Source organism: Anabrus simplex, chromosome 10 (genome assembly GCF_040414725.1).
Source record: "Anabrus simplex isolate iqAnaSimp1 chromosome 10, ASM4041472v1, whole genome shotgun sequence".
NCBI classification, from domain to species: domain Eukaryota; kingdom Metazoa; phylum Arthropoda; class Insecta; order Orthoptera; family Tettigoniidae; genus Anabrus; species Anabrus simplex.
The window spans coordinates 12,912,951-13,034,846 of record NC_090274.1 but is presented as its reverse complement, the minus strand read 5'-3'; the positions used below and the strand labels follow the sequence as shown (position 1 = coordinate 13,034,846).

General features: G+C 40.6%; 2 long non-coding RNA genes across 3 annotated transcripts; one reads left to right on the top strand and one right to left on the bottom strand.

Moving 5' to 3' along the window:
- Positions 1-4,379: 4,379 nt before the first annotated feature.
- Positions 4,380-39,858, top strand: LOC136882042 (uncharacterized). Of its 2 annotated transcripts, XR_011018797.1 has the most exons (4): positions 4,380-4,568; positions 30,878-30,935; positions 33,593-33,665; positions 39,733-39,858. It is a non-coding gene; the product is annotated as an uncharacterized lncRNA (long non-coding RNA). The 2 variants fall into 2 exon arrangements; XR_010861072.2 differs by lacking the exon at positions 30,878-30,935.
- Positions 39,859-40,110: 252 nt separating this feature from the next.
- LOC136882041 (uncharacterized) lies at positions 40,111-61,159 on the bottom strand. Its single transcript, XR_010861071.2, has 3 exons — positions 61,061-61,159; positions 58,955-59,154; positions 40,111-41,073 (listed from the first exon to the last, which is right to left on the bottom strand). It is a non-coding gene; the product is annotated as an uncharacterized lncRNA (long non-coding RNA).
- Positions 61,160-121,896: the final 60,737 nt, after the last annotated feature.

Sequence of the window (121,896 nt, the reverse complement as noted above, 5' to 3'; positions counted from 1 at the left end):
CTTTCTCCAGAACGTCTGAGTGCAACAACGACACAAGTGACGCTGACAGTTATAGCGACCCTGGGCCAACAAAAATTATTCCCGTGCGTAATATTGATCAAGGACCAATATTACCATCACACTTTGATACTGATACGCCCCCCGTAGAATATTTTCATTTATTTTTTGATGACAACATATTTGATGATATTCTCAGTGAAACTAAATTACAGGCAACACCGACCACAAAAAGAAAGCAGAATGAGAAATTGGCATCATCCAACATTGCGTGACATAAAGACGTTTATTGGAGGTTTGAGGATCCATCACTTTGACACAAATTCAGGGTATTATTTATGTACAGCGTAGGTTCAACTGCTATGACAATTTTCTGACAGATTTCTGACTTTTTGATGGACAAAGACAAGAAATTAAACAAAAATATAATTGAAAGTAGTTTCTTGTACATATATTTCATAATAGCGGACTACAGTGTACTTCAAGTTAACCACTGTCACATCATAAATTGGCGTGTGCCTTGTACCGTTCTTCCAATGAAAACATGATTTTACGATTTTTATTTTGCATTTTAACTGCTTCAAATTTGGATTGCCACTCCTAAACAAGGTATGCGGTATATTTAGGAATATTTTCATGGTTTTAGTAAATTTCCCAAAATTTTGCATGCTTTTTTTATTTTATTTTTTACTTTTTGTCGCCTACGGTCCGCGAAGGGCTAGACTTGATATGGGCTTTGTGGGTTTATGTCGTGTCGAGAAAACAACGTTAACCTCTTTACGTTTCGCAGAAAACTTTTCTCAGCAACTTTAGAAGAAAATCTCGACTAGTGATGGGATAATTCGAGACTAAAATGTCGAAGAATTCGATACTTACAAAATTCTCGAGATATCTCGAATTCTGATAAAAAATATTCGAATACTTTCGCTCGACGTATTTACTAATGATAATCCCAAAGCGAGACCACATTGGTCTCCTATAAGGAGAAATAAAATGTTTTTATTTTATTTTTTCGGAATTAGCTTTACGTCGCACCGACACGCATTAGTCATATGGTGACGATGGGATAGGAAACGGCTAGGAGCGGGAAGGATGTGGTCGTGGTGTTAATTAAGATACAGCCCCAGCGTTTTCTTGGTGTGTATATGGGAAACCACGGGAAACCATCTTCAGGGCTGCCGACAGTGGGATTCGAATCCACTCTATTCCGAATGAAAACTGACAGCTTCGTGCCCCGACCCACGCTGCTACTCTCTCGGTGAAATAAAATGTTAGTTAACACAATTGATATGTAATATACCGTATACGTAATATATGAATGAAAATACACAGTAGAGTAACAAGAGAATTAAGAGAGGAATTGAAGGAAGGAAAATATGGTACACAGTTTGAAAATAACCAATGGCGTGACATCAAATCTATATAAAATAGCTATAATTTAAAATTTCTTATATGTTCGTCAAATAATACATACACCGTACAAGGCTAACCTTTATTAAAGCACTTCCTGGACACTAATTGTTCTTGATATACAGAGTTCGCTTACATTTCAGTTACTCGAGTTACGTAAGATTCAAGAACTTGACTTCGAATGCAAGTTTCGATTCTTAAATGTTCTCGGATGCATTTTAATCGATTCTGGAAAGTTTTTTTTTTTGTATTTGTGGGTTGATAAATCACAAACTGATTTGAGAATCCATGTATTTAGAGGATAAATCTACATTTAAGTACGGAGAAGAACAAAACTCATGGTTAGTAGTTGCAAGTCTCTCTGTGTCCACCATACTACCAACTGTTGGGTGTGAAATCGCATTTGTTACACAGAGTTTGAATACACAACGGTATTCAATTCTGCCACGTGTAATTGTAGTTAGTCTTGATTGTGCCAAGACCGACTACAATATCTCATACCGTAATGGTATTATCGGTTGACGGGAATATGGTGGAATTCGTGGGGGTCGTAAGGGGTGTATAGTTCGCACATGGTTATGTTTGTTTACATTCTGTTTATAGGATAGGAAGTACTATTTCATCCGCGTTATTATAGACGTAGTCATTAACGAGTAATTGATATTGTGTAGGCCTAGTGTTAGAAGTGTAAATAATTGTGCGCAACAGAGTCTATTCTTGTGCTATAACAGCTGTAGCGTTTGCCAAAATGGATCGTTCGTGCTGCGTACTAGGTTGTAGATTAAATTATACTGTTGCAGATACCGTACTTCAGTTTTTAAATTCCCTGCATATACAGCTCTAAGGGAAAAATATATAAGGAATATACACTGGGAAAATTAAGTCGATTTGTGGTTAGAGAACGTCTCTTTCCGACAGGGAGACGGGTTGAATTTTACTAAGATTTGATCTTCTTTTGTTGACCCTGACTGGAATCAGGTTGTGGATTGTCATTTTCAACTCCTTGTATCCTACAGTTACGGAGAGAAAGTTGGTCTAGCTAGTATATTAACATTTATCATAACATAACAGCATATCATAAGATTTTACATAATGAGTGTATTGTTATATCTGAGGGCACTACTGAATATCTGAATGTGACATCTAAATAGCGGATTAACATAGGTGTGTCCAGCCTATTTGCTCACATTAACTTACTTTGAATTTCCTATCGTAGCAATTCTGTCTTAATACTTTTGTAACTGTTCATTTAGGATTGCAGTGATGGATATCGTCTTATCTACCGCCACCGTGTACCTTAATAAAAGGAACGATATCATCCGTTATTACTATGTTAAGTGGAACCAGCTGTTTGTTAGATACAATGTATCTATTACATGTCATATTTACATATATGTTTGGGTATTTCAGTGTTGTGTTATTCATATTTTAAACGAAGCTAAGGTAATGCATTAACCTAACTAATACATTCGTTCGTAATCCTCTTCTTGTATACAAAGTAAATGGTTTTGACATTTATCTTGGAGTTCCTGGTCGAAAGAAATCTAATATGCGAAGCTTTCGCATCGAAATGAAGTTATTTAGATAACTTCCTAACCTTAAACAGTAGACAGCTGATCTCCCTATGACGCCTACCATTTTGGTTTTGATGTTACGGTCTGATATATTGTAGTCGGTCTTCATTCTGCCCATCACTATAAACAAGGATAAGAAGAAGAAGAAGTCGAAGTAGTAGCATAGTCTAGTATACCCAGTCACGAAGCTCTAATAAGAGGAAGGTTCATCCATTTGACAGCTGGAGCGACACTAGCACCTCTAGTGGCGTTGTAGTGGTAACTTGATAGCAAACAACAGGAAACGTACTACCACTACAGTCTAAAATGGTCATAACTTCTGAACCATTTGTAATAACGTTCTGACAAGGTTATTGTAATCCTTATAATATAGTGGGGAAGGTCAAACAATTTATTTCGACGAGGAGTTCGACGATAATATCGAAATATTTATTTAATATTAAGGAGTTCTTTTTAACGGGGACTATAACATAAAATCGCTTTTAGAAGGCGACCAGTTGGAAATAGGTATATACAATCGCGGAGTTTTTTTGGAGAGGTTTCTATGCTCTACAGTTCGTACGCTAACGTTGACGGTGCATGCAGCGTAAGCCAAGAAAGCAAGTGACCGACCGACCTACCTACCTTTTGTTTGTTTCTTCGTATTTACTGTATATCGCATCAGGGATACTGTGTTATTTCACGAGCTTCGAAATATATTCCGAAATATAAGTTATTAGCACATAATAATGTCAATGTTATTGGTTTTATGTCCCACTGACTACGTGCATTGATGCACCTTCACCACCGGACTGAGACAGGCTCGAACCTGCCGGGCTGTTAGCACATAACAATAATTAGAAAATATAATTTTCATTCAGTCATTTATATCTGACACCTTTTTACCGTAACAGCTGTAATAATGGAGATATTGAAGAGTTTATTACAAAGTGTATCAAGAGCCAAGTATTCCTGACGAGGAAGTATTGCCATCACAGTAGCAAACTAACTGGCTATGGTGGTGGTTGTTTCCGTGATTGTCTTTGTAACATGCAAAATAATAACAATAATGCTATTTTTGTTACGTCTCACTTACAACATTTCGGATTATTGGAGCAATTTATAGCACCACACGCGTTTCCGTAATATGTTGACTGATTTTAATCGGTACATCTGTAGTGAATGTGCCCGTTTTCTCTACCTCGCCGCTTGGAGCGCTGTAGGCACCTCAAACGAAAAATATCGATATCGTCAGAGCTTCGCGACTGTATACATTAGATTGTGGTAGTAGTACAAGAAGTATGGGTGTTAGTTAAATACCGAGCCCAAATGAATATCAAGGGGAAGAAGAAGAAGTACAAGGAGGAGAGGAAGAAGAAGAAGATGCTATATTTACTATAATGTAATGTTTACACATGACATGTGTGTTATAGTAAATAATATAGTGTTAATATCTTTGGTATGATTATTCACTAACGACGGTGTGTGTATGTATAGTATGGTTAAACTGAAATACCGGTACTGCTGTTTGAGTGACGAAATATGGCTTAGTGCATTCAAGAAATATCAACATCAACCATGGATTTAAACTGAATAATAATTGCTGCTGTAAGTTCTATATTACCTTGTATTTTAATCATTAATAATCATGCATTAGCGCTAGGAGTGTGTCATTAACGATATGTATTTTTATTTTTCATTCCTTTGTAAAAAAAGTATGAAATCACTGTTAGGTTTAATGGTAAAGGAAAGGGGCCTTTGATATGAAGATATGGAAGATCGCATATAATTTATTTTACTATTGCCTCTCAGTTGAGGTAGCTCTATGGATTCGGCATACTCTGCCATAATATTGCTGTAATTATGGTAGAGCCTAAGGGATTAGCCTTCATTCAGGCTTTCATATAGGCCTACATTTAAATTTCACCATTGGTCGAGATGAGCAGTTTCCAGTGAATGAGAATGATAGTGGCATCCACTGTTCAAGAATTTTACTGCAGTATGTAAATACAGTATGTGAGAAAATAAGAGTGTGTAGGTCAGTGACTTGTAGCTTAAAAGTGAGCTGCAGTTCCTTGTCATCGACTTTAATCGTTTCAGTTTCTGTTGTTACTTCCTAAGAGCCTTTGAAGGTTAAGTAGGCCTAGGTGAAAAATCATATAAAAATGATGTAAAACGATACCTGACGTAGTGTAGAAGAGAGATCCTTCCTGTTTGCGTGCTAGCGACTCACCAACCTGCCCCTAGAAGTAATATTACTAGAGATGAGAATTATAGGCACTAAAAACAGTTAAAGTAGGCAGGCATATAGGCCTAGGCTCTTAAATTAGCCAAAATAGGCATGTAAAATAGGCAGCAAAATAGGCATGAAAAATACTTATAATTTAATAACACACTAAATTACTGTTACGGGTTTTCCGTGGTAGTTAGAGGTGAAAGAAGGTGCGGGGGGTGAACAGGTCTCAGGCTACGAAATTAAAGTTACTTTAAAATTTAACACACCGAGCTCGATAGCTGCAGTCGCTTAAGTGAGGCCAGTATCCAGGAATCGGGAGATAGTGGGTTCGAGCCCCACTGTCGGCAGCCCTGAAGATGGTTTTCCGTGGTTTCCCATTTTCACACCAGGCAAATGCTGGGGCTGTACCTTAATTAAGGCCACGGCCGCTTCCTTCCAATTCCTAGGCCTTCCCTACCCCATCGTCGCCATAAGACATATCTGTGTCGGTGCGACGTAAAACAAATAGGAAAAAAAAAAAAATTAACAAGGTTATATTTTCTTTGCAAAATCAAGAAATAACAAGCATGGCAGGTACAGAGTAGCAAGGTAACAAATTACAATTACAGTATTTACAGGATTTGGGCATCGAGCCCCGAACTCACAATTCTTGGGCAACTAGCCCAACTTTACCCCAAAGCAAGATTTAACAGAGGGGCAGAAAACCCCATTCATGCCCAGGAGCACTTGCTCTAAATTACACAGAAAAACCTCCTCGAGGCATACATACTCAATTTTCAAGAAAGAGCCACTCGCTCTCAACTTTAAGCCTACCAAAGGCCACACCAAACTCCACCTTCAAGTTGTCCTCTAAGGACATAGACACGGGGGTAAAATACCCAACCTACTGAGGTCTATTAAGTGAGAAACAGGTTAATTACATGACCTCCGAAATAATTTGAGGGGAGGCGAACTGCACTCCTAATACCTATTGTTTAAAACCTAAGCTGGCTCTAGGCCGCTAATGCAAGGGCTAATCTCATACTAAAGAGGTGACTTTAGAAGGAAACAATTTACATTACGTTAAGGAAGAAAGTAGTGAAAATAAGTTCACCTGAAAACAATATGAGTGGGAGCTCGAGAGGGTTAAGCACTCTCTATCCCAATATGTAGCTTTGAAAGAGAATAGATGCTAAGAGTCTTTACATTTTAGGGAAAGTTACATGGTAGAAACGCTTCGGACCCGCCCCGAGAGTTAAACTGCTGAGCTAGCAAGAAAAGAAGTTATTAAAAGGCCATTACCTTGGTGTTGAACTGCTCCCCGAAGAAAGAGGCGCTTCCCGCCCCCTGCTACGTATTTTACACTTTGAAAGTTGGTACTGAAGTGGCGCAGAGACCCGAAAATCAGCAGTTTATATACTCTCGTGGAAAGTTCGAGGCGTTTCGGAAATGAGAACACCCGCCCACAAAAACTTTATTGGCTAGGGTTAAGCAAGATATTCAAGTTGGAGAAGATACATCTGATTGGTCAGAAATTAATTAAAGAAATTCGGGATTGGCTAAATTCAAAACAAGGGGAAGGAAAGGGTTATAGGCTACAGCCAACTTAAACAATAACAGAAAGAAATTTAACAAGGAACAAACTTTTGAAATAAAAATTTCTCCAAAACAACAGTTCTTTCACTTCGCACTAGGGTGCACCATTGTAGTTCTTCAGGAGTGTCCTCTAGAAGAGAAAGTTCACACTTCTTACTACAGGTAAAACAAAAATACATCGAAAACGACCCAGTTCAGAAACTACAAAATTTCCAAGTAATGACATCTTCTGAGAAACTTGAAAATTAATACTGAAGATAAAGTTCAGACTTCCTCCAGCAGAGGAGTTTCAACTGGCGCAAAGTTTGAATTACCGGCGTGGAGGTGTACCGTCCGGTACAGACCTCCCCCCCCCAAAAGTCCCTCCAGGGGTGACACATGAAATTTGTTTGAAAACAAGGTTCAAGTTATGATGTTGATATGGAGATTAATTGCAGAAGCATTTACAAAATTTACCAAATTTGGTTTGATCCAGTTTCAAAATTCTTTATAGATCTTGCTGATGTAATGTCTTTATGTTTGTAGAAGTTGAATTCAGAAGGAAAAACTTTAAATTCTTGAAAGAGAAGAAAATTTTCTAAGTCCACCAGATATTGCAGTAAAATCCAAAAAAGTAATAATTGTTGATGTGAAACTTCCATGTAACTGACTAAATATATCAGTTGTCGATGACTTTGACGGCCAGGCCAGCCGCCGCTGCTTGAGTCCAGAGGAGGCCGCTCGGACCCCTCAAGTACCCTGAGATACCGCTCGCCCGCACTATGAGAGGAGTAGTGGAGTTGAAGCACGCCGTGCTTGCGGCGAACATATACAGGCTGCGGGCAAGTAGCAGGTTGTGCGCCGCACATCAGCCTTGGCCGGGAGGAGGGCTCCGGCTCGCCGTGCACAGGTCGACCTCGCTGGAGTAGAGGGGGCCCTTCCTCTATCCCAGTCGCGGCACAGCGCCGCGCGGCTGCGGGGGCACTGAAACATTAAAGCTCGACGGCAGAATTTTTGTTGAACCAGAATGATGGTAGGGTACATTCATTGTGGTGAGGTTGAGGGGCCAGCGGCGTGCAGATATTCATGGCATTTATAAGCCACTGTGTATAGTGGAGCAGGAGACGGGAGCGTGGTAATGGCCGTGGCAAGGTCAGGATGGCAGTTTAACTAATCGGGGGAGGTTTACACAAAATAATTACACATAAAGGAAACAGCTCCCAAGGGCAGAGGGCCTTAAAAGTGAAACCCCTCAAAAAAAATATAACCTTCCTATTTCTTTTAAAATTATATGAAGCAAGTTAACACAGAAATTATACAGGTTTCACCTGTGACAGGTGAACCCTAAATATCCTCTCGGTGGCTGGATTGCTTAACAATAAGGTAACAGGAGTAAGAAAATCGAGAATAGTACACGGCCCATGAAATCTGGGGGCAAGCTTGCCCGCGGGAACAAAATTCTTGACCATCACCTGGTCGCCTACCTTCAAATTGGTGGGTCTCCGTCCACGATCATATCTTTCCCTAACCTTTTCATGAGACACCTTAAGATTGGCTTTAGCCTTCTTCCAAAGATCTTTAATGTTATCTGGGTCTATTGTCTCAGGTAGAATGTCACTCAGAGACCAGAGGTTAGAGAGCGGCGTGTTGGGAACGAACTTGAACATCAAAGAGGCTGGAGTAAACTTGTGAGATTCATGAACCGCCTAGTTCAAAGCAAAAGCTAACCAATGCAGGGACGTGTCCCACCTGGAATGATCTTCATGATGATAGGCAATAAGCGCGGACCTGAGGTTACGATTAACCCGTTCAGCCAGAGATGGTTGAGGGTAATAAGCAGAAGTCATCACATGAGAGATGGACAGGTCAAAACAGAATTTACGAAAAAGATTTCACGTGAAAGCCTTAGCATTATCAGACACAATATATTGACACGGACCAAAAGAAGCAAAGATAGAATTTAGACAAGTAATGGTGGACTGAGCGGTAGCCAGCTTAGTCGGAAATAACTAGGAAAATCTTGTAAAACCATCTACGCATACAAAGATGAACTTGTTGGCATTTCCCTTTGACTGGGGGAAGGGTCCCACATAATCAATATACAGGCGTTCCATGGGGCGCGATGCTTGATGAGAAGACAAAAGGCCTACCTTGGTGGACATGGTTGGTTTACTAAGCAAACAGGATTTACAAGCCTTTACTAGTTCACGGATTTCACCGTCCATACCTTTCCAGATGAGTCTTTTCACGAGCTTTAAAGATACCAAGATGCCCGCCTAATGGGGTCTCATGATAGTACTTGAAGATCATAGGTACAAGAACAGCTGGAACGACAACCTTCATCATCTTATCATGCCTCGATGGGCAACATAAAACACCATTCCTCAGAACATAAGGGACGACATGTTCCCCAGAAGAAAGGGTTTCCATTATCAGAGCCAGCGTCGGATCTTCACGTTGGTATTTCTCGATATCCCTAAAGAGCATCTGAGCATCTGTTAAGATGGCATTAACATCAAATAGTATGGACTCGGGAGGTGATGAACTGTCGACCGGTTCATGGGTCTCAACGTCGTTGGAAAACATACGGCTGAGTCCATCAGCAACAACATTTTCGGTACCTCTGATATGCCTGACATCGAATTGGAAGGCAGAAATACGGATGGCCCAACGGGCTATACGACCAGTACGACGCGGCCTACCTAAGACCCAGCTTAAGGCTTGATTATCTGTCTCCAGGTCGAATTTGACATGTTCCAGATAGAGACGGAACTTTTCTAAGGCAAATAAGACTGCCAAACCTTCGAGCTCATAGATGGAATACTTGGCTTCTTGAGCCGATAGAGTCCTAGATGCATAGGCGATGGGTCGCCTCCCTAGTTCAGTCTCTTGAAGAAGGACTGCAGCTACCGCCGACGACGACGCGTCGGTTTGGACGATGAATTTCTTTGAGAAATCAGGCATAGCAAGGACAGGGGCATTACAGAGAGCTAATTTAAGATCTTCAAAAGCGGCTTGTTGAGAAGGTCCCCACTCAAATTTGATGCCTTTCCTACGAAGAAGGTTTAAGGGCGCCGCTCTATTAGCAAAGTTAGGAATAAACTTCCTGAAGAAATTCACCATACCGATGAACCTGGCGATACCTTTGATGTCCTTGGGAGGCTTAAAATCACGGATGGACTGTGTTCTAGAATGATCGACTGCAACACCATCAGGTGACACAATATGCCCTAGGAATGACATGGAGGGCTTAGCGAAGGCAACCTTGGACAACTTAACAGTTAACCCAGCCTTACGAAGGCGATTAAGAACTTCCCGCAGATGATCTAGATGTTCTTCAAAGGTCTCCGAAAATACGACGACATCATCCAGGTAGTGTTACAAGTACTCAAATTTGATGTCGGAGAAGACCCTATCTAGCAATCTAGTGAGTACAGCTGCTCCCGTGGGGAGCCCAAAAGGCACGCGGTTGTATTCATGCAAATTCCAATCCGTGGCAAACGCTGTAAGGTGTTTAGACTCTTCCGCTAGGGGAATTTGATTATAGGCCTGATTCAGGTCCAAGATAGTAAAGAACTTGGCCTTACGAAACCATGAAAAACAAGAATGAAGGTCAGGAAGGGGCACAGATTGCAACACCACCTTCCGATTGAGAGCCCTATAACCAATGACAGGCCTGAAGCCACCTTGGGGTTTCGGGACTAGAAAAATAGGCGAAGAATACGCCGACTTAGAGGGCCTAATGATACCATCCTTCAACATCTGATCGATGATTTCTTTCAGAGCCTTCATTTTAGGTGGAGATAGCCTATATGGTGGAAAACGGACAGGAATCGAATCCGTGACCTCAATTTTGTATTCAATAAGGTCAGTAACACCAAGAGTATCAGAGAACACCTCTGGAAACGACTGACACAACTTACGAATACTATCAGCCTGCTCCTCAGGTAGATGTCTAAGGTCTAACAACATCTCATCCTGGGTAGGCGAAATAGATGAACATGATGCAGAATTACATTTCAGTAATGGAATTTTACAATTAGACGCAAATTTGAAAGTACACGACCTACTCTGAAGATCGAGCACAAGACCAGTGTGAGAAATGAAGTCAGCTCCCAATATAATGGGGCAAGACAAGTGCTTGGCCACAAACAATTTAATTTTCCATGTAAATTTAAAAAATGCGGATTTTGACATTTACAGAACCTAGAATTTCTAATGGAGATGAATTAGCCGAAACATATTGAACAGGAGATGAGCCATAGTCAGGTAGTTTACACACAGATTTCAATTTTGAATACCATTCAGCCGAAATAATAAAACAAACACTGCCTGAATCTAATAGAGCAGTTACAGGTTCATTATTTAGCTCAATTTTAAGAAAAGGAACAGGTGCGGGGGTATCCGCCGCAATCCTAAGACATTCTTTGGGGCATTCAAAAGATGAATTTGAAGACTGATCGTTCCCTGAATTTTCGACCTGTTTACCAGGGGCTGAGCCTCGGGAAGATGGATTAATCGACTCAGCCGAAGCCGCTAGTCACTTATTATTGGCATTGGTGGAATTTGCACCAGAAGTTGAGCAGGAGGGGATGCTATTTGAATTTGGGCAATTCTTGGCGATATGTGAGAAAGCCCCACATTTAAAACAGCCTTGTGATGAGCCAGCTCCATTATTTGCCCTACTAGATTTGATTGATGGGCACTTGTTCCGAAGATGGTCAGGCGACCCGCAAGCATAACATTTACGAGGTGGGACTGGTCGGCGAGGTGGAGGCCGAGGATTACCAAAAGAAGGAGGGGGTTCTTTCGCTACACGCAAGGAATCGGCGTATCTAACTCCTTCCGCTGAGACAGCCAATGCTTCAAGTTCAGAGAAAGTTTGCGGGCATGCCGCGAAACATAAATATAATCTATAGGATGGCGAAATGCCTTCCACAATAGCCTGTACAATCTGATCTTCAGGGAAGTGAAGAGCAAACACCCTAGTATAGAATTTAATATCTTGGATGAAATCTGCCAAGTTTTCATCCAACCGCTGTACACGATAATAGTACTTCTGAATAAGTGAGGATCTTGCCCTAGCCGGGATGAAGTAAGCTAGCAAGTGGGCGTGGAAGTCCTCAATAGATGATTGCTCGGCAATGGCTCTAACTATTTTGTCTGAGAGAATACCAATTGCATAGGGATAGATTATTTGCAGAATCTGACATGGGGAAAGAGAAAAAACAAGGGCATGATCCTGAAATTCAACTAAAAATCTTTAAAAAGAAATAACTTCACTGGTAGTGTTAACAGAAAACTTTGAGTTACCTCTGAGCAACATTGCTAATGGATGAGGCAAGCTGCTGAACCCAGGTGACATAGTAGGTAAAGGTTTAAGTGGTGAAGACGTTAATTCAGAACGTACATTATTCAATGAGTTACGGCGTTCAGACTCGTTGTCCAATGGGGCAGAGGTTGTTTGAGCTGCAACGGTTTTCCTATTGACATCTCCCTTAGGAGCTTCTTCCTCGCTACCTACATTCACCGTGGTGGGTTGATCGATTTTGGGAGGAACTTCCCCAGTTAACAATTGGGTAACCTTACTAGATAATTCAGAAAGATTTTCAAGAACCATACTAGCTTCCTTCCTCTGAACGTCATTCAACTTTAGAGACAACAGATCGTTAACTCTATTTGAAAAATGAAATAGCCTGGCTTGCACACGCTTAATTTGATTAGGAGAAGGATCATTTTCTTCAAAAAAACTAACTACAGATGCTAGCTCAGTAGTATTGTCAGTGATCGTGGAAAGAGAGTCGTCAATTTCTTTCTCTCCCAAAGTGGGGATGGAAATGGGCAAATCAAGAGACTCTCTAAGCTTGTTTGTGTCTACCGCAACCGTGCCTCCAGATTGCACATTTCTGATAGTTAACTCATAGATCAACTCCTCCTTGCGCAAATAGTTAAGATGGAGAACATCGCGAGGGCCGGGCATGATGACAGAACAATTTTGAAAAAGGAAAATTTAAAAATTCCAGCAACTGAGAAAATTGTTAGAGTTCGAATCAAAGCAATGTTTAGCCGTCAAAAGGGGCTAAATTGAGACCCATTCAACCACGCTCTGCTACCACTTGTTACGGGTTTTTTCCGTGGTAGTTAGAGGTGAAAGAAGGTGCGGGGGGTGAACAGGTCTCAGGCTACGAAATTAAAGTTACTTTAAAATTTAACAAGGTTATATTTTCTTTGCAAAATCAAGAAATAACAAGCATGGCAGGTACAGAGTAGCAAGGTAACAAATTACAATTACAGTATTTACAGGATTTGGGCATCGAGCCCCGAACTCACAATTCTTGGGCAACTAGCCCAACTTTACCCCAAAACAAGATTTAACAGAGGGGCAGAAAACCCCATTCATGCCCAGGAGCACTTGCTCTAAATTACACAGAAAAACCTCCTCGAGGCATACAAACTCAATTTTCAAGAAAGAGCCACTCGCTCTCAACTTTAAGCCTATCAAAGGCCACACCAAACTCCACCTTCAAGTTGTCCTCTAAGGACAGAGACACGGGGGTAAAATACCCAACCTACTGAGGTCTATTAAGTGAGAAACAGGTTAATTACATGACCTCCAAAATAATTTGAGGGGAGGCGAACTGCACTCCTAATACCTATTGTTTAAAACCTAAGCTGGCTCTAGGCCGCTAATGCAAGGGCTAATCCCATACTAAAGAGGTGACTTTAGAAGGAAACAATTTACATTACGTTAAGGAAGAAAGTAGTGAAAATAAGTTCACCTGAAAACAATATGAGTGGGAGCTCGAGAGGGTTAAGCACTCTCTATCCCAATATGTAGCTTTGAAAGAGAATAGATGCTAAGAGTCTTTACATTTTAGGGAAAGTTACATGGTAGAAACGCTTCGGACCCGCCCCGAGAGTTAAACTGCTGAGCTAGCAAGAAAAGAAGTTATTAAAAGGCCATTCATTACCTTGGTGTTGAACTGCTCCCCGAAGAAAGAGGCGCTTCCCGCCCCCTGCTACGTACTTTACACTTTGAAAGTTGGTACTGAAGTGGCGCAGAGACCCGAAAATCAGCAGTTTATATACTCTCGTGGAAAGTTCGAGGCGTTTCGGAAATGGGAACACCCGCCCACAAAAACTTTATTGGCTAGGGTTAAGCAAGATATTCAAGTTGGAGAAGATACATCTGATTGGTCAGAAATTAATTAAAGAAATTCGGGATTGGCTAAATTCAAAACAAGGGGAAGGAAAGGGTTATAGGCTACAGCCAACTTAAACAATAACAGAAAGAAATTTAACAAGGAACAAACTTTTGAAATAAAAATTTCTCCAAAACAACAGTTCTTTCACTTCGCACTAGGGTGCACCATTGTAGTTCTTCAGGAGTGTCCTCTAGAAGAGAAAGTTCACACTTCTTACTACAGGTAAAACAAAAATACATCGAAAACGACCCAGTTCAGAAACTACAAAATTTCCAAGTAGTGACATCTTCTGAGAAACTTGAAAATTAATACCGAAGATAAAGTTCAGACTTCCTCCAGCAGAGGAGTTTCAACTGGCGCAAAGTTTGAATTACCGGCGTGGAGGTGTACCGCCCGGTACAATTACTATAAAAGAAATTTACAACAAGCAACTTTTCAATGTTTTCTGGTAATAATCTTGTTCTCCTGTCGGGCAGAATGTTTTGTACTGAGAGAAAAATCTCTCGACATCACAGGAAGTGATTGAAAAAAACTTCAATAAAGCCCTTTCATCTGGTTTTAGTTCAGCTGTTTCATCTACTTCACCTCGTAGCACCCTGGCTAATTTTACCGTTGATTTCCTTCATGGATTCTGCTGCAGGACTCTTATGGAACTTTTTGCTGACAGTGGCTACCTTCCCAGAGGTTTGGTAAAAACTTCTCCTGACTTCTTCCACAGCCCTAAATGACTCTACCAGGGGAAAGCTACTCTTCTCCAACTCAGTGATTGCTCCCGGCAGCTTGTTGAAGTTTGAAGATGCTCCAGTTTATGCAGGGGGATATTAGCTCCCACCATTGCAGTGCACAGGTCTATAGAAAATTGTTGTTGATCACTGTTCACAGTAGGGTTGGGCAGACCGGAACAGTCAGCTGTTCCGGAACATTAGTAGCTTCAGGTGGAGTGTTTCGGTACAGTGTGCCGGCACACGGGACTGTAACTGCGCAGTAGAGACAACTTCGTGAGGCAACATGACATGCTCCGCTTCAGCAGGAATGTGCTGATGTACCGGACGTGCTGTGTGTAGTTATGGCTAGCGAAAAGCTGCACAGAACATAAAGGAACAGTCGGAACACTGAAATTTGCGCCCTATAATAATGTTTAAAGGCGGCTTTTAGTTGAAGGTTTTTTTGGTCAATATTAAATACACATAACACGGTTACAATGGCAGTACAGATGTTTAAAAGTAACTAATCCAAGGATATTTTCACCAGTTGAGTGTATCAGCCTATATTGTGAGTAATTAGGGCCAGGATAAAACTTCACAACACGTGAAAAAGCAGTCGGAACTCTGAAATAGGAACCCAGAAAAGCATGTCTAAATGTTGTTGTTAGGATAAGAATGTTTTCATTCATTCTGAAATACACTTGTCACAATTACACTGGCAATATATGAGTTTACAAATGTCACAATGTTATTTTCACCAATTAAAAATATACTCGCACAGTTGAAGAAACATTCGTCCGTACTCTATTTTCAGGCACAATATACATGGTGATTAATTTAAAAGTTCAGAGAGGAATGCTGAGGATTAGGCGTGCTGGGAAGTGGAGACAGCAAGCGCAGTGCCCGTAATGACAAGTAGGCATAGTCGGCTCAAAGAAGCGACATGATTACACCTATAGAAACTAAACGAAACTGAACTCACCGGCTACATAGATGCTCTGGACAAATAAGTAAATGAATAAACAAATCAACTAGGAAATTAAACTGAACTCACCAGTATTTACAGACGATGCTGAAAGTGATCTTCAGCTGCAATGCAAGCTTCACGTCTTGTAATGAGATTTTGAAACACACTTTGTAGTTCATGGACACCGATAGAATGCACAATGTTCCTAATTTCAATTTTCAATTGTTCTGCAGTTCGAGGATTATTCCTGTAAACTTTTCCTTTAAGATTTCCCCATAGCTAAAAATCACATATGCTTAAATGAGGCGAACGAGGGGGCCATAAGCCTTTACTGATGATCTGATCATCATCGAACACTTCCCGTAACCGTCGCATAGAGCTATGCGCCGTATGGGCCGTTGCTCTATCCTGCTGGAAATAGCCATACCTTTTCTCTTCTTCAGTCAGTTCAGCAGAAAAATGGTTCCAGAATGTTGTGAATATAACGGTCAGAAGTAAATGTGTCCTGAAAAAACATCGGACCAATAATTCGTCAGGCACTGATAGCGCACCACACACCCACCTTCACATCGTGCAGAGGTCTCGGCTGTAAAACATGCAGGTTGTCTGTATCCCAGATTCTATTGTTCTGTGAATTGACATATCCACTCAAATGAAACCAGGCCTCATGGGTCATAAAAAGAAAGTTCGGATCCGCAATACCGTTGTGGACACTATTCATTAGCTAATTGCAAAATCGTATTCTCGCATTGAAATCTGTAGGCAGTATGTGATGGACTGAATGAGTCTGATAAGATCGTAAATGTAACAGTTTTGTTGCATTACGTGCTGAAGAAGGTGAAATACCACTTTCTTGAGCTACTCTCCAAAGCGACTTATGTGGACTGACCTGGAGTCTTGCCTGTATATCTTCTAACCTCTCCCGTGTGAGAGCTGTTCTCCTTCGCTTCGTTTTCTTATTGATTACGGAACCAGTACTACGCCACTTGTAAACGAGCTGATGCACGTAACGTTTTGATGGTACTGTCACTCCAGGAAATTGTCTATGGAATTTTCAAAGGCACCTTTTAACTGTTTTTTTCTTCTTGTGCAAACACTTAACCAAAAATATTTTTTGCTCTGTAGTGTATTTAACCATCGTGATAATAACCTCACAACACACCTTAAAAGTTCAATAGTTTTTTAGCGAAGTGAGGGACATAGTGCTAAACAGCTGCACGCTGGCATTAGTGCTAAACAGCTGCACGCTGGCAGTGAACACTTCGTATCTTGCCAATGTTGACACAAGCCAGATGGCTCTCGCTCGGAAATTCCCACAGCATGTGAGCAGAAGTCTGAACTCTTAAATTATCCTCCCTGTACAAGCGGAACATGAAAATAAAAAATAAAAAACCCCATACATGCAAAACATGAAGATAAAAATTAAACACTATATACACTGACTTAGAAAATGTCATGGGATAGTCACCTAATAGCGTGTGGGGTCTCCTCTGGCCCTGCGAACTGCAGTGAGACGCCATGGAAGTGAGTCGACAAGTCCTTGGTAGTCCTCTGGACGCAGCTGACACCAAATCGTTTACAGAGCGGCCGCCAATGCTGGTCTGTTCGTGGGTGCAGGATCCATGGCACAGAGCCTGCGTTCCAGGACATCCCAGATATGCTCGATAGGGTTCATGTCGGGGCTCCTGGGTGACCATGGCAGTCGTTGGACCTCTGCTGCATGTTGCTGGAACCATTCCCGGGCAACGTGGGAGCGATGTGGTGTAGGGTTGGGCAGACCGGAACATTCAGTTGTTCCGCAACATTAGGAGCCTGGAGGCGGAGCGTTTCGGTACAGAGTGCCGCAACATGGGACGCGGGACTGTAACAACTGCATAGTAGAGAGAGAGACAACATGACATGCTCCGCGTCAGCTGGAATGTGCCTGTAACGAACGTGCTGTGTCGAAGGCGGCACTAGATAAACTAGTTGGCCTTGACTGTGTGCAGTGGGCACTTCGGTCGCGGGGCTGTAACTACGCACTGCGCAGTAGAGAGAACTTCGAGAGGCAACATTACATGCTCCGGGCCAGCGGGACTATGCCTGTATCAATGTATCGAAAGTGCTGTGTGTAGTTTCTAATGGCCATGGCCAGCATAAAGCTGCACGAAACGCGAACGAACAGTTGGAACACTGAAATTCGCGCACAATAATCTCGTTTAAAGGCTGCATTTAGGTCAAGATTTTTTCGGTCAATACGAAATACAGATAACACAGTTACAATGGCAGTACAGGTGTTTAAAAGTAACTAATCTAAGGATATTTCCACCAGTTGAATGTATCGGCAGGTATTGTAATTAGGGCCAGGATAAAAGTTCACGGCACGTGAAAAACCAGTCGAAAATCTGAAATATGCACCCAGAAATATCATGTCTAAAATGTTTTTAGGATAAGAATGTCTTCATTCATTCTGAAATACACCTGTCATAATTACACTGGCAGTAGATGTGTTTACAAATGTCACAATGTTATTTTCACTAATTAAACATATACTCGCACAATTAAAGAGATATTTACCGAGCTCGATAGCTGCAGTCGCTTAAGTGCGGCCAGTATCCAGTATTCGGGAGATAGTAGGTTCGAACCCCACTGTCGGCAGCCCTGAAAATGGTTTTCCGTGGTTTCCCATTTTCACACCAGGCTGTACCTTAATTAAGGCCACGGCCGCTTCCTTCCCACTCTTAGCCCTTCCCTGTCCCATCGTCGCCATAAGACCTATCTATGTCGGTGCGACGTAAAGCCACTAGCAATATATATATATTCGTCAGTACCGGTACTCTATTTACGTACACGATATTAAAGCAGAACACTAAAATACAAATTAAACAGTATATACTATACAAGGAGAATACGAAAATAAAAATAAAACACTATATTATACTGTACTAGGAGAACACGAAAATAAAAATTAAGTGAAACTACCGACAAATGTTAATCTTCCAATAGGCTACAACACTTTAAATGGTGCTCAAAATGTTCACGGCATATCTTCATTCAGGAACATGATTTTAGAAACTTTGTCACTTTTCAGACGTGTACGGTTTTCTGTGATGGTCTGTCCCTGCTTTGAGAACACTCGTTCACAGGGAACTGATGTCGCCATAATGCAAAGTCTCTTCTTCATTAAGTCGTAGAGGGCTGGCAAGGTATCTTTGTTGTCGTTCCACCATTGAAGAGGATTCTCTAACCTATGCAGAAGAGGCATATTTAAATACTTATCTGTATGATACTTACTGTTTTTGGATTAACAGTTGGCGCTTGAACGAGCTCTTCAACGCCTGCATCAAAGTTTTTCCATAGTATGCTCGAAAATGATACTGTAGACCCATATGCCTGACTCTCATTTTATGAGGGCTCTTGTGTTCCACCTGATGTGTTAACAGCTGTCTGTTGGTGTGCAGTGCCAATAACGGTAGCGGCATCATTAATAAGTTTTTCCTTTATTTCTTTAAGTTTGCTTTCATCCTTCATAAAACCATACGTGGATCTAAAAGTGTTGCTTCCCACATTATATTTATATTGTGGTACTTATTGCAAATTTTACTTGTCAGTTCTTCACATATCTTGCCAAGGAGTCGAGAAATGGCCGGACTGTCATATTCCACCTCTCGCAGCTGTTGGTAATGAGTTCGAAGGTTCCTACTCATCAATCCAATTTTTGAAAGGATAACGTGCTTTTCACTGCTGACTTCCCTCGTCATTTCATCGAAGCACCGAAGAATTTCAACTGATTTCTCAATTATGTACCAGTCTTCATTGTTTAAAACTTCCACAGAATTATTGTTCATTATTGCAAGAGTACTTTGTAGTGGTTCTTTGGTCTGAATCACTCTATTCATCATCTTGTATGTCGAGTTCCACCGTGTTGGACAGTCCTGCTTTAGAGTCAGAACAGGATAACCCATCTGTTTTTGAGTGCTGTGAAGTTTCTCCAAGGATTGTGTGCTCCTTTTAAAGAATTCGACAATACGTTTTACCTTCTCTCTCGTTGGCCTTATTTCTTCCAGGCTTGATTGTGCTACTAGATTCAAACTATGCGCTAAATACGGAACGTGCCACCAGTTGCACTTCTGAACCGCACTAACCATATTTGAAGCATTATCTGTTGTGCAGGCCACGATTTTGTCCTGAAGATCCCATTCTATTACCACTTTCTTGAGTTCTCCGGCAATGTTGTCTGCTGTGTGTCTTCCTACAAACTTTGAGCAGGACAGAAGCTTTGAAGAGAGTGTGCCATCACTTTTACATATGAAATGAGCGGTAACTGCTATATAGTTTTCATTTTTCAATGAAATCCACCCATTTGTTGTAAGGGTACATATGAAGCATTTTCTGACATGTTAGCTTTGACATCTTGCAATGTTGTGTCATAGAGTTTATTCAAGAGACTATTCGAAAGTGTTTTACGACTTGGGATACTATAATTAGGATTCAACATCGATAAAAACTTCTGAAACTCCTCAGCCTCAACTATATTGAAAGGTAAAAAATCTTTTGCAATCCATTTCAACAACTGTTCAAGTTTCTCTTTCTTAGTTGTTGACGTAGGCCTGGATGAATAGGCTTGTATTCTATTTTGTTTCAATCTTTGTACCTTCCCTCTGCTTAATGTGCTTAACTCGAGTGTATGATCGGACGTACCTGTTGTAGTAGTAGCAGTAGTAGTGTTGGTGGTAGATGATGATGAAACAGCTTGCATTAGCGACACAGGAAGATAGGTTTGTCCAGTTATTACTTGAACAGATGTGGCAGGCACAGAACTTGAAGCTTCAGTTGTTGCCTTTTCGTCTTCTGAGTCATGATGCACCGATAAGAAACTACTTTGATAAATGTCTGTTGTGGGATGTTTAAGTCTGAAATGTCTCGTCATTGTGCCGGTTAATTTAATTTCGTGTGGCTATTTCTAGCCGAGTGCAGCCCTTGTAAGGCAGACCCTCTGATGAGGGTGGGCGGCATCTGCCATGTGTAGGTAACTGCGTGTTATTGTGGTGGAGGATAGTGTTATGTGTGGTGTGTGAGTTGCAAGGATGTTGGGGACAGCACAAACACCCAGCCCCCCGGCCATTGGAATTAACCAATGAAGGTTAAAATCTCTGACCCGGCCGGGAATCGAACCCGGGACCCTCTAAACCGAAGGCCAGTACGCTGACCATTCAGCCAACGAGTCGGACATTGTGCCGGTTGAAGATCCCTTTGCACACAAAATAGAAAAACATATATTGTATTTCACTCTGTCGGGTTTTATTCTAGTAAAAAAGTCCCAAACAGGACTCCGGTGCGACGTCATGGAAAGTTTACCGTCCTTTGTACGGTGTATATTCCTAGGCTTCAATGAAAACACACTTATAGAACAGTTGAACACAAAACAGAACACATTAAGTTATTCGCATGTACCGATTTACTACCGAAGGCCAGTGGCAGGCTGCAACGGAACTCACAGAACAAAGAGGATATGACAGAACACGGAACACTCCAACACGAGCAGCACATGGCGGGACTGGCGGCGGCACGGGCACACTGCACTTCCGTCTAGCGCCTGACACTCAGGAGCCGTCATGAGCCGTCATCGGCTATATCCGCTGTCACTTGACTCATGGTGCCGAACGCATCGTGTCGTCACAGGTCCCGCTTACCTTTGATTACTGCAAATCTCGAAGTGAAACCAATTAAACTAGTGTATTATTTAATTGTAAAATAGCCAAGTATAACTTCGTGTGCCCAGTATGTTGTACCCGTACTTCATTTTATTATACACAAGACTTTCTTTCTTTTCTTTCTTATAGTGTAAGCATTCTCGAAGATCCCGCGTGAAAAGATGCTTCCAATCAGTTAACTGTAGCTTGCGGTAATGAGGTGAAGTTTGTTAAAACGTGGACTTGAGTTTCTTTCTTTCAGAATGTTCAGTGAAATCATCACTTAAGCTAGTGAAGTGTATTATTTAATTCTCTAATAGTTGTGAATAACTTGGTGGGCTCAGTATGTCAGAATGTTCTACATCCTTTAATTATAGGAAAACTTGAATTGTCATTTTAAGACGAAACATTCAGGTGAAGAAGTGATATTTACAAGTCATGTAGAGGTAAGTGTTTCAGAATAATATTAGCGACTTAGTTTCTCTTTAAGGTGTTAGAAATAATGAATGTGTACCTAGAAGCATTAGAACCGATTACAAATTGGGCAAGCGATAGCATTGTGAGCGTTCAATTATATCACTGAGCCTGTAATTCTGTTCACAATACACTCTGAACTCGAGGAAAGTGAAAATCATAAGTTCTGAAAAACTCAAGCAGAGGGAGAGTGTGGTGGCTAAATATCCTGCTATGCGATCATGCACAAACTTAGCCGATAAAAATGAAATGGCTTATGGCTTTTAGTGCCGGGAGATCCCAGGACGGGTTCGGCTCGCCAGGTGCAGGTCTTTTGATTTGACTCCCGTAGGCGACCTGCGCGTCGTGATGAGGATGAAATGATGATGAAGACAACACATACATCCAGCCCCCGAGCCAGAGAAATTAACCAATGATGGTTAAAATTCCCGACCCTGCCGGGAATCGAACCCGGGACCCCTGTGACCCCTGTGACCAAAGGCCAGCACGCTAACTTAGCCGGTGACGGTTCCTGAGTGTCAGGCGCTAGAACAAAGTGCACACGGCCGGTATCGACAGTCAGCTAGTAGGCGAAGGGGAAGGGCGCTTCTGACGGGATAGCAAGTCAATATCTCGGTCTCGCTTGAGAATGTTTCGGAGCAATTGACACTCCGTGTTCCGGAACAGCGGAACATAACGGTGCACCGGCACAGTGTCCCGAAACAGGGACATAGTGCCCAACCCTAATGTGGTGGCACGTTATCATCTTGAAACACTGGAGAACCGTCTGGGCGCTGGAAGGCCAAAAATGGGTGGAGATGGTCTCCGAGCAGCTCAACATGCCGCGTACCATTCAAAGACTTTTCCAGAACAACTCGGGAGCCCATTCCATACCAGTAAAATGCACCCCAGACCATAACAGAGACACCAGCGCCCTGGACCACACCTTCGAGGCAGGCGGGATCCATCGCTTCATGTGGTCTGCGCCATACACGGTGTCTCCCATCGTCATGGTGCAGTTGAAATCGTGATTCACCTGACCATATCACGTTACGCCATTGTTCCAGTGTCCATCCCTGGTGACTGGCGACAAATGCGTATCGTTGTGCCCGATGACGTTGGGTTAACAGTGGCACCCGTGTGCGGCGCCGGCTCCAATACCCCATAGAACCCATGTTCCTACAGATTGTCCACTGGGAGACGTGTCTAGCACGGCCTGTGTTGAATTGAGCCGTGATTTGTTGCACGGTTGCCCGTCTGTCACTATTGACAATCCGTCTCAGATGTCGCCGGTCACGGTTATCGAGGGTGGCTGGACGACCGGTCGTTTGTCTGTTGTGGACGGTGACACCCGCATTCAACCATTCACGTTACACCCTGGAGACGGTTGATCGTGTGAAGCCGAATTCCCGCACCACTTCCGAAATCGCACTCCCCATCCGTCGGGCACCAACCATCTTACCCCGTTCGAACGGTGTCAGCTCACGACAACGTTCCATGTTACACCTGTCACATGCACAGCCACTGTTCACAAGGTCTCCTATACAACTGCCGCTGGCACAGGGGGCGTGTGGTGCGCAGACAACACACCTGCGCTTCAGTGCTCCGCTATCCCATGACATTTGCTCAGTCAGTGTACAAGCAAATCAGGAGATTGAAAATAAAACTAGGCCTGTACAAGCAGAACACAAAAATAAAAATTGTAGGATGTTTAAGTTTTAAAAGTCTGTCATTGTGCCAGTGACGATCCCTTTGCAGACAAAATAGAAGAACATAAAGTGCATGTCACTCTGTCCGGTTTTATTCCAATAAAAAAGTCATAAACAGGACTTCAGTGCGACATTATTCAAAGTTTACCATCCTTCGTACGGTATATATTACTAGTCTTCAATGAAAACACACTTACAAAACAGAATGCATTAAGTTAAGGCCAGTCGCCGATGCAGCGGAACTCACAGAACAAAGAGGATACATCGGAACCCAGAGCAGTCCAGCACATGTCGGCACACTGCCGGTATCGACTGTCAGCTAGTAGGTGAAGGGCAGTACATAGTGGCACTTCTGACGGGACATCAAGTCACTGTCTCGGTCTCGCTTGAGAGTTTTTCGGAACAACTGACGCTCCGTGTGCCGAAACAGGGACATAGTGCCCAACCTTAGTTCACAGTGGACTGGTAGAAAAGCTGCGATGACAATGCTTTTTGTACTCATGTCAGATGCATCACAGTATTTCTGAGTTGATCTATACAGTATCTTTTCACATTTGATCTGAAAAATAATAAAATTGACTTAAATTACAATGTTCCTGTATCTTAAAATTTCTACAGCTGGGCTAATTGGCAATAATGCTGAGTATATACCATACATTTGTTTCATAAAAAAGAAAAGACTATTAGAGGTGATGTTTCTAGAAGTACAAAACTTTAAAGTAGTAACAAGAGAATTTGTAATTTACTCTGGAAATATATCCTCAAAAATGTTCAGTTATAATCTGGCAGTTTACTGTCTAGTTCACCAGACGAAAAAAATAATAAAAATGACGTGAAATGATACCTTAGTAGCGTAGAGGAGAGATATTGCCAGGGGTTCACCAAGTTGCCCCTAGCATTATTCTTACTTATATAGAAGAATTAAAATGGAGGCACTGTAAATCTCAGATTTGTGAACATTTTATATGTTGCTGTTCGCCGGCTTTGGTCAGCCGGGTCAGCTGTCATGAAGACTATTTTCTGTTGCTGCAGTAGATCATGCATCATGTGTGCCCACAAGGCTGCCTCCCTAGTTGAAAATTAGAAAACTGTGTGATTTGAAATCATCGTGGCATTCGCCCATAACCTTACTTATTGTCACAATTGAGCAAGACTAGACGGGATGGTAGAGCTTACGCACTCCAGACTCTCTTTGCTTGCCCCCCCACCAGCAAAGCAGTTACTAACTGGATCTCACCAGCCATCGTCCAAGCCGTGCCATCTTGTATGTCTAGCCTCTGTGACATTGTCTTAGCTGTACCACATTCGATCTTCAACCTATGTTTCGCAAAGGCTTAACGGAAGCGAGAGTTCACTGGAGCCTACACATAGCGCTGGAGAAAGTTACGATTTTTTAAAATTACATGTCAGATGTAGTCCACTTCTGTGTTGTAGTAGTTAGCGTGATTAGCCACCACCCACAGAGGCCCGGGTTCGATTTTCGGCTCTGCCACAAAATTTGAAAAGTGGCACGAGGGCTGGAACGGGGTCCACTCTGCCTTGGCAGGTCACCTGGGTAGAGGTGGTTTTGATTCCCACCTCAGCCATCCTCGAAGTGGTTTTCTGTGGTTTCCCACTTCTCCTGCAGGAAAATGCCAGAATGGTACCTAAATTACGGACACGGCAACTTCCTTACCTCTTCTTTGCCTGTCCCTTCCAGTCTTTCCATGCCTTCACAAGGTCCCTGTTCAGTATAGAAGGTGAGGCTGTCTGGGCGAGGTGTTAGTCCTCCTCCCCAGTTGTATCCCCAACCCAAAGTCTCACTCTCCAGGACACTGTCCTTGAGACGGTAGAGGTGGGATCCTTCGCCGAGTCCGTGGGAAAAACCTACCCTAGAGGGTAAACAGATTAAGAAGAAAGAAAGTAAGAAAATATTTCAGTTGTAAATCTCTATTTTCACAGAAAGTGAATCAGAGTTCAAAATACCGATTTTTAATTTTCATCTACTCTGTGACAAGAGGCCTCCGGCATTCAAACTCCTCGTTCAATAATTAAATGATTATTTACATTTTAGCATTATAAATTATTGAAAGTTCACGAATAATACAGCATTGCAACAAAACAACTTTCCACAATACATAAATTAATAAGCCTATAAATGCTACAATTAAATGTGATTGTATTTCATTCACAAAAAAATAAAATAAAAGGAACAAACGAACTTACCTCCTTTTTAGCAAGCTTGGCAGAAGACTACCCTTCCATTTGTAGTGAAATTGGAATCCGCTGTGATCCATCGCTTCGGCCAGTAGGATGACGATTTTTCTTTGCAATTGTAATTTTTCTTATGCCACGCTGACACAGATAGGTCTTATGGTGACGATGGAGTGGGAAAGGCTTAGGAGTGGGAAGGAAGTGACCGTGGCCTTAATTAAGGTACAGTCCCAGCGTTTGCCTGGTGTGAAAAGAGGAAACCATGGAAAACCATCTTCGGGGATGTTGACAATGGAGCTCGAACTCTCTATCTCCCAGATGCAAGCTCGCAGCTGTGCGCCCCTAAGCTGAACGAATAACTTCTTACAGAATCCTCAAATCTATGAACCTAAACCCACTTGAGGATTTCTCTTCAGTCTTGTATTCATCGAATTAAATGCCTCCATCAGTTTTCTTCTTAGCAGCACTGGATTTCTTGCTCGAAGTACTACGCATACTTATACCTTGTTCTGTACCTTGCCCTGGTACATTTGATTTCATTTTCGTAAACCGAGAAGCACGGTCCTTTTTTACTTTCTTAAAAACTCTAAGTTCACCTCGAGGCGTACTGTTACTTTGGTTAACACAGAACTCACAAAATCAGCACTTGGTAAATCGGTTATGAAACCACAGCAACACATGTGTATAAACACATTGTCAACAAAGGAACTGGAAGAATGCGGCAGCCACACTTTTCCACAGCCTTCTTGATGACGGGTTTCCATGGAAGAAAGAAAAACACGTGGACATTTTACGTAAGAGTAATGGAAACAAAACTCTTCCTACAGAAGTGGGCGTGGCAGTATACAAGCAATTACAGATACTCATTTTTCTCACACTTACAGATGGCATGGTTCATGTTTGTGGGTTACTGTAGTCACGTCCTAGTTCGTGAACCATGGGCAACGGCTGAGTGGCCTAGTAAGTGGTCCTGAGAGTCGGGATACCAGTTGCTATGGAATGGGAGTGGGCATCTCGGACATATTCTGAGTCGTGGCCCTCCTTGTGCTCAGGCGGCTAGGACTATACAATTCACCAGTGGTCCATAACCCGTTAGAGGAGAGATCCTCACTTGGACTATGTGCAAGTAGGGCAGCATCCTGCTTCATGAATTTACCGAGCTCAGAACACTTTAAGCAAGCCTCGGACCTATGGGAGTAATGGAGTCCCACTCCCATTTGACAGGCGAGGGACTCCTTGGAAACAACTTGGCGAACGAAATGGAATTCGATGGGGAGCTATCAATATTAATGGGGCTTATGGTAGAAAGAAGGTAGAACTGGCTGAGTCAGCAAAGAGGATGCATCTGGATGTGCTAGGAGTAAGTGATATTCGGGTAAGGGGAGATAAGGAGGAAGAGATAGGAGATTATAAAGTGTACTTGACGGGTGTTAGAAAGGGAAGGGCAGAGTCTGGGGTAGGGCTCTTTATCAGGAATACCATTGCACGCAACATAGTTTCTGTTAGGCACGTAAATGAGCGAATGATGTGGGTAGATTTGTCAGTGGGAGGAATTAGGACAAGAATTGTGTCCGTGTATTCACCATGTGAGGGTGCAGATGAGGATGAAGTTGACAAGTTTTATGAAGCATTGAGTGACATCGTGGTCAGGGTGAACAGCAAGGATAGAATAGTGCTAATGGGCGATTTCAATGCGAGAGTTGGGAATAGAACTGAAGGATACGAAAGGGTGATTGGTAAATGTGGGGAAGATATGGAAGCTAATGGGAATGGGAAGTGTTTGCTGGACTTCTGTGCTAGTATGGGTTTAGCTGTTACGAATACATTCTTCAAGCATAAGGCTATTCACCGCTACACGTGGGAGGCTAGGGGTACCAGATCCATAATAGACTATATCTTAACAGACTTTGAATTCAGGAAATCTTTTAGAAATGTACAAGTTTTTCGGGGATTTTTCGATGATACAGACCACTATCTGATCTGTAGTGAACTAAGTATCTCTAGGCCTAAGGTAGAGAAAGTGAAATCTGTCTGCAAACGAATAAGGGTAGAAAATCTCCAGGACGAGGAAATTAGACAGAAGTACATGGATATGATTAGTGAGAAGTTTCGAACAGTAGACAATAAGCAGGTTCAGGATATAGAAAGTGAATGGGTGGCATACAGGGATGCTGTAGTAGAAACAGCAAGGGAATGCCTAGGAACAACTGTGTGTAAAGATGGGAAAAGGCGAACATCTTGGTGGAATGATGAAGTGAGAGCAGCCTGTAAATGTAAAATGAAGGCTTATCAGAAATGGCTCCAAACAAGGGCCGAGGCAGACAGGGATTTGTACGTAGATGAAAGAAACAGAGCGAAACAAATAGTTGTTGAATCCAAAAAGAAGTCATGGGAAGATTTTGGTAATAACCTGGAAAGGCTAGGTCAAGCAGCAGGGAAACCTTTCTGGACAGTAATAAAGAATCTTCATCAGATAGACCCTGAAGTTCCTCATGAACAGTATACCCAACGTCAGTAAGCCCTGTTGCTATCAGTGAACGGATTTGGTAATGTATGCTGTTCCGCAGAATCTCACCATATGAGTGAGATCCTAATGCATGTGAAGGTGTTTTGATCTCTTTGAGACAGCACCTAGAATGGTTAAAGGCTTGGCATTTTCTAGGTACAGCTTGTACCACTGCCACGTCAGCCACTATTTTCTATTCATCGCTCCACTCACTGCTTGTTAAACCATGATGAATAGAAATGCATTTATTTGTGGGTAGGTACTCTTTGATATCTTTGCCCTTTAATGGTATACTACAACACATATCAAATTCAGAATTTCTAAGCTTAATTTTTGGGTACCTAGGAGGCCGTCTCTTCGATTTTTCTGACTAATATCATCTGTGAGGCCAAGATTCTGAAGATATTGTTTACTCTCCTGATCAAGCTGTGTTGTTGACATAAGGGATATTTACTCTTTTTAAGCGTCTTAGCCCATTCATTTGTTGGAGGGTCGCTTCCCATCTTGCTCTGAAAATACCAAGACCCTTAAATTTCCTATGGGTGGAAATCATGGTGTGAGGAGTGTTGACTTAAGATCTCGCAAGATCATTTTGTCTGCACCATCGAGGAACTTACGGGACAGATTTTCTGTAGGAATTATCTGAAAAGCATAGCCAAAAGATGGACTGATTGAAGCATTGAGATATGGAGGATTTTTGGTTGCAGTGAAGGACTGGTGATTGTACTAGTGTATCGAGTTCCATCTCAAGGTCTCACTGAATGATTGCATAAGTGAGGTAACACCAACGTATCAGATAGTTTCCTGAGATCATATAGAACTGATCAAAAAAATGATTCAGTGCAATGGTCAGCCTTTGCAAGTTCCTGATGGAGATATTTATCAGCACAGACTTACCGAAATTGGGATTCAGATGAAGCCCAGCTTCCCTGAAACTTTGGATTGCCGTAATTGTTAGCTCAGTATGATCAGTGAGCCTGAGAACAGTTAGAGAGCGAAGGCTCTTTACAAGTTGAAACCCAAATTCTGAGGCAGAATATGATCATTTCTAACTGTTAGGGTCTTCAGCCTGCCAAAACTAATTTTTTGATAAATCAATTTATGAACTACTTTTAAAAGAAAACCTATGGTAACAGAATTATAACTGACCAAAAAAGCAACGTAATTACAATAGAATACATGTTGTAACCACAAAGACACACACAGGAGATGTTGTCAATTGTGTACACTGCTTTATTTAAAAATTATATACACACACTAATAATCTGCCATCTTGAACGAAACACTGCTACAACGAAGAAGAAGAAGAAGAAGAAGACTGCCACAATAGCATGTCAACGTACCACCAACGCAACAAAATCACATCATGAATGCGCATATTCGATTAACGACTTGCACTCACAACTCAACTCCCAAGACTGCCTCTTTATATGCATTGCCTGACCAGGCTTCTAGAAGAATATGACAGAACATGTTTTCTCGTAATTTCTAGTCTCCAGTAACCTATGTACCTCTACTGACAAAGTGCGTTGTTCTGGACTGTTACCCTGTGTTGCACAACATGGCATTGGATTTATACATCATATATACAGGTAATAATAAATTATACACTATTAATTACGTGTTCTTATCCTGGTCACACCATGCGAGATTTGTGCTGGACACAGCAGAAGCGGGACAGGTTTTTCTCCGGGTATTCCGGTTTTCCCTATCATATTCCATTCCAGCAACACTCTCCAATATCATTTCATTTCATCTGTCAATCATTAATCATTGCCCCAGAGGAGTGCGACAGGCTCCCGCAGCCGGCATAATTCCTATCCTCGTGGTAGGTGTGATGGAAGTGCTACGTGAAATATTGTGTCTAGCACCTACACCTACACGAATGTAAACGTAGAAAGTGATGCATGTATCCTACCAACAATACTGTAGATATTCAAATAAAAAACTGGAATATTATTTCCTATTTCCCCCAAACAAAAGCTTTAGTTATAGTTGCAGTCATAATCCTTTCCACAGGTTATTTCGTAGGTGTTCTTATGAAGCAATGTCTTGTTGAATTGATATTCTTAATCGGTGAAATCAAATAAGGTTCACTATTGAGTTTTGATTGAGAATGTAGTTGTACTGTTGTTCCATCTTGCATGGTATGCCTCTTACATGATTTTTCTTTATTGATCTGTTGTTGTTATAGCTTCATTGTTCTAAGAATGGCAAGTAGGCTGGGCTGGAAAACATTAAGAAATTTCAGAGTGGGTGGTACTTTAGACATTCCTAGAAATAAAGGAACATATGTCTGATAATAGTGTGTCCGACTCGTTGGCTGAATGGTCAGCGTTGAGGCCTGCGGTTCAGAGGTCCCGGGTTCGATTCCCAGCCGGATCAGGGATTTTAATCGTGTTTGATTAATTCTTCTGGCTCGGGGACTGGGTGTTAGTGTTTGTTCCAACACTTTCCTCTTCATATTCACACAACACACTACACTACCAACCACCACAGAAACACGCAATAGTGGTTACATCCTTCCATGTAAGGTTGGCATCAGGAAGGGCATCCGGCCGTAACAAAAGGCCAAATCCATATGTGCGACACAGTTCGCATCCGCGACCCCACAGGTGTGGGAAAGGCTGTGGAAGAAGAAGATGTCTGATAATAATATAAAACTCTTGTACATTGATTATTTATCATATCTAATTAATATTTTTTGGGTTATTGTAGGTCAGCCAGTCTTCTCTCAGTTGTCAACAGATTGGAATTGGAACCTCCAGATTCTCAGGTGAGTACTTGTAAATTGTATCTTATTAAACATTAAGAAAGTATGGGACGGTACTTTAGACATTCCTAGAAATAGAAGTACAGTCGAGACCGGTTATGACGACTCCGAAGGGACTGTTATTGTTACGGGCGATAGTCGCACAAACCTTTTTTTATTTTTTTTGTTGCGAAAAATAAAGAAATATAATTAAATAAGAACTTAATTTGCAACATGATCTTTGTGGAGTGGGACTGAGGGGAATTTTTCTTCTGAAGCTTACACGGTACGTACAATTTCAGAGTGGGTGGTATTTTAGACATTCCTAGAAATAAAGGAACATATGTCTGATAATAGTGTGTCCGACTCGTTAGCTGAATGGTCAGCGTTGAGGCCTGCGTTTCAGAGATCCCGGGTTCGATTCCCAGCTGGGTCAGGGATTTTAATCATGTTTGATTAATTCATCTGGCTCGAGGACTAGATGTTTGTTCCAACAAAATATAAAATAAAAAATGAGGAAAGAAGTTGTGACAATGTAAATTGATCAGTAATATCGCACACGGTCTTCACTAATAAAGGAGATATTCTCTCTGTCCTTCCAGATTGTAGAAATCGTTGAGCGTGATACACATAATTCTCTGCAATGATGACATTCATTATTTATTTACCGTAAACATTTACTGTATCTGTGGAAGGCCAGGGGAAAAGGACCGGCCCCCTGATCTTTTGAAATAATCACCTAAATCCTAAACTAAAACAGTCATTATACGTTCTTTACAGGTAAAGTAACGAAGTATAATTTACACATCCTTTCACTCCCTGGTTCATTCTTCTGACTATTCACATACATTTTCTCACCACACGTGTTTCCTAACATAACATTTAACTATATTTACATTTAATTTTGACGGAGAGGTTGTTCCAAAGCCTCGCTGAATGAGCAAAGAAACCTAGTTTGTAGAACTCATTTCGCGCAAAGTGGGGTATAACACATACCCCTTTGGCCTGCAGACGGAGCTGGGGAGAGTCTGGTGAAAGGTGAGTGGCACCCGTGAGAGACTTGTGTAAGAAGGTGACGTCGGTTTGTTTACACAAGGATGCGATTGACAGGAGCTGTTCGTTTGTGAAGGTTAGGTGTAATGGTACAGTACCAGACTGTTAGTCGGGTATGGCATTCGACTTGCCCCCACGGAGACTTCTGTGCATAAAACCGAGCACCCTGGCAGCTGTGCATCTCACTTCCTTAATGTTATATTTACATTCTGTTGTGTTTCGAGACCTACTTAACCTAATGTATTTATATTTGCCAGCATTAATGTTGAGACCGTTGAGGTAACAGCACACCGCTATAGTGTCCAACTCCGACTGTAACTTCAGACAATTATGTGCACATTGTATATCCCTGTACATTACTCTTGTCGTCAGCATACTGGGCCATGGTTGAGGTCACACATTTAGGCAAATCAGAGATGAATGCAATAAATAATAAAGGTCCCAAGACGCTGCCTTGACGTACTCCTGAGGTTACTTTAACGGTGGAAGGTGAACTACATCAAACACAACACAGTGGATTCGACCCTCGAGAAATGACTACGACTACGCCAGTACACTTCCCCTGATATTCATGTGTCTTAATTTTAACAAAAGTCATTCATGCCGGATTTGGTCAAAAGCCACACAGTCTATCTGAACAATTTTAGATTTCTCCAGGGAGAACTGCCTTTGTTTATAAGGTATTACAGGATCTTTCACTTAGCAGATTGCCTTCCCGGAAGTATTCCCAGTCGCTCCATACATTTACATACGTGGGATGTGAAAGACACCGACCGATAGTTGGCCGTGAACGCTTTGTCCCCTTTCTTGAAAATCGGAACTACATCAGTACTCTTCCAATCTTGAGGCAGTGATCGACAGTGAAGTTCGCAGAGAGATGGTGCCACTGACTCAGCACAGTCACCGAGTATACAGCTGAATATTTCGTCAGGGCCACTCACCACACGGGGTCGAATCCTCTTCAAACTTCCGAGAAGTAGAGGCTGGAGAGAGGGAGGGGTGTCATATACATGTCCCCATTTGATTGTATCTGGGAATAATTCTGTTTACATTTTTCACTGAAGGCTGAGGCAATGTCTGCGGACGTGGAGATGGATTTCCCGTTAGCTTGAAAGGAGCTTGGTGCAGCGCCGACACAGTTCCTTTTTAGTACTTTGTTTCCCCATTTTGTAATTGCCATATTATTTGTCTTTCTTTGCCTTTTTTTTTTTTTTTTTTGCAAAAATTTCAAAGCGATTCTTGCCTTGACTATTTAACAGAGACTGATTGTTATCTCCAATCTACTGAAAACAAGAGTTTGAAAATAAGCTTTACATTGATGTCAGCAATCCGCAAACGCATAACAAAGAAAAACATTAGACGTTACCGTCGATACATTTCTCCGAAAATGTGAAAAAAGAATGCCGGTTTATAAGATATGTCATACTAAGCTATTTTTTTAAAGTACAGTGCTTATATAGGATTTAGACAGGACCATTAGATTTCGCTGTTGTATCCAATATGTCTTTAAAAAGCGATGTCGCAGTAAATGGTTTCGACTGTACTTAAATCTGCATTATGGAGTGAAAAACCCTGACATGGATTTTTTATCATATCCGAGAGGCCTAACTAATATTTGTGTGTTTTAGGTCAGCAAGTCTTCTCTCATTTGCCAACAGAACAGACTTGGAACCTCCAGATTGGTGAAGTTTTAAAATTATGGTGAGTGCTTGTTCATTGTATTTTATTAAATTGACTGTTAACGGCCTGTGATTCTTGTAACAGTGCTAGGTTGTTATTGATGTCTGAAGCTGGTCAGGACTTACGGAGAGCTATTATGTTAACTATTTATGTCACAAGTATAGCTTGAAGACAGGTGACTTGTAGAAAACAGGCTTATTAACATAAAGTCATCGTCATTAAACCTTTCAGGATATTTTGGATCAAAAAATGTTCTCCCAGAACTGGAGAGTTTATCATAAAGACAGGAGAGGTTCAGGAGGAGCGGGAGTGTGCACGTTGGTGAAAGAAGAATTTGTAAGCTACGAAAATTTTCTGCACACCAATAGTAAGAGTTATGACTGTTCACACAACCATTAAGACGAAGCCAGGCCTCGTCCAAAGTTAACACAACCTGTAGGTCGAATAAACGATCATCCAGTGATACAAGATAGCACTCACAATATATCACTCTTGCAGCTGGATCAGCAGGATTAAGACAATGGGCTGTGTAAACCTGTATAGTTTGATGTCTAACAGCTTTTTAGCTCACTGTGCAGAAGAAACCAAAACCCCTACTTGTTGTGCTAATTTTGTAAGTCGTTTATTCGGTGACCATTCAAGATTCACACCAATGTCATCTAGCTTTTCCTCTGGTAAAGCTGTTTGTGTACTTGTATGCGCATAATTTTTTTTATTGAGCACCGAGTCAGTAGTTTCAAATTTATTTACAATAACATGAATCTGTGCTCATGAAGGTGGCACTTCACCAGAAAATTGCTGGACAAATGCATCGAGTACCCGTTGAGCCGACTGGTACTTAAAATAACTTTTACATACGAAAATACGGTGTGCAATGATAACTGTCTCACCATGTTGACAGCTGAGATTCAGATTGGGTACTGGTGCTAAGTCAAACACGTGCACGCTCCTTTCAGGGTCAATAACTATTTGCATGCCACCTGTACAGCCGCCTAGGTCTCGGAGACTAGAAACGGCGCAAGGCCATGCATCCGATAAAGTCAGTTTTCTTGCTTTTAAGTTTTTCAGAGCAATGGGGACAGTCGGATTGTGCACTCTGTTTTTCTCTTAGTGTAGTTCCATGGGTTAGTTTATGTCAGATTGGAATATGATTGTTGGATTGATAATGAATGGAGATCCATCAGTGTTTTTGTATGTATTGATGTCTGTACACTGTGTACTTCTTTTATCAGATGGACCATAGATTTCCTTGTGAACAGTATAGCCAATGTCATTAAGGCCTGTTGCAGTCGGTAATGTCTACTGTAGCCTACTTACAAAAAATGAAAGTTTTAATCCCTCCTCATCAATGCATTAAATAGCATTAACCAGCAGTTATCAAACTGTGCCTTTTAAATAGCCTTCTGATAAAGTTCACCTGCATACACCCCAGCATCAGTGGGTAGGGTCTGACACATCCCACTCGGATGAGTCTAGTGTCAGACCTAAGACGAAACGCTGGTTAATAGAGCAAATGCCTGAAAAGCCACGCATCTAATTTTTGATCTGAATTTTGATATGCTCTATTGGTGGAAAAATATCAAATTCCCTCCATGGGAACTTAGAACCTCACTTTAACTGAACATCTAGATGGTTGTGCCCAGGCATGTAAGAATGTGTGTCGTATCGATACTGGTTGATTGTACAAGGCTTCTGCTTGTAGCTGTAGTCTTCTGTGTATATCCAAGGTTTAATGGCGTCCAAATTAGTGCTGAACGAGGAAACGTTAAGTCTTAATGGGATATCCTAGTTGTTGAGTGAAAACATAAAGCCACGTCAATCAACCCGCTGAACGATGTGTGTGATTAGATATCTAAAAAGAGACAAAATGACTGACTTAGAAAAGCTGATAGAAGGATGGATTCAGAAAAGGAAAAAAATAATGAGCGATAATTTCAAGTAACATGTTAGATGTTTTAACTGAAGATATAAGTGGCAAACAGCTTTCTGTAGAAATATGTTGAAGTGATTGATTTTGAGACAGGTTCTGGGAAGCTAAATGATGTTATTTTGCTCATACAATGATGCAGTATAATTTGATAGGATGCCGTATGTCGAACAATCCTATTATCATCATTTGATCACTCAACAAATGATAATGAAAGCACTGTTTTAGGATATCACAGGTCTGTCCAAATCATAATTTTGAAACGAAAGGAGCTACCTCAAGAATATATATTCTTGGGTTTAAAGCCCTTTTTTTTCCATCTCTTTTGTTGTTAGTCCTGCAAATAATAAGGAATTAAGCTTTAAGAAAATTTGATTTGGAAATAGAATAATTTTGAATTGAATACTGGTTGGAAGAATAACTTGAGAAATCTCTTTCTGTGCTTTATGCTGACTAGTTTCAGACTTTCTTTCAGTTATTTTTCCTTCTAGTCCTTCAAGTTCTCTTGATTTATTTGTTTGTTACAATTGTATGTCCAACATTTCTTCATGGTCCTACATTGTAACAAAAGGTATTCAAGAGAATTTTATCATTTTCAAGCAAGTATGGACAACCTTCTTGAAGCAGCGTGTGGATGTAGAATTTTAAGCATGTTCTTCTGTGGACTGCTTTGGTACGAACGCACATTTATTATATTCGATCCCCAAGGAAGTGCTAATTTATTTATTCTCTCTCAATTAGCTCTTTGGTTAGAATGTATATTATTTTACAGATGGTATTGCCTTGATCTTGTCTCAAGGATTGAGGTTTATTATTTTAAAAACTTCAGCGTATCTTTAATAAAAGTAGGAAAGATCACAGTATGCAGATAAAGTTTGAATTCAAGAGGACAAATTGGGGCAAATATTTGTTTATAGGATGGGAGTAAGGATCGGGCTAATTTATGAAGGAAAATGTTAAATGAAAAGGCTAGGTAAACAATTGATAGGTAATCTGCCACCTGGGCGACAGCCCAAATGCAGATCATTGGTTGGTTTTGAAGTGGTCAACGTAGTTCAATTTACTTGCAGGTGAAAACTTATCGTGGCCAACATCGTCGCTGGTTTTGATCTCCAGGTGTAAATTGTTGCGCTGAAGTCCACCTTGTGCCCATGTTACATGAGAATCTTGGAAATGGAGATAAGTCTTCTAAAAATTGCAAAAAGCGACTGGATGATGTTGAATCCAATCACAGTTTGTGCATCTGTGTTGAAGTTGGCAACATCCAATAGATTTTACTAAATGATTGCAAAAATTAAACAGGAAATAGGATTTGCTCTCCTGAAATTTTGAGATAGGAAATCTAGTCTATCACTATTTTCTGGATTATTTACAGCGACGTTTTACTTGTATTTAAAAATAAACCCATGGTGCAACAGCCCAGAAGGGCCTTGGCCTACCAAGCGACCGCTGCTCAGCCCGAAGGCCTGCAGATTACGAGTTGTCGTGTGGTCAGCACGACGAATCCTCAGAGCCATTATTCTTGGCTCTCTAGACCGGGGCTGTCATCTCACCGTCAGATACCTCCTCAATGTAGGCTGAGTAGACCTCGAACCAGCCCTCAGATCCAGATAAATAGGGGCCGATGACCTAGCTGTTAGGACCCTTTAAACAACAAACATCATCAGATCCAGGTAAAAATCCCTGACCTGGCCGGGAATCGAACCCGGGGCCTCTGGGTAAGAGGCAGGCACGCTACCCCTGCACCACGGGGCCGGCTTTACACGTATTTAGCTTTATATTATCTCCAGTGGTCAGAAAATTGGGTGTCACTTGCCTAAATTGTGCTGTTGGCTTGTAAAGGTATCACGTTTTAATAATAATGTGATTCGCTTTACATCCCACTATCTACTATCTACTTCTACCGACACGAGGCCGACGTACTTGAGCACCTTCAAATACCACCAGACTGAGCCAGGATCAAACCTGCCAAGTTGGGGTCAGAATTGAATCTATCGAGTTCATGATTGCATTGACTGATCAAAATAAATAAATCTGTATGAAAACTCAATACTTTACTTTACTGTACTTTTGAAGGTGGTAACTTACATACACAGTGACCGAGCGAGTTGGCCTTCCAGTTACGGGCATGCAGCTGTGAGATACTGGGTTCAAACCCCACTGATGGTTTCCCCACTTTGATAACAGGCAAATGCTGGGACTGCTCCTTAATTTGGGCCGTTTCCTATACCATCGTCACCATAAGGACTATCTGTGTCAGTACAGCGTAAGGCAATTTGCAAGAAAGAAAGAAAGACATGGATTTCGAAACTAGGATTGTAGTCGCCTGCGATTTGAAAGGGTACACGAGTATCTTGTATGTGAATATAGTGCTTGCATCGAAGTTGCTGGCCATCGTTTTGTGGTGAGGTGCATGGTTATACACAAACTCAGGCTTGTCAATGATATGGTACTGTAAAAGCTGGATGTAAATAAAATAACACGCTTAAGCTTGTTCCTCAGATACTACGTTCCTATCTCAAAATGTTTAGTAGAGCATGTCATATTTCCTGTTTAATTTTTGCATGCTTATACTGAAACAAAATCATGTATGTATATTAGGTATGGTGTCAGAGTGACTCCCCAATAAAGGCACGTGTGGCCAGTGCATGGAGGATATTAAAATTTCATGTAAAACTTAGAGATCTCATAGCTGTCATGTAATTATCAACAATTTATTTGTACATTCCCTTGAGGATCAATTTTCATGTTTCTATTTTTTTTTTTAAAGAGCTATTTATGGTTGAACTTCCATGTTCATTATTTGGACTCTTAGTGTAGAGAGGGACGTTAGGGATTGGAATATGTTCAATAATTTTTCAAATTCCTTGCATTTTTAAAAAGAAAAATCTAGGTAAACAGGTTAGGGATTCTGCCACTTGGGTGACTGCCCTAATTGCTGATCAGTGATGATTGATTGATAGTGTAAATCTGAATATAGTATGATATGAGGGCTTACCAATTTGTCACACGTCAGTGATCAGAAAGTTGTCCTTACTTGTTAGAAATGGTTTGTAATTTTTTTTATCTAGTAGTATTGCCAACTTTTGGAAGTGTTGAACAGTTGTTATTGAAAATGGTACAAATAATCTGAACCTAAAGTTAATGAGCTTAAGAACTTACCAATCTTGGTTTGGTTAACATGTACGTCCAACCCTTGCCCTGTTTCTTTACGGAGTTTGGTATGAAGAGTTTTTACGGCCGGGTGCTCTTTCTGATGTCAACCTCATTAGCTCCTAATGAGATGAAATGAATGACGTGATAGTAGGGAGAGGGGTGAAATGCGATGCTGGCACATAGCCTACATTTGTTCAATAGCACCAAGCGGCCTGCTCAAGGCTAAATGTTCCCATCGGACGGGCGAATCACCAGCGTCATGCCATAACTCCATGTGAGCACTGCGGAGAGGTTTAGAATTTAATTCAGGCTTTTGGCACATAATCTACCTGCCAACATTCTGGTGGTGACCAGTGTGACTCGAACTGGCTGACTACGATGTCAGAGCATCACTGGCACCAGGCGGGCTATTTAGAGAGATTATCATAAAAACTTTACTAACACGAAATAAATTGTTAGTGTTTGGATGTGGCAGGAAGCTTGACTGAATAGTGCAGTCTTCCAGCATTTAAGAGTACAACCAAGCGAGTTGGTCGTGCGTTGCTGTGAGCTTGCATTTGGGAGATGGCGTGTTCGGAGCAGCCCTAAAAATGGTTTTCGGGCTAGATGGGGATTCATTCATTGCATTGGTGACTCAGTCGAATGACTGGAAACAGGCTGAGCATTTTCATAGTAGGCAACTGTGTGCATTACACATACACACTTCCAATTGTTGGCACTATTGCTGCGTTTGTTTTAATAACGAAAACAGCTTATCGTTGCATCTGCGGAAACACCAGTGTGAAATGTTTGCACTCGAGATATCAAAACCCTAACTGTTCAGTACTGAGAGTTGCCTCAAAGAATTCTCTGACATCACACAGTGGTTTTTGCAGGTGCTTTGATATATATATTACTGCTATTGCACAAGTGGGAGAGTAAAAGCGCTCCCTTCTTGTGCAATAGCAGTACTGTGTTATATGTACTTAGTAATATTAAATTTTCCAAATTTTTTTTCTTGAACAGGAAAGTCCGTGATTCATAAAAGTTTCGACGCTGGACCTGGACACTTGAAATGAGGTGTTGGACTTAGGGTATATTTTTAGGCTGTTTTTCTGCTTAAAATGCAGAATTTGTAGTAAAATTTACAAATTTTTTGTAATTTCTCATAAATTTAAAGGAATAATTTAAGTTTTTTTTAATAATTATTTTTGATTTAATTGTAAAAAAAATAAACCAAGGAAAAAAAAACTAAGTCCAAATTTTTATAATTTTGGTTTATTCCAAATGGGAAAAAACCTGAAATGTCAAAATCCTTTCTTTTTTATTCATTTCAAGATTTGAGCAAAAGCTGTTCTTGCTGCAATACAACTTACTGTAGTACATGAGAAGGAAAATATAAGGAGCATATAAATGAACAAGTCCTTTGTTCTTTTTTATCCTTTATTACATCATTTTCTCAAATGTTACAATAAGTAATACAACTGATGATCAAGGCTGAAGAAAGACACCAACTCTTTTGGTTTTATCATATGCTAACAATCCTATAGTATATGCAACTCTGCCATTATGAACCACATTTCAAGAGACACTTCCACAAACAGTATAATATACTGGGATGCTAACAAATGTCATACAGGATTATTCACCTCAAATAACTCATGAACCATTCAAGGTAACATTCTCCTTTTACTTTCAGTAATGGCACTGTTTTCTTTAACAGAACTACACATAACCTTAGACCTAGAAATATTAAATACCATGATTGTTTAAAAAATCAGACAAATACTTTTCAAAAATACAATGGCAAATGAAGCATGTTTAAATACATCATTTTATCAAAGCACTTTTCTGAATTTCAAAAAAATCAGTGCTGAATTTATGTTAAGGCTATGTATACAAAACTATTTCCATTTTAAAAAAATGGAAGTACCATTATCTCAAGATACTGACACTACAAAAATAACTGAAAATGTTCAGCCATATGCTACATTTTTGAAGAAACATCCTTGAAAATGAAAATACATTACCAATAATCCAGCAATAAATAAAAACTACTCCACAATTACTCTTATTTTGCATTTAATTGTCAAAATAATAAACTAAAATTTACTGCACATAATAACAGTAATCACAAAGTCTACTTTAGGCCAAAAAAGACCACTATTTTCCCAATGTTAAAATGCATTGTTATATCACATGTTAATAAGAACACAATATGTTCCTAAACTTTCTTGCAATACTGCACTTATTTTCAGGAATGCAGAATTAAACCACTAGTTTCTTGCCTTGGTTGCTGAACAATTTTCCAACTGCCATAGCAAATCATCTCATCCATGCAGTACAGGAAAATACAGCTCTCAGCAACTGCAAAGAAAATACATTTGAAAATTAATCCCTTAAACTTTAATATTACATTGTATATAATTCAGTATACATCCAAACAATCACACCAATGAGAAATCTGCCAAGGTTCATTTATAGTTGGGCCCCACAAGAGTTTGAGTCTGACAATTCTTGTTTAAAACAACCTAACATCTAAGGTCATCAAGCCTCTAATGATATGAGATGGACAACATGATCTAAATTTAAAATTAAAAATATATCCAATGACTAAATTTTAAAATAAATGGTGACAAATGATTATGAGATTAAAACACTCAGTGGATCTAATTCACAATGCCTTATTTTGTAATAGAATTATACAAAAATACAAGTGACAATGGAAGAAGGCATTGCTTGGAAGTATATATATATATATATATATATAAAAAATTCAAGTTAGAAGTTAAAATAACACATTAAAATACACAAACACAGACTACAATCAAGTGAATGGGATAAAAGCACAGTTAACACAAATACACTAAGTTGTTATCACACATGAAAAAGACCACTATCCCTCATAAAACATGACTAGGTCTGCTGACTGCTCATCTCACAGGATGAGGGAGATACTCAGGAAACCTACACCACAGGTCAATCAGGTCTACACTCCATAAGGATGTGTACCATGGTAAGATGATCACTGCAAGTACACACCAGTGGGGGTTCTCTTTTAAGTAAATGGGAGTGCATTATTATACCGTGGCCGATCCAGAGACCTAATACCACTGCTTCCCTCCAAGAAGCCCGAAGTGAAGTCCTTTTTAACTTTGTTGTACCTTTTTATCACTCAGCTTATTTGGAAGCTGAGTGGCCTGCCAACTCCTTTTCCCAGTGAGACATAACCAAATATATCAGCTGAGAGAATATCACTTGCTGGAACTTTACAAGTTGGTTTGTATCATACCAACAGACAGGTCTTATGGCAACAATGGGACAGGAAGGGGCTAAGCATGGGAAGGAAGCAACCATGGCCATAATTAAGGTACAGCCCCAGCATTTGCCTGGTGTGAAAATGGGAAACCTCAGAAAACCATTTTCAGAGCTGCAAAAAGGGGGGTTCACACCCACTATCTCCCAAATACTGGATACTGGCTGCACTTAAGTGGCTAGCTATCAAGCTTGGTTTGCTGGAACCTTGTAAGGCAACAGGGGCAGTGTAACTGTCTCCTTGGCAGCCTTATCTGCTAACTCATTTTCCTCTACACCCATGTGGCTTAGGAGCCACATAAACAATTCCAGTGCCAGCATCCAAACACCCAGCCAGCAGGTCCTGGATCTGCTGCACCAAAGGGTGCTGCAGGAAACAGGTATTAATAATCAATAATGTAGAGAGCTCAAGGAGTCAGTTCACAGAAGAAAGTGTCTGCGCTCATCAGACAGTGCATACCGCAGAGCTTCAGATAGCAGAGAGCTCTGCTGTGTACTGTACCAGGAAAGGCATAGGTCCTGGCACATGTAAATTAAAAACTTTATTTCCAGCATACAATTCCATTCAGATACAAGAACAGCTGTGTGAAAGAATGTTCTAGTACCTACCACACTTCACGAGCAAGGTCAAGTGACGTCACTGCCACTCGCAGCTTACTTCCCCTACAGACGTTTCTAGACTGTTTCATGAACTTTTTAACACCTGGACCGATTAAAATGAGACCAACGCTAAATTGTAGCTGACATTATAGAAGTAAAACCCTTCAAATTTCAAGTCAATCCATCCAGTAGTTTTTGAAATATAACAATTTAAAGTTTGAGAAGAATGAGCACTGTCACCTGATTCCTAGCGCCACCCACCTGGCAGGGATATATAGGCCACTGGACCAAGGCCATGGGAGAGAACAGTCTGACCCGAGTGGCAAGTACAGTCTGTCAGTGAAGAAAGTATGCTCCGTCATGTTTTGCGGGGACGTAGTTATGGCCTGAACGAACGCCGTTGAACTTTTAAGGAAAGTCGTACCGTACTTGAAGTTCTAATGCGCCGTGACAACGGTAAAATTCTAGACGTTTCCAGAATATAACACTTGTGAAATTATTAACTGAATGAAACTATAATTGGAGTAAAAATTCAAGTATCTGATATTTACAGACTAGTACACAACATTGTGGACTTTATTGATTTCGTGTAATTGTGAACTATGACGATATCTTAAATTATCATGTGTGGCAAACAAACCATAATTTACAACAACTTTAATCATTCTAGGACACATTTCTTTTAAGACAGTATATCAATTAAGTGTGTGTAACTGTATTTTCTCAGTATTCATCCCATAACAGGACAAGACTTTACTATTTTTCCTAGTAATAAAGTCAGTGAACATTAAGAACTTTTTGTAGTAATATTAGATAATTCATGCTAGTGTAATATAAATACGACCATTAAATCATCTTAATCTGCCAACAATTGTTCAGAGACTGTGATAAAGACTATTGCAAATTACAGTTTCAAGTGTTTGAACTGTGCTTACTACTTCACAATCATATTTCCAGACATTATCAGTGACGATTATAAACTGTGTTTTATGCAGCAAGGATTGTAAATATTAATTTAACATAAAATTAGAGTATGAACTGAACTGTGTTTTACAACAGGGAGTGATAATATCCACAATTACTAAATTTAATAGTGCCAATTGAACTTTCCGTGTGCTAATATCAACTCCAAGAGCAGCGGAAATCTTGGTGGAATACTACAAGATCCTGCAACATCAAAAATCATTTCTTCATCTATGGTACCCATCGAGGGTCGTCTACGTGGCCTCTTCGTGGAACATCGCCGATTTCGAGTCTCTGTCCGCACTCCGCGGAATGTTCCAGACACCAAGTCTCCACTTCAACATTCGTAAGCAGACATTTCTTTTCTGAGTGAGTAATCACAAACCGACTGACCTTTTGCAAAACTATTAATCCAGAACAGTGATATCATCAGTGCTTCGTGTGAATAGTATTCCATAATTTTCTCATCATTTCTAAGAAGTTCACATTTTGTGATAAATTTATTTTCAAATTTAATAATTAATTCAAATTCACATTACCTAGAAGAACTTTAGGGTTTAAGTGTTTTATTATCCTTACTTTCAATTCAAACAGACACTCAACAAGAATTTAAATATTTGATTAATCTTTTCCATAATAAGTGTGTGTGTTCATTTTTGTGATTTAAGACTTAGAAAGACTCTAGGTGCAAAATTGATATTTTGTGTTTTCATGAGATTTAGAAAGACTGTAGGATATTGATGTCCCATGAAGTGATATTTATTTTTGATATTTTCAAACTGACTTCAAGAAGATCACAATCTTTGATTTTGACAAATATTGATGAGCAATTTGAGTCCTACATTATGACTGCAGGGTGATATATCTTTGAATACTATAAATAAATTTTATAGAAAAAAGTATAACCATCTATTATTCACCGTGCAATTCTATCCTTCTCTGTATCGGCTCCAAAAACACTGTACACTACCTGAGATCCTTCTCATACCCAAAACCCACAATCATTTCCTGGTACAGTACACACTACAGGTTTCCAGGTGGGCAAAAAAAAAGCTATTGTTGTCGACAACAAACTCACAGCCCACCTCCGTTTCTGTCCTCAAACCATCCATGTAAACGACGACAACCTGGATACCAGCCAACAGACAGGAAGAGCCTCCAATAAATCAAAGGGTCCATGTTTTCCATTCAGGGCAGTGTGCAGATGCAGGATTATTTCTGGGAGTCATTATCCACAGAGGTACCCCACTTGGTTATTTGACAAGGCAATACAGCATTGTAGCAAAGTTGCTGTGAATTTTACTATTACAGAACTGAGTATTGAACCTGCCAACTTAGTGTAAAATATTTGGTAAATTCGCCCCACTGGTTACTGGGGATTGAATCCACATCCGTATGAGTGGACGTTTCACCGCTGGAGATGATCTTTCGGAGAAGAGGGCATGAGAGTAACTATTTACTGTCATCTCCATGTTCCGTTGGACACGAGTCACTTCCAGTATGTACATTCTAGCAGGCCAGATCCCCACCGTGGAAATGTTATCGTATCTAAAACAGGAATTTATTGTATGGACAAACTCTAGCCTATATTTTCAGATTCACAAACACGCCAGGTATAGCTCGTTAACTCAAAGCTTATCTCAATATTTGCATTTGTCAATACGACAAGACGTACAGAAAGGTTCATTACTATGCTCGCACAATGAAGACATGTGCCATCCGTGGGTTATTCCGCACATACCGCCAACAATCTCCCACGTGGAAAACCAACATCTGGTTCCAATTCGACACAACGACTGTCCCTATCATATCTTCCTATGATTAATAATTATTATCATTCTTTATCTGATCATTATCATTTTCTGTGATTACCATAAATTATTTTATTATTATCATTAATTTCAATTATCATCCTATATTTGTTTAAAGGGTCGTTTTTCCTCATAATTAATCCGCACAAATTAATGATCAGTTTCATAATAAATTATTATTATTAAAGATTATCATATTTGTCCATTAACTATCTTGATTTCCTTTCATCATAACTATTATTCTCAAAATACTATTGCAAGTTCTTTTGCTTCAACTTCTTCTTCTTCTTCTTATCATCATCATCATCAGTGGAGATGATCATTATCATATCATGGATTTAATATTTCACATTGAACTCATAATTATTCTCAAATTAATATAATAAATTCTTCCTATTATTCCTCTTCATATTATTATGATAACTATTTCACGTTTTACACTACCGTTAGCAATATTTATGGTTAATGCATAAGTTTTTACAATTTCGGTCTACTTTGGCACTAAGCAATTGATTTAAGACAAGATTTACTTGGATTATTATTATTATTATTATTATTATTATTATTAATATGGAAAGTGTTGTATTTTTATTTCCACTCTAGAATTTATTCACATATGTTGAGTCCCAATATGAACCACCAAGATCCAATTTACTTCGATCGGGACACCACGGTATTCGGAACCGCAACCTTAATTCTCGTACTGCCGTTAATTTTATGGGGACACCATGTCCTCCCAAGATACATCTCAAATCCCATGGCACATCACAGCTGGGCAAATACATCCAATGCCTGCAATTGCTGAATTATTCCTTCCTTTTTCATTTGGAGTCCCTTTCATTCCACTGGAACTCGTTCAACATTTAATATACTAATTAATCCTCAGTGCATGGATTCCGCCACTCATAACACCGGAATCGACATTTTATCGTCATAGGCAGAGATTTATCTATTTCATCATCAAAAACAGTATGGCTCACGTCTCACCTCATGCCAGATTTTCATCCTGCACAGCTTCCGATCTTAAAAATGGGTTCAAACCACTCTGGGCTTTCAACATAACATGACCATCCCATACACGTGCCTATCACTTCTGGACAAATTTTTATGGTAATTATAAAGTCCGAAAACATGAAATCAATAATTTACATTAAAATCAAATTTACTGCCCAAATTGAAGTCTCTTATGCCACATGTTATCTACACTTATTACTTTCACCAGCAAACTCTCACAGCATTATTATTATTTTAACTTGCGAACTTATAAAGCATTATTATTATTATTTCCTTCACTTTAACTTGCACACTCACAAAGCATTATTATTATTATTATTATTATTATTATTATTATTATTATTATTATTATTATTATATTTCATGACCTTCCATACACAAACACAAATTTTACATACCCTGGCACTTTGATAATCTGGTTGTCTGGTAACAAATATGCCTAAGGTACAAATAATCACTGTGGTGATTGAAAAATAAAAAACTGGGTTAGCATAAAAGAAAAATCTAACACTTGAAATGAACTTAAAACTATTCACAAACATGCATTAATTGAAAGAAATATCCCATATTTGCATTATATACAACAAATATTTAATTAGTCTAACCCATAATTACGTTAATGTAAATTAGTTCGTCCGTTTATCTTAAATAAATCATGGATTCGGGAAACGATCCATGTGTTACGTTAAGTAAATGTGATTAATTTATCCCGAGTCACGTTTTGTCACGATAACATCCCCAAATATATCAAATTTGTGTACTCATGCCTGTGTAGAATTCCACTGTCTCGTGGCGAAGGAGAAGCCTCATGGGCCCCATATTGGTTTACTCTTGCATCATGTCGCACTTAATATTAACAAAACACTTCTGGGCAATTACCCATTATTAACACCTTACTAATGAAATTACAATGATTTATCTATTAAAAAAAAAAAAACACTTCTAGGTGCCTAAAGACCCATTACACTTTCACTATTATATTATTCACTTGAGCCCGAACCACAAGTCATGACACGACGATGTGTCGTTTTATTCGACCCGGCACGTATCGCGTTATTAAACCGGCACTTCCTGACTTATTCTAGGCCATCTCGTGATCGCATCGCTCCTACAGTTCCCTGCTCGGATAATTGTATTACCGTCTATCTTGAAATATTTACTTCAGGCTCCGCACACTGTCTTCCAAAAATACTATCGGCGTTCCGTTAGTTATTTATATTCAATCGCTTGAAACCTTTTAAAATGTATTAATTTCAACATACAGTTGTACTGATTATTTACACTCTGTACGTCTTCACTCTCATAACAACTCTCGTACTTTCAGCTCTAACCGACTTCGACTGCATCCCGAGGTACTGACTTACAGAGTCAACGTGTTAGAGTCTCAACTACTTAATACGACTGATACGACCGACACGACTGGTGACTGGTAACAACTGGTTATGTGAGGTCCAACTGCTGGTTATTTATGGACGATATGGTTTCCCGCCGGGGTCATCCGCAGTCATACCAGAGGGAAGGGGTTTGGTTATCCTAAATCGGCACTTGCAGGTGAATTTGGATCTCTTAATTTATCCCACTTAATAAATTGGCGATACACATTCACGTGTTGTATTCTGATCTCGTATCGTTCGGCAATCACGGAGATATTACTTTATTTCTGTCCTCCATTTTTCGCGCGCTGAGTCGGCATCTCTGCTGGTGCAATATCGCTGACCAATAGGAATACAGCGGGGGTCTTTTCCTAGAATTCTTTATTTTAATTCATCAAGATTACAATTAACATTGGGATGATATCACAAAAATCCCATCTGTTCAATTCGGTGGTTGGAATATTTTAATTATTATTATTGGAGATAATTGGAGTTCATTTTGACTTTGGTTATGATGGCGCATCTGCAAGTCCTTTACTAATTTTGTCATTGGCTAACACTGCAGTGGTTCGTTTAAATATCTCCCTCTGACAACTTAAAATGCCTCGAGGCGAGGGAAACTTTTGTGACATTCTCCGTATTTGTGACACACCGAAAGGTTCTCGTTCAAGAATAAATGCTCCCACTTCCTTGTTGCAATTATGACTGTTCTGAGTTCTAGATTTAATCCTCTTAGCTTTTGACAAGGAAATTTACTACCCATTATGACAGGTTTAACTCTTGGCGACAGATTGTCAGGAGCACGTCTGACCATGTTGAAATCTCTTGGTCTACACCAGAATGACAATGTGTATATTTCAATACTCTCATATGCCTTAATATATTTTATAATATCAAATCATGATACCTATGGGCTATCTCATCCAGGTACAATACATCAATCCGTCGATAAAGATACTTTGGTTGAACGTCTAAAGGAAAGTGGATTTGAAGGGAAGATAGAATGAAGAGCTGACCACAGCGGGCAAGAAAAAGCATTCAAAGTGCATGTCCCTTTTGAAGCCAAAGGCATCGTGGAACTTCAGCAATTTTGGCCGAGAGGGATCGTTGTCGACGATATCTTTTTTCAGAGATACTAAGATTCAAGGATCCGATCCTCAGAAGGAAACTGACCAAGAATATCAGAATAATGACATGTAATATAGAAGGTACAGTGAATGCTCTAAGCATGTCCCCAGTTAAACTCAAAGACTCTGACATTGTAATCCTAACAGAGACCTTTCTCACGAAGGACTGGAATTTAAGGTTTCTACAACATCCATGCTCTGCAGGGACTAAAAGGTAGGCCATCCGGTGGTATCACCTGCCTGCTGAAGCCAAGATTTCACCCATTCACTGTGGAATACAAGACACCTGAGTTGATAGTAGTTAAAACAAGTTTGTGTTGGATCATGTGTGTGTATTTCCAGCCATGGTAGAGATGAAGATACTACAGATATCATTAGCACTCAACAAGTTGGGACAACAGGAACTGGCTATACTCACTGGAGACCTTAACTGCAGAGTCAATATGGACAACACTAAGTCAGAGGCAGTCCTCAGATTCCTTCAAGGAGAAGGTCTGAGCCTGATCAACTCTTACACAGAGAAGACATCTGTCACAACAGGAGTAGCACGACTGATTTAGTACTCTCAAATATGAAGAAAGTGACAAACGTAGCGCAAAGAATACAGAATGTCGTCAGGAAGCATCTGCCTGTAATGACAAACTTTACAGCACAGCAAAGCATTCCTACCACATCTCATACAATAAAAAGGACCAGAGCACTGGATGTACAAACGATCAAGGAATCCACCCCTTTGATCACAGAAGCAATACAGCTCATACAGCATGGACACAAGACACCGCTCTGCAGGAAGTAGAAGACATACTCAGCACAACAACAGTAGTACTGGCATTTAAGAGGAAAGGCAAGCCCTGGTTCAATGCAGCCTGTTACAAGTCCAGGAAACCGATTCAATCGCTGCACGCAGTGTTAATGTCACCCTGTGAAGCCTCTCTGTGCTAATACTCCAGGAAAAGACACAGCTACAAAGTACTGATCAGAGAAACAAAAAATAAATATTTTGAGGAAACAGTGGAGAAGCTTGTAGAGGAAGCTAAGAAGAACCCCTTCAAGGTTTTAAAGCCTAGGAATCCAATCTTCCCAAGAGACAATCCAATGGAGATCTGGCACAACCACTTCAGTAAAGTGTTACAGTCTAAAGACACTACACCTTGCAATGCTACTGTTGGCCAAGGAAATTTGAAAAGAACCGAGTCATTCACTCAAGAAGAGATAGTAGAAGTAATTGCAACACAAACCCAATAAAGCCTGTGGCCATGATTTGAATTTTAGTGAGTACCTGTAGAGTTCAGCTCAAATATTAGCAAAGGCAGTGACTGTGCTGTTTAATAAATGTCTCCAGCAGGGGAGAATTCCAGATAAGTGGAGGATTTCAAGGGTTAAAACACTGTATAAGGGTAAAGGGGACCCGAGTAATCCTGATTCCTACAGAGGTATAGCACTAGAATGTACATTAAAGCTCTGGCAAAACTTCTGACCTTGAAACTGACAGCCATAGTGGCTAAGTATATCCTAGAAGAACAGTTTGGTTTTAGGAAATGTCGATCGACAATCCAAGCAGCAGAATGTCTACAGAACGGCATAAATGAGGCCCTTCGACATCCAAAAGGGAAACTACACGTTATCTTCGTTGATTATACCAAGACATTCGACACTATCAACAGAACGAAGCTAATGATTAAACTCGTGCAACTTGTAGGAGAAGAACTCCTATACGATTCTGGTGAAAAATATACTTTCGAGGAACTATATTGAAGTGGACGATGCACTTATTACCTCTAACCCAATCGACCAGACGGGAGTTTTACAAGGGAACACACTCAGCTCCCTCCTATTCAACATTGCTACATACGACTTGGTGCAGGCAACGAAGGCAGAAGACGTAAAGGTATACCTGTACGCGAATGATACAGCCCTGGTTTTAACATAGATCACTTTGCTACATAAAGCGTTTGATCACCTAGTGGACTGGGCGAATGACAACGATCTCCAACTCAACAGGCTGAACAGTGGAAAGGACCTTCAAGAAAGGAGGACGGCAAGCAGCAGAAGACGTAATATACTTGGGCCAGCAACCATTAAGCAATGTGAACAGATTCAAATATTTGGGAATAACTCTTCATGCACAGGGGAGAACATTTTCTGCACATGTTAAAGAAGAGTAGCTGCATCTCTGATTGCAATAAATGATATCAGACATATCAGGAAGATTTCACTCCGAACAGCGACGGAACTATTTAAATTTAATGTCATACCCGTAGCCACGTCTGGGTTAGAGTTAATCTGGGAATGCCTTACAAAAGCAAACTTGAAGGATATAAAAAATGTTAAGGCCACATATATGAAGAGAGTTCTCTGCATCTCCAAATTCTCCCCATCCAGACTGATCTACGAGTTGTACAGCGAAACGATGCTTTTGGAAGATTTCCACCTACAGCTTGGACTGCCATCCACGCCAGCTTACAAAGAAATAGTCTCCGAACACCAGAGGAAAAAGAAAGACATCTGGATTGACTTCTACAGCACAGACGCAATGACAAATTACTGGAAGGAAGCGAACTACGAGCTGAGGCATGTTGTGACAAGGTTCGCGATCCACGGCTTTCAGTTCAAAATCTGTTGTACGGATCAATTCCATGAACCACGTGAAGACTGTAGTTGTTCCTTGTGTGGCAAGCTATGCGATCGATACCACGTGCAATTTTGTGAGAACCGACGTATGTCGCTTAAGAAATTCTGCTCGGAAGAGTTAATACTGTTCAGACTGAGAATTATCTAAATGAAATTGTAATTTGTAATCATCTACATATATCAGTATGTATGTTTCTCAATGGCCATTGGCTGCAATAAACGTATTATTATTAGTCTTGGAAAAATTCATCCTTGGTCACAGGGGTTCTACCAAATTACGAGTGGAGAAGCAAGCGTACAAGGAACTTTTAGTGACATTATCTAAGCAAGTAAATGTGTACTGATTTGCATTCTACTCTGGTATATTTGAGACGTGAACACACATTTTGTTGTAAACCCCTGAAAATGTTGTCACGAGCTGCCACTGGTTTATAACCATAAATTCTAAACGTGCCATAATCACCATTGTGTGTGATTTTTCCTGCCTTTTTCTGCAACCCTACCACTCATTACAGCCTGTGCTGTGCCACACTGAACACCATCAGTTGAATAATAATATTGGCTTTATGTCACTACTTTTAGTTTTTGGAGATTCCAAGGTGCCAGAATTTAGTCCCACAGGAGTTCTTTTACATGCCAGTATATCTATGGACATGAGGCTGATGTATTTGAGCATCTTCACATACCACTGGATTGAGCCAGGATCGAACCTGCCAAGTGGGGTCAGAAGACCAGCATCTGAACCGTCTGAGCCACTCGGCCCAGCTACCGTCAGTTTAATTGTGGACGCACAGTATACAGGATGTCTCAAACCTTTTGGGTCAAACTGAAACAGGAGATAGAGGGTCTACAACCATTTATATTGAGATAGGGAACCGATGATTGGAAATTCATATTGTGTTATGGACATAGACAGTACACTGCATAGTAACAACGTAGCTCATAATTGTTCAAAGTGATGACCACCAGCTTCAATGCATGCACGGCAATGGCGCATGAATTTCTGCCGTACTCTCTCGAAGATTCCTGGTGTCTGTTGTACCAGGAGACAGGCAGCTTGGACCCATTTCTACACAAGTTTCGTACACGAACATGACATACCAGTAACCCCAGAGGTGACCCTCGCACTGGGCATGGGGCACTACCTCCCCTTCCAATCCAACGATAAGGGTATGTGTTGTTCAGGTGCTCGCAGACACGCAACATCGAAGTGAGCTGGCGCACCGTCGTGTTCAAACAACATCCTTTCGCGGACAATACCGTCAATATGGAATAATTCTAATATCTTGTAATGACAACGTGTCTCCAGGAACTGTGGCAACTCATCTTGCAGGAACACCAGGTAAAGTGGACCAGTCAAATGGACAGAAAATAAGGCCCTAGTAGGTGATCTTTGATAATGGCCGCACATACTTTGACAATCGGTGGTGACCACCGGTGTGGGTGGCGCGGTGATTGTCCTCTCTCCAGACATGGTTGTTGCGAGTGTTGAAAACACTCCTGAATGAATAAGGCCTCGTCCATGAACAATACAAACTGTGCAAAGTTCGGCACTACAGCACCACGGTGCGTAATCCATTGACAAATGAACGTGGGGCTCAAAGCCCGTTGATCCCAGTGCTTGCACATGTTCTTTATGATAGGGGTGTTAATATCCGTTCCGCCAGCACTCTACACTGTATCCTTCTAAGCGTGTGTTTCACAGGCAAGTTAACAGGTGCTTATTACAGGGTGGTCGGCCGCACAGACATGTCTTTGACGGGAACCTCGGCCGGCTCTCGTAAGATGGTATCCACAGAGATAAACTTCTTCCAATTAGGATGAAGCCTGTTGAGAAAGCATTCTCTGTACATTCGTGCTGCTTTATGGGCACTACATCCTGCCGCACTGAACACTAAATGCATGTCTGCTAACTCTCACGACAAGTAACGTTCTATCTTTCACTACAAGTCATGCACTGTACACAGTAACACCTCACCATGGACACATCACAATGGAGAACAGTCACCATGGATACTGCTGTGCACACACCACAGGTTAATGTGCCGGTGCGATGTATACGGCCATCATGACACGTGCTACGAGCCAAGCTGTTTAAAGTACGTCTGTTTGGTGGTCAGGAGTGTACGGTGTTTATTACACACTGCCTGTTCCAGTGTACAACAGACACCTGGGATCTTTGCAAGTGTGCAGCAGAACTGCTTGCACCATTGTAATACATTCATAGAGGGTCGTAACTTTGATCAATTACCGTGAGCTGCGGTGTACGTCCATAACAAATATGCATTTCCAACCACTGGTTCCCTGTATCAATATAATCAGTTGTGGACCCACTATCACCCGCTTCAATTTGACCAAAAGGTTTGACACACCCTGGATTGCAACACTAATTTACGTAGAGGCAATATGGAACATTCTCGTCGTACTATACAATAGTTTGTGCCATGAACAGCCATTAATTCAGAATGTTAAAATGATCTTAGCATCACGTTTTTTGTGGTTCCGTGCAAGGAGTGCAAAAATGGATATTGGCAGTGAACCAAATGAACTTTATAACTGTATAAGAAATATTGAATTCATACGTAACTGACCCGTTACGAATGATTTAGTCATTCTTAAAGCAGACAATAACATCTCAAGTTCCTTGGCCCAGTTTATTACAACACTAAATTGATATATTCCAATGATTTAGTTTGTATAGATGCCATATTTCAAGTTTTCTGTAAATATGAATTCATTCCTGCAAAAAATACTGAATTTTAAAACTACTTTGCTTCGATTCTATTTTTACCAAATTTAGGTACAAATAAACACACATCTGAAATGAAAAATTAAGATAACAAAATCTCACAAATAGCAAAGGGGGAGAAAAACAAAGGTGTTCAAATTATTGCTCAACAGATAAACAAGACAAATCAATCTCTTTGAAGAAATTGCCAACAAAAACAGGTTTGAGAATGTCTGTAGGGGTCCGGGGGGATTATAGACAAACACCAAAATGTTTGAAGACATATTGGTTTAACAGAGTGAAGAAATTCAAATACCTGAAAGAAATAATCCAAGGAAATGGTTTAGAAAAATCTGCTGAAGAAATGTTACACAAAATGGAAAGAGCACATGGCATCTGTAAGAATTTTTACAAGAAATGCTTACTTATAGATCATGAAATAAGGCATACAATATAGTGGTAAAACCAGAATGTCTTTATGCAAGTGAATGTCTACTTTTAGATAAACTTGAAGTACCTACTAAGAAGAAACGAAAAAATCTTAGGCCCAATAAAAACAGAACAATGGAAATTAAAAAGTAAGAAGGAAATATGCCAGAACATAGAAAACAATAAGAAAACAAAAAATCCTATGAGTATGACATGAAATTTAGCCTTTCCAAGATTGAAGTGATATCTGGGAGCAAGAAACCTAAGAGAATTTAATGTGTGGTTGGTGATACTAAGCCAGAACAGGTAGATGACTAGAGGGGCAAAAAACTGGGTTATGAGCTCCTAATGGTACGGGGTGAATGAAATTAAAATTTCAAAATGTATCCACTGACAGTCTAAAACAAGCGACTATGAAAAAAAGGGCTGTGAAACAATCAGTAGATCCTATTCGCAATGCCTTAATTACCAGGATTATAGCAATCTAAAAGGGTCCCAAATCAGGTCAGCAGCCCCTGGTAAAGCAGAACTATTGTGTTCCTCCTATAGTGGCACTAATCATAGGCAATGTAGATCCACACCCACAGGTAACAGTGTTCCTCGCATAATGGTATTGCTCTCAGGCACGGCAGACCCGTGGTTTTCATAGTGGTACTTACCACGAGCACCAGTCAAACCCGCGGTTTTTCTCACAAAGTGGTGCCAACCACAGGCAACATAGACCCATGATTTTCCTTATAAAGTGGCACTACTCATAGGTAACAGACCCATTCAGGACGCAGTGGAACCAATCAGCAGAATGCACACAGTGACACTTATCACAAAGAACATTCTGACCCAAAGTGTTTCTCACATAATGGTACTGGTTCTATGCAACGTGGACCCATGGTTTTCCTCGCAAGGTGGCAATAGTCGCAAGTAATGTCGACCGATGGTGTTCTGCACGTAATGATACCAATCACAAGTAATTGCACGATTCTAATACCACCCCTTGGTTGCCACTTTTAGTCACCTCTTACGACACGCAGGGCATACCGTGGGTGTATTCTTCGCCTGCGCCCTCCACCAATTCTGTGCAATCTGTGTGGACACTTATTCCATGCTAGAAGTGGTCTGTTCAACCATCAAAAGTACATCCACAGACAAAAGTGAATTCATTGGAAGATAATTACTCGGAAAAGAGTTAAAGCCAACGAACTAGATAACGAAATTTATTTTCTCTGATATTCTTTGTCAGTTTGACAACCCCAACCACTCATTTAGATTTAAAAAGTAAAATATATGACACCGTGAATATTGAATTTTCACACCCACAGTGTACTCAAATTTTCAACATACAGGTTATCTCAAACTCAGACCGAGAGCATGGTGTTTGTACTTTGCCCTACAGCAGCTGCCTCACCCCAACTTACGTTGCGTGCAGCCGCCCTGCTTTAAGCGTGTATACAATCTTGTATGAAATCTCACCTTATAAAAGCTGGAATTGTTGTCCTTAATGAGGGACTTCTTAAACACCATTAGGACTTTCTGCACACCAATAGCAAGAGTTATGAGTGTTCAAATGAAGACAGCCCTCATCCAAAAAGAACATGAAGTTGTGGGTCGAATGAACAATCATTCAGTGATGCAAGATACCACTTGCAATATCTTCACTTTTGTAGCTGGATCAGGTTTTAAACAATGGGCCCGTGTAAACCTGTACAGTTTGATCTGTAGCTCTGTGTGCAGAAGAAACCAAAACCCCTATTTGTGCTAATTTTGTAAGGGATTTATTTGGTGACCATTCAAGATTTGCACCAATGTCGTCTAGCTTTTCCTCTGTTACAACTGTTCGTGTGTGTGCATGTTTTTTATTGAGCACTGAGCCAGTAGTTTCAAGTTTATTTACAATTACGTGAATCTGTGCTCATGAAGGTGGCACTTCACCAGGAAATTACCGCTGAACAAATGCATCGCCTACCCATCGAGCTGACTCGAAATTAGTAATAATTGGGACACTATTTTCGTATGTAAAAGTTATTGTCTCACCATGTTAACAGCTGAGATTCAGACTGGCAACTCACGCTTGCCAGGTTGGACATCTGCGAGCTGCTTGCAAGGTCATGAACTCTGTACGCACCTCTTGTACTACAGCTGCTGTAGTGCAGAGTAGAAACAGTGCGTTCGGTCTGGGTTTATATCAGAGACCCTGTATTAGGTCGTGCACAGTAGATACAGCAGACTCCCTGCTATGTCAATGCATATACTAAGGGTACAGAGTTACTCTTTCTCCCCTGTTAATACTGAAGGTAGTGTATTAGTTATTTTTTAACTGATGGGTTTGATTCATTGTAACTAACCCTACAGTTTAGGAACCCTACTTGCCAATAAGACATCTTACAGTTTGTTAATCCTGTATGTTTGCACTGATTTACTTATTATAGCCCATTCCAGCCATGGCTCCTCCAAGGACAGTAGATTTTGTCAACAATAAGATTTTGGGGAAGCTCTTTTAATAATAGTTTGACAGCAATCAGCAATCCTGAATTAATTGAATTCAAGACACTTTCATAAAATTAAACACATTCACCTTGGAAGGAGCAAATGAAGAGAACATCCTTGTAAAATATAGAACAGCTAAAATAAGAAAATCCATTTTCCCCTCCCATTTCACCACCCCACTCAACCATCCACAATGATTTGAATTTATTTCAACTTTTAAATTGACATAGATTTTAAGTTTTTTTTCGCAAGTTGCTTTACGTCGCACCGACACAGACAGGTATTATGGCAATGATGAGACAGGATAGGGCTGGGAGTGGGAAGGAAGTGACCGTGGCCTTAAGGAACAGTCCTAGCATTTGCCTGGTGTGAAAATGGGGAAACCACTGAAAACCATCTTCAGGGCAGCCGACAGTGGAGTTCGAACCCACTATCTCTTGGATGAAAGCTCACACGGCGGCCCTAACCGCACGGCCACCCAACAATATCAAAGCAGGTGATGTTCAATCAGTACTTCATACCGATCTTAACGTATGTTATCAAAACTTGCACCCTGAGTAAGAAAGGACTCATCAACGTTGCAGGCATCCGAGATGAAGTTCCCGATGTCCACAATTCAAAAAACAAAACTGGACAAGTTAAGGAATGGTGTAGTTAGTCGGGAAGCTGGGATTGAGACATTGTGAGATCAGATCAGCATGTCCAGATTGGGGTGGTTTGGGCACAAAAGGGATGAAGCTAACAAGGACAGCTTATGTTAACTTGGAGAGACGTGTGGCAAGAAAACTGATGGTGGGAAGGCCAAGAACCCACTGGATGGACATTGCAGATTGGGGAAGGACACTGGAGGATGTCATTAGCAACAGAACGTATCTCAAGACAGAATGGAAGAGGCTTGCTAACAGCACCAGAGAAACGAACTAATGATGATGATTCTCTCTCTTTTAAGTCCAGTAATCTATTCTTACTTTCCTCTAAATTACTTATTTCAAGTCAAGCTTGTCTTAGTGTAAGTTGTAGGTCCGATTGTAAGTAGCTTTTTATTTCCTTGAATTCCTAACTCTCGTCTAGTAATATTTCCCTACAGGGTCTTATTTTTGGCTCTGTGCGAGTATCCGGGGAGCTACACGGAATGGAGGTACCATGGCCACGTGACTCATTTGTCAAGATGTTTTTCATGTCTGGCTGATGTCATCTAATGCAGTAGCGATTAACCAATCAGTCCTGTCTTCACTGCAATCGTTTAACATCTGTGGTGTTTAAGAATACAAAAGTTACTGTGTGTTTAATGAGCGATTTATACCATAGACAGCATGTATTCATTGTGTTGTACTATGTGAAGCATTCTTCTGTTAGAGTGCCACTTTCAATACATTCACAAATTTCCTGGTATCCTCCCTCCCCATACAAATTCTGTACGTAATTTGGTGAAGAAATTCCGCACCAACTGGTCCATTCATGCAGGAGACAAACTATCTTTAACAGAGGGAAAACAATGAAATAGGAGCACTCTTGGGAAGAACTCCAGCAAAATCCCTGCGACATCTCATGACAGTTTTTTGCACTTCCCGAAAATTTGTCTGCACATAACGGGTTTTGCAACTGGACGACTCAAATGTAATCTCCACTTAACAGATGCTCACACACCCCACTACCATTGTAATTAAAACAAGAACTGGTTTCTTTATGTACAATACATTAAAAACAAACTGGAACAATCTATCCAAAGTATTAAAAGTAAAGAGCTACTTCTAAAAGTAGAAATGGAACACAGACCTGTTTCTCTACAGAGGAAGGATTTCCCCATTGCAACTTGTTGCAAGTAACAGCACAGAAAACTCGAGACTACAGTCATTGAGCTAGTTGAGTACGGATGGACAGGTGTCTACACCACGGCCTCTTCCAGTCTTCTCTCAGCTGCTTGTTCTACCAGAAATGGACAGAACTGAACATTCCACCTTCAATGTCCAGCACACCTAGAAAATACAAGTAACCAGTCAGTCATACCTATGCAGCTGACTCAAGAACACATGATGTGCAGTAATAAACTCTCCTCCCAAAAGAAAATGATCCAACTTCTAACAAAGTATGGGGTAGTTGTTCCAAAGAAAGGCTATGAAACCATAATCCTCACACAAGTATACCAAACCAAACCTCATGGCACAACAGCACGGAAGGACCATGGCCTACCAAGCGACCACTGCTCAGCCCAAATGCTTACAGATTACGAGGCGTCGTGTGGTCGGCAAGACTGATTCTCTCGGCTGTTATTCTTGGCTTTCTAGACAAGGGCCGCTATCTCGACGTCAGATAGCTCCTTGATTTTAATCACGTAGGCTGAGCGCACCTCGAACCAGCCTTCAGATGCAGGTAAAAATCTCTGACCTGGCCGCGAATCAAACCCGGGGCCTCCAGGTAAGAGGCAGGCATGCTACCCCTACACCGCGGGCCCAGCCAGAGAAGTATACAGGGTCTCACAAACCCAGACTGTCCAGCGGCTTTTTTTTTGTTGCACTATTTGCTTTACATCGCACCGACACAGATACGTCTTATGGCAACGATGGGATAGGAAAGGCCTAGGAATTGGAAGGAAGCGGCCCTGGCCTTAACTAAGGTACAGCCGCAGCATTTGCCTGGTGTGAAAATGGGAAACCACGGAAAACCATCTTCAGGGCTGCCGACAGTGGGGCTCGAACCCACTATCTCCCGATTACTGGATACTGGCCGCACTTAAGAGAATGCACCTATAGCGGCGTTTTTAATCTCCCAGACTTCAGCAGCAGTATGGGAGGCGCACACACAATTCTTGACCTTGCAAAGAGCGTGCATGTGTTCGACCTAGCAGTCACCGCTCTGAATTTCAGCTGTTAACATGAGACTTATTTTCATATGTAAAAGTTACTTTAAGTAAGAGTCTGCTCAACGCATACGTGATGGCATTTGTTCAGCAATTCATTTGAAACTACTGGCTCAGTGCTCAATAAAACTCATGCACACACACGAACAGATTTAACACTGTTTAAAATCTGCTGATCCAACTACAAGAGAGATATTGTGATTGGTATCTTGCATCGCTGAATGACCATTTATTTTACCCACAGCTTACATTCTTTTCGGATGAGGCCTGGTTTCATCTTAATGGTCGTGTGAACAGTCATTAACTCTATTACATGTGACAAGCTTTAACAGCTTCATTTTAGATAAAATCCAATATTGACTATTAAGTCAAGTGGTGAATATTTAAGAATAACTTAAATGTTATATTTAAGTGGTCCACCTATTCAATACATTCATAATTTGTTAAATCTAGTACATGTTTCTTCCCCTAAGGGACATCAGCTAGAATAAATTACAGCAATATATCAGATAAAAATTACGCTACTAGATTGGAAAGAAATTAAAAGCACTTATACATAAGGATATTTAAAATAAATTATTAGTAAACTTTGTTCAAGTTGAAAGTCGTATAGTCATTAAAACTGGTTGAATTGTTCATTAAACTCTTGATAAAGTTCATGGGAACTAACAGTTGTATTCATAAAATCGTAAGATGATCGTCGTCGTGAATAAAAAACCTTTGATATAAAATATTTCTTGATAAAAGATCCTCAAGATCTGATAGACATTCCATAAATTGTATTTAAGATTGAACACTTAAGATTTAAAGTGTTGCACAACAAATGACAGTTTTTTGCACTTGCAGAAACTGGACGACTCAAATGTAATCTCCACTTAACAGATGCTCACACACCCCACTGCCATTCTGTGATTAAAACAAGAACTGGTTTCTTTATGTACAATACATTAAAAGCAAACTGGAACAATCTATCCAAGGTATTAAAAGTACAGAGCTACTTCTAAAAGTCAAAATGGAACACAGACCTGTTTCTCTACAGAGGAACAATTTTGCATCGCAACTTGTTGCAAGTAACAGCACAGAAAACTCGAGACTACGGTGATTGAGCTTGTTTGGGACAGGTGTCGACACCACGACCTCTTCCAGTCTTCTCTCAGCTGCTTGTTCTACCAGAAATGGACAGAGCTGAACATTATTTGTAGAACTGAAGGTTTCGCCTGAAATTAAAAGAAGAACTAAGTGCAGTCTGCAATTTCTTCTACAAAATTAGGAACTCTGACAACCAGCTCACAAAATAAGTTCAGCAAATTCTTGATCTGCAGAAGTCTATACTAAAAATTCTCCACAACTACATTTTCTGTTTATTTAACGTATCTGCTAATTAATTAATTGAGAAATGTACACTAAAGTTTGAGCATTAAATAAATTTCACATTTCAGTCTTTGCTATAGTCTGTAATTGTCCTGGTTCCAAAGACAACATAACATTACACCAAAAGCCATTACAAAAGGTACGAAATTACAAATATTTGGGAATAACACTACAGACAACGGTGGCGTCCTTTGGTATACATATTCAAGAAAGAATGGCAGCAGCAATCAGAGCCTCATACAGCATCCAAAACATTTCAAACCTATCAATCAGCACGGCGATGAGACTTTAAGACGACAGTAGCGCCAGTGATAACATATGGAATTGAGATCATGTGGGAAGAGCTGAAGATCGGAGACCTGATGAGAATAGAAAGAATAAAAGCAATGTTCATGAAGAGGATTACCCCAGTTGGAAAGACAGTGCCATCCCGGATGGTATACGAAATGATGCAGGAGACTTATTTCATAGAAGACATATGATCACAATTCTACCTACAATCAATGGAAGCAAGCAGGGCACTAGTAAACATCAGGGAAAGGAAGAAAAGTGAAATCGACCTCGACTTCTACGCCTCACCAGCGATGACGGATAATAGATGGACTAGAGAGTGCAACACACGCCACGTGATAATACGACTCTCCATACATGGGTTTCACCACAAGATATGCGTAAACCAGAAATTCCATGAGCCAGACGAAGATTGTAAGTGCATTTTGTGTGGACAGAAGTGTAGTAGATATCACATTATAACATGCATGAAAAGAACTTATCTGCTAATTGAGCTAGGTTCTATTCAGTGCCAGAGAAACTTATCTCTAAGAGAAGTCTTCCATGTGTCTTACCTAAAAGAAACCTTTTAGAGACAAACTTATATTATCTGTCTGGTATAAGTCATCTATTTTAAGTGTGACTACAATTAATTCAAAACCATTCCTACTATCCAAAAATGTAAGCTCTTCTGATTTGTTCCAACTACAAATCAGCATGTCGGGGACCTTTACAAATAAACAGATTTTGGTTTTGTGTCAAATGGGTACCTCAAACTCCACAAGAATTTGGGAGAAGGGAAGTCCATGAGAACAGCTGTGATGATTAAAAATCCTTTATGGACCAATCTTTTCAACAAATGCCTGCAATCAGGGACAATACCAGAAAGCTGGAGCACTGAAGATTAAAATGCTATACAAAGGTAAAGGGGAAACAAATGACAAATTCATACAGAGGAATAGCACTGGAGAATAACATCTTCAAAATCTATACTAAAATACTAACGAAGAGACTTTAAAGGAAGTAGACCCAAAAATACCCGATTGCCAATTCGGGTTCAAAAAGGGTAGAAACAACACAGGCTGAAAAATTTCTTCTGGACAGGATAGAATCAGCACTAAGAATGTCGAAGGGAAAATACTATTCAGTCTTCATTGATTACAAAAAGGCTTTTGATCTTATAGACAGAAAACAACTACTGCAAAACATCAAAGACATGACTGGAAAGACACACTATATTAGTAAAATAATAGAAGACATCTTGACATATGACATTGTAGTAGATGATGGAATAACAACAAAATCAGGCACACAAATGGGGTACTACAAGGGGACCGCATCAGTCCAACACTAATATAACCACAGCGAATATCACCAATATCCTTCGAAATACAATGGAGACAACCCTCCTGATGTACGCCGACGATATGGTCATAGCGGGCTAACACAAAGAGGAATTACAGACATTAAAAGCCCTGGCAAAATGGGCACTGGAGAATGGTTTCGAGATAAACATGAAGAAATCAGCACAGATGACATTGAAGACAGGGGGAACAGCATCACCAAAGGACACGCTGTTATTGAACAACGAAGAGATGGAAGTGGTTAATAAATTTAAATACCTAGGCATCACCCTGCAGACAACGGGTCGATCATTCAACTACCATGTAGAACAAAGGATAACAGCGGCTATTAAAAACATGTGGACTCAAGAACCTTCACCGCTTATCGCTGAATACAGCTATGACTCTTTTCGATGCCACAATAACACCAATAACAACATATGGCATAGAACTAATATGGGAAAATGTAACGTACAAGAACCTCGAGAGAATTGAAAAGGTGAAAGCGAGATTCATAAAGCACTGCCTGTAAATAGGGAAGTATGCACCATTGAGACTTTCCTATGAATTAGCAAGAGAGACCTTTATAGAGGACATCAGATATAAGCTCAACCTGCCATCTACTGACGCTTACCAGACAGTTCTAGCCGCTAGACAAAGGAAACTAATGGACATCGACTTGAAATTTTACAGTACTGATGCAATGCAAGACAGATCATGGACAAACGCTAACGAACAGAAACACAATCACAAGACCACCACAAGTTATGTAGCAATAAGAAATTCCATCTACCAAACGAGAAGTGCATATGTTCACTCTGTGGAAAGTGCTGCAAAAAATACCATATTGTGTTGTGTTTAAGGACCAAAAGCATCACACAAATTAGCAAAGAATAAAAAACTGAATGTAATCTCATTGTATATGCCCTTTCGGGTGCTTTTCCTATTAATTAAAAATAGGATCAGAACAATTACTTTACCGTAATAAGAATGATAAAACTTTGAACATTTTTTCACAATATGAAACCATAGAACTCTTTGAAGATTTTGGTAATAATAAAAAAAAGGCTAGGTCAAGCAGCAGGGAAACCTTTCTGGACAGTAATACAGAATCTTAGAAAGGGAGAGGAAAAAGGAAATTAAGTGTTTTGGGTAAATCCAGATGAACTCTTAGCAGATTGCAGGGAATCACTGGACAGAAGCAAGAAATATTCTGAAAATCTTCTCAATGTAAAAGGAAATCTTTCTGTTGTAGTCTCAAATGAGTTATGGGGAGAATGACACTCAAGGAAGGAGATGATGGCTAACTGCATCATAAAGCAGATGAAATTAGACCTGAAGTAGTGAAATATAATGGGAAAGCAGAGATGAAATGTTTTACTATTTGCTTTAGATTGCACTGACAGATTGTCTTATGACGACAGGATATGAAAGGGCTAGGAGAGGGGGAAAAGTGGATGTGGCCTTAAGATACAGCCCCAGCATTTGCCTGGTGTGAAAATGGGAAACCAGAGAAATATCTTCAGGACTGCCAACTGGGGTTTGAACCCATTATCTTCTAAATGGGAGAGGTGAAATTGCTTCAAGGAGTAATACGAAGAGGGTGGATTCATAAGCACTCATATATACACTATTTGCATACTCTGCACAATACTTGTTTTTCCTCTATGTATAAAGTTCGTTCTCCAATACAGAATACTTTTAGCTGCTTTTACTTTTGGCATGATTTCTACTTGTTACTGGGCTTCACAGAACAAAGGAATGAAAGTATAGGTTATAGATCCAACATAGCAGCAGCTCCAGGGAGCTGGCAATGCACTGAACAGGCTTGCCAACGTCGGCGCCTTATCCACAGATACTGAATAACAAGAATGATGAATGGTAAAGAGCTACAAAATATTGGTCTACGCTGGTTAGGTCCTGCTAGCGACACTACCATAAAACAAAGAAAATGGTGGCATTATTTAGTTTCAGGCTGTTTCTGTGTAAATTCTGCTATACATGAGGAATGTTTCTTTTTTCAACCTCCAATCACGCACGTAAACACAAATGGTGGGAACCGTTTGCTCATCTCCCCCACTCTATAAATGGCCAAAACCAAATTCATCATGCCATTGTGAGCCTAATTATTGCCACAGAAATAGCCGCTACGATTGACGCTTCCACCAAATTAGAGTTTCGTAGTGTGATTAGTTTCCTTCAAGAAGAAGGGAATAGTGCAGCTGACATTCACTGACGAATGACTTGGTTATAAGGGCTGTATGAACGATGGAGTTGTCCGTGAATGGTGCAGGAATTTTAAAGAAGGCCAGACAAATGTTCATGAAGGTAGGGCACAGATGACACTGTTCAACAAACTGACCAAGAAGTTCGCTAACGTAAGAGTTGTGAGAAATTTTCGGCAGTTTCAAGGTCATCTCTTTAGAAGATCCTAACAGATCACCTGCACTACAGGAAATTGTGTGGTCGATGGGTTCCAAAGATGTTTTATGACCACAAGTCACCAGATGGCAGCAGCACTGACGTTCCTAACCCGTTATGAGGCTGAAGGTGGCGATTCGTCGAAGATAATTGTGACTGGCAATGAGAGCTGGGTTCGTTACGCCACCCCCGAAGCAAAACAATCGTGTCAATGGATGCACACACACACCAAACAGAAGGTTTAAGCAAACCTTCAACAAAAAGATTGCTACAGTCTTTTGGGACCAAAAAGGTATATTGCTTGTTGAGTTTATGGAATGAGGGTCTATGATCAATGCAGCTGTTTATTGCCATGACTTTACAACAACTGCAGAAAGCCATATAGAACAAATGAGGCAGGCCAACAGCTGGGATTCTCTTAACCCTGACAGTTACACCATACGATTTTCTGACGTGTCGTGCGAATGAATGCCATCTAGTCCTCATAAGGACAGGAGAGTTGTCCCCTCCACCACCTCTATTCTTTGTTCATTCTGTCTGGTAACTTTAACGTAACTTTAAATAATAGGCTTTGAGTGGCACATCTTCGAGACATGTGGTGTAACTAAAGCGATATTTATAGACTTCAAATAGCAGTCGCCTCCACAGTATGCACTAGCCTTGCGTCTTGGGTGGTGTGCTAAGTCCCAACTGACGAGCCTAACTTAGCACACGAGGGCGAAACGCAGGCAACCAAGCATGAGTTAGCTGGAAAATTTATAATGTCCAATAATGGACCATTATATTGGTATTATTTATAGACTTGTTACTGTCAGGGTTAATTCAAGACACGCTCGCCCTCACAGTGCTCATGTCACGCAACAACTTGGAGGAATTTGGGTGGGACGTTTTTGCCCACCCACTGTACAGCCCCAGTTTAGTGCTGAGCGACTTCCACCTCTTCCCAGGAGAGAAAAAGTGGCTGGGAGGGCAGAAGTTTGAGGCGTGAAGATCTTCAAACCAATGTTCTTTTATCTTAACTCAATGCCACCAACATACTGTGCAGAGGGGATCGAAAAGCTTGTCCACAGGTATGACAAACGCCTAAACCTTCATGGTGATTATGTTGAAAAGTAACCACATTTGTACCTAACATTTGGTAATAAATTAATTTGACCATGTACATTGTCCTTTATTTATTTATTTATTTATGAAAAAAAAAAAAACAGCCTTTGTAAGTAAGAATACTTTTTGGGGCTGGTAGGTTGGTCCCGGCAAAGTTCTCGAGAAAGGATCTCTCCTCTCGGCTACTTCAGGCCTTTTAATATTCTTCCACGATTCCAACATGAGGCGAATACCAAAACTGGCGAGCACAGGCAAGACCAACTAAAGGTTCCACAGCTGCTGTTCATGCGTCTCTATTACGTCATGTATGACGTATATAGAAAGTTGAGGTTTGCAATCATGGTGGGTAATTCGAAGGGACGAGCAGCGACAGCTAAAATTACAGTCTGGTATATTTGGCTGTTTGAGAAGACGTAACGCAATTCACAGGCACTAGATTCGGTGAAGACTTCACTAGCTGGTTCGTAAAAGAGACATTAACGGTCCGATGTGGCCGACGTGACATGGCCAAAAATTTAGTATGAGGTACGTCTGGCAAGTACGGTTAGGTACTACTGATTCTGCATTTAGGACAGTTGCTCAAGTGGCAGATTCCCTATCTGTTGTTTTCCTAGCCTTTTCTTAAATGATTGCAAAGAAATTGGAAATTTATTGAACATCTCCCTTGGTAGTTATTCCAAACCCCAACTCCCCTTCCTCTAAACGAATATTTGCCCCACTTTGTCCTCTTGAATTCCAACTTTATCTTCATATTGTGATCTTTCCTACTTTTATAAACGGCACTCAAACTTATTCGTCTACTGATTTCATTCCATGCCATCTCTCCACTGACAGCTCGGAACATACCACTTATTACATGTTATAAACCTCATGATTAATCCATATTGAAAGTTATGACTTAAAAACCAATGAAAGTATTTATTAATACACTTGTTCAAAAAGTATTGAATAGGTGCATTAATAAATAACAAATGGTTTTTAATACACACCACTTAGTTACAAGTAACTATTCTCATTTTGGTTCCATATTGAAGATGGCATATCACAAATATTATTATGTGATACACCACTTAGTCGAGCAGCTCGTCTTTCTCCTAAGTCTTCCCAGCCCAACTGTTGCACCATTTTTGTAAAGCTACTCTTGTCTGTAATCACCCAGAATAAATTGAGCTGCTTTTCTTTGGATTATTTCCAGTTCTTGAATCAAGTAATCCTGGTGAGGGTCCCATACACTGGAATCACTACTTGGGATCTTACCAGAGACATATGCCCTCTCCTTTACATCTTTACAACCCCTAAATACCCTCAACTATGTGCAGAGATCTGTACCCTTTATTTACAATCATATTTATGCGTTACCCCAATGAAGATATTTCCTTAGTAAGATCTAGGTACTTAATGATCCCCAAAGGGAACTTTCACCCCAAAAACGCAGTAATTAAAACAGAGGACTTTTCCCATTTGTGAAACTCACAACCTGACTTAACCCTGTTTACCATTATAGCATTGCCTACTCTGTACAGAATAACATCTGCAAAAAGCCTTCTCTGATTCCACTTCCTTACACATATATATATATATATATATATATATATATATACATACATACACACACACACATGAAAACAAAGGTCCAATAATACTGCCTTGAGGAATTCCCCTCTTAATTATTACAGGGGCAGATAAAGCTTCGCCTACTTGATTTCTCTGAGTTCTATTTTCTAGAAACAGAGCCACCTATTCTGAAACTCTTTTGCAAGTCCAACTGCACTCATTTTTGCCAGTAGTCTCCTATGATCCACCCTATCAAATGCCTTAGATAGGTCAATCACGATACAGTCCATTTGACCTCCTGAATCCAGGATATCTGCTATATCTTGTTGGAATCCTACAAGTTGGGCTTCAGTGGAATAACCTTTCCTAAACCTGAACTGCCTATCAAACCAGTTATTAATTTTGCAAACATGTGTAATATAATCAGAAAGAATACTTTCCCAAAGCTTACATGCAATGCATGTGAAACTGACTGGCCTGTAATTTTCAGCTTTATGTCTATCACCCTTACCTTTATACACAGGGGCTACTATAGCAACTCTCCATTCATTTGGTATAGCTCCTTATATCCCAACCCATTGTGTGTAATATATCCCCAGAAATATTATCAATTCCAGCCGCTTTTCTAGTTTTCAACTTTTGTATCTTATTGTAAATGTCATTGTTATCATATGTAAATTTTAATACTTCTTTGGACTTAGTCCCCTCCTCTATCTGGACATTATCCTTGTAACCAACAATCTTTACATACCGCTGACTGAATACTTCTGCCTTTTGAAGATCCTCGCATACACACCCCTTGTTCATTAATGATTTCTGGAATATCCTTGGAACCTGTTTCTGCCTTAAAGTACCTATACATACTCTATTTTCCACTAAAATTGGAATGACTGCCAATTATGCTTGCCAACATGTTATCCTTAGTTGACTTCTTTGCTAGATTCAATTTCCTGGTAAGTTCCTTCAATTTCTCCTTACTTCCACAGCCATTTCCAACTATTTCTCTCCAACCTGCACCTACTTCTTAGTCTTTACTTCTGTTATAATATAGTGGATCTTTACCATTCCTTACCACCTTTAAAGATACAAACCTATTTTCACATTCCTCAACAATTGCTTTAAACCCATCCTAGAGTCTGATACATTTTTATTTACAGTTTTCCATCGATCATAGTTACTTTTTAAAAACTCCCTCATGTCTGTTTTATCAGCCATATGGTACTGCCTAATAGTCTTAATTTTCGTATCTTCCTTTCTTTCATATTTATTTTTAACTACCATAAAAACAGCTTTGTGATCACTAATACAATCTATTACTTCGGTTTCTCTATAGAGCTCATCTTGTTTTACCAGCACCACATCCAGAATATTCTTCCCTCTAGTTGGTTCAATTACTTTCTGAATCAGATGCCCTTGTTGCCATTTGTTGGTCATGCTTCCTGTCGTTCGCATTACCTTCCCAATTGACATTTGGTAAATTGAAATCACCCGCTACAATCACGTTCCTTTCCTTATCGTTTCCCCACATAGCTGATTATCCGATCAAATAATTCTGAATCAGAGTCTGCGCTACCCTTTCCCGGTCTGTACACTCCAAAAACATCAAGTTACCTATTATCTTTAGAGATGAGTCTTACACCTAGAATTTCATGTTTGTCATCTTTAACTTTTTTGTAGCTTACAAATTCTTCTTTCACCAGAATGAATACTCCCTCTTACCATTCCTATCCTATCTTTACAATACACATTCCAGTTCCATGAGAAAATTTCTGCATCCATTATATCATTTTTCAGCCATGATTCAACTGCTATTACAATATCTGGGAATATGTATCTATTAAATTACTTAATTATCTTCCTTTCTTTACGATACTTTTACAGTTGAGCACGAACATTTTTATGTCATCCCTACTTGATTTCCAGTTCCCTGTTCCCTTATAACCTCTCTCTAGGCCACCCTGTTTCCCTGAATGTACCTCCCTATAACCCTTCTAAATAAATTTCCTAACTTATATGTACCACTGTGGTTTAAGTGAAGGCCATTTGAGTGCAGATCTTTATCTCCTTCCGACCCATTAGGATCTTGAAATCTCACTCCCAGTTTCCCCACATACCCACTTCATAGTCTCATTTAAATCCTCAATCACCTTCCAGTTAGTATCCCTCCTACACAGTATTCCACTGATAATCTCCACTTCCTTAAACTTCACCCGTGCATTTACCAGGGCCCACACATCCCCAACTCCTTTGGTACTTATACGTGCTTGTCTTACATTGTTAGTACCAATGTGAAACACTACCACCTGCTCCTTTTCCTCTTTCTCTGCTACTTTCCTCAACATCTGCCTCAACCTAATTCCTGGATAGCACTCTACCCTGGTTCCCTTTCCTCCACACACTTTCCCCACATGTCTAACAATGGAATCCCCCATGACCAGAGCCTCAACCCTACCTACCTCATTTGATCCCCTCCCCTCCTAATCAGTCCTATCTTTCCTGACAGCTGCAGAAGCTACTTCCACCTCCCTTTTCTGCATCCAGTGACCCTGTTCCACCTGCCTTTTCCTATCCACTACTCCAGACTTCCCTTCCCTACCTTTTCCCTTTCTCCTACTTCCACACTTCTCAGCACCACCTGTCTTCTACCATTCCCCACTTTCCTTCCTGTCCTGAGAAAATCCTAATTATCTTCCTCAAACTCTCCAACTCCTCCCTCATATTCCTTAATGCCTGGCCACACCCACAGTTCCTACACTTGCACTCCTTAGCCATTCTTTACTGAATAATGAAAAGAAAAGGAAAAATAATATAACTTATTCTGTGCAAAATCAAAATGAAAGTAAAGAAATATTGTCTAGGATAGTTCAGGTTAGGTTTGGTCCAGCTAGTGGCAAAACCATTGGTCTGGCGACAAGCAAAGGGGGGTCCAGGTTAGGGCCTCTAGCATCCCTTACGAAAACAATTCACCGAAACCCACTAATAAGTGACAGGTTAGGTTCGGTTAGGTGCGACAGCATTGCTAATTGATCGGCTGTTATGACTTCAAATTGTTTCAACCACCATTCCCGAAGGAGTGATTATGAAGTACATTTTACTGTCCTACACTACGACGCTCTTAAATCCTAATACGGAGCAGCGAATCAAAATTTAAAAATAAATTTACGGAAATGGAAAACAGGCCTAACTGAATTGCGATATTTAAACATTTAACTTATATTGTAACGTACCCCTTCGCAAGTTTTCCAGAAGGGAACGCATGGTTCCTTAAGTTTGAATGGGGGAAGGGAAAGAAAAAAAGGAAAATGAATATAATTACCGAACGCAAATACGCGTAGTACTCTTCCACACCAGATATAATTTATGTTAATATAGCAATAGCACTATCTACTTCACAACTATGGGAATATTTTCTTAAGTTCCAATTGGACCAATTTGACAGAAACCTAAACCTATTCCAGGTTTCAATCTCATCACAGCGATAAGTTTATAACTTATATAACGTGGAGCCAAAGTTTACAGCCTTCAACAATTAACTTTATATTATATTCAATCAATTATCTGAAGACTTAAAATATTGTTAATCTGAGCACATGTATACCTGTTATCTTCTTGTTACGAACACGCCTGCAGCCGTCATCTAGCACTTCCCGACTGCGAGGCTGCAAACCAAGGACTGGGACGTGACGTTCTTCCAAATGCCGCTCCTCGCGCCAGTAGCGTCTACGGGTCCAACTCATGGCCGGTTTGATCCCTCGCTGCAAGCCTTTTAAGAAGCTAAAATATAGCTTGAGCGACGCATCAAGCGGACCGTGCTCCAACTCCTCCAGGTTTCACACATGGCCATGTGAGCGCTAAAGGTGTGGTTTATATCGTTTATATGCGCCATTTGTTGGCATTCAACTAGCGATGGGTGAAACCAGTTCATTCCTATGAACTACCTCACTCATTCATACTCTTTACTGTGAATCGTTCAAATGAAGTAGTTCGTTCATGAAGTAATCAAGCCTGATGAAGCTGCTGAGTATGTCGTTCAGCAGCGACTTCGTTCACCGTGTCTCACTCACTCAACACCTGTCTTTATTGACCTAACAAGTGCGTATGATACTGTATGGCGACATGGACTAATTATTAAAGTGCTGGAAGGAATTCCCTGCTTGGAAATTGCAAACCTAAATTCCAACATGCTCTGTGAGGGAGTGTATGTAGTAGCCTATTCCTAGGTGATTCTGAAAGTCGCAAAAGAAAATTAAATAACGGTCTGCCACAGGGATCAGTATTGGTCCCAGTTTTCTTCAACCTCTACATCCATGAGACTTACCATTAACCACAGCTACTAAGTTCATCTATGCAGACGACATTGCACTGGTAGCTCATAGCAGAAATTTTAAGAATGGAGAAGGCATTCTTTCAGCAGACTTTGACAAAATGGTAACATTCTTCAAGTGTTGGCGATTAATCCGAAGTGCCTCTAAGACCGAGGTTTCATGTTTCCATCTCAGTGCCCGACTCGCAAACTAGTAGCCATCTGCTTTATTCCTTGGTGAAAAACTAAAGTACAACCCGTTCCCGAAATATCTAGGAGTCACCTGTGCAGAACTCTGAGCTACAATGAACATCTCACCAAGCTCTCTCACAAAAATCGCTACAAGGAATAACATCCTACACAGGCTTTGTGGCAGTTCCTGGGGAGCCTCGGCTGACTGTTTACGATTAACGGATATCAGTCTTGTCTACTCTGCAGCGGAATACTGTGCCCCGTTATGGCTGGAAAGTCCACATGTGCATAAAATGGATACTAAGCCGAATGATACCATGCGCTGCATAACTGGTACTGTGAGGAGAAAGGCAGCTCTGCTGAGAGAAATAAAGAAGATCTGGTCATCTCCCTCATTACCAGTTCACCAGGAATTTTGTTACCCATCGCCATGACGACTTAGAACTAGGAGACTAGCAAGTGTACTTGCCGGCCGACTCTTGAGGGATAATTTTAATCTAAACCAGAGCTGGCGGGATGAGTAGAAAATTCAACATCTGGAACTAATGCTCATGAGCTAAATCCAACTCGGAAAATGAAGGGATTCGACCTCCCAAATAAAACTATGGTGTCGCCTCAACAGACTGAGAACTGGGCATGGACGCTGCAATTTATTACGCCATAAGTGGGGTTGGATGAATTCTTCAGTGTGTGAATGCAGTGAAGAGAAGCAGACCATGGACCATGTCATCCTGCGCTGCCCTACTCCGGAAACCCCAGCGACCTGTTTCATCTTTCAGAAAGTGCTGTAGAGTGGCTGAAAAACTTGGACCTGGACTTATGAATTTGTTGTAATATTCACCATACGATTTAATAAATAAATTCACTCATTAAAGCTTTATAATATTTAATGATATTACCAACAGATGGTCGAAAAGCTAGTGGATGAACTAAATCGGCGATTACGCAGTATAGAAGAAAATACCATCTTCGCAGAAGCAACGTTATTGGACCCCCGTTTCAAATTACATGGATTTTCTGACAAAAACTCTGCTGATAAAGCAAAACAAAATCTGATCGGGTACTGTGAGAGATGCGTGTCGGACACATCCACTGCCACTGCAGAAAACCCAGTTTCAATCGTCGAATCTACTTCTTGTCTCTGGGTTGAATTCAATGAGGTAGTTTCCATGCTGAAGAGTAATCCACGCCCCAGAGCTGCTGCCATAGTGGAAGTGGATAAATATTTGCAGGAACCCCTACTACAGAGGCAAGGAAATCCACTTCAGTGATAGTCTGAACGGCAGTCAGTGCACCCAGCACCCTTTGAACTTGCTAAAATGCGGCTGTGTATTGCTGCAACCTCTACGTCATGCGTAAAAGTGTTCTCTAAGGCCGGACACTTTATAACAGACAGAAGAAATCGCCTGACTGGAAAAAGAGTGGAACAAATCATGTTTTTAAACGGAAATCTCTAAACATTTGCCAAAGAAGTGATATAAAGTCCAATCATTTTTACTTTTTATTTAATTAGTCTATTCCCCAAAGTAAAATTTTGTTTAATTATTTGTGTTGGGTATGTAATAAACATTCCTACAAGGAAGATACTCTTTTGGCTGTGGATTCAACGCATTCTTTACTTTTAAGAAGTGGTACAAAGTTCGTTCATTTTTATATACACTAGAATAGTGTCCAAAAGTTAAGCATAATCACTAAACGAGGCCATAGCGCCTGATAAGAATGTCAGGCGGATTGAGTAGTGTATTTAAAAAAAAATACAGTGAGTGCGCTAGTAACAACAGCTTAACGACACAGGGATGTATACTCTCTGGAGACAACAGCTGTTCTTCTCATTGGAATTTTCATTGTAATGAAGAGTTATGCCATGCTGTGCAACAAATGCACATCCTAATAAAATAATGTTAAGTAGTGGATAAGTATATTTAGTAGAGTGTTCAGAACATAACAGATGGCTGAACAAACGGAAGCTGACTCACACACCATATGTCACAAAACTTGTCCAAAAATACAGTGTCAGAAAAGTTCTGATAGCTAAGGTACATCTTTGACAACAAGTAACAAAACTTGGCAATATCTTCCACAACAAAATATGCTGTTAATAGGGTGTATGGTTACCCCTAACGGCAACACATGCTTCGCAGCGAAGTGGCATGCTCTCTGACAGATGGTCCAAGAGCTCTTGTGGCAGTCGATCCCATTCCTCCGAAAGGGAAGTGCGAAGGTCTTGGAGGGTCCTTGGTGGAAGCTGGCGGGATGTAATTCGCCTAGCCAGTGCATCCCAGACATGTTCTATAGGATTCAGATCCGCAAACCTCGCTGGCCAGACCATGCGATTAATGTCTTCCCCAGCCATAAATTCATCCACCAGAGCAGCGCGGTGCGGTTGGGCATTATCGTACATTAAGAAGTAGTCTGGACCAACCGCACCTCTGAAGAGTCGAACATGTGGTCTCAGTATCTCATCCCTGTATCTCTGAGCGTTAACAGTGTTCCTCGGACCACCCGTGAAGATGTGCAAGTCCGTTACGGCCATTCAACATGATGCTGTCCCACACCATGACGCCACCACCACCATACTGGCCCCGTTCCATGATGTTCCTGTGGTTGTATAGGATACCCGGTTCTCTCCAGATTAATATGCGACGGGAATCGTTCTGCAAACTGAAGCGGGATATATCTGTGAAGAACACATACCCCCCATTCATTCATTCATGGTCCAGTTTCGATGTTAACGGCTCCACAGTAAACGGGCCCGTCTCTGTGCTGGAGTGAGCGGGACGCACACCGCTGGACGTCGGGCAAACAACCCTGCTGTTCTGAGCCTCCGGTACACAGTTTGCCGGGAATCGGCAACCCCTGAGACGGCTGCAAGCTCCGCCGACAATTGTCTTGCAGGTGCACTCCGATTTTGTCGGGCGGTTAAGGCCAGATACCGGTCCTGCTTTGGGTTGTCACCCTTGGTCGACCTGGTACTGGCCTACGACTAACATCTCCTGTGTCTCGAAATCATCTACAAAGCCTGGAAATGACATTTTGTGGCACATTCAAGGACACGGCGACTTCGATCTGTGTCTGGCCTGCTTCCAGGTGGTCGAGTATTCTACCCTGCAAAATGGGCTCCAAATGGCGTCGTTGTGCCATTATGTTGTCACGTTCACCACGAGGCTACACTCCGTGCAGAGAAGATAGGTTTATGCGAACAAATCCAAGGAGAATAATTTTAAAACCACCCTAATGGTGAAAAAAAAAAAAAAAAAAAAAGGAAGCGATAGGCAATGGGATCCAGCCGGCCGTGAGTTGGACCCATAGACGCTAAGTCAGTTTGTCACAGACAAATGCCGCCGACGTTCCAGTACTACAAAAAGCATACAACACGTCATCTCTGGCTGCCCACACTGATAATAAGCACCGACATAATCAGGTAGCTAAGATATCTTCAGCCATCAACCGCGTATTGGAAATACACACCTCCACCCGTTTTCGAAAACTCTTCATACAAGCTTCTATGGGAGCGAGAAGTCATAAACGATGTCATGATCATCAACAATAGGCCAGATATTATTCTAATCGATAAATCAAAACGATCCGCATCCCTTAAAGAAACTGCTTGTCCAAACACCTCCACTCTGCAAACAACAACAGCCACAATGGTGTCAAAATACACAGAACAGGCAACAGAAATACAACGCCTGTTGAAACTAGAATCAGTCATAGCAGTTCCAATAGTAATACCATGTACTGGTGTTATTCCGAAATGCTTGCACAGCTCTCTGACGCATTAAACCTGCATAAACACACGTGCGTAGAACTACAGAAAACTACCTGCCACATTGTGAGAAAGTTCTAGGAATGAGTTTTCATCTGAGTTACACCAAACAGCATGAAGTTCCAGGGCGCAGTTCCAGTAATACTGAAGAACAGGTTCCAAAAACGGGGAGATAAAAGGTTGTTTAGCGACATCATCTGTGCATACTTACTGTATAAATGTATATATTGTAATTATTTATGTTGTAAATATTTGTACCTATAGTTTCATAATCAAGAGGGTGACTCCTTGCTTAGGCCGAGTCAGCCCATTATGTTATCGGCACAAGCCGAGCCTTCCTAAATGGATGTAATAATAATAATAATAATAATAATAATAATAATAATAATAATAATAATAATAATAATAATAATAATAATAATAATAATAATAATAATAATAATAATAATAATAATAATAATAATAATTGTACCGGGCGGTACACCTCTAGACGCAAGTAAATCTTGCGCCAATTGAAACTCCTCTACAGCAGAAACTCTGAACTTTAAAAACGGAATCAACTCAACTGTTTATCAGAAGATGTCACTGGGTGTTTTTGAATTGCTTTTGTTGATCAAGAAGTGTGGACATTCTCTAACAGATGTCTCTACTAAAAAACTATGATAATGCACCCTGGTGCGAAGTGAAGGAACTTTTGTTGAAGAAATTTTGTATTTATAAGTTTTGGTCTTTACTAAATTTTGTTCTTTCATTTGTGGGTTGGCAATATTAAGCTTTCTTTCTGCCTGTTTTGAACTTAGCCAATCAGTAATTTCTGTAATTAATTTTCCACCTATCAGAGGTTTCTTCTTCGAATTTCCATGTGTAACTCTTAGCTACCCAATAAAGTTGAGTGGGTGTGTCTTTATTATTCATGAAAGGTCTCGAATCTTCCACGAGGGTATAAAAACTGCTGATTTTCTCGGCTCTTCGCCACTTCAACAACATCTTGCTTAGTGTATGGAAGTATAGCAAGGAGCGGGAAGCGCCTCTTCCTTCGGGCAGCAGCTCTTCAACAAGGTAATGGCCGTTTAACATCTTTCTTTTTTCCTTGCTAGCTCAGCAGTTTAACCCGCGGGGCAGTTTCGAAACCTTTAATATGTAAACTATAACTTAAAACATGTAAACCTTTCCCTATCTTGTAAAACTTCATTCAAGTCCAACTGTAATTCAGGGATAGAGAGTGCTTTACCCTCTCGAGCTCCCCTTCATTTTTGAATTTGAGGTGACTACGTTTTCGTAACCATTTTTCTCTTCCTTCTTAATGAGTTAAATTTATTTTGTATACAAGTCACCTCCTTAGATTGGAATTAGCCCCTGTGCAATAGGCCTAATGCCTCTTAGGTTTTAAAATGTGTATTGAGGAGTGCTAATTCACGCCTCCATTCCTTTTGCGTTTTAGGCCGTTTTTATTAACCTGGTATTTGTCCACTAAGGTCCGGTAGAATGGGTACAAGATACCCCTGTTTCTTTGTAAGTGTGCCTTGAGGGCAGTTTGTAGTAAAGTCCGTTTATGGCCTTTTGATAGGCTTGAAAGATTGAGAGCGGTCAGCTCTTTCTGGTATTTTGAAAGGTGCCTCTAGGAGGCTTGATATTACTAGGCGGGACCAAGTGCTCCATGTTATGAGGGGTTTTCTGCCCTTTGGTAATATGCTGGTTGTGAGCTGAGAGCTCAGGAATTGTAAAAATTAGGGCTTGTGGCCCAGATTGTTAAAATCTATCTAAATCTCGGCTTTCTTGGTCTTGTACCTGATTTGACTTGTTGTACTCGTTAAGTTTTCAAATTCTATGTAAAAATTTGTTAAATTTTGTTGTCTGTTGAAAATATAACCTTTATCTAAATTTAAATTCATCTTTCGGACTTGTAGTTAGACCCATTCCAGCCCGCGCCTTCTTTCACCTCTGCTGATCCACCAAAACACGGTAATAATAATAATAATAATAATAATAATAATAATAATAATAATAATAATAATAATAATAATAATATCATCATCATCAGTTTTCCACTCCAGTTGCCCGGGTGTGGTTTACGAGCACTCTCCACTTCTGTCTGTCCATGTACCACTCTTCTCTCAAGACGACATCCCAGCTGATTCCTCTTGTTCCTATGTCCACTTTCACTTGGTCCAGCCATCTCTTCCTAGGTCTTCCTACCGGTCGTTTTCCGGCCACGACTGTGTGTAGCCATTGTTTTGCTGTCCTTCCATCGTCCATTCGTTTGACATGGCCAAACCATTTCAAACGGGCCCTTGTCACTTTTTCATTCAGGGATGGGTACACACCAGCTCCCTCCCTTATTCTTTCATTCCGGGGATTCTGTGAAAGGTGTAAGAAGGTGAGGGCATGAATAGGTGGATAGAGAAAAGATCAAACTTTAATTTAAAATTCTAAAATTTGAAATGTTATGTCTATCCTAGGTTCTTTTTGACTTTGCAGATTTTAAACTTTATTTACTTTATTATTATTATGAGTGCAATTGGACTTGACGACAGAGTGACCGAATGGGTGGCTCTGTTTCTAAAAAATAGAACTCAGAGAATTAGAGTAGGTGAAGCTTTATCTGTCCCTGTAAAAATTAACAGAGGAATTCCTCAAGGCAGTATTATTGGACCTTTATGTTTTCTTATATATATCAATGATATGTGTAAAGAAGTGGAATCAGAGATAAGGCTTTTCGCAAATGATGTTATTCTGTACAGAGTAATAAATAAGTTACAAGATTGTGAGCAACTGCAAAATGACCTCGATAATGTTGTGAGATGGACAGTAGGCCAGAGATGACGTGCTGTATGATAATAAACGGGGATAAAAGTCTGATTGTGAGTTTCACAAATAGGAAAAGTCCTCTCAGTTTTAATTACTGCGTTGATGGGGTGAAAGTTCCCTTTGGGGATCATTGTAAATACCTAGGTATAAATATAAGGAAAGATCTTCATTGGGGTAATCACATAAATATGATTGTAAATAAAGGGTACAGATCTTTGCACATGGTTATGAGAGTATTTAGGGGTTGTAGTAAGGATGTAAAGGAGAGAGCATATTTGTCCCTGGTGAGACCTCAACTTGAGTATGGTTCCAGTGTATGGGACCCTTACCAGGAATACTTGATTCAGGAACTGGAAAAAATCCAAAGAAAAGCAGCTCGATTTGTTCTGGGCGATTTCCGACAAAAGAGTAACGTTACAAAAATGTTGCAAAGTTTGGGCTGGGAAGACTTGGGAGAAAGGAGACGAGCTGCTCGACTGAGTGGTATGTTCCGAGCTGTCATTGGAGAGATGGCGTGGGAGGACATCAGTAGACGAATAAGTTTGGATGGTGTCTTTAAAGGTAGGAAAGATCACAATATGAAGATAAAGTTGGAATTCAAGAGGACAAATTGGGGCAAATATTCGTTTATAGGCAGGGGAGTTAGGGACTGGAATAACTTACCAAGGGAGATGTTCAATAAATTTCGAGTTTCTTTGCAATCATTTAAGAAAAGGCTAGGAAAACAACAGATAGGGAATCTGCCACCTGGGCGACTGCCCTAAATGCAGATCAGTATTGATTGATTGATTGATTGATTGATTGATTGATTGATTGATTGATTGATTGATTGACGTCTGTACTGAACACAGGTACTGTAAAATGCATCCTGAGCACACACTGTCGCTACTAATCACAAACCTGAACTAAAAGCGACCCATGGTGTTCCCTGCATGATGGTACTAATTCAAGTAGTATCATGGTTCTAATTTAATCATCCCTTGATCGTCCCTTTTAGTCGCTTCTTACGACAGGCAGGGGATACAGTGGGTGTATTCTTAGTCTGCGTCCCCCACCTACAGGGGGTGACACTGATGTGTGACGGTGTGAGAGATGTGGGGTGTACGCACATTACGAAAGTATAACACATAACTATACGTCGGATTTTTAGCTGGTAATAGGTTAGAATACAAAGTAATTTGGTTTGTAGGAAGTGTCATGCAACCCGTTGTACCATAAAGTAGGAAGAGTAGCATAAATTCAAGGAGTTCTATAGGCTGTATCCCTAATATTTATGCAAATCTCATAGCATAACCGTTGTACAGTGTAGGGTATACTTGTTACTGGCTTAAGTAAGTTTGCATTCTAACCTATCAGTACCTAATAATCCGGACTCTTCACATAACACATAGATTGGCATGAACCAACTGGTGGTGACGAATTTAGAAAACACCGAAACGAAGTGACAATGTAGAAAGGACAGAGAAGAGAACTATCTATGTACATTCTTAATAGCTAACAACCACGTATTACTTAATTGATAGCATAAGCCCTAAAAGCCCATATCATGTCTATAAGTACGCGCCGTGAAAGCACCAATATTAAGTTCTGCCATATCCTTCTCTTCCTTCTGGATCCACAGTAATCCAGTGGCTTTACCCTTGCTGGCTACTTTGAAGATATTATAGGACAGCCTGTGGGAATCCGTAGAAAAGCCAGCTGTTTTCTTCTAATGGCATCCGGGAGGGTTTCTTAGTGTTGGTATGGTTCATGATTTGGTTGGTAGCATAGACTTCCATCTGATAGGATCCTTGGTCCTACTATATTTCTCAGGAACTTCCTTTCTTTTCGAGGGCTCTTGGTAGAGTCTTAGATAGGCATTCTACTGTGTAGAGGACTGGCGGTCTGACTGTAGCATTATTATAGTGTCTTAGTTTGACGTTCATCGATAGGTGTTTCGAGGCAGGTATGGTATGCCTTTGATTCTCCTCTGTACGAGAACAATTTCATTATTACTATTATTATTGGTCATCAGTCCATAGACGGGTTTGTTGCAGCTCTCCATACCACCCTATCCTGTGCTAACCTTCTCATTTCTACGAAACTATTACATGCTACATCTCCTCTACTCTGCTTATATTCATAACTTGGTCTACCTCTACCGTTCTTACCGCCTACACTTCCCTTAAAAACTAACTGAACACGTCCTGGGTATCTCAAGATGTGTCCTATCATTCTATCTCTTCTTCTCGTCAAATTTAGCCAAATCGATCTCCTCTCACCAACTCAATTCAGTATCTCTTCATTCGTGATTCGATTCATCCATCTCATCTTCAGCGTTCTTCTGTAACACCACATTTCAAAAGCTTCTATTCTCCCTCTTTCTGAGCTAGTTATCGTCCATGTTTCACTTCAGTACAGTGCCACGCTCCAGACGAAAGTCTTCAAGAACATCTTTGTAATTCCTATATCAATGTTCGAAGTGAACAAATTTCTTAAGAAAGGCCTTCATTGCTTGTGTTAGTCTGCATTTCATGTCCTCCTTATTTCCGCCATCGTCAGTTATTTTACTACTCATCTTCTTCCTTTCAGACTTCATTTCCTAATCTAACATTACCTGGATCGCCTGACTTCCTTCGACTGCACTCCATTACTTTTGTTTTGGACTTATTTATTTTCATCTTGTACTCCATACCCAAGATTTCGTCCCATTCGGAATTCCTATAGATCCTCTACAATCTCAGAAAAAAGAACAATATCATCGGAAAATCTCAGGATTTTGAATTCTCTCCTTAGATTGTGATTTTGTTTCCAAATTCCTTTACAGGGCGTCGACGCCTATCGATTTATCTTTTACACAACGTTGATATAATTCAGGGGTGGTGAATGAATAAATTGCACGAAAGTACGTGTACTTGTATTAAATAATTACAATTACAGGCTACAAAATGTTCTAATTACCGTATTTCCATTGCTCTCAACATCAAAGATGTACAGCAATTTAAAAAATTGTTTTATCCGTTACATTCATTGATAATTAAAAACATTAAAAAACACGGCACTTAACGCCCTTGAAAGGGCTCTGGTCTGCCCAGCGACCACTGCTAAGGCCGAAGGCCTGCAGATTACGAGGTGTCGTGTGGTCAGCACGACGACGCATCCTCTCGGCTGTTATTCTGGGCTTTCGAGACCGGGGCCGCTATCTCGCCGTCAGATAGCTCCTCAATTCTAATCACGTAGGCTGAGTGGACCTCGAACCAGCCCCCAGGTCGAGAGAAAAATCCTTGGCCTGGTCGGGAATTGAACCCAGAGCCTCTGGGCAAGATGCAGGCACGCTACCCCTACACCACGGGTCCGGCTAATTAAAAACACACCCATTCCTTACGGTGATGCAGTCCTGATGGGCTTTGGCTTACCATGCGGCCGCTGCTCAGCCCGAAGTCTTGCAGATTACGAGGTCTTGTGTGGTCAGCGACACGAATTATCTCGGCCGTTATTCTTGGCCTTCTCGACCGCAGACGGTATCTCACCGTCGGATAGCTCCTCAATTGTAATCATGTATACTGATGGACCTCGAACCAGCCCTCAGATCCAGGTAAAAATGCCTGACTTGGCCGGAAGTCGAACCCGGGATCTCCGGGTAAGAGGCAGGCACGCGATCCCTACACCTCGGGGCCGGCTCCAACAATAAACATTCTCAGCTATGAGCCCCTGGGTTACCCTCTTTAGTTTCCTCTTACGACAGGCAGAGGATGCCCACACAAGAGAGACAAATAGTAAAGCGAACCGTGATCGCCAATATACGTTCCCGAGTTGAGAGCCCTTAGTGAATGGTCCCTATGACCCCACCCACGGAGGGGCTTGTTAATCCAAGTAGGTCACGTCTGCGGCAAGATCACAGGCAGTTCCCTAAGTTATGGCTCACGACCACCTCCGCCCAATTAAGATCCAAGGGCAGGTTCCCAGCACCTCAAATTTATCGAAGCCTTGTGAGCGGTCATGGTCGAAGTTGAACGACTTGACGGGCGGAGCAGGTATACGTTGCTAAATTGTGGACAAAGAACAGAACCTTGAGGAACACTAATAGTGGTTACTCTCGTGAAACAATAATCACCACCATTAGTATCAATAGAGGATGGTTGTCCAGTTGTAATTCGTGTTAGAACAATAATCACCATCACCATTGGTGTTAATAGAGGATGATTGTTCTTCCTCTTAAAACAATAATCACCACCACCATTAGTGTTAATAGAGGATGATTGTACTTCCTCTTAAAACAATAATCACCACCACCATTAATCTTAATAGAGGATGATTGTTCTTCCTCTTAAAACAATAATCACCACCACCATTAGTGTTAATAGAGGATGATTGTACTTCCTCTTAAAACAATAATCACCACCACCATTATTCTTAATAGAGGATGATTGTTCTTCCTCTTAAAACAATAATCACCACCACCATTAGTGTTAATAGAGGATGATTGTACTTCCTCTTAAAACAATAATCACCACCACCATTAGTGTTAATAGAGGATGATTGTTCTTCCTCTTAAAACAATAATCACCACCACCATTAATCTTAATAGAGGATGATTGTTCTTCCTCTTAAAACAATAATCACCACCACCATTAGTGTTAATAGAGGATGATTGTTTTTCCTCTTAAAACAATAATCACCACCACCATTAATCTTAATAGAGGATGGTTGTCCAGTTGTACTTCCCCTTAAATCAATAATCACCACCACCATTAATCTTAATAGAGGATGGTTGTCCAGTTGTACTTCCTCTTAAATCAATAATCACCACCACCATTAGTGTTAATAGAGGATGATTGTTCTTCCTCTTAAAACAATAATCACCACCACCATTAATCTTAATAGAGGATGATTGTTCTTCCTCTTAAAACAATAATCACCACCACCATTAATCTTAATAGAGGATGATTGTTCTTCCTCTTAAAACAATAATCACCACCACCATTAGTGTTAATAGAGGATGATTGTTTTTCCTCTTAAATCAATAATCACCACCACCATTAATCTTAATAGAGGATGATTGTTCTTCCTCTTAAAACAATAATCACCACCACCATTAGTGTTAATAGAGGATGATTGTTCTTCCTCTTAAAACAATAATCACCACCACCATTAGTGTTAATAGAGGATGATTGTTCTTCCTCTTAAAACAATAATCACCACCACCATTAGTGTTAATAGAGGATGATTGTTCTTCCTCTTAAAACAATAATCACCACCACCATTAGTGTTAATAGAGGATGATTGTTTTTCCTCTTAAATCAATAATCACCACCACCATTAATCTTAATAGAGGATGATTGTTCTTCCTCTTAAAACAATAATCACCACCACCATTATTCTTAATAGAGGATGATTGTTCTTCCTCTTAAAACAATAATCACCACCACCATTAGTGTTAATAGAGGATGATTGTTCTTCCCCTTAAATCAATAATTACCACGACTATCTTATGTGTGTGTCTTGCGTGGCTTTTTACATGTAGACATTTTTACTTTTGTGTAATCAGAATTATTCATCGGGAAAATGTTTCCGTGCTGCTGTTTTCTCGCGTAAGTTACTTTTAGTTGCGAAATATCTCCCCCAACTTGTAGACAACAGTGTGGATGTAATATTAAATACTGCAAATATACAGTACTTTCTAAGTATTGTATATCTATATTCACAAAAATTTACATGTAAAACGAACAAAAAGTAAACAACTAAACAAGAATAAAACGTTAAAACCTTATAGTTAAATACTGGGTCAACAAATATAGTATAACTTATACTATAACATCATATAATTAATCATATATAATATAATGTGGCCGTTTTGATGTACCTGAGAAAATAGTGAAGTGTCACGGTGTGTGTCAACAATGTTCTAAACATGACAAGTTCACTGGAAACACAAGAAACTTTCGATCATAATTTTACAATCAATATTTTGATCGTTAGATTTCATTCTTGTTATTTCTCTTGGAACTCTCGAGATCCCAAATTGAACGAAAGTCAATATTATTTCGAATCGTTGCATTTGAAAAGAAAAAAAAAATTGATGTCGAGAAATATGTATATTTTAGTACATCGGAACGTCCCTAAGCTAACCTACTCAGGCTACCGCGTTGAGAGCCAGGTAAGCGATCAGATCGAAGCAGAAGAACAAACAGCCGGTTTCTGTATCATAAGATCACTGAACACAGCTACATTTTTACTGGTCCTGATACAGACACTCCCTTCGCCTTGACCTCACTCCTCTTGGTCGGGTATTCCCCAATACAAAACGTGTAGCGATATCAAGAGATATTCTCGACTTTGTGCAGCCAGTACCCGGACTTCCCCGCGGGAGAAGGCCATTCTTCATAGTTCTTACTTCGAGGAACACAGCAAGAACCTGTTCACTGGCTCAGTAATTTAAATTAGTCTACAGTTAAATCTGGCTTTAATAAAATTAAAATTGAAAAAGATTCCCAGTTACGGTTGGTAATGAACTGGCAGGCTGAAGAACAGCGTATCCCAAACAGCAGCCCTTCTACCAGAAAGTAGGAGTAAAACGAAAAATTAAGCGATTTCCTCAATTGTGCCGAAAATTGAAGGACTAAAGGACCCAGAAAGGTTTCAAACTGTGAGTGTTCGATAGATCTATCAAACGAAAAACGAAAAAAAAAATCGAAAATCACTTCCGGCCTAAATGCAGCTGTGAAAAACAGCCTAAAATCGCTTCTTTCTTAACTCGTTTTCTTTCTGATTCAAATCCAAGCCAAATTAACTTATTTACATACAGTGTTGCCAACGCTGTGAGAGTAAAATCCGCTAATTGACTGTGCCCATTCCGCTAAAAATCCGCTAGATTCTTCAGCATTTAATTTAATAATTAAATGCATAAATAAAATGTGTCATTTTGCATATTTGTTTTCCCGAGTTGGAACGAAGTTTAATAGAACACAGAATTGGGAATGGTCGCAGTAGCACCACTTAGTTAAGAAAAAAGTGTTTAATTTAAATTTAAGATAATCGAGTGCTTAACTGCTTGCCGCTTCCTGACAAGCCATACCTTCTTAATCAACGCACGGTATTACAATCAGCTCTTACACCGTAAAATGTTCCGCGGAATGTTAAAACCTCGACATCTGTTGATTCGTCAATGACTATACTGTAAGGGCTGTCACCTGTATATCTTTTCAACTTATTTGAAGAAATGAGAGCCAAGTGTGTCTTCAGTTATTGCAGTACACTTCGTTCTAAGCACCCGAAAATCTCTGTCAACAAGCGAGTCTATAAACATCGTGTTTCAAACTTCGGATAAGTGATCAGTGATTAAAAAACTACGTTGTTCCGCTCTAAAAACATTTGATATTTAAATATATGCACCCCAGTAAGTACAATGAGTCATTAAGGCTTAGATAACATAAATTGATAAAGTAGATCGTTTAAACATTAAAAAACACAGAATGCATGCACAGCACGCTGATGAAAGTTACTAAAAAACTAAATATTTAAAAAAGAACTCCTGTGGTACTCCAGTAGGATGACTTAGTCCCACACAGACACCAGTGAAGAACTGAACTAATGTACACACTCACAGATCTCGTCCAGTAAAAAAAAAATGGTACTTCCTAATTTCATGAACGTGATTCACAGCTTCGGCCCAATGCAATTGAGAAACGACCTTAGTGGTACTTCCACCGGAGATTAGGTACGTTCTAAGTTTACCCACTAATTTGACTCAGTGATATTTATGCCATAAATGTGTGACATTGCGTTTACATTTTACAAAATCACCAGAAAATCCTCTGACACATCAAAATTCCGCCAAAAATTCCGCTAGCCGCTAAATGTATTTTTTCACCGCTAGAAGGATTTAGAATCCGCCAGATTTAGCGAGAAATCCGCTAAGTTGGCAACACTGTTTACATAATTCTTTCTGTAATGTGTTCCTTAGTACAATGCCCTGGGACATTTTTTGAATTTTTGAAGAATGTACACTCCTAATGTAGTTATAAGGTCTTAAGTGAAACTCTGCATTGGCTCACATTAGCGCTCGTAGCGGTAGAAAAAGGCAAACTGCTCATTTAATCGACCGGATAACGATGATTAAGAAAAGGATTATAATTTTCGGGAATAAATAAAGAATATATTCTCCTAATTTACCTCATATCCCTAGGATGATTTCAACATTGAGGTGCTTCCCACAAGGGTTAGAACTATGGATTTTAGAACTCTTCATGAATTAAATTCAGAGACGATTTATGGTGACTGAGATGTGTGTTTATTTCTATTGTCCTGTCTCCGCGAGACGCTCATAAAATAAGGCCTTTTTTTTTTTTGCTGGCAGCAAGAGAATTTTTCTTTGGCGAGATGATAAATCCCTCCCTGCTCTCATCATATCCGCTAATTGGAACCCTCCTTCGTAGCCGTTTACAACATGGTAAAGAAGTTTGCTGTCGCTCTGTCAGCCTCTTGAAATGTTCACAGCTTGTTGCTCGTGACCAGATTCTCTGCAGTGAAGTGTTTTACAACAAGACGACTACGAACCCTTTGTTGGTACTGGAGTGGCCTTGCAGCTTTACTTCAGGGAAATCCCACCTTCAGCAATCATCAGAAAACAAGGACATTATTATTACTATTATTATTATTATTATTATTATTATTATTATTATTATTATTATTATTATTATTATTATTATTATTAGTAAGCAGTCTGGCCTATGCCGACGACTTGGTCTTAATGGCAGATTGTGCCGAAAGCCTGCAGTCTAATATCTTGGAACTTGACAATAGGTGCAATGAGTATGGTATGAAAATTAGCCTCTCGAAGACTAAATTGATGTCAGTGGATAAGAAATTCAACAGAATTGAATGTCAGATTGGTGATACAAAGCTAGAACAGGTCGATAATTTCAAGTATTTAGGTTGTGTGTTCTCCCAGGATGATAATATAGTAAGTGAGATTGAATCAAGGTGTAGTAAAGCTAATGCAGTGAGCTCGCAGTTGCGATCAGCAGTATTCTGTAAGAAGGAAGTCAGCTCCCAGACGAAACTATCTCTACATCGGTCTGTTTTCAGACCAACTTTGCTTTACGGGAGCGATATCTTATTCATAAGTTAGAAGTAACAGACATGAAAGTTGCAAGAATGATTGCTGGTACAAACAGGTGGGAACAATGGCAGGAGGGTACTCGGAATGAGGAGATAAAGGCTAATTTAGGAATGAAATATATGCACGAAGCTGTACGCATAAACCGGCTTCGGTGGTGGGGGTCATGATAGGCGAATGGAGGAGGATAGGTTACCTAGGAGAATAATGGAGGGTAAGAGAAGTAGAGGGAGACCAAGATGACGATGGTTAGACTCGGTTTCTAACGATTTAAGGATAAGAGATATAGAACTAAACGAGGCCACATCACTAGTTGCAAATCGAGGATTGTGGCGACGTTTAGTAAATTCACAGAGGCTTGCAGACTGAATGCTGAAAGGCATAACGGTCTATAATGATAATGTATGTCATTATTATTATTATTATTATTATTATTATTATTATTATTATTATCATTATTATTATTATTATTATTATTATTATTATTATTATTATTATTATTATTATTATTATTATTATTATTATTATTATTATTATTATAAGTAGTAGTAGGGCGGGTAGAGTGGTTGAGACGTTTGAAGCGCTGGCCTTCTAACCCCAACTCGGCAGGTTCGATTTTGGCTCAGTCCGGTGGTATTTGAAGGTGTTCAAATACCTCAGCCTCGTGTCGGCAGATTTACAGGCACATAAAAGAACTGCTGCGGAAGCAAATTCCGGCACCTCGGCGTCTCCGAAAACCGTAAAAGTAGTCTTGAATAGACGTAAAAACCAATAACATTATTTGATTATTATTAGTTGACGGCCTGCTCGCCATCATCGTTATGACGCCAGTTCCATAATGGTGTGACACCGTGGTTAGCCGGTTCGACTCCCGTCGGTTGAAAAATATTTCACCATCAGAATGCTGGCCGGTAGAGTAGGGAAGGTGGTGGTATACAATTTCCAACCACTAGATTGCGTGCTAAAACCTGAATTAAGTTTCAAACTTCTCAGCAGTGTTCATAATGTTCTTGATGGTGATTCATCCGTCGGATGGAGACGTTAAGCCTTGAGCAGAACCCTTGGTGTTATCCGACAAGCGTAGGATATGTACTGACACCGGGATTCAGACGCCCATCAGCATCAAAAAGGAAGGCGTGCACCAGGCGAGCTGAATATGATTCCGGACACTCCCGTCACCAAAAGTCGTAGTAAGATGAATAATAGTAATAATATTAATAATAATAATGAAATGAAATGGCGTATGGCTTTTAGTGCCGGGAGTGTCCAAGGACAAGTTCGGCTCGCCAGGTGCAGGTATTTTGATTTGACTCCCGTAGGCGACCTGCGCGTTCTGATGTGGATGAAATGATGATGAAGACGATACATACACCCAGCCCCCGTGCCAGCGAAATTAACTAATTATGGTTAAAATTCCCGACCCTGCCTGGAATAGAACCCGGGACCCCTGTGACCAAAGGCCAGCACGCTAACCATTTAGCCATGGAGCCGGACAATAATAATAATAATAATAATAATAATAATAATAATAATAATAATAATAATAATAATAATAATAATAATAATAATAATAATAATAATAATAATAATAATAATAATAATAATAATAATAATAATTGTTACCGTGTTTTGTGGTAGTTATGCGTGAAAGAAGGTGCGGGGTGGTGAATAGGTCTCAGGCTACGAAATTAAAGTGAATTTAAAATTTAACAAGGTTATATTTTCTTTTCAAAATCAAGAAATAACAAACATGGCAGGTACAGAGTAGCAAGGCAACAAAAGTACAATTACAGTATTTACAGGATTTGGGCTTCGAGCCCCGCGATCACAATCCTTGAGCAATTAGCTCAGTTTTACCCCAAACACAAGTGTCAACAGAGAGGCAGAGAACCCCATTCATGCCTAGGAGCACTTGCTCCAAAATACACAGTAAGGCCTCCTTGAGGCGCGCAGAAAACAAAATTTTCAGAAAAAGAGCAACTTGCTCTCAAAATTCAGCCCTGTCAAAGGCCCCACCTAATTCCACTTTCAAGCTGTCCTTTCAGGACATATACACAGGGGTAAAATACCCAACCTACTGAGGTCTGTTAAATGACAAGAAGGTTAATTACATGACCTCTAAAATAACAATTTGAGAGGAGGCGATCTGCACTCCTAATACACTTGTTTTTAAAACCTAATCTGGCTCTAGGCCACTAATGCAAGGGCTAATCCCATACTACAGAGGTGACTTTAGAAAAGAACAATTTGCTTTACGTTAACGAAGAATAGGTTGAGAAAAATAAGTTCACCTCAAAACAATATGATTGGGAGCTCGAGAGGGTAAAGCATTCTCTATCCCGATATGCAGTTTAAAAGATGGAATAGATACAAGTTTCTTTACATTTTAAGGAAGGTTACATAATGGAAAAACTTCGGACCCGCCCCGAGAGTTAAACTGCTGAGCAAGCAAGAAAAGAAGTAATTAATCGGCCATTACCTGGTTGTTGACTGCCGCCGAAGAAAGAGGCGCTTCCCGCCCCCTGCTATGTACTTTACACACGAAAAGATGGAACAGAAGTGGCCCGGAGACCCTAAAATCAGCAGTTTATATACTCTCGCGGAAAGTTCGAGGCGTTAGGGGAATGAAAACACCCTCCCACAAAGTCTTTATTGGGTAGGATACAGCAACATATTCAAGTTGGGGGAAGATACATCCGATTGGTCAGAAATTAATGAAAGAAATTGGGGATTGGCTAAATTTAAAACAAGGGGTAAGAAAGGGTTAATATTGCCAACTTAAACAATGACAGAAGGAAATTTAACAAAGAACAAACTTTTGAAATTAAATTTTCTCCAAAAGAACAGTTCTTTTTCTTCGCACTAGGGTGCGCTATTGTAGTTCTTCAGTAGTGTCCTCTAGAAGAGAAAGTTCACACTTCTTACTACCGGTAAAACAAAAATACATCAAAAGTGGCACAGTTCAAAAACTCCAAACTTTCCAAGTAGTGACATCTTCCGAAAAACTTGAAAATTAATACCGTCGATAAAGTTCAGACTTCCTCCAGCAGAGGAGTTTCAATTGGCGCACATTTTAAATTAGCGGCGTGGAGGTGTACCGCCCGGTACAATAATAATAATAATAATAATAATAATAATAATAATAATAATAATAATAATAATAATAATAATAATAATCACGATTCGGATGTTAAGGACCTAAAAAGCGACTAAGAATACGGACAACTATATTCTTAAAAATAACTCATTAACATCCAAAACCATTGAAAATACAACCAAACACATGTACTTCCCAAGAAATGATTTTGCCACTAGCTGATTCATATAAAAGATAGAATTCATTGTACAACATTTTGGTTTGGTACAACTTCAATTAATTTCCTAATAACCGGGCGAGTTGGCCGTGCGCGTAGAGGCGCGCGGCTGTGAGCTTGCATCCGGGAGATAGTAGGTTCGAATCCCACTATCGGCAGCCCTGAAAATGGTTTTCCGTGGTTTCCGATTTTCACACCAGGCAAATGCTGGGGCTGTACCTTAATTAAGGCCACGGCCGCTTCCTTCCAACTCCTTGTCCTTTCCTATCCCATCGTCGCCATAAGACCTATCTGTGTCGGTGCGACATAAAACCCCTAGCAAAAAAAAAATTCCTAATAATAATAATGTTATTTTCTTTACGTCCCACTAACTGCTTTTACGGTCTTCCGAGACGGCGAGGTGCCGAAATTTAGTCCCGCAGGAATTTTTTACGTGCCAGTAAATCTACCGACTCGAGGCTGTCGTATTTGAGCACCTTCAAATACCACCGGACTGAGCCAGGATCGAACCTGCCAAGTTGGGGTTAGAAGGCCAGCGCCTCAACCATCTGAGCCACTCAGCCCGGCAATTAATTTCCTTACTATTTCTTTTAACTTAATTCTATTAGCATCTTCTTTCTTTCTTTCTTTCTTTCTTTCTTTCTTTCTTTCTTTCTTTCTTTCTTTCTTTCTTAATCTGTTTACCCTCCAGGGTTGGTTTTTCCCTCTGACTCAGCGAGGGGTCCCACCTCTACCGCCTCAAGGACAGTGTCCTGAATCAGGAGACTTTGGGTCCGGGGGATACAACTGGGGTAGAGGACCAGTAGCTTTCCCCGGTGGCCTCGCCTGCTGTGCTGAACAGAGGCTTTGTTGGGGGATGGGAAGATTGGAGGGGATAGACAAGGAAGCGGGAAGGAAGCGGCCGTGGCCTTAAGTTAGGTACCATCCCGGCATTTTCCTGGAGGAAAAATATTTAAAATGCGGTCCTTAGCGAAGATGCACTATCATAATGATAAGGAAATACTTCATCTTGTAAGCCTCCGTAGCTCAGGCGACAGCGCGCCGGCCTCTCACCACTGGGTTCCGTGGCTCAAATCCCGGTCACTCCACGTGAGATTTGTGCTGGACAAAGCGGAGGTGGGACAGGTTTTTCTCCGGGAACTCCGATTTTCCCTGTCATCTTTCATTATAGCAGCACTCTTCAATATCATTTAACCTGTCAGTCATTAATCATTGCCCCATAGGAGTGCGACAGGCTTCGGCAGCCGGCACAATTCCTGTCCTCGCCGCTAGATGGGTCTTCATTCATTCCATTCCTGGCCCGGTCGAATGACTGGAAACAGGCTGTGGATTTTCATTTTCAATAGGTTATAATGCTAACTTACTGAAGCGAGTAACAACTATAGCCTACCCTGTAAAACGGTTATGCTATGAGAGTTCCATAAACATTAGGGGTACGGCCTATCAGAACCCCCTAATATTTACGTTACTCTCACTACAATTGAGACAAAGACCACACATAGCTTCTCCAGCAAACCAATGAAAATCGTATTATATATCGAAATTAAGTATGCGCCGTCAGTCGCCTTGGAAAAGAACGTGAGTTGGCCAAGAGACGTCAAATAATAAAGAAGAAGGAGAGTAGACTGGTTGGAATCAAAGTCAGACTCAGCTAACGAACCCACAATCGCCGACCTACTTTCTCACGTTGAGAGTCTGTACATCACCTCCCACAACAGGCAAGGGATAGAGTGGTTTAATGCTACCCACAGTGGGAATTTTATAAATTCAAATATACTGGGCATAACAAAATTGTACTGTTTATTTAACTTTTTCTTTTTTTTTCATTCTATTATACTTTATCCGTATTTAGTTTATAACTGAAACTTCTCTAGATTTTGACAGCTTAAAAGCAAGTGACTATCAATTTTGTTTTCGTGCGATGTCAAGAAATGGCTGTCACATCAACTGAATGAATCAGTCGCGAATGTAAAGTTCACTTGGAAAATTCAAGATCTCAGACAGAACATTAAATGTCTATAGGCTCTTTATGAGAGAAAGAGCTAGGATTAGTGAGGAAAATATATAAAATTATCCCGTACTTACCAAATTAACTAAACAAAAGGAACACGCATATAAAAATATATGCAAGATTCTACGAAATGACACAATTGACAATGAAGATAACAGCGCACAATAATGGCCTTGCTATGACGATATCGTGGCTGTCAAGCACGCAATCTCAAAGTGATATGGAGATCGAGCAGAGTAGGGGAAAAGGTTCCTTAGAGATCTGATGAGCTTCCAGAGATGATGAACCTCTCCAGAATTCCTTCATTTTTCCTTCACTGATTCAACTCTCAGCTGGCACATGCCCACTTAGGGCTTGCAGCGTTATATTTTCTACCTCCATTAAATTGTAAGTTTGATTGTTACGAGAAACGAAAGAGGCGGAGTTCGAGGCCTGTCGTCGGACATAGTTCCCAACTCACGTTCAAGCTCCAGCGAAAAATACATCTTAAACACGCACACTAATCCCTTAACTCAAAATACCGTAAATGTGAAAACCACGATGGTAACCAACAGAAAACGAATCAATAATGATGATCCTCAAACAATGATTAAAATGTATAACAATATCGTAATGGGAGGTACAGGGTCTTTGACTCACCTTGTCACAGATGTTGAAAATGTCCTTCTCGTGCATCTACACATTTCTGGCTTCATCTGAGGCTATCTTAGCCTCAATTTCTCTCGTGACACTTTGTTTGAGTTCATGACTGTGAGGGTTTGCTGCATAAACCTTATTTTCCCAATTTCTCCATAAATAAAAAATCTCAAATCGTAAGATCTGCGCATCATGCCGACCACAATGGTTTACTAATTACCCTGTTGTCGAAAATTTCCTCAGTTAAACTTAATTACTCGTTAACCGTATGCGCAGTTGCCGAGTCTTGCTGGAAAATCCAGATTGACGTTCATTGTCCCTCAACTGTTAAGAAATGGTACGAGAATGTCATTCCTATATCTCTGTCCAGTGATTTTCACACTCTAGATGAACTCAAACAAAATATCACGAGAGAAATTGAGGCTATCTCGGTAGATGAACTAATGCGTTATGATTGAAAATTTCCTCAGATGAAGCCAGAAATGTGCAGATGCAGCAGAAGGACATTTTCAACATCTTCTGTGACAAGGTCAGAAATTATTTTACTTGGATTATGCGTTATTCTATGTGCTTGTTCCCAGAGGAGTGCGACAGGCCTCGGCAGCCGGTACAATTCCTACCCTCGCCGCAAGTTGGGGGCTTCATTCATCCCACCCCTGATCCGGTCATTGAATGGAAAACAGGTTGTAGGTTTTCATTTTCATGTGTGCTTGTTATTTACATGCGATTCATACGGGCACTCTCCCGGCCCCGAACTCAGCTAGTCACCATGTACTCGTCTGACCTTCAGCTCGCCCATCTACCCAGTGCCCTGCGCGGCCGACCACCCGGCCCCACTTTGAGTGAAAGGCCCTGTATAAAAATCAATAAATCAACCTAAAATCATTCAATAATCTCACTAAAATACATAACGGTAAACGTAACAATACATTAAACACCATACTATTCACTACATATCACGAAGGAAGTTAAAATAAATCTTAAACTAAGAGATAACGAAATATTTGAGCAAAATCACACCGAAGCGTCAACCGTAATGAAAGTAGAAGTGCCGGAAGCATACACACATAAACAAAGCCACGTCCTATAAGCAATAAACATAATCGCCATCAGGGGGTCGTCTGAGCCAATAAGATTATTTCTTTTTCCAACATAGGATCAAACATCAAGTAAAAGCTAGATCTGGACAAAGCTCTCGCCTTCAGAGTAGATCGTCCCGCTCTGCAGGCAAAGAAGAACGGTTGCCGATGCTACAGGAGTTTAGACTTGAAATCTACTCTGCCTCTTTAGGCCACTCAACTTTCTAAGTTTTATGAGTTTGGAGCGCACTATAGGAAGGTGTTTAATTAAATATTTAATACGCTGATGTGATTTCCAGCACACAAGTTGCTGGTGTTGATCTACAGTCATCATTAACAGCTCCTGTACCTTAAGTTCTTTATCAGGGTTGAACCACGTTTTTATTTTATGTACAGGCGAGGTCCAGACAGAACTACCGTCTAGGCCGCGACATATCCTCTAACCGACATAAAAGAAGCCTTCAGAAGATCTTACATAAACTCTACATGGCCTTTATATACTATACATGATTTGACTCCATTAACAGAGTTTTCGCAGAAGTTATGGGGAAGGGTCACTGCAGAGCTCATACGAAACATATTAAATAAGCAAGTTGAAATAGATGACAGTTAAACGGTATGCGCACCGATAGGGGTTCTTCAGGGCGATCATCTAGGTCCCTTGCTATTTAAAGTAGCAACGGCAGACTTAGTCAAGGCACAAAATGAAGGAAAGGCAAACCTGTGTATTTACACTTCCAGCTGCCTCAGCCCTCTTACTTACCTCCTTCATCATTTACCTAATAACTATCTTATCATACATTCTTACATATTTACTTTACTTTCTTACGTCCTTCGGTACAGTTAGCGCTGTGCTGCGTCAGGATCATACGTGTGAACGAACAAAAATAAACCATACACACAACATTGTATTCTCAGTGCAGTCGAGAATTATTGGACACAGAGCAGCGCCTTAAATAATAGAGCAGTACTCTTCATGAACAGTTTAACATACGAATTATATCAGCCCTTCCAGTGTTATACCCTTATGGTATGTGTTGCTTAAACAGGAGATTTATAAACTAGGCTGTTCTTTTAAACGATTCTTGATATTCAGATCATGGTCAAGAGACAACTCGAATCCAAAGTACTCGGACCTAAGTCATCATCATGAACTACAGGCTAAGCTTCGTCGCTAGAAACATTCTTCTCCGTTCCTCGCCACTCTCTCCTGTTGTCCCTCTGTGGGTAGAATAGCATCCACGGTATCCCCTGCCTGTCGTAAAAGGCGACTAAAAGGGGCCCCAGGGCTCCTAACTTGGGAGCGTGGGTTGGCGACCACGGGACCTTCATCTCAGTCCTGGCATTGCTTCCACTTACTTGTGCCAGGCTCCTCACTTTCATCTCTCCTGTCCAACCTCCCTTGGTCAAGGCCTAGGAAGTGTTTCATTTTCATGCCCTTCGCGGACATTTTATTTCTTTGGCTGATACCTTCATTTTTCGAAGTGTCCGATCCCTTCCATTTTTCTCTTAGATTTGTGTTATATAGAGGATGGTTACCCAGTTGTGCTTCATCTAAAAACAATAATCACCACCACCACCTATCGTGTTCTAAGCCTAAAAACATATCCATGATTCGATGATTTTGCGTACCGGAGAAAATGTGCGAGTGAGCATCAAACTGATAATCAGTGACCCCAAAAACCTGAAGGTGTACGTTTTCGTAGGTCTCTACACACATGTATATATTGTAACCAAGGTTTAGTCATCTGAACCACTGTACTGTTGCCACGGCGGTGTCAGAGTTACATCAACTGTTGGCCGCGCAGCATGGCGACTTTTGAACGTTTACAATGTGGTATTGAACACTTTCATAGGACGTGATGTCCAGAAAATATTTATGTATGAAAACCCTCATGTTCCTGTCCCACTAGCCGGCCCTAGTGCGCGTCCGAAACCATTCTATACCAAAGACAATATTTCGGAAAGAAATGTAATTGAGCACCTTATTAAAACAGTGGTTCATATGTAACAGAACGTTTAGTGAGGAAAACAACGGTAAGGTTACACACTTCTGATATTCATAGTGACTCTATCACAAGTGTTGGGTGTCCAGCCGCGGACTAAACACACACCCTGAAGGATAACAAATTTTGCGATACCCCGCTCGCTTGAGACGATGACGTCACCGCGGCGCACGATCTGTCAGTCATTTGTTTATATCGGTCACGAGTCAAAGAGTTACAATCTGATCTCCGACTAGAAATACGAGGCCACAGCACTGAGACGGGAGGAGCGTGCTGGTCATAAGTTGAACACCAGTACGAATCTAATTGCAATACTGAATCTTTTTTTTACAACTAAATTATACAGAATATAACGATTTATGCTTGAAAAAATGAAAATCCGCAACCTGTTTCCAGTCACTCGATCGGATCAGGAAGGGAATGAATGAAGCCCCCATCTCGCGCCGAGGATAGGAACTGTGCCGGCTGCCGAAGCCTGTCGCACTCCTCTGAGGCAATGACTAATGACTGACAGATGAAATGAAATGATATTGGAGAGTGTTGCTGGAATGAAAGATGACAGGGAAAACCGTAGTATCTGGAGATAAACCTGTCCCGCCTCCGCTTTGTCCAGCACAAATCTTGCATGGAGTGACCAGGATATGCAACACGAAACTCAGTGGTAAGAGGCAGGTACGCTGCCACCTGAGCCACGGAGGCTCTGTATACATTATTTTATGTGTATAAGAAATATTGAAATAATATATTGTTGTGTAATATACATGAACAAGTAAAAATATCAAGTGTACAGATGTTATTATTCTTTTTTCCCCTTTCTTAATCCGTATACTTTCCAGGATTGGTTTTCCCCTCGGACTCAGCGAGGGATCCCACCTCTACCGCCTTAAGGGCAGTGTCCTGGAGCGTGAGACTTTTGGCTCGGGGGATACAACTGGGGAGAAGGACCAGCACCTCGCCCAGGCAGCCTCCTCACCTGCTATGCTGAACAGGGGCCTTGTGGGACCATGAAAGATCAGAAGGGATAGACAAGGAAGAGGGAAGGAAGCGGCCGTGGCCTTAAGTTAGGCACTATCCCGGCATAAGCCTGGAGGATAAGTTGAAAACTACGGAAAAGTACTTCGAGGATGAGTGAATGGGGAATGGTACCCCCTGTATCTAGCTGACTTCCCGTGGCTGAGTGGACCCTGTCCCGGCGCTCTTACCACTTTTCAAATTTTGTGGCAGATCCGGGAATCGAAACTGGGCATACGGAGGTGGCAGCTGACTACACTAACCACTACACCAGACATATATTATTATTATTATTATTATTATTATTATTATTATTGTTACCGTGTTTTTGTGGTAGCTAAGCATGAAAGAAGGTGTTGGGTGGTGAATAGGTCTCAAGCTACTAAAGAGAAATTAAATTTAAAATTTTAACAAGGTTATATTTTCTTTTCAAAATTAGGTAACAACAAATAGAACAGGTACTTAGTAGCCGAAATACAACTTGAAATGTACAATTACAGGGATTAAAGAATTTGGGCTTCGAGCCCTGAAAACACAATTCTTGAGCAACTAGCTCAACTTTACGATATACCAATTTCAACAAAAGGGGCAGAAGACCCCACTCAAACCCTGGAGCCCTTGCTCCAAATTACACAGCAAAGCCTCCTCGAGGCATACAACTCTCAGTTTTAGAAAAGAGCCACTCGCTCTTAAAGTTAAGCCTCTTCCAGGCCACACCAAACTCAACTTTCAAGTTGTCCTCAAAGGACATATACACAGGGGTAAAATACCCAACCTACTGAGGTCTATTAGGTGAGAAAAGATTAATACATGACCTCTAAAATACAACTTGAGAGGAGGCGAACTTGCACTCCTAATACACTTTGCTTTTAAAACCTAATCTGGCTCTGGGCCACTAACGCAAGGGCTAATCCCATACTACAGAGGTGACTTAGAGAAGAACACTTTACATTACATAAACAAAGAAAAGTTTGAGAAAATAAGTTCACCTCAAAACAAATGTGAGTGGGAGCTCGAGAGGGTTAGCACTCTCTATCCCAATATGTAACTTTACAAGAAAAGAAGAAAAGAGTAGTTACATTTTAGGAAAAGGTTACATGATGGAAAACGCTTCGAACCCGCCGCGAGAGTTAAACTGCCGACCTAGCAAGAAAAGAAGATATTAATAGGCCATTACCTGGTAGTAGATCGCTGCCGAGGAAAGAGGCGCTTCCCGCCTCCTGCTATGTACTTAATACACTGAAAGATGGAACAGAAGTGGCCCGGAGACCCCAAAATCAGCAGTTTATATCCTCTCGCGGAAGATTCTAGGCGTTAGGGGAAATAAAACACCCTCCCTCAAAGTTTTTATTGGTTCGGGAAAAGAAACCCCTACATAGAGGAAAAAGAAACACATTATTGGTGGAAAATTAATTAAAGAAATTCGGGATTGGCTAGATCCAAACTAAGGGGAAAAAGAGGGGTATACAGCCAACTTAAACAATGACAGAAGGAAATTTAACAAAGAACAAACTCTTGAAATAAAAATTTCTCCAACAACATAGTTCTTTAACTCCGCACTAGGTCGCACTATTGTTGATCTTCAGTAGTGTCCTCTAGAAGAGAAAGTTCACACTTCTTACTTCAAGCGAAACAAAAACACATCAAAAGTGACACAGTTCAAAAACTCAAAATTTTCCACGTGGTGACATCTTCTGAGAAAGTAGAGAATCAATAGAATAGATAAAGTTCAACCTTCCTCCAGAAGAGGAGTTTCAACTGGCGCAACTTTTAAATAAACAGAGTAGAGGTGTACCGCCCGGTACAGACCTCCCCCCCCAAAAGTTCCTCCAAGGGGTAACACAGAAGAACATAAACTTTGTTTCCAAAATAAGGTCCAAGTTTTGATGTTGATATTAAGATTAATGGCGGAAGCATTTATAAGATTTTAGTAATTTGGTTGGTTGCAATTTCAAAATTTTGTTGTTGCCGGTGCAGTAAGGTTTTTATGTTTGTAGAATTTGTATTTCTGAAGATAAACTTTTACTACTTAAAGGTGAAGAAAAATTTTGCAATGTCCGCCAAATATTGTTGTTAAATTCCCAAATGTAATTATTGCTTATGGTGACTGTCCATGTAGTTGATGTAGATTGAGTCGGATGGCCAGACCGGCCGTTGCAGCTTGCGTCCAACGGAGGCCGCTCGGACCCCTCAAGTACCCTGAAATACCGCTCGCCCGCACTATGAGGGGAGCAGAGGTGTTGAAGTACGCCGCGCCCGCGGTGAACAGATACAGGCTGCGGGCATGTAGCAGGTCGTGCGCCGCACATCAGCCTTGGCCGGGAGGTGAGCTCCGGCTCGCCGTGCACATGTCGTCCTCGCTGGAGAGGAGGGGGCCCATCCCCCTCCCCAGTCGCTGCACGGCGCTGCGCGGCTGCGGGGGCGCTGAAACATTAAAGCTAGGCGGCAGAATTGTGTTGGACAATTATTTTCTTTGAGGGTACAGGCTTGTAGAGAGAGTGAGGGGCCAGCGGCGTGCAGATATTCATGGTATTCATTACGCCACTGTGTAGAGAGGAGCAGGAGACGGGAGCGTGGTAATGGCCGTGGCAAGAACAGGATGGCAGTTTAACGGGTCGGGGCAGGTTTTACATAAGGCTTACATCTAAAACCAAAATATTACAGAAGGGGCAGAATGCCTTAAAAGTGAACTCAAAAAAAAAAAAAATATAACCTTCATATCCTTTCAAAATAATATGGAGCAAGTTAACACAGAAATTACACCGGTTTCACCTGGGACAGGTGAACTCTAAATATCCTCTCGGTGGCTGGATTACTTAGCAATAAGGTAACCGGCGTAAGAAAATCGAGAATGATACAAGGCCCATGAAATCTGGGGGCAAGCTTGCCCGCGGGAACAAAATTTTTGACCATAACCTGGTCACCTACCTTCAAAGTGGTGGGTCTCCGTCCACGATCATACCTTTTCCTAACCTTTTCATGAGACACTTTAAGATTAGCTTTAGCCTTCTTCCAAAGATCTTTAATGTTGTCCGGATCTATTGTCTCGGGCAGAATGTCATTCAGAGACCAGAGGTTAGAGAGCGGCGTGTTGGGAACGAACTTAAACATCAAAGAAGCTGGAGTAAATTTGTGAGATTCATGAACCGCCGAATTCAAAGCAAAAGCTAACCAATGCAGGGACGTGTCCCACCTGGAAGGGTCTTCATGATGATAAGCAATGAGAGCGGACCTGAGATTACGGTTAACTCGTTCAGCCAGAGATGGTTGCGGGTAATAAGCAGAAGTAGTTACATGAGAGATGGACAAGTCAAAACAGAATTTACGAAACAGATTTGATGTAAAAGCTTTAGCATTATCAGATACAATGTATTGGCACGGACCAAAAGAAGCGAAAATAGAATTTAGGCAAGTAATGGTGGACTGAGCGGTAGCCAGCTTAGTCGGAAATAACCAGGAAAATCTTGTAAAACCATCTACACACACAAAGATGAACTTGTTGGTATTACCCTTTGACTGGGGGAAGGGTCCCACATAATCGATATACAGGCGTTCCATGGGGCGCGACGCTTGATGAGAAGACAAAAGGCCTACTTTAGTGGACATGGTGGGTTTACTGATCAAACAAGATTTACAAGCTTTTACAAGTTCTCGAATTTCACCGTCCATACCTTTCCATATGAACATTTCACGAATCTTTTCACGAGTTTTAAAGATTCCAAGATGCCCCCCCAATGGGGTCTCATGATAGTATTTGAAGATCATAGGTACAAGAACCGCTGGAACAACAACTTTCATCAACTTATCATGCCTCGAAGGGCAACATAGAACACCATTCCTCAGAACATAAGGGACAACATGTTCCCCAGAAGAAAGGGTTTCCATTATAGGAGCCAGCGTCGGATCTTCACGTTGGTATTTCTCAATATCCCTAAAAAGCATGGGAGCACCTGTTAAGATGGCATTAACACCAGATAGTATGGACTCGGAAGGTGATGAACTATCGACCTGTTCGTGGGTCTCGACGTCGTTATGAAACATACGGCTGAGTCCATCAGCAACAACATTTTCGGTACCTCTGATATGTCGTACATCAAATTGGAAGGCAGAAATACGGATGGCCCAACGGGCTATACGACCAGTACGACGCGGCCTACCTAAGACCCAGCTTAAGGCTTGATTATCTGTCTCCAGGTCGAATTTGACATGTTCCAGATAGAGACGGAACTTTTCTAAGGCGAATAAGACTGCCAACCCTTCGAGCTCATAGATGGAATACTTGGCTTCTTGAACCGATAGAGTCCTAGATGCATAGGCGATGGGACGCCTCCCTAGTTCAGTCTCTTGAAGAAGGACTGCAGCTACAGCTGACGACGACGCGTCCGTTTGGACGATGAATTTCTTCGAGAAATCAGGCATAGCAAGTACAGGGGCATTACAGAGAGCTAATTTAAGATCTTCGAAAGCGGCTTGTTGAGAAGGTCCCCACTCGAATTTGATGCCTTTCCTACGAAGAAGGTTTAAGGGCGCCGCTCTATTAGCGAAGTTAGGAATAAACTTCCTGAAGAAATTCACCATACCAATGAATCTAGCGATACCTTTGATGTCCTTAGGAGGTTTAAAATCACGGATGGCCTGTGTTCTAGAATGATCGACTGCTACACCATCAGGTGACACAATATGCCCTAGGAATGACATAGAGGGCTTAGCAAAGGCAACCTTGGACAACTTAACAGTTAACCCAGCCTTACGAAGGCGATTGAGAACTTCTCGCAAATGATCTAGATGCTCTTCAAAAGTCTCTGAAAATACGACGACATCATCCAAGTAGTGATATAAGTACTCAAATTTGATGTCGGAGAAGACCCTATCTAGTAGCCTAGTGAGTACAGCTGCTCCCGTGGGGAGCCCGAAAGGCACGCGGTTGTATTCATATAAATTCCAGTCCGTGGCAAACGCTGTAAGGTGTTTAGACTCTTCGGCAAGGGGAATTTGATTATAGGCCTGATTCAAGTCCAAGATAGTGAAGAACTTGGCCTTACGAAACCATGAAAAGCAAGAATGAAGATCGGGAAGGGGCACAGATTGCAACACCACCTTCCGATTGAGAGCCCTGTAATCAATGACAGGCCTGAAGCCTCCTTGGGGTTTCGGGACTAGAAAAATAGGCGAAGAATACGCTGACTTAGAGGGCCTAATAATACCATCCTTCAACATCTGATCGATGATTTCTTTCAGAGCCTTCATTTTAGGTGGAGATAGCCTATACGGTGGAAAACGGACAGGAATTGAATCCGTGACCTCAATTTTGTATTCAATAAGGTCAGTAACACCAAGAGTATCAGAGAACACCTCGGGAAACGACTGACACAGTTTCCGAATACTATCAGCCTGCTCCTCAGGTAGATGTCTAAGGTCTAACAACATCTCATCCTGGGTAGGCGAAATAGAAGAACATGACACAGAATTACACTTTAATAGTGGTATTTTACAACTAGAAGCAAATTTGAATGTGCACGACCTAGACTGGAGATCGAGCACAAGACCAGTGTGAGAAATAAAGTCCGCTCCCAGTATGATGGGGCAAGACAAGTGCTTGGCCACAAACAATTTGATCTTCCATGTAAATTTAAAAACCCGAATTTTGACATGTATGGAACCTAGAATTTCTAATGGAGATGAATTAGCCGAAACATATTGAACAGGAGAAGAGACATAGTCAGGGAGTTTACAAACAGATTTCAATTTAGAATACCAATCAGCCGAAATAATGGAACAAACACTGCCTGAATCTAAGAGAGCTGTTATAGGCTCGTTATTTAACTCAATCTTAAGAAAAGGAACAGGTGCGGGGGTATCCGCCGCAATCCTAAGACACTCTTTAGGGCATTCAAAAGATGAATTTGAAGGCTGGTCGTTCTCTGCATTTACAACCTGTTTACTAGGGGCTAAGTCTCGGGAAGATGGATTAGTCGGCTCAGCCGACGCCACTAGTCACTTTTTATTCTTGGAATAGCTGGAATTTGCACCAGAAGTTGAGCAGGAGGGGGTGCTATTTGAGTTTGGGCAATTCTTGGCGATATGTGAGAAGGCCCCACACTTAAAACAGCCTTGTGATGACCCTACTTCATTCCTTGTCCCACTTGACTTGATCAGAGGACACTTATTCCGCAGATGGTCAGGCGACCCACAAGCATAACATTTACGGGGATTGACTGGTCGGCGAGGTGGAGGCCGAGTGTTACTAAAGGAAGGCGGGGGTTCTTTCGCCACACGCAAGGAATCGGCATACCTAACTCCTTCCGCAGAGACGGCTAATGCTTCCAGTTCAGAGAAGGTTTGCGGGCACGCCGCGAAACACAAATATGACCTGTAGGGTGGTGAAATCCCTTCAACAATAGCTTGCACGATCTGATCCTCAGGGAAGTGGAGAGCAAACACCCTAGTATAAAACTTAATATCTTGGATGAAGTCTGCCAGGTTTTCATCCAAGCGCTGTACCCGATAATAGTATTTCTGAATAAGGGAGGACCTGGCCCTAGCCGGGATGAAGTTAGCTAGCAAATGGGCGTGGAAATCCTCAATAGAAGATTGCTCGGCAATGGCTCTGACTATTTTGTCAGATAGAACACCAATAGCATAAGGATAGATAATTTGCAAAATTTGACATGGGGAAAGAGAAAACACAAGGGCATGATCCTGAAATTCCACTAGAAATCTTAAAAATGAAATTACGTCACTGGTGGAGTTGACGGAAAACTTAGAGATACCTCTAAGCAACATTGCCAATGGATGAGGCAAGCTGCTGAACCCAGGTGACATAGTCGTTAAAGGTTTCAAGGGCAAGGAAGTTAATTCAGAGCGGATGTTACTCAATGACGCACGGCGTTCAGATTCGTTGTTCGATGGGGCAGAGATAGTTTGAGCAGCAACTGTTATCCTATTGACTTCTCCCTGAGGAGGCTCTTCCTCGTTACCTACATTCACCGTGGCGGGTTGATCAGTTTCGGGAGGAGCTTCGCCGGTTAGCAATTGAGTGACCTTATTAGACAATTCAGAAATAGTTTCAAGGAGTGTATTAGCTTGCTTCCTCTGAACGTCATTCACCTTTAGAGACAATAGATCATTAACTCTATTTGCAAAGTGATACAGCCTGCCTTGCACACGCTTAATTTGATTAGGAGATGGATCGTTTTCATCAAAAAAGCTGACTACCGATGCTAGCCCAGTAATATTCTCGACAATCGTGGAAAGAGAGTCGTCAATTTCTTTCTCTCCCAAATTGGGGATGGAAATGGGCAAATCAAGGGACTCTCTAAGCTTGTTAGTGTCTATTGCAACCGTGCCTCCAGATTGAACGTTTCTGATAGTTAACTCATATATCAACTCCTCTTTGCGCAAGTAGTTAAGGAGGAGAACATCGCGAGGGCCGGGCATGATGACAGAACAATTTTGAAAAACTCAAAAAATTCCAGCAACTGAGAAAATTGTTAGAATTCGAATCAAAGCAATGTTTAGCCGTCAAAAGGGGCTAAATTGAGACCCATTCAACCACGCTCTGCTACCACTTGTTACCGTGTTTTTGTGGTAGCTAAGCATGAAAGAAGGTGTTGGGTGGTGAATAGGTCTCAAGCTACTAAAGAGAAATTAAATTTAAAATTTTAACAAGGTTATATTTTCTTTTCAAAATTAGGTAACAACAAATAGAACAGGTACTTAGTAGCCGAAATACAACTTGAAATGTACAATTACAGGGATTAAAGAATTTGGGCTTCGAGCCCTGAAAACACAATTCTTGAGCAACTAGCTCAACTTTACGATATACCAATTTCAACAAAAGGGGCAGAAGACCCCACTCAAACCCTGGAGCCCTTGCTCCAAATTACACAGCAAAGCCTCCTCGAGGCATACAACTCTCAGTTTTAGAAAAGAGCCACTCGCTCTTAAAGTTAAGCCTCTTCCAGGCCACACCAAACTCAACTTTCAAGTTGTCCTCAAAGGACATATACACAGGGGTAAAATACCCAACCTACTGAGGTCTATTAGGTGAGAAAAGATTAATACATGACCTCTAAAATACAACTTGAGAGGAGGCGAACTTGCACTCCTAATACACTTTGCTTTTAAAACCTAATCTGGCTCTGGGCCACTAACGCAAGGGCTAATCCCATACTACAGAGGTGACTTAGAGAAGAACACTTTACATTACATAAACAAAGAAAAGTTTGAGAAAATAAGTTCACCTCAAAACAAATGTGAGTGGGAGCTCGAGAGGGTTAGCACTCTCTATCCCAATATGTAACTTTACAAGAAAAGAAGAAAAGAGTAGTTACATTTTAGGAAAAGGTTACATGATGGAAAACGCTTCGAACCCGCCGCGAGAGTTAAACTGCCGACCTAGCAAGAAAAGAAGATATTAATAGGCCATTACCTGGTAGTAGATCGCTGCCGAGGAAAGAGGCGCTTCCCGCCTCCTGCTATGTACTTAATACACTGAAAGATGGAACAGAAGTGGCCCGGAGACCCCAAAATCAGCAGTTTATATCCTCTCGCGGAAGATTCTAGGCGTTAGGGGAAATAAAACACCCTCCCTCAAAGTTTTTATTGGTTCGGGAAAAGAAACCCCTACATAGAGGAAAAAGAAACACATTATTGGTGGAAAATTAATTAAAGAAATTCGGGATTGGCTAGATCCAAACTAAGGGGAAAAAGAGGGGTATACAGCCAACTTAAACAATGACAGAAGGAAATTTAACAAAGAACAAACTCTTGAAATAAAAATTTCTCCAACAACATAGTTCTTTAACTCCGCACTAGGTCGCACTATTGTTGATCTTCAGTAGTGTCCTCTAGAAGAGAAAGTTCACACTTCTTACTTCAAGCGAAACAAAAACACATCAAAAGTGACACAGTTCAAAAACTCAAAATTTTCCACGTGGTGACATCTTCTGAGAAAGTAGAGAATCAATAGAATAGATAAAGTTCAACCTTCCTCCAGAAGAGGAGTTTCAACTGGCGCAACTTTTAAATAAACAGAGTAGAGGTGTACCGCCCGGTACAATTATTATTATTATTATTATTATTATTATTATTATTATTATTATTATTATTAGTATTATTATTTTACGCCCACATTGGAGCACTTTGATCAATCCATATGCATTTAAGTCTTAAGAGTATTAACTACAAATTTAGCTTATGTTTCTTCTTCTGCTTCCAGAACTGCTTCATCATTCGGACCTGGCTGCCCTTTCTTCGTCAGTTATGGTATACTGTTTGCGTGTAAAAGTTTTTAGTTTAAGTCTCAAGTCTCTGTTTCTCAGAATCCTCTTCTTTTCTCTTCTTATTTAAATCATCTTGGACTTCTTTGAACCAATTTATTCTTGGTTTTACTTTTCCAAAAGGATTTGGGAAGTTGTTTCAGTACCCTGGTTTCTGGTAGCCTTCTTCTTCTTCTTCTTCTTCTTCTTCTTCTTCTTCTTATTATTATTATTATTATTATTATAACGAAGAATATTTGCTTGCAGGCTAGTGTACCGAAGCGGGTGTTACGACCAGGAATACAGCCTCTTCTAATAGAAATAATCAAGTCGAATGGCTTGTTCCAATAAGATATTACTTATTCTGGGAATGTCTTTACCGCAGTCATCCATACATCGTTCCGTCATTACTTAGTCCTGTAGTTGATTTATGTCGGCAGTAAGGTTCGAGTGATGTAAACACCACGACAAGCACTTTCTAGGGAAACACTCATTAGCCAAGTACTCACTTCTCTGATACAAGAGTCCATTAAGTGTGAAGGAGTCTTTAAAAGGAAAACTCTTCAGTAGATTAAGGTATATAAAACAGAACTATTATTTTGCACAAATGCTTCACTAATGTCTTTTCATGTCTCCAGCGAAGTCAAATCTAAGAGAAAACGTTATTTGACTAAATGAAATTTCTAAATAATCAGCTTTTTATTCTCATTTCTAGTAGAATATATGTTATTCTGGTTGATTGTTTGTGGTGCGTACTTGTTGGTGAAGCGTTTTCATACGTGAAAAATTGAATTTCCCTATGATATTACATTTATCATGTTAAATTACGGCCATGTACGTGATATTTTCGTGTTAGCTAATCCCAGCAACCCGGCTACTTCGGCCGCCATGTTTTTTTTAATATTACGGTCTGAGGATTGGAGTCGGTCTTGAATTTCCCGGCCGTTTGTCGCATTTATTTCTCTGTTACACGAATTTCTCGATTTCTCGAAGCAAACGTTTCCCCCCTTGAAGAAAAAAACTCTGTAGCTGCATTTTTGTGCATCATTAACTGTGCAATACGGAATTTGTGGTTTGTGAGGAACAGGTAACAAGTACAAAAAGGGTTATAGTGGTGCTGGGAGCTAATATGACGGGAACCGAAAAAGTAAATCTTCTAATGATCGGGAAATCGGCGAAGCCTCGCTGTTTCTCGGGTGTGAATTAATTACCGGTCACGTACGAAACCAACCCCAGAAGTCGCGGATGACAAGCTCCATCTCGGCTGCGTGATATTGACGAGAAGTTAAACGTGAAGGGAGGAAGGTTAACAGTAACTACAGACCGATTTTTATACAGATTGTAGATAAATCTTCGTTCGGTATCTGATCCTGATCACCTTAAAGGATCTCAAATAACATTGCCGAATGCCTCTTCGACATCTACGAAGAGTAGCCAATGGCATGATGATAAACGGGGTTTTAATTATTGGGGTGAAGGTTTGTTTTGCAAGCTGGTTAACGTCGCACTGACACAGGTAGTTCTTATGGCGACTATGGGATAGGAAAGGGCTAGGAGTGGGAAGGAAGCGTCCGTGGCCTTAATTAAGGTACAGCCCCAGCATTTGCCTGGTGTTAAAATGGGAAACCACGGTAAACCATCTTCAGGGCTGCCGACAGTGGGGTTCGAACCCAACATCTCCCGAATACTGGATACTGGCCGCACGTAAGCGACCACAGCTATCCAGGGGTTCGTTATGGGGATCATTGTAAGTGCGTAGGTGTTAATATAACGAAAGATTTTCACTGGGGTAATCACATACATGGGATTGTAAATAAAGGGTAAAGATCTCTGCACGTGGTTATGAGGGTGTTTAGGGGTTGTAGTAAGGATGTAAAGGAGAGGGCATACAAGTCTCTGGTAAGACCCCAACTAGAGTATGGTTCCAGTGTATGGGACTCTCACCAGGATTACCTGATTCAAGAAGTGGAGGGGAAAAAGCAGCTCGATTTGTTCTGGGTGATTTCCGACAAGAGAGTAGCGTTACAAAAATATTGCGAAGTTTGGGCTGGGAAGAATTGAGATAAAGAAGACGAGCTGCTCGACTAAGTGGTATGTTCCGAGCTGTCAGCGGAGAGATGGCGTGGAATGACATTAGTAGACGAATAAGTTTGAGTGGTGTCTTCAAAAGTATGAAAGATGACAATATGAAGATAAAGTTGGAATTCAAGAGAAAAAAATTGGGACAAATATTCGTTTATAAGAAGGGGAGTTAGGGATTGGAATAACTTACCAAGGGAGATGTTCAATAAATTTCTAATTGTTTTTTACAAACATTTAAGAAAAGGCTAGGAAAACAACAGATAAGGAATCTGCCACTTTGGCGACTGCCCTAAATGCAGATTAGTAGTGATTGATTGACTGACTGAACGCCATGTATGTGGGCTTCTCCTTGTTAATTCTTTCTTTTAAGATCGGAGGAATAGTTAGAATTGCTTCACGTGTTCCTACATGTCTTCTGAAGCCAAAATGATCTTCTCCCAACTCAGTTTCAATTAATCTTTCCTGTCTTCTGTAAATGTATTATTAGTAATTCCTTACCCCCAACTAAGGAGTGCGCTTGAACTTATTTAGTACAATGTTCCTTTTTTCTCCCATCTATCTCTTTATTCGTTCGTTTAGTTCCTTTTTCCGTCGATCCTGTATATTTTCTTTTAGGCTCCTCTGGAAATGGATGTTTGCTTACAAAGGTTCTAAAATCCGTTCCATCTTGAACGGTTTCTTCGGTAATATGAATTTTCTTATAGATCTTTGGTTGTTGCCACTAATCAGTTTTCAGGGATGGTGGTACGTTTATAAGTGTCTTTGTCAACCTGCTGTTATCAGTTCTGTGTAGCTGTCTATAGAACTGTAATCACTCTCCTTCCCTTTGTTAAGGCATCCACTGTGCTGGAAGTGTTGGAGTCGTTCATGTTCCTACACCCCGGTAGGGTCCGAACTAGTGGTGGGGTAATCGAATACTTTTAATATTCGAATAACCTACATCGGATTATTTTATTTATTTATTTATTTATTTACTTATCCATTTATTTATTTATTTATTTAGTTTTTTATTTATTCACATATTTCATTATTTATTTATTTAGTTTTTGTTTATTTACTTATTTATTTAGTTAGTTAGTATTTATTTATTTATTTATTTATTTATTTAGTGTTTATATATTCATTTATTTCATTATTTATTTATTTAGTTAGTTAGTTAGTTTTTATTTATTTATTTATTTAGTTAGTTAGTATTTATTTATTTATTTATTTATTTATTATCTATTATTTATTTATTTAGTTAGTTAATTTTTATTTATTTAGTTAGTATTTATCTATTTATTTATTTATTTATTTAGTTAGTTAGATAGTTAGTTAGTTAGTTAGTTAGTTTTTAAATATTTATTTTTTATTTATTTATTTATTTATTAATTTATTTAGTTTTTATTTATTCATTTATTTCATTATTTATTTATTTACTTAGTTAGTTAGTTTTTATTTATTTATTTAGTTAGTTAGTTAGTTAGTTAGTTAGTTAGTTAGTTAGTTAGTTAGTTAGTATTTTTTTTTTTGCTAGCTGCTTTACGTCGCACCGACACAGATAGGTCTTATGGCGACGATGGGACAAGGAAGGGCTAGGAGTGGGAAGGAACCGGCCGTGGCCTTAATTAAGGTACAGCCCCAGCATTTGCCTGGTGTGAAAATGGGAAACCACGGAAAACCATCTTCAGGGCTGCCGACAGTGGGGCTCGAACCCACGGTCTCCCGGATGCAAGCTCACAACCGCGCGCCTCTACGCGCACGGCCAACTCGCCCGGTATTTATTTATTTATTATTTATTTAGTTTTATTTATTTATTTATTTATTTATTTATTATTTATTTATTTAGTTAGTTTTTATTTATTTAGTTAGTTAGTATTTATTTATTTATTTATTTATTTATTTATTTATTTAGTTTTTATTTACTTATTTATTTATTTAGTTTTTATTTATTTATTTATTTTTATTTATTTATTTGTTTATTTATTTATTTATTTATTCATTTATTTATTTATTATTTATTTAGTTTTTATTTATTTATTTATTATTTATTTAGTTAGTTTTTATTTATTTATTTATTTATTTATTTATTTATTTATTTATTTATTTATTTATTTATTTATTTATTTATTTAGTTCGTTAGTTAGTTAGTTAGTATTTATTTATTTATTTATTTATTTATTTATTTATTTATTTATTTATTTATTTATTTATTTTACTTCAGCAGTGACTACGGTACGCTAAATATCAGGTTTGGAGAAGATAAATTAAAGAAAGCAAAGCCCAATAAATAAATAATTTAGTCCGTCTCTGTGGTATAGCGGTTATTGTGATTACTTGTCACCCCCGGAGGCCAGGGTTCAATTCCCGGCTCTGCCACGAAGTTTGAAAAGTGGTACGAGGGCTGGAACGGGGTCCACTCAGCCTGGGAAGGTCAACTGAGTAGACGGGGTTCGATTCCTCCCTCAGCCATCCTCAAAGTGGTTTTCCGTGGTTTCCCACTTCTCATCCAGGCAAATGCCGGGATGGTACCTAACTTAAGGTCACAGCCGCTTCCTTCCCTCTTCCATGTCTATCCCTTCCAACTTTCCCATCCCCGGACAAGGCCCGTGTTCAGCATAGCAGGTGAGGCATCCTGGTCGAAGTACTGGTCTTCCTCTCCAGTTGTATCCCCGACCCAATGTCTCACTCTCCAGAACTCTGCCGTAGAGGTGGGATCCCTCGCTGGGTCCGAGGGAAAACCAACCCTGGAGGGTAAACATATTATGAACAAGAAGAAGAAGGAGAAATAATTTAAATAATCCGATGAAGAGTAATCGATTTCCGGTACGCTAATTTTCGTGCCCTTATCACTGTTTCGGATGCATAAAGTGCCTCCGGTTTGATGACTGTCGTAACTTTCCATATTTTTAAAATATATTTTTTTGTTCTCTTTATTCCAGGTTATTGTAAGCTATTTATTATTATTCAAGATCTTAATCTGCTATTTTCTCACGCTTCACGGCCCCTGTTATTAGATTCACTAGACCGTTTCTCTCTGTTTCCGCGTCCTCGCAGTCATCAGTGCAATATTAAGCAGAATTATTTATTACTAATTAGCGCTCTTCATGGCCTGCGCTTGTCCTTGCCAGCTATCGCCACTTTCACTTTCAGCATACGTAGTGCTTTGAAAAGTTCTCGGAATGTACTAGAATTAAGTATCTTACCTCGGTGTAACTGCTTTTATTTTTCAACATAGTCTCCCTGCAGACTAATGCATTTGGTCCAGGGATGTTCCAATGTCTTAATCCCATCTCGAAAATTAGATTCCTCCAGGCCTGTAAAATACCTCTCCAATTCGGCTGTCAGTTCTTCCCTTGTAGAAAATCTCCGTCCACCGAGGAACATTTTCAGCTTGGGGAATAGATGAAAGTCTGATGTTGCAAAATCAGGTGAATAAGGCGGATATGGCAAAAATTCGTACCCCAGTTCATGAAGGTTTGCCATGGCAATAACACTTGTGAGCGGCGGAGCGTTGTCCTGATGAAAGATGACCTTTTTCCTTGCCAAACCAGGCCTTGTTTCGCGTATCCTTTCCTGTAGTTTGTCTAGGAGGTTTTCATAGTATTGCCTCGTAATTATTTGGCCAGTATTAAGATAATCTATCAGCAGAATGCCTTTTGCATCCCAGAAAACTGAGGCCATGACCTTTCCGGCCGAACGCACTGCCTTTGCTTTCTTTGGTGGTGGTGAATCAGCATGTTTCCACTTCTATGACTGCTATTTTGTCTCTGGGGTATAGTAGTGGACCCAAGTTTTATCTGTAGTCCCAAACCGGCGCAAAAAATCTTGTTGGTTGCACTGAAAACGGGCCAGACTTTGTTGGGACATTTCCAATCTGGTGCGTTTATTGTCCAATGTCAAGAGCCACGGCACCCATCTTTTTTCATACCCAATTCTTCGGTTAAAATATAAGATACCCGTTCAGAAGACATCGCTACAGCTTCAGCAATCTCCCGCACTTTCAGTCGACGATCCTCCATGACCATTTTATGCACTTTTGTGATAAATTCTGGGGTCGCAACACTTTTTGGCCGTCCACTACGCGGATCATCATCCAAGCTCCCCCGACCAAATTTAAACTCGCTGGTCCACTTGGCAACAGTTGAAAATGAAGGAGCAGAGTCCCCCAGTGTGTTCTGAAAGTCCGCATGAATTTCCTTTGCTTTCATACCTTTCTTTCCTTATCAGTTCTTTTTTTCCATTGTCACAAATCACTACGCGGGAACAACAACAAAGAGTCGTCACTACCACACTCCCGCAGCTAGAGCACTGATACGCCACGTGTTCACTCACAAAGGATGTGTGATTATTGCGCAGTAACCTCGTTGCTCTAGCACTGACATCTAGCGGGGATTCCGAGAACTTCTCAAACCGTCCTCGTACACCGAGCAAAGTCAAGAAGCCTTTTTTGAAAAATCAGAGAAGGCTTCGTACAAGCTTGTCAAAGAGAGCTCATGGCAAGGGCGGGGTAACGTATGCGATTCCGGTTTGCCTGCCAAAAAAAAAAAAAAAAAAAATTAGCCCCCCCCCCCCGCCTCCTGAAATTTTAAAACCCTACGAATAACTAAAAATGAATTTGTTCTGTAAGTCATGGACAGTATTCCCAACCACCTTACATCTCTTTCTTTTTTACTTTTATGTTGTAGATTTCATTTTGTTTCATTTGTTGACCTTTGCTTTCTTACTCCATTTTATATTCTCCAAATTTGATATTTGGCTTAGTTATCTTTGATTTTATACTGGAATAGTACATTTCTTTTATGGAGTGGAACATCGATATTTCGAATCAGCTCGAATTTTCGAGATATCGATTTTATGCTCGATGATGCCGAAATATAAATATTATATGCCAGAAAAATGAATCTTCATGTAGCTCATTATAGTTCAAGTTTCATTATGATACAGGTTCTCCACCAATCAGAGTTCAGATTTTCATTATGATACAAATGTTTGACCAATTAGGTAAGGATAGCATCGCGCCTGCGCTTAACGCACTAGCTTCGCATTTGTTTCCAAAATCAAACATGACGGACACACCTTCGAACTTCCAATATTCCGCAAGCACACGGCACATTCCCGCAAATTCACTTCACCAACAAACAATTTGTATTTGAAATAAAGCTAGGTTATGATAACATTCCATCAAAGCTTTGAAAACATATGACATTGTCAAGGTCTCTGATCCACTCACGGAGAAAATCAGTAACCCAGCACATGCGCTCTGCTCAGTAACCTCAAGCGACATCTCGACAGAAATTCATGGTAAGGTAGGGGTGTATTCTGCCCCGAAGGCAGGTCCGAACCTCCGCAGAGGTGTGTCTGAGCCAGAGTTTACGTGCGGTAGGGTGGCCAGTTCCTTTCCGTTCGTCCATTCCCTTACCCCCACCAACAGCGCGTGACAACCCATCCAAATATTGACCACGCCATTGGCAGAAATTTATGAATATTAAAAAAATAGAGTTATAATTATCGTCTAGCATAAACAGTCGTATGAAACTCGCCTATAACTGTAATTAAGACACTCGCCTCGCTCGTTTTATGTGCATACTCGAGTCTTAATTATTGCCATTATAGGCTTGTTGCTTAATGTACTATTACGGCATCACTTTAATTATAACCTTTAAGTATAGTAACTGTTTAGAAGACAGGATACAGTAGTAAAATAAGAAACATACCTCGCTTAACACCTTTGGAAACATTCCGTTAGTCTCTTCTGTTTGTTACCGTTAACCTTTCCTCCCTTCGCGCTGAAATTCCTCGTCTATACCAAGCAGCCGAGATTTGTAAATGCAGCTTGTCATCCGCCCCTTCGGGGGGTCGCTTTCGTACGTGACCAGTAATTAATTCACACCCGAAAAACAGCGAGGCTTCCCCGATTTTCCGATCATTAGAAGTGTTAGTTTTTCGGTTCCCGTCATACTAGCTGCCAGCATCACCGTATTGATTTCTTTCCTTGTTAACTATTACTCTTTCTTTCTTTCTTTCTTTCTTTCTTTCTTTCTTTCTTTCTTTCTTTCTTTCTTTCTTTCTTTCTTTCTTAATCTGTTTACCCTCCATGGTTGTGTTTCCCTTGGACTCAGCGAGGGATCCCACCTCTACCACCTCACGGGCAGTGTCCTGGAGCTTCAGACTTTGGGTCGGGGGTTACCACTGGGGAGGGGGACCATAACCTCACCCAGGCGGCCTCACCTGCTATGCTGAACAGGGGCCTTGGTGGGGGACGGGAATATTGGAAAGGATACAAGAAAGAGGGAAGGAAGCGGCCGTGGCCTTAAGTTAGGTACCATCCCGGCATTTGCCTGGAGGAGAAGCGAGGAAACCACGGAAAACCACTTCCAGGATGGCTGAGGTGGGAATCGAACCCACCTCTATTCAGTTGACCTCCGGAGGCTGAGTGGACCCCGTTCCAGCCCTTGTACCACTTTCCAAATTTCGTGGCAGAGCCGGGAATCGAACCCGGGCCTCGAGGGGTGGCAGCTAATCACACTAACCACTACAGGACAGAGGCGGACAACTATTCCTCACAAACCACAAATTCCGTATTGCACACTTCATGTTGCACAAAATTCGAGTTACAAATTATTTTTTGCTTCAAGCGAGGAAATGTTCGCTTCGAGAAATACATGTAATCGAATATCGAGTAATGAAGGTTCGAGATATCGAGGTTCGACTGCATATGTGTTATCTTGTAATTTACGTGGTTAAGTGTAAGGGAGGGTCACGAGCCCTAACTTCGCCATTGCTAAAGTAAAATAAATAAATAAATAAATAAATAAATAAATAAATAAATAAATAAATAAATAAATAAATAAATAAATAAATAAATAAATAAATAAATAAATAAATAAATAAATAAATCCAATGAAGGTTATTCAATTATTAAAAGTATTCGATTACCTCATCACTAGTACGGACCTACCGGGGTGTAGGAAGAACAAAGACTCCATCACTTCCAGCACAGTGCATACCTTAACAAAGGGAAGGAGAGCGAATGTTCGGGACACACTGTAGTCTTAATTAATACAGTGATCGAATCACCTCCTCACCTTGACTCTAGACGGAAGACGTACGATCTGTTGTCCGACTGAGGGAAATCCAATAACATTGTATGGTCTGACCTTGTGCTGTTTGAGATCACCAGGTGCTTTTAGCAGATAGGAAAATCCCAGACATAACCCCTGATCTTAATACAGACTTGGAAATAGAGTTCAGTATTGGTCCAATGTCTTACCCCTGTGGTACACCAGGTTGCTAAAGACATTATTCCTGGATCCGACAGAAATAAAACTCTTGGATTTCATCTTTCTTCAATTTCCCCTGTATCCACGGGGGCGACTGAATATCCTGTCTGGCGTAAGATGGCAACTATGTCCCTAACACCAGATGCTTCTACTTATTTGAGTAAGGCTCCTTATGTATGACCTCTCTCAGTCAACTGTTACTATCGTTCGATTCCGTGGTTAAATGGTTAACAAGCTCTCCATTAGTCCACAGGGACTCGGATTTAATTCTTGGCTGGTTGGTGGAATTTGACCTTCATTGGGTATTGGTGTGTGTACCGGCCTGAACATTAGAATTCATCCTAGGTAGGTCCAAACGTGCAAGTCACCCCTCAGCGTCAACTCGAAAGATCTGCTCCCGGCCTACCCGGAGGTCATACGTCATTATTATTATTATTATTATTATTATTATTATTATTATTATTATTATTATTATTATTATTATCTAATAAGCCTACTAGTACTAAGCAAAGTACTCAAGGTGTACATTTGCCTTCCTTTGCGCCCATATTTCTTCCATTCTTTTACTGTAGGCTTTCTTTGTTCCAGTCTCCTTGTTTGGTCTTTCCACTTGGTAAACTGTTATCTGTGAATTTTGGATCTAAAGATTACCCGGATTTGGACATCATATATTATATTATATTGGTGTCCAAATATTTGATTTCACCAATCCTTTTTGTTTTGTCTGTTTTGGCTTTATTCCTGTTTTCATAGAATTCGACTCTTTTATACTAGCCGTTTTTCGCACGGGAGTTAGTGATCGATTTCTTTAATGAATTTATACGAAGTATTCAAACGTTTAATAGAGAAATTCTTCTTCGATAGCACGTGGCAGTAGCGTGAGGTTAGATCACAGAGTTTATTGAATGATACAGTTCCTGGTCCGAAGTTATGCGTAATTCTTCCTGCTTCTCGGTTACATATTGTTGTTCATCTAGAACCGGGAATGGCACTGTGCTGAAGACGATAACCTCCCTTACTACCAGTTCTATCTAAAAGAGCAAAATGGATCTTTAGTTAAACCATTTATCTCAACTGAAATGACATAACAGCCCATAAAACAGTCCATTACTGATAACCCTCTTGTTAGCCTCCTATTGAAAAGGTACACTTGAGAAAAAATACTGTACCTTTTAAAATGATTTCAATTAAAGCTGGTATAAGGCTGGTCATGTATATTTTGTGGGAGGGTAAAATTACAGTTTCGACTTCATATAAACCCCCAAAGCAATTCAGGATTTAGAAATAATATTGCTCCTAATCTATACCAAAGGACAGATATAAAGTTTGGTAGAAATATATAGCTTAAGTGCGGCCAGTATCCAGTATTCGGGAGATAGTAGGTTCGAACCCCACTGTTGGCAGTCCTGAAAATTGTTTTCCGTGGTTTGCCATTTTCATACCAGGCTGTACTTTAATTAAGGCCACGGCTGCTTCCTTCCCACTCCTAGCCCTTCCCTGTCCCATCGTCGCCATAAGACCTATCTGTGTTGGTGCGAAGTAAAGCAACTAGCAAAAAAAGAAGAAATATATAAAGTAGTTCCCTAGTCATAAGTACTCAACACACGGAAGAACAGACAAATCGACAAAAAAGTTTTTTTTTAAAGTCTGCTCGAAGTTAGACTAAACAACGGTCCGTTAATGATTTCTCCCTTATTAGTCCTCGTATCGAAATTATAAATTATAAATTTTATAAATTGATTTTCGTTTTGGTTGTATATACCTTGTGGGAGTGCAAATTCACTGTTTCGGTTTCGTATAAACCCCAATCAGTTCAGGGATTTAGAAATATTATTTGCCTCAAAAACCTACCCAAGGACAAATGGATTCTAAATATGAAGTTTGCTGTATATACACTGACTTACCAATGTCATGGGATAGTCGCCGAATAACGTGTGGGGCCTCCTCTGGCCCTGCGAACTGCAGTGAGACGCCGTGGAAGTGAGTCGACAAGTCCCTGGAAGTCCTCTGGACGCAGCTGACACCAAATCGTTTGCAGAGCGGCCGCCAATGCTGGTCTGTTCGTGGATGAAGGATCCATGGCACGGAGCCTGCGTTCCAGGACATCCCAGATATGCTCGATAGGGTTCATATCGGGGCTGCTGGGTGGCCATGGCAGTCGTTGGACCTCCGCTGCATGTTCCTGGAACCATTCACGGGCGACGTGGGAGTGATATGGCAGCGCGTTATCATCTTGAAACACCCAGAACCGTCTGGGCGCTGGAAGGCCAAAATGGGTGGAGATGGTCTCCGAGCAGCTCAACATAGCTCGTACCTTTCAAAGTCTCTTGCAGAACAACTAGGGGGCCCATTCCATACCAGGAAAATGCACCCCAGGCCATAACAGAGACACCAGCGCCCCGGACAACACCTTCGAGGCAGGCGGGGTCCATCGCTTCATGTGGTCTGCGCCATACACTGTGCCTCCCATCGGCATGGTGCAGTTGAAATCGTGATTCGTCCGACCATATCACGTTACGCCATTGTTCCAGTGTCCACCCCTGGTGACTGGCGACAAATGCGCGTCGTTGTGCCTGATGACGTTGGGTTAACAGAGGCACCCGTGTGCGGCGCCGGCTCCCATACCCCATCGAACCCATGTTCCAACGGATTGTCCACTGTGAGACGTGTCTAGCACAGCCTGTGTTGAACTGAGCCGTGATTTGTTGCACGGTTGCCCGTCTGTCACTATTGACAATCCGTCTCAGATGTTGCCGGTCACGGTCATCGAGGTTGGCTGGACGGGCGGTCGTTCGTCTGTTGTGGACGGTGACACCCGCATTCAACCATTCACGATACACCCTGGACACGGTTGATCGTGTGAAGCCGAATTCCCGCACCACTTCCGAAATCGCACTTCCCATCTGTCGGGCACCGACCACCATATCCCGTTCGAACGGTGTCAGCTCACGACGACGTTCCATGTTACACCTGTCACATGCACAGCCATTGCTCACAAGGTCTCCTATACAACTGCCGCTGGCACAGGGGGCGTGTGGTGCGCAGACAACACACCTGCACATCAGTGATCCGCTATCCCATAACATTTGCTCAGTCAGTGTATATATATGTCTGTCTGTTAGGTCATCAGCCCAGAGGCTGGTTGGATCCTCAAATAGCAACACCAAAGGTTATACGGTTATAAGGAAACCCCAAAAATCAATGGCAGCACCAAAATGAGGCGTACTAGGCAAGATGAGGAGTGAGGTAGTTTGCCATTGCTTTCCTCACTGGGTCAGAAAGTACTATTGCAGCACGACTGACCCTGTGAGCAGCACCTTTCATAACACTCAGATGCACTAGTCATGCTCTGAATGTCATTACTCAGCACCACCCATACCCCAGCAGCTTCCATATTGTCACAGCCATGGATGTTGACTGGGACTTCGGTGGAAGCTACACTTTACTCTGGCCTGTGCCAAGAGATGGATGCAAAAGTACTGTATCCATAAGAACTCAGACAAACAAACAAAGAGACATAAAAGCTAAACAATATGCAGATGGTCATTACTACACCTGAAAACGAATAAGTGAATGAAAATTTAGCCAAAATAGTAAATGTACAGGCACACGGTCGTTAACGATTATATATATAAGTTGCTTTACGTCGCACCAACACAGATAGGTCTTAAGGCGACGATGGGACAGGAAAAGGCTAGGAGTGAGAAGGTAGCGGCCGTGGCCTTCATTAAGATACAGCCCAGCAATTGCCTGGTGTGAGAAATTCGAGCATTTGTTTCAATATGTCCATTGAAACTTAACCTGCGTTTTCTAATGACTCTGTCAATATTTGTGTGTTATTTGATTTCCTGTTAGCCACTTAGTGAATATTATCGATCTGCGAGTTTTGGGCCTAAATTTTTCTTATAATTTTTCGTTCCATTTTTTTCAATGTTTTCAATGTCTGCTTTCCTCTTCTAAATTAGTGTTTGTTATCCATAAAGACTTACTGGTTTAATGACTGCATTGTAATGTCTGAGCTTTGTGCACTTGGAGATACAGATGTTGTTGTACATGTTTTGGATTTTACGAAATGTAGTTTCCATCTTTTGGTATCTAATTTCGTTGGTGTTTTGTTTCGAGATATTTACATTGTTATAATTGTTTAATTTTGCCTCCATGAGTTTTGTTGCAGGTCATATATTCTGCCTTTATAAAAGATGTATGGAGTCCGACTATTATTCTTCCATCCCCGTTGGCGTCTTCTAGGGACCACCAGACAATTTCAATGCTTCATCCTTTGTTCCTTCTTCTTCCTCCTCCATCTGCTCACTATGCTTCCATTTTTAACACTTCCTTTCTAAAAATCTCTCTCTATGTTTTTTTCTTCTTCCTTTATGTTGTTTCTTTCCAGATCTTTCTTGACTTCATGAATCCAGGTTGTTGTTGACTTCTTGTTCCAAAGATATTTGAAGATCTGTTTGGTTAACTTGTTGTCATCCATTCTGTATAAATTCCCAAAATATATCAATCGCCTCTTCCGTATTGTTTCTGTTATGTTTTCTATCCATCATTTCTTCTTGATTTCCAGAGTTCTGTAGTTCTTACCGGACCGAGTACTTTGCGTATATTTTTTCTTTGCAGCACTTCTAATGTATTCAGCTTGTAGTTAAGTAGCCTACTAGATATTCATGCCTTTGCTGGCGAGATGTAGTGTTTACAGTGCACTATGTCTTCTGGCATGGGCTATATCAAATTTGTTACTTTCATTGACCTGTCTCAGTCTCATCCTTGGCTTTGACAATATGAAAGTGGCTGAGGTATGAGTGATGCTAGTAATACCATTGCTTATGCAGTCAGTCCCTGTTATGAATGGTGTGAAAATATCGCTCATAGGATCGGTTGGTGCATGCATTTCAGTGGGCTTGGCAGACTGATATGTAATAGCAGCGGCTGGCTCGGTGAGGAAAGCAACGGTAAACTACCTCACTT